This window comes from Mesoplodon mirus (genome assembly GCF_964341445.2).
Source record: "Mesoplodon mirus genome assembly, chromosome: 3".
NCBI lineage: Eukaryota > Metazoa > Chordata > Mammalia > Artiodactyla > Ziphiidae > Mesoplodon > Mesoplodon mirus.
In genome coordinates, this window is record NC_138978.1 from 198814814 (window position 1) to 198944562 (window position 129749).

Below are 129749 nucleotides of genomic sequence, written 5' to 3' on the forward strand. Positions count from 1 at the left end.
GAGGACTTCAGGACAGAGCAGAGTCCTCTCCCTCCCAAGCCCAGAGCCAGCGAAATGGACGTGTGTTCCCCAACATGGCCTTTCTCTCCAGAGGCCTTCCTGCTCCCGCCCCACCCGGCGCCTGCCGCCTTGATGTCCCTGGATGCCACACGTGCACCCGGGCAGGTGTGTGCACCCTCGTGGCTCATGAGTGTTGCCTGCGTACACTGTCAGGCCACATACATGGCCAGGCTGCTGGCACGCACACCCCCTCACCCCACACAACAACCTGGTCAGAGGGACCCAGGCCTATCCCCTCCCTGGGGACCTTTCCCGGGGCGTGGGAGATGCCCAAGGCCAGGCTTCAGCAGTGGGAGCAGAAGGGGTGCCGGAAGAGGGAGGGCTGCCAGGCAGCAGTGGGGGAGCCAGGAGGCCTGGACTTGTCCCCTGCCCGCCGCTGCCTCTAGCTGGCTCTCTCCAGAAGGAATCAGTAAGGTGCTCAAGGGCTCTCTAGGGGGAGGATGTGGCTTTGTCTGTGGGAGTGGCTGCTGGGAGGAGACACAGCCCTTGTGGTACTTCTTTGCTGAATGGAGAGGCTTGGGTTGGGGAGACTGCTTCTATCGTCAGAACCTTCCTGCACCCTCTCCAGACCAACCCTGCCCCCCAGCCCAAGGCTGCCCCAATCTGGCTGGGGGTTGACAGGTGTGCCCCTACGGCCAGGTGCCTCAGCCAGGCCCTGTCCATAGGACTAGCTGTGGGGTCTGTGCTGTCCCCAACGGGACCCCCTTTTCTGGGAAGTCTTGGGAACAGTCTGAGACCTCACCCCTTACCTAAAGCCATGCCCTGCTGTACCTCTTCTACTTAGATTCCGAATTAGGGTGTTTCCACCCCACTTCTCCAGCCTCTGCAGGTCCACCAAAGTGAGGTGCCCAGGTGAGGGGGAGGGCCAAAGGTGCGTTTCCCCCTCCTCTTGGCCAGACTGGCCCCAGATCAGTTTCCCTAGTTGTTCCCCACCCCCAGCCCTTTTGAAAGAGCACGTGTGCACTCGCGTGCGCACATACACAAACACGCGCGCCGCGCCGCCTGTAAAATCTGATGGGGCTGCAGTGCTGAGTTTCCAGGCCCCCATCCAGAGGCCGGTGGGCGGCTCTGAGGTTTGGGGCTGGGCAGAGCTGGGACGGGCAGGCAGCCCCCAGCTCTGGCCGGGGCTGGTCCCTGTGCAGGCCCACGCTCCCTGCCAGACGGCCTGAGAGAAGGGTCCTCAGGAAACCAGTTAGCTGTTCACAGACTTTATGTACCTGCCTGTTTGCTGGGCGTCCGCCTCCCCACCTTCGAGGCTGCTCCGGGGCCCAGAGCCGCTTCCTTTCCTCTGTCTCCCTTTCCTCCTTTCCCCGTGTCAGCTGCCTTGGGGTGGCAGCTCCGGGGGAGCGCTTCCAGGTGAGTCGTTGGCCCCAGGCTGGGGGGGCCTGACCTCGGGGAGGCTGCCGGGGCCTTCGCAGCGCCTGCGGCCAGATGGGGGCGGGAGGGGGAGGGGGCGGGGTCTAGGTAGAGGGGGTGGGCGGGGGAGGGTTCTAGGTAGAGGGGGCGGGGTGGGGAGGGGAAGAGGAGGGTCTAGGTAGAGGGGGTGGGACGGGGGAGGGTTCTAGGTAGAGGGGGTGGGGTCTAGGTAGAGGGGGCGGGGTGGGGAGGGGAAGAGGAGGGTCTAGGTAGAGGGGGTGGGACGGGGGAGGGTTCTAGGTAGAGGGGGCGGGGTCTAGGTAGAGGGGGCGGGGCGGGGCGGGGGAGGGGTCTAGGTAGAGGGTGCAGGGCGGGGGCGGGGCAGGGGTCTAGGTAGAGGGGGCGAGGCGGGGGCTGGGGGTGGGGAGGCAAGCACGCATCCTACGGGGCCGGGAGCAGGAGCTGGAGGTCCCAGGTTCAAGCCCAGCTCCCCGCCTCACGCTGGGGCCTGGGCTCTTCCCTCCCTGGATATTTCTTCCTTATCTGGGGGTCAAGGGCGTGAAACCAGAGGGCTCCTCTAGACCTACCATCACTGGACTCAAGGCCTTTGGGACGGACGTATATGTCCACAAGCGACGCACACTCATAGCTGGTCCATCCACCCAGCACCCAGCCACACACACCCCCACCACGTCACCAGGATCCCTACGCACAGGAACACAAAGGCCCGGTCCACCTCCGCAAGTGGAAGGTCAGACACCCCCTCCTCTCCCGGGGGGCGGGGCGTCGGGGACCCAGCTGTCTCTGCCCACCCACAAGGCCGTCTCTCCTCTGGGTCTGAGTCTCGAGGGACAGTTTCCTGCGGGAAAGCCAACAGCTGGAAGAGGGTGGAGCTGGGGGTGCAGGAGGAGGTCAGCTTGCTTGCAGCCTGGGAGCCGCAGCCTTGTGCCCCTGGCGGGGCCCTGCTGGCACAGGGTCTGGGCTGGGGAGGGAGAGCGTCGCTCTTGGCTCTTGGCGGCCTGCTGCCCGCCCACTGACCGAGGGGAGGGTGGGGATGGACTCCTCCTACCACCCAGCTCTCCCTGCAGACTCGGCCGGGATGGGGCCCCCATTCCTGTGTGCGGTCCTCCTGTGGCTCCCAGGCTTCCTGGCCAAGGTGAGGTGGGCACCGGGGCCGCGGGCGGGTGGGCCCCTGATCTCCAGGGCATCCAGGCCTCCCTCTGCCCCGTGGCCCCGCGGCTGGTCTGCATTAAGCAGGGCAGGGGAGGCTCCTTCCCACGCCCCTGACAGGACAGCAGGATAGTCTGCTCCTGGTCCCAGGGCCTCTGCAGCTCGGTGTCCTGCGGTGATCGGCCACGTCTGGGGAAGCCAGACGAGAGGACAGCCTTTTCTCTGGTCCTGGCTGGAGCCCAGAGCCTCTGCCCATCTCTTCCCACACCCTTGCCCCCGCCCTACAGGAAGACAAGTGCCACTCCCTGGAAGGGGGTCCGCTTGGGGAGAGTGGGGGTAGGTGCCTTCCATGGGGAGGGGGCTGGGCAAGGCTGTTTCTCTGCTCTGGCCCCTCCTGCCTCTCCTCCTCCTCCAGGGCAGAAGGTGTTGGGAGACTCTGACCCAGCCCTTCTCCCCAGGACCACCTCTGAGGGTGAATGTCAGCGTCCAGGGGAGGTCTGCCAGCCACGCCCTCTGCCTCAGCCGCCTGACCCCCCTGGGCTCCCCGGAAGAGCAGCCACTCCGGGCCTACACCAACGTGTCCAGCTTTGAGTTCCAGGACCTGGTGCCGGGAAGTCGCTACCAGCTGGAGGTGACAGCCCTGTGCCCCTGCGGGCAGAACACCACTGTCATCCACACTGCCCACACAGGTGCATGGCCTGCGGGCAGGGGAGGGGCCGAGCAGGACGTGGCTGCCCTGGAGGGTTGGCAGGGGGCAAAGCGGCCAGAGGCGGTGAGGTCTCTGAGGACCACGCCTGCTGCAGTGACCCGTCAGGAGCACTAGAAGCAGAGGTGATGCCCCGGCCCTGAACTTGGTGCCTCTCTCTGCCTCTGATGCAGCCCTGTTGACGGTCCAAGACCTGAAGCTCCGTAGCTCGGGGAGCCCATCCCACCTGGAGGCCTTGTGGGGCGCTGCCCCCGGCGGGCAGAATGGCTACCAGATTCTCCTCTACCGCCTGGAGTCTCAGACATTGGCTCACAATGTCTCCGCGTCCCCAGGCACCCTGTCTGACAATTTTAGTGACCTCTTACCCAGCAGCGAGTACGTTCTGGAGGTTCCCACCTGGGCTGCCAACCTCCAAGCGAAGACCAGCATCCATCAGTGGACAGGTAAGGCCAGCGCTCGGCAAGGCCCTAGGTGGCGGCCAGTCTGGGAGTGGGGGGCCATCCAGAGCCGCGTCCCGTGACTGGGCTCCTGGGCTGCTGCTGCCGGGGCGGTGCCCGGGCCCCGCGTCGGGCCCTCTCTCCAGCCTGGCTGTTCTCTCCCCACCCTTTCTCCAGCGCCTGTGCCTCCAGCTCAGCTGGCGCTGCATGCCCCAGGTGCCAGTGCCCTGCAGGCCTCCTGGAATGGCTCTGGGGGTGCCACCTGGCTGCGCCCCGTGCTCACAGACCTCCTTGGCGGCTCCAACCTGACAGCGGGGGTCACATGGGGCATCTCCAGTCACACCTTCCCTCGCCTCTCTCCGGGAACCCCCTATGAGCTGACACTCAGCGCTGTTGCTGGGCCCTATCTGGCGGCGGGGCCCAACGCCACCGAGTGGACCTGTGCGTGCTGGGTGGGTAAGGGGTCGCCGCAGAGGCTCTTCAGTCAAGCAGGCAGGAGCCAGCTGGTGGGGTGGGCTTCCAGGAGTCTTGCAGGGAAGGGGCGAGGCCTGCCTGGAGGGGGTGCCCTCCTGCAGGCTGGTGGCAGGAGCCCCCCCGCCCCCCCTCAGACGATGACGGTGGTGACACTTATCAGCACCAGCAGCTTCCATGTGCCAGCCCCGTGCCAGGCACTTCTGTGTGTCACCTCATTTATCCCCCCAAACAGCCCCTTAAGTTGTTTTATCTCCGTACGGTGGAGGGACCGAGGTTCAGAGAGAGAAGGACCAGGTCCTGAGCCTTAGGAGTGTCCAGCTAGGCTGAGCCCGCGGGGACTTTGCTGCACTTTTGCTCAGGGAAGTGCTGTCTCGCTGCCACTCACTGGCTGTGGGTCTCGGGCAAAGTGCTCACCCTCTCTGTGCTTCAGCCTCTGTATCTTTAAAGCAGGATGATGATGGGACTTCCCTGGTGGCGCAGTGGTTAAGAATCCGCCTGCCAATGCAGGGGACACAGTTTCAAGCCCTGGTCTGGGAAGACCCCACATGCCGTGGAGCAACTAAGCCCATGCGCCACAACTACCGAGCCTGCGCTCTAGAGCCCGCGAGCCACAACTACTGAGCCTGTGTGCCACAACTACTGAAGCCCGCACACCTAGAGGCTGTGCTCCTCAACAAGAGAAGCCACCGCAGTGAGAAGCCCACGCACCACAACGAAGAGTAGCCCCCACTCACTCCAACTAGAGAAAGCCTGTGCACAGCAAGGAAGATCCAACCAGCCAAAAAAAAAAAAAAAGCAGGATGATGACGGCAGCGGCAGTGTTGTGAGGAGGAGTGTGAGGTCTGGCACCGGATGTGTTATCACTTGTTACCACGTCCTCGGCCGGGTCCCAGGACTCACCCAGAATATGGCTCAGGGTCGCTGCCAGCGTCTGGATGAGGCCTGGTCCAGGGTGTGCAGGAAGAAGCTGACACGGGGGTCCAGGACCTTCTGCACACGTGTCTCCCTTCCCCGCAGATCCCTCAGTCCCCCTGGACCTGGTACTCGCTCCCCGGCCCCCAGAGCTCTGGGCCACCTGGAAGGCAGGGCCGGGGGCCCGGGATGGCTACCTGCTCAGGCTAAGTGGGCTGGTGGAGAAGACCATCATGCTGGGCCCTGGGGCCCTTAATGCCACGTTCCTAGGGCCCCTGCCCGCTGGACACTACGCTCTAGAGCTGAGGGTTCTGGCCAGGCCCTATGAGGCCTGGACCCAGGCCAGTGCCTGGCTAGATGGTGAGTCTGCGCTGGCGGGGTACAGGCTGGGGTCCTGCCCAGGGGCACCTGCATCAGGAGACATGTGAGTCCTCACTCTCCAGGGACCACACCCCCTCCAGATGCTGCAGCCCAGCGCCGGAAAGGCAATGGTACTGAGCTGCCCCTGGATGGGCTGGAGGCCAGCAGGGAGCCTGGGACCCAGGTACTGCCCTACACCCAGGGAGCCCCCAGCCTCCTCAGAAACATCGCTGGGCCACCTGGTGCCACCCAGGTCACTCTCCAGGGACCTGGGGCCCACTGCCAGGGGACAGTGGACACTGTCCCCTCTCTGGGCAACACCACCCTGAGCCCCACAAGTCACATAGGTGAGTGCCAGCCACCGCGGACCCTGGTCTGGGGCTGGGGGGCTTTGCCTTGGGGTGGAGATCTGGGTGGGCACATCACAGCGCCACAGACATTGCAGGGCCCCAAACTGCTCCTCTCTCCAGGGCCCCTGGCACCACAGTCACTGGAGGTCGTCGGCAGGGGCAGCCCCTCTGACTTGACCATTGGCTGGGCCCCAGCACCAGGGCAGCGGGAAGGATACAGGGTCAGCTGGCGCCAGGAGGGCAGCCAAGGTTCGCTGGGCGGTCTTGTTGCCTTGGGCCCCGATGATTCCAGCCTGACGCTGAGGGACCTAGTGCCTGGCTCCTGCTGCACCATGTGGGTGTGGGCGTGAGCAAGGAACCTCAGCTGCAGCATCCAGAGCACCAGCGCCTGCACCCGTGAGTTCCTGGCTGCGGGCCCTGGGGGGGCAGCCTGGGCGGTGGTGGTGGGGACCGACGTCCTTCACGCGCCGCCCTCTGTGTGCCGTGTTCCTGACTCAGAAGCCATGCGTCCATCTGAGGTGGGGCCGCTCATGAATCTGTTTGCAAGCATTCCCCACCTCCTGCCATCTGGTCAGCCATCCATCCCTCCATCCTTCCAACAAATATTTAATGAATGCCTCCCATTTCTAGGAATGGGGTTAGGTGCTAAAGCTAACAATTATGAAGAAGACCATCTAGAAAGGAAGGCTGACAAGTAAGCAGATGGTTTATGTGTCTGTTAAAGTAATGCGACTGGTTCATACATCACAGTGTAAACGTAGATGCACAGAGAAGAATATGCACGATGTATTTGAACCATGTGACGCTCTGTTCCCACGGGTTAAAACTGAGGACTCTGGGGAATTTTATGTGGTTCTGGCTAATCTTTCAGGGCTTACGGAAGAGCCACCTTAAGGAGTCAGGGAAGGGTTCCCAGAGGAAGGAGGTGGGCCAAGAAGCGTGTGCGTCTGAGTAGAGTGGGCAGAGAGGGGCCTTACCAAGGGGCAAGTGTGGACCCAGGCCCTCAGGTTGGGGAGAGAGAGAGAGAGGGAGGGAGAGAAAGAGAGAGGGAGAGAGAGGAAGAGAGACAGAGAGAGATTGGAGGGTGGGATGAGCTCTCAGGGGCAAAACGTCAGTGGCTGAGCTGGAGGCCCGTGTCCCGGGTATGAGACACAGGCGCTGGGTGCTGGTGGGGACCAGGTGGACCAGGCGTCACCCTCCAGGAGCTGATGGTCTGGGAAGTAGGTGGGGCACAGGCGTCAGGGTGGAGACCGTGTCACCCAAGACGTTTTCCTGGGAGGGAAGGAAGGAGCGGGCTGGAGCCTGGGGGCTAGCTGTGCCTGGAGACCGGCGAGCAGGATGCAGACGATGTGGCAGGAGGGCCGGGCGCTGGGTTGTTCCAAATCCGTTTCTTCCTGTCCTGCAGTCCCTGCGCCTCCCACCAACCTGAGCCTGGGCCTGGCTGCCCAGCCCCCTGCCCTGTGGGCTGTCTGCAGCACCCCCGTTGGGGGCGGGGACGGCTTCCTCCTGCGGCTGTACCTCCTGAGCCCCCTGAGTCTGGAGGGTGAGGAGACCCCGGCCCCTGGGGCACAGAACTCCTGGGCCCAGCTGGCTCTGGGCACCGAGTTCCTGGCGTGGCTGGCCACCCTGCGGGGGCCGGACAAGAGCAGCGGCACCAGAGCCACAGGCTGGACACGTGAGTGCCCTCCGCGTGGCCCCGCCTCTCAGGCTCCCCTTGCTCAGTGGGTCCCAGGGGCTGCACGGCCCCTGACCTTCCTGTGGTCCGTGACCAGGCCGCTGGGTTGACTACGGTTGCTCCCTCAGACACCAGGACACCCCTCGCCCTGGCCGAGAGTCCCCGGGGCTTGGCCCTTGTGGCACCAGGAAGGCGGGCAGAACGTGGGCTTTGCTCCCGTGCGGTGGCACACGGGCTGCTCCCTCGAGCTCTCTCACGACCAGTGGCGGGGAGGTGGGGACGGGGTGGACCAGAGGACCAGCTGCCAGGCCCCCCGGGCCCCTTGCTCGGTGTTCTCTCACTTAAACTACATCCGGGAGGCCTCCATCTCACGGAGGAGAAAGCCAAACCAGTCTTCAGTGGGGCGTCGGGGCTCACGTGTGGGCAGTGTGGCCCAGGGTCCACGCTCCTGGCCACGTACCAACCCCAGAGGGGGGGGTTGGGGGGCCCCAGGAAGGGTCACAGTTCCTGAAGTACAGGACGGGTCACACGGTGAGGCCCGGAGGCTCAGAGCCACGAGGCTGGGCCAGGAAGCCCCTCCCAGAGGCCCGATGCCTGCTCGGTGGAGCTGGGCAACAGTGGGATCTCCTTGCCCAGCGGCATCCTTCTCCAGTGTGGTGGCCCCCACTGCCCGCCCTGCCCTCCCAACCCCTCCCAGGACCCTGAGACCTCGGACCGGCCTGGGAGGAGTGGGAAAGCTCCGGCCAGGGGCTCTAACTGGCTCAGACCCGGATCCGGCCTGTGCCTCTTTGAGCCTCAGTTTACAAAGGAGGGGTCCACCAGGTGACCCCAGGCCCTGGGCCCAAGGGGAGGGTGGAGGGGCCCCGCCTGGACCCCAGACACTGCCTGCCCTTTAACCTATCCACCCACTTGGGGGGCTTTCAAAGCTGGGGCTGGGCCTGGGCAAAGGCTCTGCGTGTAACCCCCTCGCTGGCCTGTCTGGCTGGGAGACTGGTGATCGATGTGCTCACTCGGCATGGCCGGTGCTCGTGCTCTGCTGTCTGGGAAAGCCGGGAGGTGGTCTGCCTCCCGGGTAGAATCTCCTCTCACTGGTCACCTGAACCGGTGTTTCCTGACTGGGCCAAGCGTGGAGGGCCAAGTGGGGCCCTTTCGGGAGGAAGGAGCCATGATCGGGGCTGTGCTCTTCCCCCTGCGCTAGAGCTGCCCTCAGCAAGTCCCCAGTCCCCTCACGGGGGCCTAAACCGCAGGCGTTCCGAGGCCACAGGTCTGAGACCCAGGCCGGCAGAGTCCTCGGCGAGTGGACGGCTGTCCCTCAGCGTCTGCGTTCCAGTCCCCTCTGGGCCAGGGCCCACAGCAATGACGTCTTTTTACCTTCATCACCTCTTTAGGGACCGAATCTCTAAATACAGTCACACTCTGAGGTCCTGAGGGTCTGGACTTCAACTTGAATTTGGGGGGACACAGTTCAGGCCATGACACCTCCCTTCTCTCCCCCCGACCCTGTTGTCCCCACAGCCCCCCTCGCCCCCCCTCTGGTAAGTGTGGCCAGTGAAGGCCCCACCCAGCCCCGGGCGCCCTGGGTCCACACGCCGTGGGGCCGGGACGGCTACCGGGGGAACCTGTACCAGGCAAGCGTCCCAGTGGGCTCCAGCCCCGTGGGGGCCCAGGTGGACGGTGCCAGTTTCTCGGCTCTGACTCCGGGCACTGAGTACGAGGTGCAGGTGGTCGCACAGGCCGGGCCCCTCCGTGTGGCAACAGCCAGCGCCTCCGGCTGGACCTGTGAGTGGCGTTGGAATGGCCGGGGAAGGAGCAGCGGGCAGGGCCGCCCCTGGACCCCTGCTCCCTCCCTCGGTGGCACTGCTGCCCCCCAGTCCCCCGTCCCCCATGCACCCCGAGGGCCCTGCGTGGGGTCCCAGGCCTCCTGCCCTCCCCCCCACAGCCACCTGTCCGGTGGTGGCACAGCAGCTGGCAGCAGGAGGGCACGCCCACCGCGTCTTCCAGGCCAGCACCTCCGGGGATGCCCTCCGGCCGTCCCGCCTGGAGCCCGCCACGTCCTGCCGCCGCAGCCTCTCCGCGCGGGGTGGGAACGGCCTGTGGAGCCGGGCGGTCACCGTGGTGTGTGCCACTGCTGCCGAGGTTAGGCGCCCCCTTGGCCTCGGGCCCCGCTCCCTCAGTCTTGCTCCCCCGTCACCCCCAGCCCCGGCCCGGACCCTGACCCAACGCCACACTCGTTTGACACGCCCCTGCGGGGCTTGTGCCCAGCACCCAGCCCAGTTTGGATTCTGTGCATCCAATCAGCTGCCATTGCAGGCATGGCCCTGCCCTTGGGGGCTGCTGTCAGGGCCTCACTGTCCCCCTCCGCCCCCAGCCTGGCACCCCACCACCCCCGAGCTGGCCGAGGCCCCCCAGCTGGAGCCTGAGATGGGGATGGGTGTGCTGATATCCCAGGGCATGTTTGGTGAGGACGACGGGCAGATCCAGTGCTGTGGCGTCATCGCCACCACTAACGTGCCCCAGGAGGCGGGGGGGACCCTGGCTACCGCCTGGCAGGGGTGGCGAGGGGCCCAGGTGCTGACACGGGTGAGATGAAATGTCTGAGGCTGGCGGGAGTCTTGGCGCAGGAAAGGGGACTGGGACGTTCTGGCGGAAGGGACTGGTATGCTAACGGGGGCGGGCACGTCTAGAACACAGGCAAGGCCTCTGGCGGGGAGAGGCCCCACCCCACCGCCCACGTGCCCCGCCCCCTCCCTGTTCCTCTCCTAGTGGCACGGCCTCCCTGTGAAGCCATCAACCACACCTGCTACGACCACCACCACGGGGGACGGGACTCCTACCTGGCCATCCTGCTCTCCAGCCCCTTCTATCTGGGGCCCTGGGCCGTGCCGACGTCCTGGATGGTACCTGTGGGTACAGAGGACTGCGGCTAGACCCAGGACGTTTGTAATGGGCAGCTCAAGCCGGGTTCCCTCTATCGGTGAGGGCCAAGGCCGAAGGGAGGGGGAGACACGAACGTTTCATCGATGGGTTGTTTACACCTGTGTCAACAAAAGAGCTGGACTGACTCACAGAGAGAAAGCGTGTGCTGGTCCAGGAGGGTCAGTAGAGTTATTCTGACTGGGCTTCCTGGCAGGCAAGGAAAAAAGGGGAATGCCCCAGGCTGCCTCCCAGGCCCTGTCACCCTCTGCAGGTCAGAGAAGAACCTGTGCTTCCAGCAGCTGGTGGCTTACAACCTGCGGTGAGTGTGTGGCCCCTGTGGGGCGGGGCAGGCGGCCCGCCCTCCACAGGCTCGGTGATGACGGGGTGATGACGGGGTCTCCCCGGGACTGCGTCCCTCGCCCCGCCAGCTGAGCCTGCCCTCAGCCGCTGTCACACCCTCGTCACCCTGCTCCCAGGGGCCCCCGGCTCCTCCCGGGCCCTCAGCCTCTGCCTCCAGACTCCCGTCCTCTCGGTGCCTGACTGACCACCTGGACGGTTGCAGGCCAAGCCGCTGCCTTCTCCTTCCTTCTCTCCCATGTCGGATTTTGCAATCTACCCTCTATCGCTTCTGTTCCTCCTTCTCTCAGCCGCGCCCTGAGCGGCGCTGCGAGCAGCTGTGCCCAGAGCCCTCCTCAGGATCCGGGCGCGGGGCCTCAGAGACTCCTGCCCACCTCCTCCGAGTGTGGTCCTGTTTGCCCTGCCCCCTCCCTCTGGCCCCTACCGGCGCCCAGGGCAGGACTCTGCACACCAGGGCCGCCGCCTACTCATCCCTCTTCCCCCAGGTGGACCCACTGGCCCATCCCTGCCCACAGCTTCCGACAGGGCTACAAGGCCAAGAGCGCCCGTGCCCACCAGGCTTTCTTTCAGGTTTTCGAGGTGAGGCCTCTGCCGCCCCCAGGCTCTGGGGGACCCCAGCTGTGCACAACCCCGCCCCCGGTGTGGGGGTGACATGGGTCTGCTTCGGCCCCCGTCTCTGCAGGAGCTGAAGGAGGTGGGCAAGGGGCAGCCTAGGCTGGAGGCCGAGCACCCTGCTGACACCGCGGAGAACCGCTACCCTCTCGTGCTGCCCTGTGAGCACGGCGGGCAGGGGTGTGCGGGGCCAGAGCTCAGCCCGGAGGAGGGGCTGCATGTGCCCGCCCTGAATGCACGGCTTTTAGCGTCTGCGGATGACCACTGCCGGGTCAGGCTGACCCCGCTGGACGGAGAGCCTCACTCTGGTTACGTCAACGCCAGCTTCATCCCGGTAGAGCCACCTGCGTGCTGGCTGCGGCGTCCACTCGGGAGGGGCCCGGTTTGCAGGACACGCTGTCCAGCCCTAGCCGTCCACGAAGACCGCCAGCTTGTGTGTCTTGTGTGTTGGTCACTGTGCTGGGACCGCAGGAGTCAGGGCTGGGCTACGCGGATTCCCACCTTCAAAGGAGCAGGAATTTGTGTGTGTGTGTGTGTGTGAGAGACACCTGCCACGCGGCATGGCAAGTGCTGTAATAAAGGCACACGTGTGGTGCTCAGAGCACGTGAAGAAAGGACGTTTAGTCCACCTAGGAATCAAGAAAGGCTTCCTGGACGAGGGGGCATTTGGTCTCTTGAAGGATGAGCAGAATCCTGATAAGTGATGAAAGAGGGGCAGACACTGCAGCTGGACAGACCCAGAGAAGAGCCGGGCGGGACATGTGGACAGAGTGGGGCGGGATCATCGGGTGGAGGCAGGAGAGGCAGATGGGGCTGTTGGAGGAGGGACTGAGTGCTGGCCTGGGGGAGCTGGGTGGGCAGTGGAGCCCTGGGTCGGGTGGCGAGGGGGTGGCCTGGGAGGCTACTTCGGGGCCATCAGTGTCTTGTCATCGTCCCATCAAGGTGGGGCTGTCTCCAAGTCACCCTCCTGATTTGGGTCCTTGGTGCACGTGTGTTCACATGTGTGCACACGTATCGGCCTGTGCACGAAGTCCTCACTCCCAGAGATCACCCGTGGGATGCATGGCTGTGTGCTGGGGCCCCAGTTAACGTGATCCTGCCCACCGCCAGGGCTATACCCGCCCGCAGGAGTTCATCACCACCCAGGGGCCTCTGAAGAAGACCCTGGAGGACTTCTGGCGGCTGGTGTGGGACCAGCAGATGGGCATGGAGAGTGGGCGGGTGAGCATGCCACAGCCCCCGGGGTGGCCACCAGGTGGCAGGCTCTCCCCACAGGACCAGCTGTGGTCTGGGAGGCCAGGTGAAGTCTGGGGGTTGGTGGGGTCCCCAGGCCACCCAGGATGGGGCAGGGAAGGAGACCAGGAACCCTGGCTCCCAGCTGGACTCGTCTCCATTGCCTCTGCTGTTTCTCACCAAGACCACCCTCTCCTGCTCCGGGCCCAGTCTGCATTCTTGCTTTAAACATGCCTGTGCCCTGCTCCGTGTGGGGCCCTGGGACAGCACCTTTGAGTCCCTCCAGCTGGAGCCAGGCCAGGTGGTCCTAAGTAAGGCCATGCAGTTTGCACAGGAGCCCGGCAGCTGCCTGGAAGTCCCAAGGGTCACATAGAGGTCTGGGGGTGGAGATGCTGGGGCCGGGCCGGGGGAGAGAGGCTTCTGGACAAGCAGGGTGGCAGAGACAGATGGATGGGTGGGAGGTGCTGATACAGCAGGGGTGGCAGTGATGGGGGTGCCCACACCTGCCCCCCAACCCCGCTCTGACCCTCTGGCCCTAGGTGCTATGTGAGTACTACTGGCCAGCCGACTCCACCCCTGTCACCCACGGTCACATCACCGTCCACCTCCTGGCCGAGGAGCCCAAGGACAAGTGGACCACACGGGACTTCCAGCTGCAGCACGTGCGTACCCGTGAGCGGGGGGCGTGACTCCTTGGAAGGTCGGCTCACCTCCTGGGCCCCTGGCCTCCCCCTTGCCCAGGAGGTTGGAGGTTAGGGAAGGGTAGGGAAGCACAGGGAAGGCTAAGGGTCATCTGAAGCTGGGGGAGAAGGGACGGTTTCTGCCCTGCTCTGCGCTCGGCTCAGGGCCCCCGCTCACCCCAGACCCCTGGGCCCCATCCGCCTTCCCAGGCTGTGACCTCCTTGGGCCCCCTGCAGGCAGACTCCCCGGGAGGCTGGAGGAGCTAAGGGGAGCATCCCAGTGTGGGGGGCACCACCCCGCCCTCAACATCTGGTGACAGAATGAGGGCTGAGCCGAGGACAGTGGGTTAGGGGGGGACGGAGAAGCAGCTGCAGTTCACCACCCGGCCAGACCACAGCGTCCCCGAGACACCCAGCTCCCTGCTGGCCTTTGTGGATCCCGTTCGGGAGAGGAGCGGGCCGCCCCGGGAGCAGGGCCCGCCCTGGTGCAGGCAGGCAGGGCAGGCGGCGGGTGGCGGGGGGTGGGCTGGGGAAGGGCCCCGCTTCACAGCCCTGGGCCCTCTGACCCGCAGTGCAGGCGTGGGCCGCTCGGGCACCTTTATGACCCTGTCAGGGCTGCTGCAGCAGCTGGAGGAGGAGGATACAGTGGACGTACTCCACAGGGTGTGCTCGCTGCACCTGCACCGGCCCCTCATGATCCAGACCCCAGTGAGGGCAAGGCGGGTGGGCTGCGGACCCTGGGAGAGGGTGGAGCAGACGGCCGGGCCACAGGGTCCCCAGGGGCCAGGGAAGGACCCCGGGGGAGGGGCTCGGACACTCACCCTCCTATCGGGGCTTCTGTTTCCCTTTGTGCTGGGGGTGGGAGGTGGGTGGGCCCCTGCCAGCTCTGACGCCGGGGTAGCGGGGGAGGCCCACGGGAAGGCTCCCCAAAGCCCCTCCCCTGCCCCGGGCCGTCTGGCTGGTCAGGGCCTGGAAGTCTCCCTGCTGGACCACGGTCCCTCAGCCGACCACCTCCCCTCCCCCACCCACCAGAACCAGTACGTCTTCCTGCGTGGCTGCCTCCTGAGCAGGATCCTGGAAGGGGCCCCCGGCACCTCTGAGTACGTGCAGCTCCCGGAACCTTGCCTGGTGGGAGGCAGGGTCCCCGTCCCTCCCACCAACAGGCTGCCAGCTCCGTCCACGCAGGGCCAAGGAGGCCAAGAGCGGGAGCTGGGCAGCCTCCGGCACCCCCAACACAGCCCGCGCCCCGCCCAGGCCGCAGCCCATCCCCGTGAGGAGCTTCCCCCCATGGGCGTGCTCTGGCAATGCTGGCTTCCTGGGGGAGCACAAGGTGGCTGCAGGCCGGGCGGCACGACGACGCGGGGTCCCCTCGTGCCACCACTTCTGCGGCCTGTCTCATGGTGCCCCTCTGCCCGTCACCCTCCCCAGCTTCCGCTCCAGGCCCTCAAGGACCAGGCCGGCTCTGCGATGCCCTCTCCTGGCATGGGCAGGACAGCACGGCCTCCCGTGAGTGCCAGGGGGCTTGCGGGTGGACCGGGCATCGGGCGTTGGCCAGGCTGGGACCTGCGGCAGCCTCACCCTCACCCTCGTCCCGCAGACAGCTGTTGTCACGGGCGGTCCCCTCTGGCGGAGGATGGCCCTGCCGGAGAGATGCCCGAAGCCTGGCTCTTCCCCGTGAGACCATGCCCTTGGGCCGTTGGTGCTTCCTGGTCTGGGGCTGGGGGGCTGGGGGTCCTAGAGCTGAGACGGGCAGGGGACACGCTGTGCTCTGCAAGGCGGGCCCTCTGGCCACGATCATGTCATGCTGACCGGGGCCCTCAGAGCTCTGGGAGCTGGTGTGGGAGCACGGGGCTTGCGTGCTGGTCTCCCTGTGCCTGCCAGACTCCCGGGAGAAGGTGAGGGAACGGGGGCAGAGTGTGGGATGCCTGGGGGTCGGGGTGGGGGTGTGGTGTGACCAGGGCCTGGGTGGGGATGGGCTGGCCAGCCGAGCAGCCCTGACCCGGTCTGGCCACAAGAGTTCTGGCCCACGGAGTCACAGCCCGTCGCCACAGATGTGGCAACCGTGCACTGGGTGGCTGAGAGCAGCGCTGCAGGCTGGCCCTGCACCCTCCTCAGCGTCACACGTGTAAGCTAGGGCTGTGGGCTGGGGGTGGGCTCCGCGGAGCAGTCCCGGCCCCTCCAGGCACCGGTGCCAGCGTCTTTGCCCAGAGGGGGAGCAGGAAGGAGAGGCCGGTGCAGAGGCTGCAGTTGCCGTGCAGGGAGCCGGGCAGGAGCTCCCCACCATGACCCTGCTGCCCTTACTGACTGCCGGCCAGAGCTGCTCCCGGGGCGTGGAGAAGCCAGGCACGCTGCTCAGCCACCGCAGGTGCCGCTGGGCAGGGCCCCGGAGGAGCAGGCAGAGACCCCGCTGCCCCGCAGCTTGGGGTGCGGGTCCGGACACAGCCCCCTCCTCACCCTGCCCTGACGTCGTCTTTCGGGAATTTGTCCCCGGACGCACACAGGGCCCCGTGCCGTGAAGGGGCTGAGTCGGGGAATAAGGGATGTGGTCAAGCCAGAGGCCGAGTGCGTTCTGTCCATCCATGCCAGGGCCTGGTGGGAGACAGGAGTGGGGCTTTGGGGGCCTGGCGGGTGGCTTTCGCGGGGCAGCCCCCAGCCCCGCCCTCCAGTTTCCCCGTTCCTCAGATCTAGTCTCTAGTGTCTAGGGGGGGGCCCTGGATTCAGAGCAGGTTACGCGGGGCGAGGGGGCCCTGCCCCCCGCGACCCGGCCTTGCCGTTTCCTGGCGCCGGCGGCAGGCGCCGTGGGCTCGCTGCTGCGTGGCCAGAGCAGCTGGGTTTTCTCTGCCTCCTTCGCTCCACCACAGTGCGGGAGTCTGGGGAGGGAAAACCAGGAGGAGAAGCAGAAAGGAGGGCACGAGTGCTCACCGTGGAGACACCATCAGCCAAGGCCTCACCAGGGCCCATTCGTCCCCTCATCAACCACGAGGCCCTGGACGGCTGGTGCCAGAGGCGGAGCCCCAGCTGCTCCCGGTAGAGGGCCTGGGGGACACAGAAAGCCTGCACAAACCAGAGCAGGAGGCCCCGAAAGGAGTCAGACCCCGAATCGGGTAGGGGGCAGGGCTCTCCTTGGCCGCCCCGAGCTCCTCGTGAAAGGTGAGGGGTCGGAGGCCGGGAGGGCCCTCACGGCCTGAGGAGCAGAGGCAGGCTTCCCGCTCACCTGGGCCTCCCCGGGCTGGGTCACACCTCTTCACACGCGTTCCCAGGAGTCGGGGTTGGCCCATGACAACCCTCCAGTAGGCGGGCTGGAGCCTCGCGCTGGGCCTGCGCCCCACCACTGCAGAGGAGCAGCAGGGCCCCGGCACCAGAGCTGCAAAGGAGCAGGGGGGCCGCAGCAAGTGGGGTGTGAGGCCGGGAACACGGCCGAGCCGGGGGGAGGGGCGGGCAGCGCCCCCGTGGTCTCTCCGGCCCTCCGTGCACGAGGACCACCCAGGTCTTCCTGGGGGCTCATCTACGTCAGGGCCGAGCCCCACGCCCTGGAGGCCAACGGTCGGTTTCCGCCTTCCTGGTCCAGCCGTGCAGCCCCTGGGGCCCGGGAGGTGAGAGCAGTAGCAGAGAATGGGAGGGGGGTGATGAGTGGCCCTGGGGGATGATGGTCCTGGATGAACGGCCACTGGCTGCCCTGAGGCCTCCAGGCTGCTGCTGTACACTCAGGATGGACCGTGCGGGGACAGCAAGGTCAGGAGACAGCGGCCGGCTCTCACTCCACCCTGGGCTTGGCCCGGCGCCGGGATGAGCCCAGCTTCAGCCACCGTCTCTCCCCCTCAAGTCTCCCTCCTGGCCCTTCCAGCCTCAGGCTGGTGGAGCTGCAGCTGCCGGACTGGCCTCCAGGTGGCGCCAGACTGCCGACTCAGGCCGGCCGGGACCGCCAGGTGGGCGCGTCCCCCAGCCGGGCGCCTGGCTCCATCCCGGGAGCAGGGTCCGGGGCTCCCGGGCTCACACCTGACTGGGGCCGCGTGCAAGACGCTTTGTGAGTGGACGTCACACCTTCTCTAGTGGCGGGCCTGGGGCTCAGCTGGAAGTCTCCTTGTAGCCGCCCGACCTCCACCCGCCCCGCGGCTCCGGCCCTTCATGGCTCACCTGGTGAGACAACCCCTCGCTCCCCTCCCCAGGAGCCAGGGTGCGGAGGGTGACCCCGAGTTGCACTTCTTGGGCTGCTCCCCCCCAAGTGGGTGACCTCGAACAAACAAGGTGCTTCCGGGGCCCTCCTCCGATCCGCTGTGGCCCCGAGGCTGTCCCCTCCGGCACAGGGTCCTGAGCCCACAGCCCAAACGCCTGCAGGTCCCGCTCTCCACTCTTCGGGTTGTTTGCTTTTTTCTTTCCTGGATGAAATTCCTGCCAGCTCGGAGGGAAGGAGGGAAGGGGAGCGAGAGGCGAGAAAGTTCCCTTGGCTCCGCCCTCCCTTGCCAAGCCCAACCCGTGAAACCCAGGAGTGAAAACCGTGCAGCGATGCCTGCTCCGCTCTGACTGTGCGCCACCGCTGCCCGCCGCCCTCCCGGCCGCCGCGATGCCCAGCGCACCCGGGCTCCGCGCTCTCTGGCTCTGCGCCGCACTCTGCGCCTCCCCGTGCGCCCCCCAGCCTGGACCGCAGCCCGCCTGCCCGGCCCCCTGCCGCTGCCACGAGGACGGCATCATGCTGTCGGCCGACTGCTCTGAGCGCGGGCTCTCTGCGGTGCCGGGGGACCTGGACCCCCTGACGGCTTACCTGTGAGTACCACGCGCTTCTTCCTGAGGCCGCCTGGCTGCGCGCTGGCCGGGCCGGCCTCAGTCTGGGGCACCTGTGCAGCTGGAGCTCCGAGGCCCAGGCATCTTCTGCCCCGTCCTGGACTACGGGGCCGTGGCAGGGAGAACGGTCCCAGGCTGAAGGCCAGGCGAGTGGTGAGGCCGGGCTTCCCTGACCGGTTCCCAGTTGGCCCCTGTCTCGGGGCTTCATGGTGGGAGCCCAGGCTAGGTGAGAGGTGGGTCTCCGGGCCCTGAGCAGAGGGGCCCACACTGCTGCTCCTTCTCCTCTTGCTGGTTTCGTCTCCTGCAGAGCAGCACCCAGGATGGTGGCCGGGACTCAGTGGAGGAGAGGGGAGGGGCCCCGTGGGGGGAAAGGTTGTCTGTCCCCAGCCGGGGCAAGGAGAGCGGAGCAGTCACTCGAGCTGGGTGGCCTTGCTGGGGTCCCAGAAGCCAGGAGAGGGCACTAAGCCACTCTCGTCTCCTCCAAGACGGACCCTGCTGGCTCCATCTCCCTCCACTGAGGCCTCTGGCTCCCCAGGGCCCTCCCTGAAGTCACGTCCCAAGAGGCCGTGTTGGAGACACTAATTTGTGGGCAGTGCCAAGCTGAAAACCAGAGAGCTGTTTTTAGAGTCTGAGTTGGGGTGAGATGATGTGTGAAGGGGACCCTACTGGGGGCAGCGGCCCCTCAGGGCTTGAGGGCTGGGGGCTCTGGCCTGGCCACCTGGGCAGGAGGAGGGAGTGAGCGCACACTCCAGACCACCTGCCTCCCCCCTGCTCTGGGGAGAGGAAACCTTCCTGGCTCAGCCCCGCCTGGGCCTCCATGACCTCTTCTCGGAGGAGGAGAGTCTGGGCCATCTGTCCCGGAGGTGGGGTCCCGGAGCTTTGCGGCTTTGGGCTCCAGGGCCTGGGGGCTCTGAGGAAGCAGGAGCTAGTTTTTAGAGTCAGGCAAGTATTTGTTGAACTCTATGGGACCAGGGTAGCTCCCCTTTAGCTGTTTTACATGTGTGTGGGTGACATGGGTAGGACATTGTCTCATTTGAAGACAGGGCTCTGTGGCTAAAAATAATTTGGAAATGACTTCTTTGGAGCCTTTCTCTGGGGAAGCAGGAGAAAGTTCCCTTTTTCAGGCTGAGGGCCTCACTGGTCCCACCTCCTTCCCCAGACCCATCCTTTCTCAGGAAGACTTGGGGAAAAGAGGATAGTGTCGCCGTCAGAATCCACCCTGCTGGAGGGTTGTCCCCACCGTCTCGTCACAGTTCCCCTGGCACTGTCACGTCTGCATTTGGGGTTTTCTGAGCCGACCCTGAGTCTCCCTGGGGCCTGAGAAAGCCCCTCTCTCCCAGGACTCAGCCTGTACGTCCCAGGGCAGTAGGGAGGGTCCCACGCGGCCTGGGGACCTTAGCAGCAGGCCCTGGAATGTTGCAGGGAGGGGAAGACGCAGGGTTCCCCTTGGCCACGCACGGTCTTGTCTGGGTGGTGAGTGGAGTGTCTCTGCAGGGCGGTGGGCCTCCTTTCTCTGCCTCTCTGGAGAGTGGCCCAGGCACAAACGCGCCGAGGAAGGGTGGGCGTGAGGGCCGCCCCCTTCCCTCATCAGCAAAGTGAGGATATGCCAGTCCAGCCCCAAGTGGCCCAGCTCTGGCCGAGGATGGCCCACACTTTCATCGGATGCTGGGGCCCGCAGGGCCTCTCGTCTGGGCCACCCAAGCCCTGGCCCCTTCCTAGCTCTGCCCCCGACGGAGTCACCCAAGTCCTCTGAGCCTCGGGGTCTTCGTCTGTACGTGGGGACAAGTGGGTGGTGGGCAGACTGAGTGAGGCAACGTGTCATGTAAACTCCCCGGCTCAGTGCCTGACACATAACGAGCAGTGCCTGGACCCTCACACGGGAGGAAAACGGCGCCCAGGGTGAGCGCAGAACCCAAGGGGACAGACTGTGGCGGGACGAGGGGAGGCGACCGCAGGGTGCTGGCCTCAGTCAGTGCTTGGCTGCTCCGGGTGGGGCTCGGGGTCCAGCCAGCTGTGAACACTGGGGATGGGGTGGGAGGGAGTGGACACGCGTCTTCCTGACATGGAGGAGAAGGTGAAAGGTCAGGTGAGAACACGTGGATGTACGGGGGGCGGCCGGTCAGAGGGTGCCCTTGAAGACCTTCAGAAGGTGCCAGAGACGGAGCCGTAGGGGGCACCAAGGAACTCCGGGCTCCAGGAGACACCCAGCCAGTGCAAAGAATGTCCACCGCTGCCCCGCCCTCTCGGTCCCACTGCGTCTCTGCTCTACCCTTACCTGCAAAGACGACACTCCCTCAGGGTCGGATGCCCGGCTGACTGGGTTGAAGGGACCGACGCCAAACACCGACAGGCCCTTGGCCTCTCTCCAACCCGTGGTCTCAGTGAGGCTCGTGGGGGTTTGGATGTCCTCCCTGGAACTCACCTGGGAGACAAGGACCCCCGGCTCTGGGGCACCCGGAAGGTGGGGCGGCCCTTGCTCTATCCCGTCCCACGTCCACACAGCGAGGGGACAGAGATATACATGTGTTATTGGCAATACCCAGGGCTGTCCCTGACTTGGAGAATCTGGGTAGTATTCTGAGTCCCTCCTTTGCCCCCAAAGTTGAGCAGAGACAGGAAGTGAGTGGGCGGGCCGAGCTGCTTGTAGAAGGCCTGAGGCTCGTTCGCTTGCACTGACCCCTCAGCACCCATTTCCATCACCTTCTGCCGCCGGGGCGAAGGGGGGCCCCCACTCTGCGACCCCCGTCAGGCAGCTCACTGCCTCCTTGGGACCTTAGTCCCTGGAAGGCTGCTGTGGCGACCGCTGACCTTGGTGAAAGGTCAGATGCGGTGTGTGTGTAGATTCTGGGTAGTTTGCATCCTGCTCATCTCTGCCTGGGGGTGATGAGACGGAGGCAGGGTGCCGGGGAGAGTGGTGGTCCCGGCACAGGTGCTGGTCACAGCAGAGCAGGACGGCAGTCATCACGAGCTGGTGACCTGGGCCAGTTTCCTCACCTGTAAACGGAGCTCGCGCCTGCCGCCCAGGGCTGTTGTCTGCATTCACTGAGGCAGCGTTCGTGGAGGGTGTGGCACGGTGTCGGGCCCTTGGGAAGAAGAGCCCAGAGTTAGCGGTGTTGGTATTAGGGTGACTGGGGCCAAGAAGTGTTAGTCAAGGAGGTTTTCCTGGAGGAGGAGGTGGGGGCTAGCACTGTGGGAAGTGCGGGACGGGAGGAGAGAGGAGAGAGGAGAGAGTGGCTGCAGGGAGCCGGGAGGAGCCCTCCGGGGCCTGGAGAGGCTTTAGTTTTCTCCTGGCTGGTGCGGACGCAGAGCTTCCAGGGGGCTGAGGCAGCAACGGGTGGGATACCCCAGCCGCCCCCCCAGGGCAGCGGCTGGTCCCTGCAGGGCCTGTCGTCTGAAGAAGCAGAGAAACATGTGGCTCCAGGGAGGACAGCGGCCTTGCCGGCTGCGTCTGGGAGATCCATGGGCCTCTTCTCATTCTGGACCTTGGAGGCCGCCCTTTCCGGGCCAGGCCTCAGTGTCCTTTTCTAAAAGATTCTAAGAGCCTGAGCTTCTCCCCACCCCACAAACTCGGGGTTTGAGTTCTAACCCACAGCCCGTGCCAGAACATTTCCAGACCACTATGCGCACAGGTTTTGTTGAGAAGCAGGGCCGGAGACGCAGGAGAGATCGGCTCTGAGCCTCCCGTCCTGGTGCAGGACCTCCCCCGGGGACAGTGGGAGCTGCTCCAGGAGGAGGGTCCCCTAGGGACTGGGTGCCAGCCTTCCTCTGAAGCAGAGCCGGGGTGGGGGGAAGTTGGCCCATTACGTACAGGGCAGGCCCGGTGGGGGGTGTCGCTGGAGGAGGGCGAGCGTGTTGGGGAGCCAACACCCCAGTTCAAAAGAAAGGCAGGAAGCAGCCCCGGGCAAAAGAAAAAGGAAACCTCTGGGCTCTGGCAGCAGCGGTGCGGGCTCAGCGGGTGGGCGGCGGGCAGAGGAGAAGAAAGCCCGGCTCAGAGCAAAGTCGCCTGGCCCGTCCTGCCAGCCCCGCCTCTCCCCTTCCAAGAGCTCGACCCGACGGCTTCCGCGCAGACCGTGCCCACCAGGCAGCAGGCAGGGCGGGCGCGGTGCACTTCGGTTGATGGGCTGCGCGTCCTCTGGCCGCCACTCATTCGCTCCAAAGTTTCTCTTTCTTCATGTTGAGAATGGAAACGCCGACAGCATTCACTGGGAAGGGTGGTAGGAGGAGCCACGGGACAAAAGGGCAAAGCCTTGTGTCTGCTTTAAAACGTTGACCATGGGTGCTGTTTTTCTCAACCCTCGACTGCAAAGGACCTACTGAGGCCCGGGAGGGGTAACAGAACTGCCTGTGATGGGCGCAGACTTAGGGAGACAGAGTCTAAGTTCTGGAGCCCCATTGGGCTGCCTTTCCTCCCCCTCCCTCCCCCCTCCCTCCCCTTCCCACCTTCCCCCCTCCCTCCCCTTCCCACCTTCCCCCCTCCCTCCCCTTCCCACCTTCCCCCCTCCCTCCCCTTCCCACCTTCCCCCCTCCCCCTTCCCCCTCCATCCCCTCCCCTCCCCTTCCCTCCTTCCCCTCCCCCTCCCCTCCCTCCCTCCCTCCTCCTTTCCCCTTTCCCCTCCCCCTCCCCTCCCCTCCCCTCCCTCCTTCCCCTCCCCTCCCCTCCCCTCCCTCCTTCCCCTCCCCTCCTCTCCCCTCCTTCCTTCCCCTCCCCTCCCCTCCCCTCCCCTCCCCTCCCCTCCCCCTCCCCCCTCCCCTCCCCTCCCTCCCTCTCCCCTCCCTCCCTCCCTCCCTCCTCCTTTCCCCTTTCCCCTCCCCCTCCCCTCCCCTCCCTCCTTCCCCTCCCCTCCCCTCCCCTCCCCTCCCCTCCCCTCCTTCCTTCCCCTCCCCTCCCCTCCCCCTCCCCTCCCCCTCCCCTCCCTCCCTCCCTCCCTTCCTTTTTAAAAATTTACTTACTTTATTTTATTATTTATTTATTTTTGGCTGCATTGGGTCTTTGTTGTGCACGTGGGCTTTCTCTAGCTGCGACGAGTGGGGGCTACTCTTCGTTGTGGTGGCGGTGCGTGGGCCTCTCACCGCGGTGGCCTCTCCCGTTGCGGAGCACAGGCTCTAGGAGCGCTGGCTTCAGTAGTTGTGGCACACGGGCTCAGTAGTTGTGGCACACAGGCTCTAGAGCGCAGGCTCAGTAGTTGTGGTGCAAGGGGCTTAGTTGCTCCACGGCATGTGGGATCTTCCCAAACCAGGGCTCGAACCTGTGTCCCCTGCATTGGCAGACAGATTCTTAACCACTAAGCCACCAGGGAAGCCCCCTTCATTCTTTCTTCCCTTCCTCCCTCCCTCCCTCCCTCCCTCCTTCTTATTAATCAAGCCCCCTCCCACTGACCTTCAGGGAAATGACCTTCCCTGGAGCCCATTCTGCTCTTGGGCTCCTGATGGGGATGGGGGCGGGGTGATGGAGGAAGTGACCATTCTCACAGGGTTCCCTGGAGGAGATGGGCCAGCCTGGCACCTGTGAGGACTCTTCCGAGAGGAGAAGTCTGGACTTCCAGGTGACTCCTGTCTGGAGAGTCCAGCTTCTCCCCAGAAACCGAGTTCCGTGGAAAGAGCGGGTTCTCCGGTGCAGCACAAGGAAAGCTGGGTGTGGACGGCCGAGGCATCTGGCTCCCTTCTGCCCTGGGACACGCCCTGAGGGGCTGTAAGGACCCTAACGGCTGTGTGACCTTAGGAGCAGGGCTCTGGGCCCCTTGGGAAGGTACAAGGGACGGGAGTGCGGGAGAAATTTCCAACCCTCGGCCTCCACGTTGGAAAAGACAAGTTCCTTGAGCCAAATGGAGACGGATTTGCTGACTTGGGGGCTCTCAGAACTGTAGGAGCCCCTCTGTGCTGACTAGCCCCTTGGTAAAAGGGGGTGGTCCCCAATTTCTAGTAACTCAGGCCTCTCTTCCCACCTCAGACATGGGAGAACAGGTCTCAGGAGAAGAAAATCACCCAAGAGGCCAAACCTGGGCAGAGAGCAGAGAGTTATTTTGGAAGCAGCAGAAGGACACGGTGGGGAGGAGAGCTTGCGGTTGGCACCGCGCCCCCCAGAGCCCTGCCAGCGTGGGTCCCGGGTGGGCTGGCGGTGGCAGGCGGGGGCTGCCCCTGGCTGCCCCGCGACCAGAGCCTCAGGAGCCGTGGTCTCCTTTGGGTCCCATTTCCTGCCGCTACCTGCTTCCTCCTCAGAGCCAGCAAGGGAGGCTTGTACCCTGAGCGCTCCACGGCCTGGGGATCGGGGTCCCCTCTGAGTACCTGTGAGATGTAGAGCCTGGGGCTGGGGCCGGGGAAGCAGCTCGCGCCGGGCTTTCTGTCTCCCCTCTCTGCTCCAGCGGGTGGTGGAAATGCCTTCCTGGTTGCACTTTCCCAGGAAGTCCAGAAGTTTCTTTGGGAAAACAGTAAGTCTTGGGAAGGCCCATTCTTGGAGCCCTGCAGATGTACCTGGGCAGCTGCCATCACGCTGGTGGCGCTGCCTTAACCTGTCAGGGTAACAGTCGGCATTCACTGCCTCCATTTAAGCGTGTAAACCCCTGAGGGAGGCCCCAGCTTCATCCCCACGTTACAGGTGAGGAGACCGAGCCCCTTGCTCGGGAGCGCGTGAAGGCCGCCAGCGGCGCTTGCTGACGCTGGGATTTCAGCCGCCGCCGCCGCCGCCTCCTAACCACATGCTGCCTCGTGGGGCAGACCAGGGATTCTGGAGCAGCCCCTTAGAGCCTGTTGCTTTCCTTTCTCGGGAAGAGTCAGTGGTGGCCCCTATCCCTCCTGCCCGCTGTGGCCTCCGGAGCTGGTGGACTCGGGGGTGCGTCGGGGGACCAGCTGCGGGGTCGGGGCCTCGGAAGAGTGAGAGGACGGGCTGGTCGGGGAAGGCCCTGGGGGTGGAGGGGAGAGGCCTAGCCTGAGCCCTGGTGGAAGGGAGATTCACACGGGTCGGTCGCGGGCAGGGCAGGCCCTCTGGGGGGAGGAGGGGACGAGCCTGGGAGGGGGAAGGGTAGCTGGCCTGCTGTCCACGGCCTCGGCTGTCCCTCCCGAGGCAGGACCTTCCAGAGCAGGGCTTTCTGCCTTTTTCTCCTCAGGGCACGTTAAAAAAAGAAAAAAAACCGACAGCGATTCAAGGCGTTCGGCAGCTGGGGTAAATCGTCCAGCCTCTCCAGGCAGCATCTGGCCAGGCTGGGGGCCCCTGGCACACGCAGACCCGGAGGCCCTGCTGTGGTGGGAAAGCTTGCTGTACCCCTGGCCAGCGGGAAGGGTCGGGTCTTGGCCCTGGTGCTGCCCCTCTACTTGGCCTCCATCTCCTTCGGTCCCATGGATGGGGGGAGTTGCCCAGCTCAGTGCCGTCGCCCACCGGCCTCCCGGGGGCACTGGGGTGAGAAGCTGAGGCAGACCCTCAGCACCCTGGTCCTCCCGCAACTCTGCGGCCGGGGCTTTGCTGGGAGCAAGACCAGAGAGTCAGATTTGGAACAAGCCCCTGGCCTCTCCCCTCCCCGTTGGCCTTTGGGGTGCTGGAGGAGGTGGGCGGCCCTGGGGGTGTCCAGATGGCGCAACGGGCAGGGTGTCAGGGATTTGGACTTGGTCCCAGGCTCAGAGCCGGGGCACATGGCCTCTTGGAGGGACGGGGAGCGGAGGTGCAAAGGGGGTCTAGCGTCCCCATGTACACCCCAGCCCAGTGCATTGCTTTCTTAGGGGCCTATAGGCACCAGGAACGTCAAGTTTTATTCCAATGCCCTGAGCAATTTGCAAGTTTGAATCACCCCCTGTCCCTCCTGGAAGCATCAAAGACAGCCACCACCAAGGGCCTCTTACACTTCCTGTAGGAGGGACAGACGCCTCCCCAGGTGACCTGTCTGAGTCCAGATCTGCTTCACGCTCCTGGCACGCAGGGCAGTACGTCCCGGTGGCTAAGCCCCACGTGCCGTGAGCGCCTGTGCGCATTCTGCAGACGTCTCTCACTTGTGCTGCAGCCCCCAGCCCCGGCCCATTGGCCACTGGTCAGAGGTAAAGCCCTTGCCCGCCCCCACCCCCGGCTGTGGTGGAAGCAGACCTTCACTTACTCGTTCATTCACGGATGGGGACTGAACATCCCCGTCTGCCCGGACTCTGACCTGAAGGCTTTCTCTGCATCCAGCCTTGTGGGGCTGGACTGCTCCCCGCTCAGATGAGGCAGGGGGACTCGGGGGAAGTGAGACCGGGGCACACGTCACGCAGCCTGTGGGGGGGTGACGCTGCGGCAGGCAGGTCCAGAGCAGGAGCGGCGGGGGGCGGGGACGGAGGGGCAAAGCCCATGCCTGACCACCGCCCCCGTGCAGGCCCTGGGGGAGTCACTGCAAGGCAGGCGGTCGTCTCCCCCACCTCCCCCAAGGAAGCTTGTGTCGAGCAGGCCCTGCTTGGGGGACGGAGAGCTGACACTGGGGGTGTGTCCCCTTCCTGAGTACTACCAGGCTGCATCACCGCCCATGTCTGCTCAGGGGGCGCCCATTTGTTTGTCCGTCTGTCCACCTGCCTCATTGATTTAGGCTGTTGATGTCTCTCATATGGGGGGGTGGGTCTCAGGGAGGGGCCAGGCCTTCCCCTTCAGACAGGCAGGACTTCACTCCTGGCGCACTTCTCCTCAGGATGTCACACCTCCCTTCACACACACGCACACACACACACACATACATACACACAGACAGACATAGACTCACACACAGACACATAGAGACACATACACAGAGACACACAGACTCACATAGATACGGACTCACACACACAGACAGAGACAGACACACACACATACATACACACACACTCACACACAGACACACACGCCCCCACCCGGCTTGGGTCTCCACCTGCAGGGGGCGCCCTGGACGGGGCATGAGCTGCACTTACAGGAACTGCCCTCATCCTCCCCTCCCCCAGCTCAGGTCTGGGGCAACCGGGTGGGTGTTGTGGACCGAGAGGTGGATCGAGTGTCTGGGGCTGTGGGCCCCGAGGCAGCAAGGGCCGTAAGCGAATCCCGTGCCTTTGTGGTGGATGCTGATTGGGAGGCTGGGAGGACCACTGTCAAGGACAAAAGCCGGAGCGAATGGGGACAGGCCGTCCGGCCCTCGGGAACCTCGGGGCAGACTCAGGACCTGGTGTCCCAGCACAATGACCACCCAGCGCTGCTGAGCTTGGGACCTGGGCCGCCCCTCCGCCAGGCTGGCCCCTGGACGTGCTCCTTCCGGCCTCCGGAGCCATCCTGGGCTAGCGCCCTGCTGTCGCCACCTCAAAGGTCTTACTGGTGTTTGAACAAGGGCCTCATTCTTGTTTTGCGCGGCTCCTGCCCGTTTGTAGAATGAGGGTCTCGACCTGCCTCCCATCCCAGGTGTTGGTAAATGAAGGGAGTCCCGTCCTCCGTGCTCGTGCCCTGGATCCTGACCGCAGGATCCACTGCTTCTGTTCCCAGGGTCACGATGAGCCATGACCTCGGGCAGGACAGGCTGGAGGATGGGGCGAGCGCCCCTTCTGAGGGATGCCACGCGTGGAGGCAGCCCCTGTCCAGACGCAGCCGAGTGGGCATCGCTGCGGGGGCTCCTTGGCCTGCGAGTGGCATCTGCCGGGTGGGGACCATGGGCTGCTGTGCTTGGGGGAGCCCCGCACCCCCCCGCTTCTGCGAACCGGCCAGCTGTCGGGCTCCAGTGGGCAAGGCCTCCGTGCGAACAGGGTGGGGTCGGGTGACGGTGAACGAGTTAACATGCAGAAGCGCTTGGAAGGGTGTCTGACACACGGCAGCCACTTGCCGTGGTCTTATTTATGCCACAGTTTATTAAGTGTGTACTTAGGAGCGCCCGGCTGTGCTGGGCACTGGTATTACACTGACAATTCTCCACCACAAACGAGGGGGAGACAAGGACTCAGTAAGTGGCTGTGCGAGTCCCCCCACCCTGACGCCACCCTGCAGACCCCTGCCAGCTCGGCCCCTCCCCTCCCGGGTCCCCCCCACTGCGGCGGCGGTGTTCTCTGGCGTGTACACTCAGGGCTGCACGGTCGGGAGGAACGGGGGTGTCGATGGGGCCCTCCTCCGGTTTCGGCTGCAGCTTTGGGCGCCTCTCTGCTCAGTGGGATTGGAGTCAGGACGCCCCGGCCTCCCATTCTGTCTTTGCCCCCAGCTTGCTGAGAGCTTGTTGACAAGTCCTCTGGTCTCTGGGCCTGTCTTCTGCTGGGTTGGTAGTTCTGCGTCCCAGAAGACTGTAGAAGCAGAGGGGACGGAGTGGGAGGACGGGTGCGAGTGAGGCCGAGGTGAGGGAGGGGCCCCGGTCCCCAAGAGGTGCAGCGTCCCCCAGCGAGACCTGAGATCCCGGTGCTGTGCGCCCAGCCAGAATAAGGCCCCGCGTTAACCACCTGCAGCCAGCAGAAGGAGGACCCCCACCCCCACCCCGAGCCTGCCCTGCCGCCCGTCGACGCCACACCAGCCCTTGCGTCGCGCCATCTCCCCTGCTCTGAATGCAGAAGCCCAGGGTGACCCCCTGCGCCTGCCCTGCTCCCACCTGCCAGAAAGCATCAGCCTCACCACCCACACTGGCTCAGGGAAGGGGGGGTGCAAAGGCACTGTGCTGTGGGCCCAGGTCCCTGCTGAGCATGGGGAGTGGGGCTGCGCAGTACTGGGCTCCCCGGACCCTGGCCTGCCCTGTGCTGAGGTCACCCCGGAGCCTGTGCGGTGCAGTGGGCAGAGCGGAATGCCAGGGGTGGGTTTGGAAGCTGGGTCTGGGGGCCCTCCTGGAGTCCTGTGGCAGCTCCTGCCCCTGCCTGGCTGCGCCCCCCGTGACAGATCAGTGCCCCCCCTCTGCTGGCTGTACAGTTGACACCCCAGGAGTTTGCTGTCCCTCTACCCTCCTGCTATGATACCTCCAGCTTCCTTCTTGTTCTCCTCAGAGGGGAGAGGGGCAGCTACCCCCTGCTTTGTTGGCCCTGGAGGCACCGGGTGGGGGGTGCAGCTGGCCTGGAGAGGCGACCTTGGAGGTGGTCCCAGCGATCCTGGAGACCGGGGTGCTGGGTGGTCCCAGGGATCCTGGTGACGGGGGTGCTGGGTGGTCCCAGGGATCCTGGAGACGGGGGTGCTGGGTGGTCCCAGGGATCCTGGAGACGGGGGTGCTGGGTGGTCCTGCTGCTGAGGAGGCTGAAGGCCTGGGCCTGCCCCGTGTGGGAATCTCGTGGCATTGCAGGCAGCCCACCTGCCTGCAGCCAACCACCACGCCTGGAGGCCCCACTGCGTGGGACGTGGCGGGGTTGGAGAGAGGAGCAGGGCAGGATCCCAGCCTCTGCCGGCCCCTCCGCCGGCCATCCTTGTCCAGGCCAGGCCACAGCTGGATGTCTCCATGGGTCAGTCTGCTCAATACTTAGCAAAAAAGTGATTGAAAAAGTAGTTTTGAGGGGTTGAGTAAAGGCGATTTACCCCATCTAGTGCCTTGGATATCCTAAAGCCTTTTACTCAACGCGTGGTCCCCACCAGACCAGCAGCATTCCTCCTCTGGGGACGCATCTGGAGTGCAAAGGCTCACACCCCACCCCAGACCTGCTGGGGCCACATCTGCATTTTAAAGTGTGCCCAGCACCAACCTCCAGCTTCTCCTTGGAATAAGTCAGACCATCAGCTGGCCAGCCACTCCCTGCACCCCTGCCCCGCCCCGCCCGGGATTTTGCTTTTACCTAATTTGTACTTAGGTGGCGCCCCGTGACTATCACTGTGATTTACTGCAAGGATGTGGTTAAGAAATGGCTTCAGGCAAGAAGCCTGCAGCCCGGGAAACATGAGCTTGATTTAGGATGCGAGGGGCCGACTGAGACTTCTCTTTTTCCGGGAAATTTCCCGTCTCTGCCCTAGGACGCAGCCCCCCTGGGTCTAACTCCTGTTCACTCGTCTGTTTCCCAACCAGGCTGGCAGCCCCAGGAAAGCAGGGCTGGTATCACCCTTGCACGGGGTGCTCAAAAACATTGCTGGGATGAGTGAAGCAGTGAATGAAGAAGTGAATGGTAGCAGCGGGAGGTGTGGTGGCCGAGAGCAGATGTGCTCCCCTGAGAGACAGGCTGGGTGGGAGGGCAGCCCTCGCACCTGGGGTCCGTGCTGGCCTGGCTCTACGGCAGGCCCGAGGTGTGGCGTCCACCCAGACGGCTGCTGTGAGGACGGAGCCGGGACTTAAGCTGCCAGTTGGCCGGCCTGGGTTTCGTGAGAGTGAGACGTCTGCTGCATAAACCTGCCACTGAGAAGCTTTTGCCTTTCCTAGTCATTCTCTTTACCCTTTCTTTACAAAGAAAACCTCTTTTGAAGGTTTCCATCCAGTTTCCAACAAGCTAAGACAAAGAAAGGTATGCAGGCTTGGATGGAGAGAGCGCTCTAGGGACCCGAGGCTGCTGGTCCTCGAGTCTGCACTATGTGCCTGGCTCTGAAGGTCCGAGTCTGTGTCGGGAGAGATTTCAGGCTGGTGGGTCAGAAGGTACCACCCTGCACGTGCTGGGTGGGGACAGGTACAGGGGAGGGGGCAGCAGTGGGGAGGGTGTGTCCTACTGGATCCTGGGATGACCCAGGGCGCTGGGACTGATGGCCAGGGACCTCTGGGGCGAGTCTGAGAGCACCGTGCCCTTGGCTGTGCAGCAAATCTCAGCAGGTGTTTATTGAGCACCTACTGTATGCCAGGGGATGCACAGATGAGTGAGGTGAAAAGACACACGGAAACGCACATCCAATTTCAGTCCCACAAGGTAAAGGCTGGGAAGTAGAACCAGGAAATCCAGAGGGAGCCCTTAGCCGACTCCAGGTTCACGGAGGACTTTCAGAATGAGCCCCCCCACCCCGGCCCCTGATTTTTTAAACTCATTTTTATTTAAGAAGAGAGTACATGTGGCAAGTGTGTCCTGGTAAATTTCCACAAGCTGAGTACACTTGCGCAACCAGCACCCAGGCCAAGAAACAGCGTCGACCGCCTCTCCCGGTCTCCCCCCGCCACCACACCCCCCGGACAACCCCGGCCCTGGCTTCAGCAGCCCCGGCACCTTTTGCCTGTGTTTAGACTTTACCAGGACGGAGTGCTGCTGTGTCTGCCCCTCCCCCTCGCCACGTTTGAAGATCCATGCATGCTACTCCCACTGCTGCCCGGTCCTCACTGCGGGAGGACACGGGCCATGCGGACAGGCCCTCCAGTTTGGGGCCTTACAGGTGGAGCTGCCGTGAGCAGCTCTGGATGGGTGTCTGGTGAGCACGGACACCCAGGAGTGGAATCTTGGGGTCACAGTGGATCCTAGAGGCAGCTCAGGGGTGCGAGTGTGTTTCCCGGGGCGGGGCGGGGGGAGGTGTGGGAGGGGCCTGTGGTCCCTGCTCCCTGCATCACTTCCAGTGGCTCCACAAACCAGGTGGTTTAACACGGCAGGAATGACTCTCTTGTGGAATCCAGGTGTCAGAGGGGCCTCATCCACCACAGCCTCCTCTAGCTCCGGGGCTGCCGGCTCCCGGGCTCGTGGCTGCATCACTCCAACCAGCACCAGTCGCCTCGTCACTGCCTGCTCTGCGTGTGTCTCTGTGTCTCTTCTAGGGGCACTTGTCATTGGATTCAGGGCCCACCCAGAAGCTCCTCCATTTTAAGATCTTTCACTGAATTTCACTGCAAAGACCCTTTCCAAGTCAGATCAGGCACACAGGTCCCAGGGATCAGGAGTTGGGTACATCTCTTTGAAGGCCACTCTTCGGCCCACTGCAGCATCTCTCGCTGTGGCCCTAAGCAGCCCAGCCCAGGCCCACCCTTTGCAAAACTCTGTCAAGCCACTTTCTCAGGGCTACCCTGTCCCTCCTGGCCTTGCTCTAGGAAGCCCTCCCTGACTGTGTCCTGGTCCTCAGGCATGGGATTCCTCTGACACTAACGTCCTCAGCTCTGTTCAGCTGTGCCTGTGGTCTGAAGGTGTCCTCAGACTGGCATCCTGAGGGCAGGGTGTGCCGCCTCCTTCCCTGTGTGCACGTGGGGACACACACCACCTGTGCTTGGCTCAGCTCTGCACATGGGTGTTGGGAGCAGGAACTAAGCTGAAGGCACCTTTCCAGCAGTGTCCGGCCCGGGGCACCACGCCCAGTGGCGGCCCATCCCTGTGACCCTTCTCCCCTCAGACATTCCCCAAAGGGACCGGGCTATATCCTGGTCCCAGGGCCTCTGTGGGAGTCCTGGCTACACCCACAGCACAGGGAGGAGGGAGCCCAGGGGACCGGGAGGCACCCAGCCCTTTGCCTCTCCTTGGAGGAGGCCAGGAGACAGGAATGCCTTTGGCTGGGGACCCTGGCCAGAGATCAGAAGATCAAAGATGAGAAGATGAGAGGATGAGAAGGTGGCACACTTTGGAGGCTGCAGAGAGAAGCAGCCGCTGGTGTCTCCTAAGGGCAGGGCTGACCCAGAATGCCCTCCCTACCCCCTCTCTGATGGAACCTTGCAGAGCTGCTTCTCCAGATGAAGGCCCTGGGGTGAATGCTGGTGAGGGCGGGATGCTGCATGCCCGGTGGGCAGGGCTGACCCCCTGCATAGCAATTCCCTGAAGAGGGGCTATTGAATAACATCTGTAGGTGCAGAAACTAAGGCACAGAGAGGAAAGGCAACTTGCTGACATCAAGCAGCTGGGAAGTGGTCGGGCCAAGGTCAGACCCGGCAGTCTGGCCCCAGAGCCCACAGGCTACTTTCCCCGGGGGAGAAGGTCAGTGCAACCGCAGCACGAGGCCGCAAGGCTGGACCTCAGGCAGGACTTCTCCCTGGGTGGGGATGCTAGTGGGGACCGTGGTTTAGTCTTCCTACAAGTCCATGAACCAGACAGGTGGGGCTGGGGAAGAGGGCGGGTTGTCGGCATGCCCACCAGAGGGGAGGACGAAGGTGACCAGCTGCACGGAACGTGGCAGGAAACGCCCCGGGACCAGGCATCGGGGCCTCAGGGGCTGATGGGAGGGACAGGTGAGGCTCTGCAGGCGGGCGGGACGTCCCTGGGCAGAGAGAGCAGGGTGCGCCCAACCAGGTGAACTTGGAGGAGGGAGCGGTCCTGGCGGGGGGGGGGGGGGGGGGAGGGTGTGGGAGGGGGGATCGGGACAAAGAGGCCCTCCTAATCCCCTCCTTTGTTCCCGAGCTGCCACCCCACTGCCACACCTTTCAGCCTCGGGCGGGCTGGGACCCAGCCGGGCTCAACAGAACCAACCCCGCAGGGTTGGCTCTGCCACTTACTGTGACTAGACGGGCAGTAACTTGATATTTCCAAGTCTCCCTTTCTTCACTTAAAAGGGGATAAAGAAGGCTTCACTCCCGGCCTGATAAAAGGATTAGACTAAATGAGGCCAAGGATGTGCCAGAGCCAACAGAAGGCACCCAAACGGAGGGGGCCGGACCCGGGACGGTGGCCTCGGAGGGGCCTTCCTTTCCTGAGCCGCGTCTGTACAACGGGTCCGTCCCGGCAAAGGTGGCTCTTAGATTCTCTGAATGCCCAGCGTCCGCTCTTTCCTGCTACATTCAAGCTGAGAGTCGAGGGCACCATCTGGCCGTGATGGGCGAGGCTGGGCGAGGGTGGCGGCTGGGCGAGGGCAGCTGCCGGGATGAGAAGGGGGCAAGGGGTCCTGAGGTGAGAGGAAGGCTTCCAGCTGGGTGGGGGGCGACTCTGAATAGAGGGCCCACTCCCGTTTTCCCCCCAGGCACACCCACCTCTTTATCTGGTGAAATAAAGGCTGCAGGACAGAGCTTCAGCCAAACAAACAGGGCCAGGGCTGGCTGCGGGCAGCTCCGCACACAAAGCGCACTCACTCCCACCCCAGGGCTGCCGCGGTCTTCCGGCCATGGCCCCTGCTCCCTGCTCCTGGGCGCCCTGGGGAGCTCTGATCCCCTGGGACGTCCCCGCCCTCCTCTCTGAGGGGCTCCAGGCCCACAGGGAGGACAGAACTCCTGCCCTCGCACCTCCACACCCCGAGGCGGAGGAGCAGAGGTCAGAGCAGGGCTGGAAGGACGCCGGTGAGTGGAGGGCACTGAGCTTGGCGGGACCGAGTCCCGGAGCAGTTGCTTTGGACCCTCGGCTCCAGGTCGATCCCAGCCAGGGCCGCCATGTGGGGAGCCCGCCCCTCTGTGCTGCATAGGAAACGGCCCTCGATACTGTGTGTGACGAGGCCGGTGCCTGGCCACCGCCGTGTGGGGACCAGCCCCGCCGGGCAATGACAGTGTCTACGGAGCCCGCAGAGGTCAGAGGTCAGTCCCAGGCATATAACATCCAGCCCCGGGCCCAGCCCTCGTCACCGCCCACTTTTGTCACTGTCCCACCTGACTGGGCTCGGAGGGCAGGAACCCCTCATTGTTGGACCCGGCAGCTCAGCACCTGGCACAGTGCCTGGTGTTCAGTAGGCGCTTACTAAATGCTGGTTGAATGACACATGGCTGGGCGGTGGCGTGAGAGGCTGGAGGGTGGAGGCATGTGAGCTGGGCCACGGTGAGCGGCAGCCCTGGCGGCGGGTTGGTCTCCGAGTGCCGGATGCTGGCAAAGTGCTTTTACCAGGGAGGAGCCGCGGCAGAGAGAGGCGAAGTCACTTGCCCCGTGTCACACAGCTGGCAGGCGGCAGAGCCGGGAAGGAAACAGCCCAGGCCAACTGCAGGGCTGTCCGGGTGCTGCTGATAGGACCCCAAGGACACACCCAAGGATACGCACGTCGTAGCCACATGTAGCCAGCGCAGCCGAGGAACCGAAGTTTCCCTCTGATTTACTTTCAGTGACTTGAAATGTGAACGGTCAGTACGGGCGGTGGAGGTCTGGACCATCTCCAGAGGAGACGGGCAGAGCCAGCCATGCGGCTCCCAGAGCCTCGGCCCGTTGTGCTCGTGGGCTGCACGCAGCAGCCCTGACTGGGCCCAGGACCGCCCTCCGGCCTCTCCGCGTGTGGGGCTCGGCTGGGCAGGCAGCAGGGACCCACGCAGGGGAAGCAGACACACAGGCAGCCTGTCCCATCTTCGCTCTGCGGTGCCTTCGCCTGCTCTGGGCTTGGTGGAGGGCCGGCCTGCACAGCATGGCTCGGAGGGTTAGGACCAACCACTGGGCCAGGGGAAATACCTCTGATCAGGGCAGGGGCTCTGGGACCATCCCAGCTTGGCCACTTTGCCTGGCAGAGCAGCGGAGTCCCCTTAGCCTGAGGCGGCTGGCTCCCCAACAAAGGGGTTCCCTTGCAGGGTTGAGGGGCAGGGCAGGCCCGGGACCCTCTCCACCTCCGAGGCCGCCCTCCCTCACCCAAGCCGGGCACCCACACCCTCGACCTGGTGTTCCAGCTGGCACTTTCCCTTTTCCAAGAAGCAGAAGGTGGAAACAAGGATTTGGTCTGAAGTTGGTGCCAGACCTCCATTTCCCGAATGCAGCATCCTTGAGTGGGAGGCATCTCTCCTGGCCCTGGTCTCCTTTCACTGCCATCAGCTTGAGGAGACAAATCCATAGATGAAGTATCACAATACTGTGAGTGGCATTCCCTGTCTCCTGTGGTCTTACAGCCCAGGGCTAAAAAACCCTACCTTTCCCCTCTCACAGGACGTTTAGGAATGTCCCCTTCCCTTGCTTTGTGCCCCCCGCCCGCATGAATTGACCGGGGCACCTGATGGCGCTCTGGGTTTCCCATCTCTCCCTGGTTCCCTCTGACCTGCACAAGCCTGGTCTTGGCTTAGAAACCATGGGGACCCCAGTGACCCCCGAGTCAGGTGCCAACCCTCCCCGTCGGCATCTGTCTTCCCATCCCCCACGCTGCCTGCCTCCTTCTCAAGCCCTCCGGCCCCCCCAGCCAGGCTGGAGATGTCCTCACAAACAGGGGAGCCAAGACAGGGCAGAATCAAGCAGTAGCCCTTCCATTTAAGACTACAGTGTTGTTCTCACACAGGGGTTTGTGCAAGGCCTGTGAGCCTCAGGTTGTGCTGTTGCGTGTGTGATGGTGGATGCTTTTGCCCTGGTTGGGGCCACTCCTTTGTTGGGAAATTTGTGAAAATTGCAGAAATCTAAGAGAACTCTGTGTCGACTAGTTAGGAGCCTCCAAGAAGACAGCCAGTACCAGTCCCCCTGATAAGGAGTCAGCTGACGGAGGAAGACGTGCCGTCCAGGCGCTGGTTTCAGGAGACACAGTTCTAGCCCCCATTCCATCAGCTGGCGTGGGGCCTCGGGAGCTGGGTCCCCCTCTGTGTCTGTCTCCCCTCTTGACTGAAGGAGCACAGACGCCATTCAGGGGAGTCTGGAAGCGCAGGGGTTCTGGGCAGTCACAGTAACTGGCAGATGCTCCCAGCGCTGCGCAGCGGGCAGGGATGCAGAAGCCCCAAGGCGCTTGGCCGGTCCTGTGTGCATGGCGAGCCCCCCCCAACCCCGTCTTCGGCGCCTTCCGTTCCAGACCCGCCTGCGTCCCACGTACCCCTCTTTCTGCCCCCAAGGCCATCTCTCTTTGCCCTCACCCTTCTGAGTCCGGACGGACAGTTTGGAACCCAACGGGGAGAGCGGCGGCGGGAGCAGTTGGTGACCAGGGAGCAGGGTACAAATGCGGGGTTCATCGCTCTGTGATAAACAACCCTCCCCAGCAACACTGCGAACTTGGGCCTGGGGCTGGCCCCGTGCCGTCCATGTCCCCCCAGCCCAGCACTCGGAACCCACAGCCACCCATCCGAAAGGAAACCAGCAATCTGGGGGGCTGGAAGGGTGACGTGGGTCTGACTGGAACAGGCCCCTGACCCCAGATCCGAGCCCTCTCTCCTGTCACCTGCCTCTTAGTGACACAGGAGGTCAGCCAGTGTCCTCTGAGTGCCAGGGCTGCCAGCCATGGGCAAAGAGGCTGGGCAAGGCTGTGGTCACTCACTCGGTGTGTAGTGCAGCCCCTGTGTGCTAGGTACCCCCAGGCCTGGAGGCTGCAGAGGGAACCGAGAGTAAGTCCTTGCCTTGAGGGAGCTCCTGGCCACATGGGGCGTTGTGTCCGGATCATCATAATTCAGTTGGTGAGGACATTAGTAAGAAGGCATGCTGAGCGAGCCCTGAGTTTATTTTACTAACTCGTACAGTTTAATGACTCATGTAATTCTCACTCCAACCCCCGTGAGGCAAGTACATCGTGATCCCTATTTCACAGATGGGAAGACAGAGGCTGGGAGGTGTCACGCGGCAGGGCCAGGCCCACGGGCTCATCAGTGCTGTGCTGGGTGGTGATGGGGGCAGGGCAGCACCAGGCACACAGCAGGACCCCAGCTAATGCCCCTGCGGGAGCTTGAACAAAACCCTGTAGGACACAGGACGATGCTCAGCTCTGCCGGGGGTGGGGGCGGGTGCTGGGAGGGCCTCACAGAGGTGGCCTTGGGGCACAGCCATGCCTGGGGACAGGGGCTCATCTCCCGGTCACTCTGGCCGCTCTTTACTTGGCTGCAGAGATGGGCCCTGCTTCCTGGTCTCTCTTCCAACTGGTGGTGACAGTCCTCCCAGGCCCACCCAGCAGGACCCAGGGGCTTTGCCGTCTGCTGTTTCTCCTTATAGAAAAAATGCAAACAGAACAAATCCCCCAGGGCTCTTGGGTGTCAGCCAGATGGCCCTGGGGGCGGGTCTCCTACTACCCCCCACCCTGTCCAGGTTTGTGTCTTGCTGCTCTATGCCCCTCAGTTCCCCAGCATCTTCCTGGTCTCCACGGCGCCGCCGCCTCTCCTGGCTTCCTTGGTGGTCCACTTGCTACACAGGGTCGAGCTCTGAGAACGCTTCCTGTGCTCGGGCTGCCAGCCTCGCTCATCGATCCTCTCTGTCCCCCTGCCCATGGCTGTGTCCAGCCCAGCAAACAGAGCCCCTCTGGGTGCCCCAAGGGCTGCTGGGAAAAGGCCTCGGGGTGGGGCTGCAACCCAGCCTCTGGCCCCTGCAGTTGAGAGATGCAGCGGGCAGTGCCCACCACGAAACATGGTGCCTCGCGTCCAAAAGTGTTCAGACTTAAACCAAGCGTGCCCTTCCGAAGGGGCCTCTCTGTGTAACTGTGTAGATCAGGAACCCACAAAGCCCGTCCCGGAGAGCTGTGTGTGCGTGCACGCATGCGTGCGTGCGTGCGCGTGCGTGCGTGCGCGTGCGTGCGTTCGCAGTGCTCACAGGGCGGCAGCGGTGGGGCAGTTTGAGGCCAGGCCTCGGTGTCCAGCTCACCCACAAGCTGGGCCCCAAGCAGCCCCCCCGAGCAGCCCGCGCCCTCCCAGCCAGGGACGGAGCCCCGCTCGCCCAAGGTCACAGCCGAAAAGACTTCCACCCGCGGGGGCAAGCCGGGTGAGTTTCTCCCACAGAAATTCTGTCTTGATAACGTGGATACTTGGAGAATGCTTGTGACTCATGAATACAACCCAAACTTGCACGTGTACAGACACACACACGTGCCCTCCCGCGACACGCATGCCCGGTGCCTCACAGGCGCTGCAGGGGCTCACGAGTCCTGACACTCGCAATGCTTACACGTTCGCACGGCCCGCGCCCCTCTGCCTGCCCTGGTCCGGGCAAGGACGGCTGGGCGCCCGGGGTGACCTCTCCCAGGACCGCCACCTCCACCGGACTCCCGGGTCAGAGCTCCCGAGGGCAGGTTCCTCCTGAGGCCCGCGTGCCGGCCCCCTGGTCCCCAAGGCCGGCGGCCGGGCTTGGAGCCACCGCCGCCCCGCGTCTCCCTCCGCGGCCCCGCGTCGCCCTCCGCGGCCCCGCGTCGCCCTCCGCCGCCCCGCGTCGCCCTCCGCCGCCCCGCGTCGCCCTCCGCCGCCCCGCGTCGCCCTCCGCCGCCCCGCGTCGCCCTCCGCCGCCCCGCGTCGCCCTCCGCCGCCCCGCGTCGCCCTCCGCCGCCCCGCGTCGCCCTCCGCCGCCCCGCGTCGCCCTCCGCCGCCCCGCGTCGCCCTCCGCCGCCCCGCGTCGCCCTCCGCCCCCCTTTCCTTGGTGCCAGCCCTAGCCCTTTCCTGCAGTGTTGGCAGAGCTCCCTTCTGCCCCTCACGGAGCCTTGCAGCTGGGCTGGGCGCTGTCCCGGGCAGGATGCGGGGCGGGCGGGGTGCAGGCTCCCTTCTCTCCAAGGAGAACAATGAGGCTGCTCGTTGTGGGGGGGCCATGGAGCCACATCAGAGCCTCTGAGGTGCAGCCCCCGGGGTGACGGCTGAGTGATGGGGCCTGAGTCACATGCCCGCGAGCGCCTGTGGAGACACGTCCAGAGATGCTCGGGGTACGTGTTCAGAGGTTCCTGCTTTTGTGGATCCTCACCCTTTCCTGCCGGGCTGATCGTGCACCGGACCCGGGGCCGGGCAGGAGGGTCTGCGGCCTGAGCTCCCGTGGCCGCACCGTCTCCTCCCGCCACCGTCCAGCGTGCCCTGCGGCTCTGCGGCCGCCAGCCAAGCAGCCACAGCTCGCCCGGCCCCCCTTCTGGACGGGCAGGCCCGGGATGGCCCGGCCCGGACCCTGGGTCCTCATGTGGAGCCGGACGGGAGCCTGCCGGTTCCTCGGCTCTACCTGCCCTCGATGGCTTCCTTCCTCAGAGCATGTAGCGTCCAGAGGCCAGGCTTCACTGGAGGTAAAACACCGGAGCCTAAACAGCCTTTTCATAGGTTGGAGCTGGGCCTCGAACCCCTGACCCCCACCCTATCTCCAGCACACACGTCACACGCGTTTCTTGTGGAAAATGGAGACCCTGGGGTTTGCAGGGAACGTGCACCCGTGGGGAGGAGGGAGCTGCAGGAAGGCCAGCGGGTGGTGCCCGGCCACACGGTGGGCCGGTCTGGGTCCACCCTGTGCCCTCAGGCTGGGGGAGCTGGCGGAGGTGAGAAGCAGCTGTTAGGAGTCTGAGACAGGAGGGATTCCAAGTGTACGAGACTCACATGTGCAGCCCGAGCATCACTGCTCCCCGGCGCGGACTGGGAGGAAGACGCTGGGGCGGGGCAGGACCAGCAGGCTAAGGTCACCCCTTCTGCCTACTCCAGGCCTGCTGGGCTGGGACGCTTTCCCACAGGTCACCGAGGGACAGGACTGATGTGTGTGCTCTGTTAGGCAGTCTGTAAGCCCTGGCTCATTTAATCCTTACGAGGACCCTAGGAGTTTGGTGGTGTTCAACCATTTTTATGGATGAAGAACTAAGGGTCATAGAGATTAAGAAAGCCTGAGGTCTGGCAGGTAAACCAAGGAGAGAGTTGACCTCAGCGCTCTTTTCCGCTTTGCTTTCTTTTTTCCCCCTTGAAAACAGATTTAATCTTATTCAAATTAGAAATGTTTAGCATTTTCCTCTTTGTTTTCTTGAGTGTAAAGTGGAGGTAACATTGGAATCCACCTTGGGGTTGTTGTGAGAATTAAATGGGATTAGAGTAAGTCCCCTCCGCACGAACAAGTTCAGTTCCGAGAGCGCGTCTGTAAACCCTATTTGTCTGTAAGTCCAGCAAAGTTGGCCTAGGTACCCGACTTACCCAACCGGCTACAGAGTACTGTACGGTAATAGGTTTATAACACTTTACACACATACAATACATAAAAACAAACACAAAAAATAGAGAAGACATTTTAAATCTTACAGTACAGTCCCTTGAAAAGGACAATATTACAGTACAACAGCTGGCCTACAGGGGCTGGCATCGAGGGAACAGGCAGGAACAGTTACTGACTCGAGGAGGAGGAGGAGGTGGGAGATGGTACAGCTGAAGGGTCGTCAGCAACAGGAGATGGAGGGCAAGCTGCAAGTTCACTCAGGCCTGACGTTGATGGCACAGGTTCTGGTTCCTCGCTGGATTCAGTTCTATCCACCCTCTTGAAAAAACGATCCAGTGATGTCTGGGTAGTAGCTCTTGTTTTCTCGTCATAGATGACAAGGTAGCCCTGGATTGCATTCTGAGTAGCTTGCTGCAGCCTTTGTGTATCATTCTACGTTTGGGTCGGTCCTGGCCTCAAAAACTAACAGTGCTTCCTCAAATAAAGAAAACCCCCCTGCCATTTCCTGTGTCGTGAATCTCTTCAGTTACTTCTTCTTCCTCCTGTCCCTCTTCATCCTTTCTCTGCGCCTCCAATTCCATCAGTAAGCTCCTCATGTTGCACAGCAAGGAGTTCAATGAACTCGTCCTCTTGCAGATCTAGCTCCCGCTTCTCACTGAGGGTCACTACGTTGCTGAAGACCTTCAGACTTCTGATCTACCTTCTCAAATCCACAAACATCATGAACAAACTGTGGGCAAAGTTTCTTCCAAACCCCATTCATGGTGACCACCATACCCTCACACCATGCAAAGTCAATGTTTTTTATGGCCTTGTAGATGTTATAGTCCTTCCAAAGTTGTCCCTAGGTTCTTCCTGATTTGTCACTTACCTTTACTGCCTGACAAAAAGTGTGACCTAAATAATATTTCTTGAAAGTCGCTATAACTCCCTGGTCCATAGGATGGATGAGCAGTGCAGTATTCGGTGACAGATGCACTACTTTGACGTTGGGAAAAGTCATCCATGAATGGGGGTGGCCCAGAGCATTGTCGAGCAGCAAAAGAATGTTTTTGTGGAATGTCCTTCTCCGAGCAATATTTCTCTACATCTGGGATAAAGTGGTGGCAAAACCAGTCCTGGAACGTGGCCTGTGTAATCCAGGCTTCGGGGTTACGCTTCCACACAACAGGAAGAGAGCCCTTGGCTATGTTTTTAAGGGTTCTTGGGTTCTCTGAATGATGAACTAAGAGAGGCTTCAGCTTCATATCACTGGAAGAATTGCCACCAAACAACAGTTAGCCTATCCCTTGCTGCTTTACAGCCCGGCATCACCTTTTCCTCCTTACTGATGTAACTTCCGTCTGGCATCCCCTTCCAGTACAGTTGTGTCTCATCCACATTAAAAACCTGGTTGGGTAAATACACACCATCATCAGTAGTTTCTCAAAGTGTTTTCCGGAAGTTCCCGGACAGCTACCGTATCTGCACTTGCTGCCTCTCCACTTACTTTTACGTTGTGAAGGTTGGCTCTAGCCTTGAACCGATGAAACCAGCCATGGCTGGCATTAAAAGACGTGCCCTCTGATTCTTTGCCGTGTTTCTTCTTCAAGGCTTTATAAAGGCTTTTCGCTTTCTCTTGAATCAGCATTAAGCTGAGCAGGACGCAGCGCTGATGCTGATCCTGCATCTGCACCCTGAGAAGATTCTCCATCTCCTCCATCACTTTTCCATGCTTCAATATTTTGTCAACATCGTCGGCACAGCAGACTTCACGTGTTCCATGATCTTGTCCTTGTTCTTTAGATTCGTGCCAATGACTGAATGATTCATGTTATAAGAATGAGCGATGTCTAACATCTCTTTGCCTCGCTTCACTCTCTCAATTACTTTCACTTTTTTTTTTTTTTTTTTTTTGCGGTACGCGGGCCTCTCACTGCTGTGGCCTCTCCCGTTGCGGAGCACAGGCTCCGGACGCGCAGGCTCAGCGGCCATGGCTCACGGGCCCAGCCGCTCCGCGGCATGTGGGATCTTCCCGGACCGGGGCACGAACCCGTGTCCCCTGCATTGGCAGGCGGACTCTCAACCACTGCGCCACCAGGGAAGCCTACTTTCACTTTTGTTTCCATCTTATCTCTTGGCACTTCTTAGCAGTACCAGCTACATCACCGCTGCTTTTGCGCTTGCTTTCAGACATCCTGGGCTTGAAATGAAGGTACTGTACTCTGTACTCTATACTGCAAAGTACACAAAAACGCAACCACTTGTAGAGGATGCACGCACGTGACAATGTGCGCCAGATGCGTGACCTAACTTATGTGACTGGACATGCGAACGCACGTTCGCATCTTTGAAGGTTCGTATGTAGGGGACTTACTGTATTTGGATAAAGGTTAGCCTGTGCCTGACACAAAGTGGGCCTCCAGTAAACGCCAGCTGTTACACAATCACAGTATTGTGATTCCTTTGTGTGCAGGGTATCTTGGAGGGCAGTGACACAGAAACCATCCTCAGGGTCTCTCAGATAATATGGGAAGGCGAGACTGGTCTAAGGTGGGACTCCTCAGGAATCAAGCATCCTCAGGGATGTACCAGGGGCCAGGCCCTCTGGTTGGAGAAAAGTAGAAGGAGCCTGGTGGGGTTGGGGGAGAGACGACAGGAGAGAGACTGCAGGCCTCAGAGGGCTGTGGAGTCCCGCGGGCTCAGGGACTGAGTAAAAGGCAACCCCCTGGTGAGTCGGGCTGATTCCAGGAGCCCACGGGATGGCGGTGGTCTCGGGTAAAACGTCCATGAGGGATCCTGCGTGTTGATTGGCCCTGTCCTGCTCTGACATCCCCTGAATTTTTCTCTGGCCTGTCCCCGACGGGGTCGGCTTCCTCTGTGGCCCTCATCACAGCCCGTCCCGTGGAGGGAGGGGGGAGGCGGGAGGCGCAGGGGGAGCCACGGGGAGCACAAGGCCCGGGAGGACGCAGCTCACAGCCTGCCCGCTCCCTTCTCTCCCGCAGAGACCTGAGCATGAACAACCTCACGGAGCTCCAGCCCGGCCTCTTCTTCAACCTGCGCTTCCTGGAGGAGCTGTGAGTAGATGGGGGGAGCGGGGCGGGGGGCTGGAGGCGGGCACTGTGACCTCTGACACAGGGAACTGGGGGTCCCCAGGGGGACGGGTGGAGCCAGTGGAAACGGCCTTTGGGAGCTGTTCTGAGCGGGGTCAGCCCCACCTGCCCAGGTGTGGGCCCGATGGGGGCAGTGGGGACAGGGGAGCTCGGACACCCAGCCTCTCCCTCCCTGAAGCTGACCGGCTTTCTGTCAGCGCTGCTTGTCTCCCTGGGGTCATCCTTGACCTGCCCTTGCCCCCTGTGTCCGGCCGCCGGCCGCTCCCCAGGTCCTGGTGGTTCTTCCTCTGAAGGTCCCCTGTACCTATCCCTGCTGCTGCTGCTGCCCTGACGTCCCCTCCCCTGGGGCGGCCGCAGCCCCTAAGAACAGATCACCTACCTCCTCTCTGACACACCCTGCCCATCTCAGGGTGCCTCTTACCAGCTCCACGGCCTTCTCTGGCTCCCCACAATCCAAAGGAGCTGCTTCGAGGACCGTCCCTCACCTGGCCCAAGCCCACCTGGCCAGCTTTGCTCCAGGGAGGCCCATCCCCCTGTCCATCCCTGGAGCCCTCCTGCATCTGAGCAGATTTCCCCTCCAGCCCAGCAGGCCCACCATCTCTCTCTCCACTCTGTCAGGGCCAACACAAGGCCCACTTCCTTCAGGAAGTCCTCCCTGGTTGATCCCTCCCCACGGCCTGGAGCCCTGCAGGCTGGCCTCGTGCTCTAGCACCTCACGTGAGAGAGTCATCTCCTTGGCCAGAGTGTCCGCTGTCCCTTGCAGGCAGCCAGGACACCTGCTCCCAGCCCTGCCCCCCTCCTCACCCGACCCCCAGCCTGCTGGTTCTTGTTTGGGCATCACCACTGATCCTGGGGCTCTACCGGCTTTGCTTAAACTCTCAGACTGGGGGCTCCTGGCCCTGACCCACTCCTCCTGCACAGCCCTCCTCACCCTGACCCTAGGCACGCCCCCCCACGGGTGCACTCAGTCTGCCCGGAGCAGACGAGAGGGCGCCTGGCGTGGGCACCCGGGCTCGCCACGTCAGCGAGTGGGCAGGGTGGGTGGGGACGCCTTCCGAGGAGGAATTTGAAGGCTGTTCTCAAAGGCAGGGACAGAGGGGCCGTCGAGGTGCAGGGGCCCAGCTCGGTGGGAATGAAGGGCAGGACAAAGGCCTGGGAGCCGGGCTGGTGACACGGGCACAGCCTGAGCCCTGGGGGCTGCCGGTCCTCCATCCCCCACTCCCCGAGAGGGGTTGGGCCTGTTTTAGAGGCAAGATGCCCACCTAGGGAACCCAAGCTAGTAACCCCAAAGGTCACGATGCCTTTCCATGTGTTTTTTTTTTTTTTTTTTCTTTTTGCGGTATGCGGGCCTCTCACTGCTGTGGCCTCTCCCGTTGCGGAGCACAGGCTCCGGATGCGCAGGCCCAGCGGCCATGGCTCACGGGCCCAGCCGCTCCGCGGCATATGGGATCCTCCCAGACCGGGGCACGAACCCGTATCCCCTGCATCGGCAGGCGGACTCTCAACCACTGCGCCACCAGGGAGGCCCCATGTGTTTTTTTTTTAAACAACAAACGTCAAATAAAAAGAGTGTGTGTGTGTGTGTGTGTGTTTATTGGCTGTACCATGCTGCACGAGGGATCGAACCTGCGCTCCCGGCAGTGGAAGCGCGGAGTACTAATCACCTGACCGCCAGGCAAGTCCCCTCGTAGAGATATATTTTTTAAAAATAGCTTCTGAGCTGTGTCAGCACGATTTCCACATCGGCAGTCGGCAGGCCTCTCAGTGAGAACTGATGCGCCCAGTGATGCCTGAGAGGCTCTGCCGCATCCTCAGCAGACTGCTCCGTCAGGCTTGGCGCTGAGGACACGCATCAGCACACTCCGTCCTGTTTGCTCCTTTCAGAGTTGATGGTCGCCCGTGACAAACGTGGAAACGCTTAATTAGACCACAGGGTTAGACTAATTTCGACACCCCGTTTCCTGCCCCCTGGACCAGTGGGGTTGTCTGTGTAGTTTAGGGCACAGGGAGACCCAGACACACCCGTCCGATCTGCCTCCACTGGTGACGGGAGACAAGGCAGGGGGATGGTGGGTGAGCAGGTCAGCGCTGTGGGTGGACGTGGTGGACGTGGGCCTAGTGGTAATCGGGTCCGGGGGACACCAGCACCCTCTGTGACCCGAGCCTCGGTCTCCTCCTCCGGAGGCTGGGGTCCTAGTGGGCCCCCCACTAGGGGGTCATTGTGCAGTTGGCTGTGCACGTACGCCAGCAGCCGCGTCCCTCCCACGTCCCAGGATGCTGACCCAGGGCCACCGCCCTGCCTGGCTCCCTGCCAGCATCACCCACCAGCCCTTCTCTCTGACTTGCAGGCGTCTCTCTGGAAACCGCCTCTCGCACATCCCGGGACAGGCGTTCTCTGGTCTCTACAGCCTGAAAATCCTGTAAGTCTTAAGTCCCACTTTGCGTGGAGATGCAGCCTGGAGAACTCTGGGCAAATGGAAATTTTGTAACCTGTGTCTTGGTTTGCCACTGGCTTGCTCATTTCCTTATCTTCACTTTTCATTTTAAGTATTTCCGCGTCTTTGCTTTCGCCCTGTCTGTAACAAACTTTGTGATTTGTAAACAAACGTATAACAGCACCTGGTGCTTAGGCCACAATGTAGGGAAGTGACCTCCTCTCCTTTCTGTAACGTGAATAGTGCCCGTTAGCACAGGTCTCTGAGGGTCAAGGTCAGATTCAGACCCACGTGCCGCCCCCGGAACTCTTAGGCCGGGTGGGTAGGACAGTTTCTGGAGAGGTTTCCTCTGGACCCCCTTCCTCTCGAGCCCCAGCCTTGGTCTCTGGCTACAGCACTGAGTCCCATTATCTCTGCAAACATTTCCCCTCCTCCAGTTCCTAGGCGTCTCTGTCCCTGAAGCAAAAGGAAAGTGAGAATTGAAAAGGACCTTGTGTTATTGTCTTCCATTGAGCCCACAGCCCATTGGACAAAAGGGGACGCTACGGCACCCTCTCCCCAGCCCCAGTCCACAGCTCACCTCGTCCCAACTGCGACTGTCCTCCCCGGGCCCCACTCCTGCTCTTGTGATGAGTGTGGGTGAAAGGAGGGGGGAGAAGGGGATGTGGGGGGTCTGAGGGTGGATCAGAGAGGTTCCTCGGGAGGGCTTGTCACCACAGGGACTGGCTTGGGAAGAAGAGGAGGAGCCCGGGGGCTGATCCTGGAGCATCTGAAATTTCCCTAAAGTGGTGAGCCGCTCCCACGCTCTCCTGCCCCCTCAGCCCCAACTTGACCTGCAGGTCTTCTTTGTACAGTTGAGCAGGTTGTTCACTGCACAAGACCATCACCTGAGGAGTGAGAAGGGGCTGAAATCTAGCCCTGTGCCAGCCTTGGGGCTACTTCCATCTAGAAAGGAATATCTTTCTAATTTGCTCCAAGTTGTCAATGGGCTGGCGGTGGCCCTGCCCACTTGGCCTGTGGGCTTCAGGCTTCCAGCCTGTCAGCAGCCCCCGACCACCTCCAGGCGTTCTCCGTTCTCCGTGTTGTCTGACTCCAGCCCTGCTGGCCTCTCGTGCCGCCCTACTCCCTCTCTGCCCGTGGGCACTCTGCCTCTGTCCCCTGTTCCTCCTTCCTTCCGCTCTGCTGCAGACCCTGCTCTCCCATCCTGCCGGCCCTCAGTCCTTCTGCCTCTTCTCTTGGTCTGTCTGTCCCGCTCCCACCAGCGTCGCTTCCCCGGGGGTGGGGAGGCCCCCGGAGCCAGACGTGGCCCAGGCGGCCTGCGTGGTGGCACGTCCGTGCCCAGCGGCAGGCCCAGACCTGCAGCCGGATTGGTGAGCGGAGGATCTGTCTGCTGGGCCTTCAGAAGATGTGAGACTCGCGTCCCGTTCCTAAGCCCCCAGCTTAGGGTCAAGCCTCTTTCTTCTTCGCCTGCATCAGGCAATTAATCAAAGCCTCCCGGAAGCCGCAGCCCCGCTCCCTGGACACCGTGCGCCCCAGCAGGTCGGGCGGCAGGAGAGGCTGCGGCTGGAGAGGAGGGCAGCCAGGCTGTCCACTCCCACCGCCACTGACCCCCAACCGCCCCCCGCGGACAGCCCAGTTCCCTAAAGCCTTCGTGTCCACTTCGCTGCTTCAGGGATGGGTGGGTGGTCTCAGGGGATGGCGCCCGCCTACTCAGTGTCTTCACAGCAGGGATTCCACCTGCATCTGGGCAAGAAGTACCCCCTGGCGTCCGCCACGGTTTCTCCTTCTGCAGTGCCTTCTCTTACTTGTTTTCAGACCTGCGAGAAAAATAGAGCAGTAAAGCCCGCCATCAGCACAATAACCTCTTTTTGTGCTGGGAGGCGGTCACTTTAGCTGCTCCAGGGGCCCCTGTCTGAACTTCATCTTCCTTCTGGTGGGTGAGGCCTGGCTGTCCCTGCAGGACACTCTGCCTCCCCCTTGCCCTTCCGGAGGCAAAGGACCAAAAAAGGGGGTTCCCTCTCTGATCCTCTCTGAGCGGCTGTGGCAGAACCCCTCCCCTGTCCATCCCGCCCAGCCCCACACCTGACCTGGAAGTCTTATTCCTAGGGTCCCTGCCTTCCTGCGCTGGTTCTCCAAGGCTCTGGCCAGGCTTGGGTCAAGAGGGTCAGCCCCTGCCCCGTGCCTTTTCCCGCGACCGTAGGTGGGGGTCCCTGTCCTGCAGAGTCCTGAAGGCTGAGAGCCCAGACACACTGCCCCCACCCGCCCCCCCACCAGAGCTGTCCTCAGGGAAGCCACAGTTCTTTCTGACCCAGGTGTGTGGGGAGATGCCTGGACCTCTGAGGGCACCTGCCCTGTGCCCATCGGGGCAGGTGAGGGGCGGATGTGGCCAGAGCTCCTGCATGGGGTAATGCCTAGAGGGAGGGTGGACGGCATGCCTGGCACACAGTAGGTCTCCCTGGAGGTCCCTCCCAGTTCCAGAGCAGCCCATCCTGCAATAGGTGCTGTTCCTGGGGCTGTACCTGGCCCAGGAGGGCCCGACGGGTGTGCGGGTCAGGGTGAGGCAGCTTCCTTCTTTCCTGCCCCTGGCTCTTCCCTGACCCCCTGGGGGGGCCGGCCCCATGTGCCCCCTCCTCGTCTTCTCCAGAGGCCAGCAGGGAAGGATGTTCCAGTGGCAGCGGCCACCCAGGTCCTCCCTTAGGACTGGGCGAGCAGGACCCTTGCCCAGGGCCCTGAGGCTTCGGGGACTCCCCGAGGCCCTGGAATGGTCTCCTCACAATTTTCTGAGCACAGCTCTGGTGGCCAGGGTTGGCTGGGGTCAGCAGTGCCACCTGAAGGCCCCAGACCCCAGTTTCTCCCCTTCTCGCTCTCTGACTCACTGCCCCGCAGGTCCAGGAGGACAGCCTCCCTAGCGGATCGTGCCCCCGGATGGCATGTCCCTGCTCTTTTTTTTTTTTTTTTTTTTGCGGTACGCGGGCCTCTCACTGTTGTGGCCTCTCCCGTTGTGGAGCACAGGCTCTGGACGCGCAGGCTCAGTGGCCGTGGCTCACGGGCCCAGGCGCTCCGCGGCATGCGGGATCCTCCCGGACCGGGGCACGAACCCACGTCCCCTGCATCGGCAGGCGGACTCCCAACCACTGCGCCACCAGGGAAGCCCATGTCCCTGCTTTTGTGGGGTCATGTGTGATGGCGTCACCAGATGGTGCTGACACTCCGATGTGGGTGCCTCAAGTTGTCTCTATAGACACACACACCACAAAGACAGACTTGCCTGGGCCCTGCACGTCCTCCCCTTCCCCGAAGAAAACCTGGCCTCTCGGCTGCAGACGGAGAAACTGAGGCCTGGGGAGGAGATCGTGCATTTGCCCACGCCCTTCCAGAGTAGACGGCCGGAGGAGCCCACGTTCCGCTCCCCGGCTGTGTCTCCTCTGCCTCAAAGGGTCCTCTCCAGCCCGGCCTTTTCCCCAGAGTCCCTCTGAGGCACTCTCCCAGCCCCGTGCACGGCGCCCTGGACCTCCAGCCAGGGAGGGGTGGGACAGGACTCCGGGTTCTGAGGCTGGGCTCCGGTGTGGCGGGCAGGCAGGCGGGCGGGTGGGAGTCCTTCAAGCCGCCTCTTCACCTCACAGGATGCTGCAGAACAACCTGCTGGGACGGATACCCGCCGAGGCGCTGTGGGAACTGCGGAGCCTGCAGTCTCTGTGAGTCGGGAGGGCTGGGGGCGGACCTGGGCGCCCCTTCCTCCCTGCACCCCCCGTCCCCACAGTGTGCTCCTGGCTTTTGTTTCTTCAGGGGGCTGTCATCGTCCTATGTCATGTGTATGAGCGCGTGTGTATCTCGGGGCAGGAAGGCACCCAGACCCTGTGGAGGACTGTGGGGATGGGACCTCCCTGGGTGGGGCCCCCGGGGCCGCCGTCCTGGGATGTCTGGCCTTCTGCCGTGGAGCCTGGGTGGGCATTGGAGGCTGCCGCTCTAAAGAAGCGTCAGGAAGGGGCTGTCTGGTCAGGAAGGAGCTCACCTGCTCCGACCCCCGGACTTTGGTGGCAGGGGAGCATTCAAACTCAGACACATGTCTCGCCGCGTCCCAGACTCACGGCCCGCCCCGCCCCGTCCAGCTCTCCATGGAACGCTGCAGTTCCTGTCCTGTCCACTAGGGGCGTCGTGGTTCCAGGGCAGAAGGAGAAGCAGGTGGGATGGGTGAGGGACCAGCCTCTGTGGTCCTCTGGGCAGGAGCTGGGTGCACACCGTTGGGTCTGGAATGCAGTAGGGGCCTAATGCACGCTGCCTGAACCAACTGAATTTTCAGGTACATCTACGTCTGATGGGAGAGGACATAGGTAGTTGGGGGGAATCAAAGCTGGGGGACAGGACTGGGGGAAACTGAGGCAGGCTGAACGTGCCGTGTCAAGACAAAGGCCTCGGTGTCCTGGCCTGTGGGTCCTGCAGTGGTCCCTGCCCCGTCCTCCCCTCCCAGGACCCACCTTGCACAGAGGGCCAGCCGAGGGGGCCGGGCCACAACCCCCAGGCCAGTCTCCTCCCTCTCTGCCCAGACACCCCACTCTCCCCAGCTGCCCATTGGCCCCGCTCCCCCGTCCTCCCCCTCCCACCATTCCCCCCTCCATCCCTGCATGTGCTGGGCCTCTGGTCCTGTCACCTCCTCTCCCTCCATTCAGGTCACAGCTGAACAGGGCAGGCAGCCGGGTGTGCCCCTCGAGGCCACAGTCAAGGGTCAAAGGCTAGGAGGGCCCATGCTGCGCCCCAGCCCCCCACAGGGCAGACTATTGCTGGGGCGCCCGCTGAGTAGGGGCAGCCAGAAGTGGGGGGTCGGGGAAGAGGGGGACATTTCATCCAGAGCATCAAAGAGGTTTCCATGGGGGAAAAGACTTCCACTGGATGTATTCACACTTACTTAGAGATTAATGTTTTCCCTGTGACTTGCGTCTTCTGCGTGCCTGGGGACACTGAGGGTCTTGTCTTTTACACGCTTGGGCCACACAGGCACTTCCTGCACTCCCTGAGACACGGAGGCCCTGCAGCCGGGAGACTAGACGGCCAGCTCCCTCCGTGGCCGGGTCAGGGTGGGGACGGGGACACAGGCCCAGGGCCCCCCGGGTCTGAGGCCGCCGAGAGGGCGTTGCCTCTTGCAGTCCTGTGAAGACACCGCTGGCGGCGGGCCGGCTGGCTCTGGTCTGAAACGCTGGTCTCTGACGGCCTCTCTGCCCAGCTGCCCGCCTCCCCATGGGAGGTTACCCCCCCCCCGCCCCCGCCATCTCAGGGGGTTTCACGAAGAGCAAGTATGCAGCGAATGTGGGGAGGACCTGGGGCAGCTGTGCCGTGCGGGACACAACTGTCATGTAGTTCATTTACCTTGTTGCCCGACCGTTCATTTCACACGTGTTTTTGAGGCTTTGCTGGGGAGGCAAAAGCCGAGTTTTTTGCCTCTTGAAGGATTAGTGTCACCGGGTGAAGAGGCAGGAAAGGGCATTCCAGGCAGAGGGAACAGCACGTGCAGAGACTGGGAGATAAGAAGGAACTGAGCGGGCCGTGGAGGATGTGCATGGGGGCGAGCTTGGCTGGCTGTGGGGGGGGGGGCGCTGGGGGGCTGGGGGGAAGGGCAGGAGCGGAACGAGATCCGGAATCCACGAGAGATGAGGAGGACCTTGCCCAGGATTCAGGCTTTATGCTTAAGGCCCTGGGGAGCCATCACAGGACCTGCAGCCGGAGTTTGCATCACTGCAAATCACCCTGGCGGCAGTCAAGGAGGACAGCCTGGAGACGGGGAGCTGGTGCCGGGCTCCTACGCCAAGGGAACGTGACGGGGCCGGAGGAAAGGCGGGGGAAGCGGCTAGAGGAGCAGCGGACTGGCTCTGGGAATATCAAGAAGCCTGGTTGTCAGGGCTCTGGGCTCAGACTGCCTGGGTTCAAACCTCAGCTCCTTCATTCACTCCCTGTAAGGCCTGCAGCTGCCTGGCCTATGTGCTTCTCCTTTTTCAGTAAAAGGGAGGTGGTGAAAGGGTCTGTGTCCCTCGATAGGACAGAAAGGAGCTACTACTACCACTGTCACTCCTGGGGATGGTGGTGTTGACCGGACGTGGGTGCCCAGGGAGAGGAAGAGCTGTATTGACCGCCAGCTCTCTGGCCTGGACACCTGGGTGGACAGAAAGGCCGGTCACCGACAGCCTGGCCCGCGGTAGGGACTTAGTGAGAATGTGTTGAACGAGTGGTGAGTTGTGAACCCCACGGGATGAGCCGGGGAGGGCACAGGGCAAGGGGCACGCCGAGGCCCCTTTGGACATGTTGGGTACCTGCTGGTGGGGTGACCAGGCATCTGGGATAAGTTGGAGCGCGGGTCACCCTGCCTGCAGGACATCAGAGTGTGCGTGTGCTTGCGTGTGTGTGTGTGTGCGCGTGCGTGTGCATGTGCTGGGGCGAAGGGGGGTGTCACCCTACCTGAAGGTTCTGTTTGGTGGGTGTTACATCAAAGTGAGACACTGTCCACCTGACTCAGGCTCCTCCGTCCAGGAGGGGTGAGGAGTGGCAGGCCCAGACTGCCGGGCTGCGCAGAGAGGGGGGAGCGGCCTCCGTCGAGCGCCCCGCGTGCGGCGTCACACCCACGTGATCCGAGTCCATCCTCACGCGCCCCTGTGATAGTGGCCGTCTCTGCCATCAGGTGAGGGAACAGAGGCTCCGACCGGCTCCGGGCCTCCCGCGGTCAGAGCTGGTACCTGGGGCGGCGGGTCCACAGCAGCCAGGGCGCCGGGGCTCAGGGCCCCGGGGAAGGCAGTTCCTCACCTCCCCTGGGCAAACTCCCCCGGACATTCCTGGAACGTCCATGGAGATTCTGTCCCGTGGTCCATGGGACAGGAAGCGGGTTTGGGTGGGGGGAGCGGGCAGGGGATGGGCCCAGGCACGCAGCCCGACGTGGCACCCAGGCTCTTTGGCCCCCCCGTTACCCGCCCCGTCCCCTGCATACACTTGCTTCCTCCCCGACCAGTGTGGGAGGGCGAGGGTGGCCGTGCCAGACGTGTCACGCCAGGCTAGAGCCACGGCCAAGAGAAACCACGGCAGCCAGAGGAGCCTGGGGGAAAAGAGAAACTGGGTGGGGGTGAGGCGGGGCCGGGGTGGCGGGGGATCCATGGAAGAGCAGAGAAACAGCCCAGAAAGACCTCCGGCCTGGGCCGGGTGGGGCCCGAGAGGAATCAGAAAGGCCCGGCGGCAGGATTAAATTAGGGGAGAAAACAGAAAACAGCCCCATCCTGGACACGCCGGGAGGAGCACGTCACCACAAGGGCAGCCCCGTGACACCGCCGCTCTCGGCCGAGCTGGGGAAACGAGTCCAGGGCGCTGTGGACTCGAGTCCGAGACCCCCGTCAGAAGCAGCACAGCCCCATCTGAGACACACCGGGGCCTGTGCTGGGGGAGAGCGGGGAGGGGCGCCCGTGTCCGAGTCACCTGTGACAGCCGCACGCTTAGTCTCTGGGGGCTGGTGCAGTGGGTGGTCCCTCTGCAAACACGCCCGTCTCCTGAGGACCTGCCTGTGGGGCGAGGAGGAAAGTGGCCCAGCCGTGCCACCCAGCGCACAGGCTCTTGGAGGACAGGGATCGCAGGTCTTCCTGGGGGGCTTCTGAGCAGACCCCCCCTGTTCCATATCTCTGACCCTCCTCTGTACCCCAGACCAGTGATGACCAGCACTTACGGCCCCTTCCGTGTGTGAACCGCTGGTCCTCACACCTCATTTCACCTTGCGGCTCTGTGGGATGGTTAGACCACTAACCTCATCACCCCATGTCACAGATGAGCAAACTGAGGCACAGCTGGTGCAGGCACTCGGCGGAAGGGACACAGACAGTACGTAGCAGAGCCGGGGTCAAAGCTCAGGCAGCCTGGCCCAGGGTCCACACGCACACCATGACACTCAGCCACCCCCCAGGGCCATGCTGAGGGCACTGAGTGGGCAGATGATGAGCCCTGGGCACTGGGCCATCGGGGGCTCCGGGACCATGGTGCCTCCAGTGCATCTCCTCCCAGGGCCGGCCTTGGAGCGTACACCTCGCTGGAGGATGCCCGCGGATGCTGGTTCGGCCTGCGTCTGTCTGCACCCTGGGGTTCCGGGGTTGGGTGAGGCCGGGTTGGGCCGGTGTAACAAAGTGCCATAGGTGGGTGGCTCAGGAGGTGTTTACTTCTAACAGCTGGAGGCTGGCAGGCTGCGATCGGGGCCCGCGGTGGAGCTCTGGTGAGCGAGGGCCTCTCGCGAGCTGCAGACGGTGCCGTGGTGTTGGGGAGCAGAGACGGGCAGAGCCTTCTCCTGACTCGGGAGGGCTCTCATCCCTCCCAAGTGCCTCGCCTCCTAATTCCATCGTGTGGAGGAGGCTGAGGTCTTCAACATACGAATTTCAGGGGACACAAACGTTCGGTCCATGACACGTGGACAGTGTTGGTTGCCAGGGGAGCCCAGGCTGCTGACACTCTGGTATCGCCATGGATCCCTAGAGACCCCTGGTGCCGATCAGACCCTCAGACACTCCTCAGGAGAGGCTGTGAGGCGCTTGTGCCTGACAGCCATCGACTCGTGAAGAGCTTTAGCACTCTGTCGCCAGACACAGCGCGTCCGACCCAGCCATGCGAGGAGCGGCATGGGCACTACAGCCCACCGACCGACAGCTTGGGGGAGCCCTGCTGCAGCTTCCCATTGGGGCAGAGGCGGAGCCGGCTGTGCATGGGAGGGGGTCCCTTGGGGAAGCATTTCCTCAGACCTCTGAGCGCCGGGGGAAGGAGGAGGGCATCATGGGGACAAGGACGGTGTCTTTGGGGCAGGGGCCCAGGCAGAGAACGGCTCACACCGCCTGGAGGGACCATGTGGAGCAGTGGTTCTCCGGGCGGGGTCCCTGGGCACCGGCGCCAGCACCTCCTGGGAACCTGTCAGACGTGGCCTCCCAGGCCCCACCCGCACCTGCTGAATCAGAACCTCTGAAGGTGCGGCCCGTAGTCGCGTTTCCACGAACCCCCCACCCCGGTGGATTCTGACGTCCATAGAAGAGTAAGAGCCAGTTATGGACGAAAAGGACCCCCCAGCCCCACTGGGCAGCTTCAAATAGCAGACTCGGACGCTTGCGCGGTCTGGAGGCCACAGGCCAAGATGAAGGTGTCAGCAGGGCAGGTCCTCCTCAGAGCCTCCTCCCGTGGCTGTCGGCTGCCAGCGTTCCGCGAGGCCACATCACCTGTCCTCATGAGGCCCCTCCTCTCTGCTTGCGTCTCTCACAGGACACTTGTCACTGGGATTAGGGCCACCCCAATAATCCAGGTGATCTCACCTTGAGACCCCTAACTTAGTTACACCTGCAAAGACTCTTTTCCAAATACGGTTCTTCCATCCACAAGTTCTAGGAGTTCGGATGACAACGCACCTTCTTGGCAGGCACCACCCAGCCCAGCCAGGGGTGTGAGGGGGACAGAGGGCCGGTGAGGGTCCCGCGGAGAGTGGCAGGGTGATAGCTGGGCGTTGAGTCAGAAGGAGACCAGAGGCTCAGCTGGGGTGGCGGTCCATGAGTCAGCCAGGCAGGGGGGCGGTGTCTCCCCAGCACGGCCCGGCACCAGTGGGAGGTGGGACACGGGCCTGGAGGTCTGAGCGGCTCTGACCCTGGCGATGCCCGGTCTGCTATGGACAAGCCCCCGAGCTGCCCTGAGCTCTCAGGTGATCCAGTGGATATGGTCAGCACCGCCCAACTTGCCTGCCGGCCAGAGAAACCCCAAAGCCCGGCCATGCTGTGGGGCCCACCGAGGGGTCCCCAGGGACCACGAGGTGGCAGATGGCCTCCCTGGCATGGCTATTTCTGGCCCCATGATTATATGCTACTGTATTTGGATCTCCCCAAGGTTCCGGGAGTTGATTACTACATGCGTCTGGGTCAGAGGCTGCTTCGAGGTGGGTGGGTGGCCGGGCACGCCGGCAGCCCCCTGTGTGTGACGAAGGTCTCAACATGGGTAATTTGGCTCCCGGAGAACTAGGAGAGTGTCCGCGTGGGCTGGGCCCTGGGATCCTGTGAGGGTTCTTTCAGCCATAAATGCTGGTCTGGGAGTGAGTTGGCCCAAGCTGGGCCACCAAGGAGCAGCGTGGTCCTCGGCCCTTGTGGGTCTCCTCAGCCCCGTGGAGCAGCTACAGGCCTAGGCCTGAGAGACCTGGGAGAGGCAGGGGCACCCAGGACGGGGGTGGGAGCTGGCCACTCAGACTGAGATTAGGTTCACATGGGCCCCGGGCAGAGCCAAGAAGTGGGGTGACCCCCCCATGGGGAGATGACAGAGGCCAGGTTCCTCCCTCCTGCATAGTGCCTCTTCCTGAGCAGCTGATGCCAGTGTGGAGATCTGGCCTGGGTTCTGGGTACGTGTGGAGGGCAGAGGAGATCCAACCCCTGGTGTTCATCCATCCATCTTCCCTTCCTCCCTCCCCCCATCCACCCATCTACCAATCATCCATCCATCCATCCATCCAACCAACCATCCATGCATCCGTCCACCCACCATCCATCCTTCCGTCCATCATTCATTCACTTGCTTATTCAAGCCTGAAATGCCTGAGCTCAATAGTAAAACAAGGGCCCTGCCTTTCAGCAGCTCGTGCTTTGACGTGGGAATATCGCACACCTAGACCCCCATCCCCACCCATACACCACGGACTTAAGCTTCTGAGACAGAGAAGTCAGGGCAGGTGAACGTGATGTAAAGTCAGTGTAGAAAAGCGCAGCAGAGCTGATGGACATGGTGAAGCCCAGTGTATGTAATGAGAATCACACCTGTGGTTCGGGCTTGTTGAACACCCGCTGTGGTACCAGGACCTAGGCTAATGCTCAGCAGATGTCACCTCACTCATTCCTGGTGACACATCTCTCTGGGACGTCCCATGATCCCCATTTTATAGATGAGGAATGAAGGTTCAGGGAGTTGATCACAGAACTGGTAAACAGTTTGTCTGCTGGGATCTCACCACCTCGTTTCAGAATTCCATCCCACTGAAGCCTTAGAGCCCAGAGGGAGGTGAGGGGCGGCCAGATCCCAGCCAGGAAGAGGTGGGGACAGCATCTGTGTGCCGGCCGCCAGCCTTCCACTGGGGGCTCCCCTGCCCCCACTCCCCGGCCATGCAGCCGCCCATCTGTCCGTCCATCCAGGGAGAGAAGACTGGTCGGGCTGGGAAGGGGCGATCTTTTTTGAGAGTCTGTGAGTAATCGTCCACCTGTTTCTGGCTGTTGGCGCCCAGGTGGTGGCCAGCCGCTCGCCGGCGTGTGGGAGTCTGCACACCAGCCGGAAAAGGCCACAGGTGCCTGGGCTCCTGCTCGGGCCGCCCCAGAGGCCGCAGGGTGGAGGCTGCCCGCCCAGGCGCAGGGCCTCAGAGTACCAGGGGGAGGCGGCGGGTCACCGGGTCCAGGCAGGGGAGGGGACTCTCCCAGTGTCACCAGCGAGATGGGGGCAGGCCTGCAGATGCTTTTTCGCTCCTTTCTGAAAGGGGACCATCATTTTACGAGCCTCTGTGACTTCTCTGGCCAGATGGCTCTAAGATAAGTGGTTCTGGAATGTGGTCCCCCCGGGACTCTGGCCAAAGTGGCGGCCCCCCCTCACCGGCCGCAACAACTGTTTGGACTTGGAGCCAACTCCTCCCCCCGCCTGCCCCGAAATAAAACCGTCCGCTCCGGCGGGACCTGGTCTAGAGGACTCCGTGACCCTCAGGAGGGGTCTGGGTGGTGGGGAGGGGCGGGGGGGGCCGCGGTGTCTCCAGCTGGGTGAGTCTCGAGGGGCCCTGGCAGCCCTGGAGAGGACAGCCCCTCACAGAGCCGCGTCTCCCCGAGAGAACGGGCAGGTCTGGCTCCCGGCTCCTCCCACGCCCCCCCTCCGGAGACTGCTTCAGGGCGCCCCACCACCTGTCTGGGGCTGGAGGTGACCTCGGCCCATCCCTCTCCTCAGAGCCCAGGCCCCGTAGTTTGGGCCGAGACCAGGAGGAGAGGGAGGGGAAGCGGGAAGGGGCTTGCTCTGCGCACCTCCAGGTGACGGCGCCACCCAGTGCCTCCGTGGGCTGCAGGGCCCTGGGCTCTGGTGCCGTCTCGGACACTCTGCTCCAGGGCCCCTCCAGCCGCTGCTCCCCCTTCACAGTGCACACGTTGTTCCGTTGGTCACCTCCAGGCTGGCCTCTGCGTCTCCCGGTCCCTCGCAGTGGTTCTCACCAAGGTCCAGACCTTCCCTAAGCCCAGCAGGCTCTTCCCAGCTCTTGTCTCACGGGGTCTCAGCCCCCTCTACCTGACGGGCCTCTCCTCAGTCTTCTCTGCAGGCCCCCAGCCCGTGCCACCCGATCGATGTCAGAATCCTGGGGGCTCTTTTCCTCGTCCCTCTTGAGTCCGCGCCTGCAGCCTGGGCTGCTGCGTGGGCTGCCGGTGGAGTCTCGCGTGGGTGGCCAAGCTGGCCTCGAGCTGAACGCCCCTCCTGAGGGCGTTCCAGCCCCAGCCTCTGTGTCGTCACTTACTTTCCTGATCCACGACTTGACGGCCACCCTGACCCTCTCATCACTGCCCGCCATCGCCCCTGCCCGGGGTGCAGCAGCCTCCCAGCCGGTCCCCCGCTTCGTGCTGGACTCATCCCGATCTTCCCCACTCTGAGTCCAACGGACCTTAAAACACAAACCTGATCGTGTCACCCCCCCCCAGCTTAAAATCCCCGTGGCTCCCGACACCCAGAGGACAAAGCTCCTTGCTGAGCTGCAGGACGTGCCACCTGCGCCACCCCGCCACCGCCGGCAGACCCACTGAGCAAGTGCGTCCTGCTCCCCTGCCCAGGCCTCAGGGGGGCCGTGCTGCCCGCAGGAAGCCTTTTCTGCCCCGACGTTCACTCCGCAGGGCCCCATCACCCCGCACTGCCAGAGTGTCCCGCTTGCCTGCTGTCGTCCTCTTACTTCCTTTCTCCATCCCCTCTGAGTTTCATGAGGGTGGACACTGTCCCTCCTTTCACTCAGGATTCCCCGCCGCTGGTACTGTGCCTGGCGCATGCAGGTGCTCAGGCATCCTTGCTTACAAACGTATAAACAAACGAATGCAGAAGGGGGCAGAGAGGTGAGGCAGCCGGCCCAGGGAGGAACGGGGGTAAGAACGGGGGCTGGAGTTCAGACTCAGGTGTGTCTGCTTCTTAAGTGGACTGTCTTTCCGCCAGCACTTGCTGCTCCCGCCTTCCTCTGGAAGCTTCCTCAGAACACGCAGGAATTCGAGGAAGGAGGGCGTCCTGGGGGCCTTCCTGCCCTGCATTGTCCCTGTCGGGGGAGGCGGAAGGCAGGCCGAGCTTGGAAGGGCGTCAGGGAACGACAGCGGCCAAGGGCTGGAGCCAGCGGAGCACGGTCGCAGGCTGGCGCGGACCCTGCCACGGGCCTGGCCGTGTGCCGTCAGGGCCTGCACGTCAGTGCCCGGATCTGCACAAATAAGACAGAGGTGGGCAATAAACTTGTTATTTTTTTTAAAAAAGCCACGCAATGCCTTCCAAAGCCAAGAATAACATCATTTAGGACTGCCTGCCACTTAGGGACAGTCCCTGCCCCGGTGGGCAACGCGGGCCTCACTATGAAGCGGCTGGGCCAGGAGGGGTGGGGGTGGGGACGAAGAGTCAGTGTCTGGACGCGATGCATCTCAGTCAGGAGCCAGAAGGCTGGACCCCCTGCTCCCAGTCCCCTTCCTTCGTGCTCCTCAGCTGGGGCTGCATGCCTCCTCAGGGAGCCCCCAGGCCCTCTGGGCCGCTGCAGCCGCCTCGGCCCCAGCCCCAGGCCCAGCGTGCTCCTCTGGCCCTGTTAACCGGCCCCTCAGCTGCACATCTACTAACCTGGGCCTGCAGTAAAACCCTCCCTCCAAACATCTGGAGTGGGGGGAAACGGAGGGGGAGAGCATGTCTGGGGGCCGGGGGTGGCGGTGCTGGAAGCCAGCTGTCTCCCCGATTCTTAGTCCTGCTGCTTGCTGGGGCAGAATGGGTCAGAGGGGCCAGGTGAGGGTGGGCCCAAGGCTCCCCCAAGTCCTTGGATGGCACCACTTTCATCATATTGCTCCTCTGATCAGAAACCACAGACCTCAGGGCCAGCAGGACAAGTCTTGCTATAAGTTACACCTGCTTTCACGTCCGTGTGCCTATATCTGCTCTCTACCCACTCCAGCCAGGTCACTTACCCTGTCGTGTCCCTAGCTCCCCAAACCTGTCCTCGCCTACCTCCAAGCCTTGGCTGGAGCTGGTCTCAGGCTAGGATGCTTTTCCTCTTCCTTTCTGCCAGGATTTGCCTCTCTACTGCTTGAATCAGTTCAACACACCTCCTCCAGGAAGTCCTCCTAGACTGATTCCATCTGACTCTGAGCCTGCTGAGTACACTGAGTACCAGAACCAGGCTTCCTCAGTTCTCACGCCAGGACGGCAGGAGGGGAGGCCCTGGCCCGAGCAGAGCAGAGCAGGAAAGATCCAGGCAGAGCTCTCTTGTCTTTGCTGGTGCTGACCTAGAGCCTGCCAGCTGCCACTGGCTGCAGGGGCTGAAGGAGAACATAATCAGAATTCAGGGCAGGGTGTGAGTACAGACGTAGTAAATACCCTTTAGGCATTATCTACGGATCTGTTTCAGAGCGGGGGTGCAGGGCGGCGTGTGGTGGGGATGGGATGCTAAGTGGTGACCTCCTGGCAAGTCTGGAGAGTTCTGAGAAAGGTTGGTCCATGCCGACCCAGGCAGACGGGCCCCTGCTTGGCTCATCTCTCCCTGGTGAGACCTGACCGGTGTCCTGGATCTGACTGCCCCAGCCACTTGGAGTCTGGGAGTCAGAGGGAGAAGGGAAGTGAGGCTCGGGGGGCGTGGCCAGTGGCCACTCACGTCCCCCTCGGCCAGGCCTCATGTATCTGCCGACCCTGGGTGGGCGGCGTGCGGGCTCAGGCTGGGCTGGGCTGGGGGCTCCCGGAGGCTCTGACTCCTTTCAGCTGCGAGGAGTGTGTGTGATTCCGGGGTCTTTCTCTGAAATCTCTGCTGCTTGTCTTTGGAAGCCAGTTCCACCTCTTTCTAGGTGAAAGTTGTCTGCACATCCTGAGCCGTGGTTCTGTAAGCTGCGAACTGGGGATGATAAAGTGACTGCTCTGAAGCTTCCTGAGATGCTCCGTGTTCTGCTGGGAGGGTCCCAAGTGCACGCGCAGGGCGTTGCTATGATGAGGCTTATTATTAGACTGACCCATGGGGCCGGCAGACTCCACGTGAGGGACCCTGAGACCGTGGGGGCTGGAGCGGTGGGCCTTCACCCCCGTCAGGCTTTGCTGCAGAACCAGGTGGGGTCCTCCTGAGGGGCCGGTCGCCCCTGTGCGGAGTGAGTGTGAGGCCCTCATCGCTTTCCCTCCGTGGCGGTCAGCACGCGCACCAGGCCGGTCAAACACCAGCTTCAGCGAGTGACCGTCAGGTGGAGGTTAGGACACGGTCACAGCAGGTCTGTGCAGCCACAAGCGTCCAAGCTGGGGTTTGAATCTGAGCTCATCTGAAGTGCAGGTCCTTCCACTCTTGTGCATAGGTGAGGAGTTTGACGGCTAGTTTCTTCTCTTTTGTTCTCTCCTTTTTCATAGCTTTACTTTTAAAGGGCAAAACACCTGGGGAATTTAAATACCAGTGTGTTCTCATGTCCAGACGCTCCCAGGACCACCTGTCCTCTCTCAGTGGAGAAGAGGTCTGATACTTTGTTCGTGTACATCTTTCTTATCTGCAGTGTGATCTGCAACTTCTTGTGGACATGTTAACTTTTCCACATCCGTATCAGGACTTGCAAACCCAAATTCATCCTCCACGGCTATGATAATCTCCAGTTGGTCCAAACTAAGGTCTTCATAAAATGGGAACCGGGAGCTTTTCCGCATCAATCTTGTCATAGTTTCTAGACAACACGGTCTTTGGTTTGGTCCAAAGTCAAAGGGGGCATCGCTGGGCTGGCAGCGTAGCCGTGAATCTACCTGGAACCAAGAGCAAGGGCCCGAAGGACACACTGTCATCGAACATAAAACGCCTCGAAATAAATGCCCACAGCTTTTAGGGCTTTAGAGAACCCCCGGCCTCTGAGTCTTAACTGTGGCCGTTAGGATACACTGAGTCACAGAGCTGCTGCTCTCGGGGGCCTGGCAGCCAGCTTCTGAGATGAGCAGGACCTTCATGATGCCAGGGTCCCTCCTGGCTGGAGGAGCAGCAGAGCCCCACAGGGAGAAGCACCCGAGCTGGGCTTCGAAGGTAGAATGAAAGGTGAGCAGCGGAGAGAAAAGGACAGCCCTGCGGGAGGGGAGCAGGCTGGGCAGAGAAGTGGCTGTGAACTGGGGGGCTGCGGGCAATGCTGGACCTGGAGAAGGCAGCCTTGGTGCAGGCCTGGCTGGCAGCCTGGAGGAGGCCGGTCTGCAGCGAGGGCTGGCCCTTCCATGAGGCCAGTGAGGAGGCCGTGCGGGGCAGAGCCTGGACCACAGCAATGGCCCCAGAGAATGAGGCTTCTCCTGCTCACCCCCCAATCCTCCCCTCCCTGAGCCCCGCCCCACACAGGCGCCATCCCCAGCCGAGTGCAACAGAGCCTGGGACTTAATTATACGCTGACACAGTTTGTTTTTAAAAAACATGTTTGTTTTTGTTCTGACTCATTGTAGAGAATTTAGAAAATACAGAAAATAAAAAGAAAATAGAAATCACCCACAATTCTACCACCCAGACGCGATGCTTGTTAACATGTCTGCATTTCTCTCTGAAACCACATACCCTCACAAACACACGCTTCCTTCATGATGTGCTAATCTTTACAAATTGTGTTGGGGCCTGGTTTATTGTTCCTTCGAGACTGTACTAACCTAGCACTGGGGTAATTGTTTTAGCTTTAAGTACTTTTAAAATCTGAGATGTAATTCACAGCATAAGATTCACCCTTTAAAACTAGACAGTTGAGTGTTTTTAGCATGTTTACAAACTTGTGCAGCCATTAGCACCCTCTAATTCCAGCACATTCTCATCTCCCCAGAAGAAACCCATCCCTGTGAGCTGTCACTCCCCATCTCCGCTCCCCACACCCCAGCCCCTGAGACCTCTAAGCTACTTTCTCTCTCTCTGCATTTGCCTATTCTGGACATTTCCTATAAATGGAATCATACAAAACGTAGCTTTTTGTGTCTGGCTTCTTTCACTTCGCATGTTGTCAAGATTTACCCAGGTGTGTATTCGTGGATCTATCAGTATTTCATTCCTTTTGACGGCCGAATAATATTCTGTTGTGTGGATAGACCACGATCTGTCTACCTGTTACCAGTTGGTAGATGTTAGGTTGTTTTCACTTTTTGGTTATTGTGAATAATGCTGCTGTGAACATTTGTGTGGATGTGTTTTCAGTTCTCTCAGGTGTATAACCAGGAGTGAAATTGCTGGGTCACATGGTAACTCTATAGACAACCCTTTGAAGACCTGCCAAACTGTCTTCCTAGGTGGCTGCAGCGTCTCACCTTCCCGCCAGCAAGGTCTCTGTGTCCCTGTCCACACTTGGTACTGTCTTTGTAATTATAGTTTCCCCGTGCGTGTGAAGTGGTGTCTCGTTGTGGTTTTTATTTACACATGCTAGTGACTAATGGTGTTGAGCATGTTCTCATGTGCTTATTGCCCATTTGTGTATCTTGTTTGGAGAAATCTCTGTTCTGATCCGTTGCCTATTTTAAAACTGGATTGTCTTTTTCTATTGTTGATTTGTAACAGTTCTTTAAATATTCCAGATACAAGTCCCTTACCGGATGTATGATTTGCATATATCTTCTCCCATTCTGAGTCTTGTCTTTTCATTTTCTTGATAGTGTCCTTTAAAGAACAAAAGTTTTAAATTTTGATGAAGTCCAATTTATCTGTGTTTTCTTTCTTTCTTTCTTTTTTTCTCCATTCTTTTGTTGTTTTGTTTAAGAAACTATTGCCTAATCCAAGGTCAGGAAGATTTATAGGTACGTTTTCCTCTAAGAGTTTTATAGTTTTGGGTCTTTGATCTGTTTTGAGTCCATTTTTGTATAAGGTGTGAGATAGAGGTCCAATTTCATTCTTTTGCATGCAGATGGAGAGTTCAACGAACCATTTCATCACCCCAAAGGCTGTTTTTTGAAAAGACTGTTCTTTCACCCATTGAATTGTCTTAGCATCCTTGTTTGTAATCAGTTTTCCATAAATGTATGAATGTATTTCTGGATTCTCAGTTCTATTCAGTTGACCTATACGTCTATCCTTATAGACCATCCAGTCTTTTTTTTTTTTAAATTAATTAATTAATTAATTAATTAATTTGGTTGCACTGGGTCTTAGTTGCGGCAGTCGTGCTCCTTGGTTCCAGCATGCATGTGAGATCTAGTTCCCTGACCAGGGATTGAACCCGGGCCCCTGGAGCTCGGAGTCTTAACCACTGCACCACCAGGGAAGTCCCTACACCGTCCAGTGTTGATGACTGTAGTTTTGTAGTAAGTTTTGAAATCAGGAAGTGTGAGTCATCCAACTTTGTTTTTCTGTTTCATGATTGTTTTGACTGTTCTGGCTCCCTTGCACTTCCATATGGATTTTTAGGATTTGCTTGGCAATTTCTGCAAAAAAAGAAGGGGGGACACTGGGAGTTTGATAGCGGTTGTGTTGAATCTATAGATCAGTTTGGTGAGTGTTGCCATTTTAACAGTCCATGAATATGTCTTTTCATTTATTTAGATATTCTTTAATTTCTTTCAACAATGTTTTATGGTTTTCAAAGTATAGACTTTGTACTTTTTGTTAAATTTATTCCTATTTGCATTGATGTTATTGTAAATTGAATTGTTTTTTTTATTGAAATATAGTTGATTTACAATGTTGTATTAGTTTCTTGTGTACAGCAAATGATTGTTATACATATATATATGCATATATATTTTCTTTTTCATAATAGGTTATTACAAGATATTGAATATAGTTCCTTGTGCTATACAGTAGTTCCTTATTGTTTATTTATTTTATATATAGTAGTTTGTATATGTTAATCCCAAACTCCTAATTTATCCCCCCTTCCTTTCCCCTTTGGTAACCATAAGTTTGTTTTCTTTGTCTGTGAGTCTGTTTCTGTTTTGTAAATAAGTTCATTTGTATCATATTTTAGATTCCACATATAAGTGACATCATATGATATTTGTCTCTGAGTTACTTCACTTAGTATGATAATCTCTAGGTCCATCCATGTTGCTGCAAATGGCATTATTTCATTCTTTTTTATGTCTGAGTAGTATTCCATTGTGTATATATACCACATGTTCTTTATCCATTCATCTGTTGATGGACATCTAGGTTGCTTCCATGTCTTGGCTATTGTGAATAGTGCTGCTATGAACATAGGGGTGCATGTGTCTTTTCAAATTAAGGTTTTGTCCAGGTATATGCCCAGGAGTGGGATGGCTGGGTCATATGGTAGTTCTATTTTTAGTTTTTTGAGGAACCTCCATACTGTTCTCCACAGTGGCTGCACCAATTTACATTCCCACCAACAGTGTAGGAGGACTCCCTTTTCTCCACACCCTCTCCAGCATTTATTGTTTGTAGACATTTTAATGATGGCCATTCTGACCGGTGTGAGGTGATACGTCATTGTAGTTTTTATTTGCATTTCTCTAATACAGGGGTCCCTGACCCCCAGGGCCACGGACCAGTACCGCTCTGCGGCCTGTTAGGAACTGGACCGCACAGCAGGAGGTGAGCGGTGGGCGAGCGAGTGAAACTTCGTCTGCCGCTCCCCATCGCTCATATTACCACCTGGACCATCCCCCCGTCCGTGGAAAAATTGTCTTCCATGAAACTGGTCCCTGGTGCCAAAAATGTTGGGGACTGCTGCTCTAATAATTAGCGATGTTGAGCATCTTTTCACATCCTGTTGGCCATCTGTATGTCTTCTTTGGAGAAATGTCTGCCCATTTTTTGATTGGGTGGTTTGTTTTTTTGTTACGGAGTTGTATGAGCTCTTTGTATATTTTGGAATTTAAGCCCTTGTCAACTGCATCGTTTGCAAATGTTTTCTCCCAGTCTGTAAATTGTCCTTTTGTTTTGTTTATGGTTTCCTTCACTGTGCAAAACTTGTGTGTTTGATTAGGTCCCATTTGTTTATTTTTGCTTTTATTTCAGTTACCTTGGGAGATTGGCCTAAGAAAACATTGGTCCGGTGTATGTCAGAGAATGTTTTGCCTGTGTTCTCTTCTAGAAGTTTTATGGTGTCATGTCTTATATTTAAGTCTTTAAGCCATTTTGAGTTTATTTTTGTGTATGGTGTGAGGGAGAGTTCTAACTTCACTGATTTACATGCGGCTGGCTATCCAGCTTTGCCAACACCACTTGCTAAAGGTGAATTGTTTTCTCAATTTCACTTTTGGATTGGTCATTGCAAGTGTGTAGAAGTACAGTTGATTTTTGTGTATTGATCTTGAATCCTACAATCTTGCTGTACTTATTTATAAGCTCAAATAGTTGTTTAATTAGGTATTTTCATGTTTGGGGTTTTGTTTTATTTTTTCTTTTTTGGTATTTTAATGTTTGATAAGGAAAGTTCCCGTCCATTTTTCTGCTGTATTTTGCTCATCTATTTGTTTTATAACATGGCCTTTAGTTTTATTTTATGAGGCTACACCTAACTCCGGCCCCCAAAAATCCAGTACATTTTCTGATCCCTTACATATTTGAGAATATATTTTTGTGGACTTCACATATAATTGTCAAAATAACTGGATATAAGATTCATGGAGCATTATGTATTTTTCTCAGAATCCTGTCGACGTAGCTCAATTTTTCCCCTGGCATGTGGTGTGCCAGAAAATTCGGAGGTTGCCCTCATCATTTTTTCCTTAGAGGATAGCATGTGTCTTCCTTATGAATGCTTATGGAAATTTTTCCCTTTATCTTTACAATTTAAAGTTTAGCCAGAATGTGTCTGGGTATGAATCACTTTTCCTTCAGTTTGCCTGGAACACAGTAAACATTTATAAAATACAATTTTTTTTTTGTTTTGCGGTACGCGGGCCTCTCACTGCTGTGGCCTCTCCCGCTGTGCAGCACAGGCTCCGGACGCGCAGGCTCAGCGGCCATGGCTCACGGGCCCAGGCGATCCGCAGCATGTGGGATCCTCCCGGACCAGGGCACGAACCCGTGGCCGCTGCATCGGTAGGCGGACTCTCAACCACTGCGCCACCAGGGAAGCCCAGCCTCAAAGAATTTTTTTAAATTATAGCTGTGTTGTGCTTCTGCTCCGTTCGTTGTGGGTTAATCTTCTGAATACCTGCAGTTCTCAAGTTCAGATTTAATTCTCTCTCCTGCTCGTCTGATCTCTCTTTTCATGAACTTGGTCTCGTTGTTCTGACCTGTGTTGCGACGTCAGGGGCAGCGTCCCATCCTGTTCTCACGGCCGATTAACTCTCTGTGGTGCTGGTTCCGCTCACTCTCACCTGGGACGCATGTTCCAATTTTGCTCTTTCAACTTTCCCTTCCTGCAACTTCCCTGCCCACCCAGCTCCGCTCACATTTCAATGTGTCTTTGAAGTTTACCTTTCTTTTCCCCGTTTTGTGCTGTTGTTCCTGCGCCTCCGCCTTTTCTCTCCTATGCGTGTCTGCTCCTGTTCCACTGACCTCATCATTTCCTGTACCTTACTGAGGATGTTTTTATTCTCATTCTAGTAATAAATTATTTTTAGAGATTTAATCTTTTCCTGGGTTTCAGGATGCTATTATCATGTTCATGTTCTTCAGAATTTAAAAAAATTGTTGCTTTAAACTTCTTCCTTTCTCTTTTAAAAAATTTTATTTAAAAAAATGTGGTTATACACAAACTATCAATACTGTGGTACAAATGAACTTATTTACAAAATAGAAATAGAGTCACAGATGTAGAAAACAAACTTACGGATACCAGGGGCTAAGGGGGGGATAAATTGGGAGATTGGGATTGACATATACACACTACTATATATAAAATAGGTAACTAATAAGGACCTGCTGTACAGCACAGGGAACTCTACTCAATACTCTGTAATGACCTACATGGGAAAAGAATCTAAAAAAGAGTGGATGTATGTATACGTATAACTGATGCACTTTGCTGTACACCTGAAACTAACACAACATTGTAAATCAACTATACGCCAATAAAAATTTAAAACAAAAAACAAAAAAATCGTGGTTAAATCTATATAACATAAAGTGTTCCATCTTAATCATAGTCAAGTGTGCAGTTGAGTGGCATTAAGTGCATCACACCACTGTGTCACTGGCCCCACCATCCATCCCCAGACCTCCCTCCGTCCTGCAAAACTGAAACTCTGCGCCTGTTAAGCAGTCACTCCCCAGCCCCCCACCCAGCCCCTGGCCCCCACCCTTCCTCTCTCCGTCTCTGTGAATTTTTACTCTAGGGACCTCATGTCAGTGGCATTGCACAGTATTTGTCCTTTTGTGTCTGGCTGATTTCACTCAGCATCATGTCTTCAAGGTTCATCCACGCAGTAGCAGGTGTCAGAACTTCCTTCCTTCTGAGGGCTGAATACTAGTCCACTGTGTGTATGTTCACATTTTGTTTACCCATCATCCGGTGGTGGGCGGTTGGATTGCTTCCCCCTTTTGGCTGCTGTCCTCGTGCTGTGACCATGGGTTTACGAATGTCCCTTTGAGTTCTGCTTCCCCTGATCTTTAAGGAGACAGCATCTCATCGGGACGTGGTGTTTGTCACCAGGTGGCAACATGGATTCCCCCTGGTTTGGCTCTCCATCGTCCGGGGCCGTTTCAGTTAGCTTCTCAGATACACGGATGGGAAGCAGGTCGGTGTGTGTGATCCCCAGGCCGGTGTTCAGCACCTAAGCAGGGGCTCGTAGCTCTGGTGTCCCGCGTGGAAGCCTCCACTTCACCCAGTGGGTGGTTCTCTGATTCCCTGGGCCAAGGACTGCACAGAGGACTGCACGGTGTGAAGGTTTGCCCCCCGGCTGAACATTAGACACACCAGAGGAAATGTTAAATGACGCTATGCTTAGGCTCCACTCTGAACCGACGACTCAGGCGTTCTGCGTCCGGCCCAAGCACCAGAGGTTTACCAGCTCCGCAAGTGATGCCACAGTGGAGCCACGGCCAGAAGTGCTTTGTCTCAAGATGCCTGACTCAGGCTGTCCTCCTGCGCGGTGGCCCTGGCCTCCCAGGATGCAGGTGCCGCCGCCCCCCGCCCCTCCCTCCTGCCGTGTTGTTTTTGGGAATCGGGGTCTCTGACTGGACACAGAAGTGGGGATTGGGGTGCTGTGGGGGGCTGGAGCCCTGGCTGCCTGGAAACACATTGCTCACACAGGGGAGGCGGCTGTGCAGTTTTCTGGAACGTGATTCCGAAGAAACGGGCAAGGGGGGACGTGCCTTCCGCCTTCCGTCTAAGGCAGGGGCTCCCCTGTTTCACAGAGCAAACCAGATGAAAACCACTCACTCCTGGCTGTTTTCCTCAGTTCCACTGACCTCGGGGCCAGCAGAGATGTCAGATTCTGGTTAAGTGTTGCTTCTGGTCAAGGTCTAAGATTTCGTCTTTTTCTGTGTCTCCATAGGTGTCGTAGTGGGAAGGTGGTTACATTTTCCTCTGTTTTAACTGGGAACTACTGGAGTATCTGACCTGTCTCCTGGGCCAGGGGAGAGGCCTATGGCTAGTCTCCCGTGTCAGCTTCAGCGTGGGTGGAGGTGCGGGGTGCTCACAGGTCAATCCGTGAAATCCGAAGAGGTGATGGGCGTCGGGGGCCCCCGAGGGGGAGGAGGGGGGCCTAGTGCAAGGAAGGGCACCGGCCTTTACAGAGGTGCAGAGGTGAATAAACCACGCACTCGGGACGGGAAGTGGGGGGAGAGAGAGGCATGCTTCCCAAATGAAGTGGAGAATGGGGGGCCCTTCTGAGAAACAAGGCGGATGGGAGAGTCATTCCGGGGACAGGCTCTTGAAGCCCAAGCTAAAGAGCTCGGGGTTGGCTGGAAGCCGTAGGTGACTGAGCAGGAGGAAGACAAGCCCAGAACATGGGGGTGGTTCTCTAGTCTGTGTGAGTGGATGGGTGGGTGGACAGACAGACGGATGGGTGGACAGGCAGAGGGGTCGGTGGAGGGGCGGGAGGTAGGGGCTGGGGGGAAAGGACTGACCCCACGCAGCTGTGGCCTCCTGGCTTCCACACTGGTCCACGGGGAGCCAGGGGCCCTCGGGAGGAGGGACGACCGGACCCTGGGCTAGGGACGCAGAACCGGCGTCTTTCTTCCATCCCCCACGGCACCCTTTTCCATGGCACCTGTTACTACAGAGTCTGGTGGGGTGGCCTTTAAGACACTGGGGTGTTGCTCGTGTTCCTGGACCGCGGACATCTCTGCCCCTCCCTGGAGGAGTCGTCCGCCTCTTCCCCCACCGGCCATAGCACTCCTTACCGAGGGCAGGCGCCCTGGCCCCAGGCAGCCACAGGACAGGCTAACGCCTCTCAGACGGCCCAGGAAGGCCCACCGAAGCCAGCCTGCTGTCTGGAATCCAGCGGCGGGAGGCGGGGGCGTGGATGGGTGCCTTTCGGAGTCCCCACCCCGGATTCTGGGACTGTCACCCACAGGGCTGGCCTTCTGCCCAGATCTGTAGGTCTGTGTCTTCAGGGGAAGCTGGTAAAGGCTGCACACGGAGGATCCTCCCTGCCTCCCCCATGGAGGGCAGGTAATTATTCTTATATGTTAGTGCCGATTAAACACGCGGAATAGCCTGGAGGGAGGCTCAGGTGTCACCTTTGATGTACACAAAGGAAGCTCTCTCGGCTCCTGGGGTTCTCGCCCATCCATCACTCTCCTGGTGGGTGGAGGGGAAGGGTGGCTCCAGCCTCAGCAGAGCTCAGAGGACCGGTTGGAATTGGCTTTGTCTTAATATCCTCCCTTTGATCTGCTGAGAGGCTGACAGCGAGAGGGGAAGGATCTCATTAGGTGACATAAATCAGAGCTAATGAAACCACAGTCCTCCGACAGACGCAGACTTTCCTGTGTGGGGAGAGGCGGTGAGCGGTGTTGCCCTAACCCTCCCCTCCGCTGGGGGGACACAGATTAATTAAGGCTCCATCTCCTGTACCCCCACCCCCGCCCCTGCAGCAAAGCTTGACTTTAAGCTTCTGGGGGCCTAGACACCAGCGTCCGCTCCGCCCCCCGACGCTTCCTCCCGCTGGGGTGCTCGGGGTTCCAGCCCCCAAGAGTTTTCATTTCTGGACTCAGCGACGTGCACACCCTGGGAGGCCGGGCTTTGGGACCCCAGCTCTTCACGAGACCTTGGCCATGACGCGGGGCAGGAGTGGCCGTCCCCTTGGGGTCTCTGGGAGTCTACACCGGGCCCTGTCTGTGGGGCAGAGACGGGCGAGTGCCGTACGCTCCCCAGTGGGCCAGGGCAGGAGGGGAGGGAAGCTGGCTCCATGCCGACCGCCTTCTTTGGCTCTGCCCTCTTCGCTCTGTGACCTTGACCGTCCTTGACCCCTTTCCTCCTTGGTTGCGGGGGTCCCTCCCAGCCCTCCCCCGTGACTGGTCTCTCCTCGGGCGGCGGTCCTATGAACAGCGCTGGGAGTGCTCAGAGCTCCATCAAGACGAACAAAAGCCACACAGGTCGAGTGCCCACTTGGCAAGGTGCAGGGAGAGGCCACAGCCCACGCCCCCGGGGGTCTTCCCGCGTGATCAGAGAAGAGCGTGGTGATGGGCAAGAGTCCAGAGCTGGCCTTGGCCTTCCTCCCGCCACACTGAGCATCCTCCCCATCCTCCTTCCCAGAGCTCCCTGCATTCCACGTCTGTGTCCCAGTGCCAGAAGTTTCTCTCAAAAAGCTATCATCTCCGTTGAAATTAAAAGGCTACCTAATAATGTCTGCCAGATTTCTAAAAACACTGTCGGCAACTTCCATTCTTTAAAACAGGAATAGTGTCCAAGTGGTAAAACTTTAATCGTCCTGAACTGCTTGTGGGCCACGGGGTGGGGTTGGCTGCCTGAAGCCTCTACGGAACGCTAGGCCCGTGTGTCAATTAAAATGAAATAAACACAGAGGCTCCGTCCCTCAGTGGCACCAGCCTCCCTTCAGGTGGTCGAGAGCCGCAGGTGCCCCTGCGGACCAGCTGTCTCAGAGGCGACCAGAGGCCCCGCCCCCTCGCCCTTCAGAAGACTCCTCCCCCGGGAACCAGCTCAAATGTCACCTCCTCTGTGAGGCCTTACTGGATTTCCCACAGGCATCGGGCGGGTCCCAGCTGCAGAGTGTTTTCCACAGGCTCACTTGACCAAGTACCAACTGTGGGTTTGGAGCCACAGACTTTGGAGTCAGAAGCCCGGTTTCACCTCTGAGCCCGCTTTCCTGCAGGCAAGGTGAGAAGGTCGAGCTTCCAACTCCACAGGGCTGGGGTGGAGGTTCAATATGCAAGTGTATGTGAAATACTAGCGTGCCTGGTGATGACTAGCTCTCAGGAAACGCTGGCTGAGGTTTTCGTGTTGCTTCATTAAATAGCCTAAGAGCTTCTCCAGAGAGGGGTTGTGTGCAGCTCATGCTGGAGCCCGGAGCCGAGGCTGGCCTGGCCGTCGGCGCTGATGAGCGCTTAGTGTGTTCCGTGCACTCCATTGGGTGGAACGTCTCAGTCCATCGGGACTGACGTTCATCCGCTCCGATGAAATCGAGGGCTAAGGGACTGACGCTTACTGGCTGAACTGAGACTCCTGTGATGAGGGGCACCTGGGGAGCCTGGTGGTTGGGGGGCTGCGGTCGTGGCTTGTGAGAGCCCAGGGAGAGCGCACAGGCCCCCTGGGGGGGTGGGCGTGCAGGCTGCGGTCTCCCAGGGAGCGGGGAGTGTCCGTGTGTAGAGATACCTGGGCGACCGCTGGTTGTGTCTGCTTGGTGCCCAGGTGGACCAGCCCTTCCGCCAAGCCTGCCCCCTGGGAGCCCCACGCCCTCCCGCTGAGGCTGGAGGCTGGAGGCCGGCACTGGTGGCGGTGTTGATGTGGGAGTCTGGGGCCCACTGCCTGCGGGCGGCCTAGGCACATCCTTGCGGCTCAGCAGGTGCCAGTCTGTCCCCGAGCCCTCACCTTCACGGCGGTCCCCCGGTGTCAGTGGCTGCCTCGTGCACAGGGTCACCGGGTCCAAAGTGGCTGCTTTCTTTCTATTTTCACCTTCTTTCACCTTTCTTTTTCATCTTCTCTGTTGGGCCCGCTGGTCCTCAGGGGTGTCAGTCCCTCTCCGCTCCCAAGGGCTGTGTTCCACAACCGCTGGTCCTCCACGTGGCGTGGCTCAGAGTTGGAGAGACCCTGCAGCCACTGGAGCAGAATAGACCAGGGGACCCTCCCTGGGGACTGCGCTCAGAGAGCAGGTACCATGCCTGATCCCTTTTGAGTGGACACCTGGTGACAACAAGGGGATCAGCTGGTGGTCCACTAGGAGCCCCGAATCTGTCCCACTGTCTTGAGTTTGACTAAGATCGGGTAGTACGTAGGAAGGGTTAGAGAAAGAAAGTCCAGAGAGGGTCTGTTCAGTCAATCTAGTGCTCTGCGGGCTGTAAGCGACCTTGGTCTCCAAATAGGAATGTGCCTCCTGCAGCTCAGACAGGTGCAGTCCTTATAGGGACCCAGGCTGGTGGAAAGAAGCCCTAAGCTTGAGTCCAGCCCTGCCGCTTACCCGCTTCAGGCATTTCTCTCTCCTTCTCTGGGCTCCTGGCCCTTCTGGTGAGCTGAGTGGGGCGGGCGGCTCCTTCAAGCTCTGAGGGAACAGGATCTGCGTCTACACCCCAGCTCTTCCGGTCTCTGTCACTGTCACTGAGCAAGGTCCCAGCTCCATCTCTTCTGCTGTCACTGGCTCCCAGCTGGGGTCTCTCCACCCTCCCATTCTGTCAGTGGGACCAGGCCGCTGCCTGAGCCTGCGGGGCTTGGAGAGCAGGGGCCCAGCCCTCCCTCCGGGCCTCCTGGGGGAGCGCGGGGAGCCGTTTGGCTCTGGAGAGGCTCAGCGGCTTCCCCAGAGCCCAGGCAGGCCCAGACTGGCCTGTGAGGTGCCTGCTGGCCAGCAGCCTCCTGGGGAGCGGAGCCCAGCCCCCGTGGGAGCTCGGGCTATTGGCTTTACTCCAGGGCTCCGTGGCATAACTGCCCTCTTCTTCCCTGCCGGAGAGCTGGACCAGCTCCTCAGCTGCCACCTCCAGAGCAGGGGGCCCCCCGCCCACCCTCAAGCACGGGACCCGGGAGCCGGAACCCAGACTGAGGGGTGGGGGATGCTTGGAGGACACCCGGCCTGCCAGGGGCTGGGCAGGGGCCGCAGGAGGGTCCCCAGGGGCTAGAGGTTGCTGGGGGCAGGGGGCCGCCCCACACAGGAGAGGGGCAGGGGGAGTGGAAGCCGGTGCCACTCCGTTTCCTCTCGTCCCCCTCCCCACTCCTCTCTGGGCGCCTTGGGGACCCACCTAAAAGGGGGCTTTGTCCTCCCAGCCGACGCCTCAGGAGGACCTGAGGTCGCCAGGTGCCGAGCTCCTCCCTGGGCCCCCCCGCCCCTCTGCACAGCCTCCCTGTTAGAGAGGCAGCTGCGGGCAGCCTCTGAGCTGTGCGTTTCGTGTGCATTTCGCCTCCAAGTAGTCTCGGATGGGCGGGGAGTCAGTGTGTACAGCTGAGGAGACCAGCCCAACAGGTTAAATGAGGGATTTGTGACTAGATCCTCCTGCTGGCCAAGTCCATGCTCACAGGACGCCCCCAGGGTGAGAGCTGCCACATAAAGTGCAGATACTGCACAGGACCTACTTATTCTAAAAGGTTATTCCTGTTTATTGGAAATTCAAATTTAACTGGGCAATGTCCCAAATATTGCATGGGACCTACTTATAGAAAAAACGATTTGGTATTTACCCGAAATTCAAATTTAAGTGGGCAACATGGATCACTGTGTGGGAAATCCAGCCCTGCTGCCCTGGGTCCATGGCCCACACTGAGCCCACCTGTGCCAGGCCCGCCCAGACACAGGCTCAGGCCTGACCGACCTCGCCCGCGACTGTCCCAGCTCCAACACTTGCCAGTTTGCTGGATTCCCCCTTCCGCACGTCCCTGTCCCCAAGCATCGGGCAGGGTGGGAGGTGCTGCAGACACTTCCTCTGCTCCCAGCACCCCCCCACCGCCCCCCCCACCCCGCTTACGGCGCCTGAAGCCTGTGAGCTGTGGACGGAGGCGGGGTGTTCTCCCTGGTCCAGCCCAGCCCTTCCCTGCGAATGGGACAGCCGACCAGGGAGAGGTGGCCCTTCTCAGCCCTCCTGCCCTGGGCTGCACCCAACACAGCAGCAGGACTAATCAGGGCCGTGGTGACCTGTGAAAGCGGGCGCAGGCGTGTGTGAGGCCACACGTGTGTGTTCACCACGTATGCACACAGAGGCAGCTCCCGGACGCCGAGCTCACCGAGTGACGGCCGTCCCCCTGCCCGGCCCCAGACCCGGCTCGCGTCCGGCTTCCCGCCTCTGTCCTCTGTCCTTCAGTGGGACGCTTCCCCGGGCGCTCAGGTGCTCACCCTGCTCACGACTCCAGGACCGGTGTCGCAGGGGGTGAGGCACGTGGATTTGGGCTCAGACACCTGGGTGGAACCCCAGCTCTCTAGTGACCTTGGTCCCTCTGTGAAACACGTGCTCAGAGCCCCTCGTGGCATTGCTGCCAGGACGCCGATCACATGCCTGGTACCGACCTGGCCTAGGACAAGGGCTCGTAAGTGGGAGCAATGACACTGCGGGGTCGTGGTTGTCACTGGAGGGGGAGCACCCCTGCCTCGGGGACCCAGGCTCCCTGGAAAGGCAGCGGCCGAGAGCCAGGCTGCAGCCCCACCCGACCCCCCGTGTCCCACGGGGAGGGGGGGCTTATGGATTTGACCTCCTAAGGTAGTATGAAGTCGTGTCCGCTTCCCATCCACACTGGCCCTGTGTCCCCCTGCCTGAGGCCCTCATTCATGAGCCCCACCCGCCACTGTCCTGGCCTAAATCCTACCTTCCTTAAGGCCATTTGTGGGGCTGCGCTCTATGTGGTCTAAGTGGGACTCAGGGCTCAGCTTCCCGCCCATGGTCTCTGGGAAAGCTGGGGCCAAGGTGCTGCCCCACTGGGGGTCTCCCCAGGCCCATGAGGAGCCTCCGGACATCTGCTGGGGTCTCTGTGGACGGGAGTGAGGTGAGGGTGAGAGCCTCACCATGGTGGAACGGGTGTCAGAGCAAGACCACGCCTGGTAGGAAGGTCTGTCCGGGTCCCCTCAGGCCACTGGCGGCTCGGCCAGCCCCAGGCTGGGGAGTCGCTCCCCTGTTTATTTGAGGACACTGCTGTCTGTGAACGGTGTGTCGTGGAGGGTGTGGGAGATGACTTAACCAGGAGGGGGTGCTGGAGCCCGGGGCCTGGAGTGATGGGTGACTGAACCCCAGAGCAAGGCCCCAGGGCCAGCCGAGCACTGACCACAGGACGAAACGTCTGGCTCCCCATTCAGGCTCCCTCTCCCGTCCAGCTGTCCCTGCCGCTGACCAGAGCGTCAGAAGCTCTGGAAGGCCTGGCTCGGTGCTTGGGAGACATTAATGTGCTTACGACCCAACCGATGACCTGGGAGTCAGGTTAGAATTCAGGTTCTGACCCAGAAAGTCCGGGATGGGGCCTCAGACTCTGCCTTTCCGACCAGCTCCCCGGTGGTGCTGAGCTTACGGTCTGTGGACCACACTGCCGGAGGACGATCTGCACCGCTGATGCCTGGGGCCAGGGGCGGCGGGGGCGGGGGAGGCATGACGGAGCCGGTGTGGCCAAGCCTGCTCGATGGGGTGGAGAGGCGGTGTGTGAGTGCGGGGTGCGGGAGATGGTGGGTGGGGCAGAGGGAGGAGCTCCAGGTTGGCGCAGGGATCGGCGAGGCGCGTGGGCGCAGGAGCGTGCTGGCGGAGCAGCACGACGGTTAGAGGTGTGTTACCTGGAGCTGGATGCCTGAGCTCGAACCCCAGCTTCACCACTTCCCAGACGTGTGACTTACCGCAAGGAACTCAGCCTGTCTGTACCTCATTTTTCTCATTTGCAAAATGTGAACCTCACAGGCTGTGAAAAAATTAAATGACGTGATACATACAGTGCCCCGGAACATAGCAAGTGCACGCTTGGTAAACGGGGCCTCCGACTGTATGAGGATGAGGCTTCAGGCGCTGCCTCCGAGGGTCTGTGATGGCACACGGGGCAGGTGGGGGTGAGGTGAAGGGCTGTCCCGTGCGGGGTGCTTTGCAGGGGATGCTAAAGGCTCCTAGAACTGCCGGGGGCGATCCTGTGCCAGGGAGCTTGCCAGGCCGGCACCGTGACATCCCCGGTCAGGGCAACAGGGGCTCCTTCAGGAGAGGACCCTTTGGGGTCTGGACCCTGCAGTGGTCCAGCTCACCCCTCGAGCTCCCACGGACGTGCCTGTCCCTTTCTGGGCCTGGTCTTGTGCCGAGCACCTGTCTTTTCGTCCATCTGCCCGCCTCCAGGCTGGCCCCTCCTCAGCACCAGAAACCTGGCCACGTCCTTCTTTGTTTACAGCCCCCCCTGGCTCCCCGTTTCCCTGACACAGAGCACAGAACCGCTCGCAGGGCCCTCAAGCTCCAGCCCTGCTCCCTCCGGCTTCCCCTTGCCCTTCCTGAAGCCCCGCCTGGGCCTGGCTGCTTGCGTCCCCTGCAAGATGCTCTCTTTCTTTCCCACACGCCGCCCTCCTCCACTGGCTGATTCCTCCTAGTCGGCCAGGTCTCCACGTCACATCACCTCCACCTGAGGCCACTCCTAACGCCTCCCCAGCCATCGCACTGCGCTGGAACGTCTTCCGACCTTCCCACTGAGTTGTGAAGGGTGGGGACACCGTCCTCTTTGTGGCCGATGCTTATCCAGCACTTTCCAAACTGTCTGTGCATAGAAACATCTAGGGCACTCTTTAGAAACAGATTCCAGGCCCCACCCTGGCCTTCCGAACCAGGCCATCCTGGGAAGGCTCTTGGAGCCTGTTCCCACCTGTGGTCCCCAGGTCACCAGCACAGTCAGACCATCGAGGGTCTGACGACAGTGACCGAGTGACAGGCACTCACTGAAGGGCCTGTGGCCGTCAGGTCAGGTCTGACGTGGGTGGAGGTCTTTCCTAGTTGCAGCTTTCGGGGCCTGTCCTGGTTGGTTTGCTCTCCCATCCAAGGCTCCTGTGTCTGCCTGTTCACCCACAGCTCCCCTGCTGGTGAGCCTGGGGGTTTCTCCCGGGGGTGGGAGGGACACTGGTGAAACGGCTCAGGGAACAGACAGGAGCACTGCCGGCTGTCGACACGTAGGCTCGTGCTGCTGGGATGGAAGAAAGGCACCTCCGCCACCGCCCAGTCTTCCTTAGGGTCAGCATGACGGGGCCTTCGGGCCTGTGTGGTTGAGGGCTGGCGTTTCCATGACATAGGTGCCATCTGCCCACACAAAGGACCAAGCATCAGTGCAAAGCCCCTCAAGACAGCAAAGCCCAGGGGCAGATCCACGGCCACAGGCCAGCTTGTCTCGTCCCTGTGGGACCAGCTGCATGGGGTGATGGGGTTTCAGCCCGAGCCCTGGACTAGGAGGCACACTGGTCACTGACCTCGTGGCTTGGGCACAGCTGTGAAAAGCCGGCATGGGCTGTCTCCTTGTCCTGCTGGCTGCCAAGAGTGTCTAGACCTCACACCAGAAGTCCTCTGCCGCCGTGGACCCTCTGGCTGTGGACAGACCGGACCGTCCACCATCCGTCTGCCTGTTCTGACATCCAGGAGCCTCCCGTAGGCCATCAGCCAAGCAGGGAGCCCCGTCCAACGCCTGGGCCCTTGAGCCGGGGAGCAGGGCGAGCAGTAGGAAGCGGCCTGTGGTTTTGAGGAGGCATTTCCTTTGGCCACGTCCAGGGAGGAGCTCTCCCCGTGTCCATGGTGGGAACATCTCTGTTATCCAGCCTCAGAGGGGATGGGGCTGGGGAGAACAGCGTCCCCAGAGCAGGGGAGCCGCGGCCCAGATGAGGAGCTTGAGCGTGGCAGGGGGAACACTGTTGTCCACAACCGGGCTGTGGGTCCAGCCTTGGGTCACCGACGGGAATGCAGGACGGAAAGGGCAAAAAGCTGTGGCTTGGAGCCGAGGCGAACCCCGGGGTCCCTTATTCCCAGGCGCCTCGGAGGCTGCCCTGGCACAGCACTGACCCTCCCCTCTCTCCACCAGGCGCCTCGATGCCAACCTCATCTCCCTGGTCCCGGACAAGAGCTTCGAGGGGCTGTCCTCCCTCCGCCACCTGTGGCTGGACGACAACGCGCTCACCGAGATCCCCGTCCGGGCCCTCGGCAATCTCCGCGCCCTGCAGGCCGTGACCCTGGCCCTGAACCGCATAGGCCGCATCCCCGACGACGCCTTCCGGAACCTGTCCAGCCTCGTGGTGTTGTGAGTGCTGCCCCTCGGCCCGCCCAGCTGGCGGCGTGTCCACCCTGCACAGCTGCGCTCTTGGCTGTGTCCCTGAGGTTTCCGAACCTTCCGGTCTGCGTTTCCCCTTGTAACGTGAGGATGACCATCTCCTGTTGACCCCGTGGGGCTGTTGTGAGGCCAGGCGACATAAGAAGTGCTCTGAGAGGCTGGAAGAGAGGAATTAAGCTGCGATTCCCTCTGCTATTATATGCAGATATTTTAACTATACCGCACCAATGGGAATGCATGCCAAATATCTCCTGAATGATTTCCACCATATTTGACAATCAGGCAATGGGTGGATGCAGTCTTGTGCTTTGGCACAGGGGTGGGATAAACTCACCTCATCCCCAGGCCTGGAGGAGGAGAGAGAGGCCAGCGCTGTAATTAGACAGCAGAGCCCCACCGGGTAATTCCCTGGGAGATAGCATCCCCGGCAGGAACTGGAGCGCAGGGTTAACTCTGTCCTGCCCCCCCCATCCCCCCCACCCCGGAACTTTGGAGTGCAAATTAGCATTGGAGTGCAAAGTTCACAGGGTAATTGCCAAGGGCTTGGAGGTCACGTGTAATTGCTTTGGGTTACATCCTAATTGCCGTGGGGACGTAAGGCCTCCCCTGCTCTTGGAAATCTGGTATGATTTTCCAAGCTAGGGAGCGGACGAGGCATGAGTTTGTCTACTTCTCTGGAGAAGCGGGACCAGCATCCTCCTGCACCACATCCTCTGTCAGCATGGCCACACTGTCCTCCTTCTGGGCGCCAGTGGGGGGTATTGACGGCGGCTAAACAGAATGGGGTGGCTGATTCCAGCTTTGGTGATGCCCTGTGACATCGTGATGTTCCCTGGGAATAAACGGCGTCAGGTCTCTGAGAGACAAGACTGCTGGAAAAATGCGGGCCTCACAATGGGCCCCCGACAAGCGAGCAGTGGAGGGTGTACAGAGGCCCGTGGGGGCCCTGCAGAGTCCAGGGGAGGAGAGCCGGCCGCTGTCTCAGAGGCTGGCGGGCCAGTTCCAGTAGCAGGATGCTGGTGGGAAGGAGAGCAGTGCTGTCGCTTAACTCTCAGGCCGAGGGGACCGGACGCTGAGTCAGGCTTGTCTCGGGGCTCAGGGCAGCCGAAGCAGCTGGAGGAGGGAAGCGGGGGCCTGCTGGGCTGGGGGCCGTCCTGGGCCGGGAAGTTGGCTTAGAGTAGGCAGGTGAGGAGCAGGGGCTCCAAGCAGGTGTCAGCAAAGACACGGGGGCGGCGGGCTGTTGGCTGAGGCGAGCACGCCAGTGAGGCCGGAGAGAAGGCCGGGCAGCTGTGTCCGGGGGCTCAGAGTCAGAGCAGGAGTCCGGCTGTGGCCTGCGCGGGGCAGGGGAGGCTGGAGGCGAGAAGGGGGGTTGGGAGTCTGGTTTGAAGGATGGGCGGGAACAGGGGAGACTGGATCTAGGAGGCAAAGTCCAGCTTAGGGAGGAGACAGAGGCATGGTCCTGAGGGACGTTGCGAAGGAAGAATCCATCCGACTTGAGGTTTTCACAGGGTGGGAGGCCAAGGTCGGGGGCGTGAGTGGGGGAGTTTGGCTACCGCGGATCCAGGAGGGGCCGGGGGGCCACCGGGCACAGGAGGGGAGGGGCCCAGGGGCCCACGACGCTGAGCAAGGAGAAGGCCCAGAAGCATCGCCCCTGCCCTTCAGCTCCTCCGGCCCTGGGACCGGGGACATAGGCTGCCGTGGCCGGTGACCTTGCAGGGCAGAGGGGGCTGGAGAAAGCCGTCCAGGACCTAGGGCTGAGCTGCAGGAAAGTGCAGAGGCAGAGGAAGAAGGTGGGTGGACGGAGGTCTGGCCGGAGGCGTGAGGCAACCAGCGGGTGCAGAGAGGCTTCGTTTCAACCCGAACCCTGGGCCTTGGTCAGGCTGCTCTGCGCGGCCCTGAGGGGACCAAGGGGCGCTGAACTGGACGGCAGTGCTGTCCTGTGTGGGGTCTCATCTCTTCCTCTGGACCATAAGCCCCAACAGGCTGGCCTGCAGAAGGTGCTCGGGACGCCTGGGGTGACCCAGTCGTAGTCTGTAGGCCTGGGCTGCAGGGTCAGAAGCTGAGATGCTGTGGACCAGAGGCGCTGGCGGGGCTGGGGGACGGGGTGGGGACGGAGATGAGCTTCAGCCGGAGGTGCGGGAAAGGGGAGTTTGGTGACAGTGAAGGAAGCATGGAGGGGAGGGGCTCGTTCCCAGAGGCCAGGGCTGTGTTCTCTCTGTCAAATCCAAGCCCCTGCGGTGGGTCTGTCTGCCTCCTGGACATGGAGCAGGTGGGGAAGGACCCCCTTCTCTCGAGATCCCCAGCCCTGCCCACCACATAGGATGGGGTCTGCCTGTTGCCTTGCCATCTGAACGTTTTGGAGGCCAGTCTGATTTCTTCCCCATGTACGTGATTTCCTTTTCCTTCCTGAAGATGTCTTTTAATCCTTGAACTTTAATAGCTTTACTAGAATATGACACAGTGTGGAATTTTCTGCGTCCAATTTTCCTGAAACAATGTATGCTTTTGACCTGCAGATTTCATTCTTTATTGTAGAGAGTTTTCTTTTGTGTTACATTGTGAATACGTCTTTTGTCTCATGTTTGGATCCTGGCCCTCAGAGACATCAATAGCCCAGTGTTGACTCACATCGATTATTTTCTAGCTGTTTTAGCCTTTCGCTCTCATGCAGCCAAGCTCACTCACCATTTTAGCTCAGGTTTTTTCTCTGACATCCATTACTCTGCCGGCAGTGTCTATACTGTTCCTTGTCTCACACTTATTTACTAGCTTTTTATTATTATTATTATTTTATTTATTTTTGGCTGCGTTGGGTCTTTGTTGCTGGGCACGGGCTTTCTCTGGTTGCGGCGAGCGGGGGCTACTCTGTTGTGGTGCGCAGGCTTCTCATTGTGGTGGCTTCTCTTGTTGCAGAGCACGGGCTCTAGGCGCGTGGGCTTCAGTAGTTGTGGCACGTGGGCTTCATTGCTCCACGACATGTGGGATCTTCCTGGATCAGGGATCTGGGAACCAGTTGGGATCCTGCGGTTGAGCCCACCTGTGGCCCCTGCATTGGCAGGTGGATTCTTAACCACTGCACCCCCCAGGGAAGCCCTACTGACTGGTTTTTTACGGATGTATTTTTGGTCTTCAATTCATTTCCTTACTCTACAATGTCATTTTTGCTTTCACTTAGAAATGCTGTCTTTGAAATGTTTTACTGGGTTGTTTTGCAGCAGAAGGCAGCTGTGATAAATGTCTTGCTGCTCGTTCATCTGTTATGTTTTCTTCTAGGCTTGGGACTTCACCTGGCCTGGGCATCTCTCTTCTGCTCTTCCTGTTTTATGTTTGCACAATTGCCATGTGATTTCTCTTTCTGGCTTCTGCTGGGACAGCTGCATCACCTTGGCCCCCTCGGCTCTCCCTCAAGGCTGTCGTTTGTGGGCCAGAGCGGTGGGTAAATGAGGGTCCACCTGCCTGTGGGTGCCCAGGTGCGCTGGTGCAGGTAAGGTGGTCCCTTGGCAGGGTCAGGCTGTGGTAAATGCAGGAATTCCCTTGGGCTTCAGGTTGTCTCCTCAACGCACGAGGAGCCCGGAGCCTTCATTTTACTTTCCCTTCCCCTCTTCTCTGGGAAGCCAGCAGTGGGGAGGGAAAAGGACATCCACAGCCGCTTCTCTTCAGATCTGGGGACTGCAGGGAGAATTCGCAGGGTCTTGTTTTCTCACCAGTTCAGTTTCTGACGAGGACGTTTCCTTGGCCCCAGTCTTCGCTGTTTATTTGCGTTACGTCTCTGCCCTTGCTTTGCTGCTACTGGTAGTATTTGGGGTGGGGCAGGGGGCCTGTCTCTGCTATTTTTGCTCATCTCACTAGGACTTGGGAGAAGAATATTCTGTCACTTACTTTCGACTCGCTCTTGACCTTGGAAGTCCCCCAGACTGACCTCGGGCCTCTCTCCCGACGTGTGCTCCGGCCAAGCCCTCACCCCCGCCCCCGGCCGCCTCTGTCCTCACGTCGCCTCCGCCTGGCGCGCCCTACCCCTGCGTGTCTGCGTCCCGGACCTTGTGGTCCTGCGCGGGGCCGCTGCCTCCAAGGAGCCTTCCTTGGCGCCCCTGGCCTCACCCGTCTCCATCTCCAGGCCCCCAGCTCACTCCGGTTGTAACAGAAAGCTCACCTTTAATGACACGCTGTCTGCCGTGGTTTGCTTCCGGCTCCTACAGTGCGTCTGGCCCCTGACCCAGGCAGCTGGGCCCCGTAGAAGAAGCCCCAACTGGATCCCCGACGTCGGACCTCTCCCCTCGAGCCTGGTGGGAGCCTGGTGGGAGCCTGCTTCGCCTCGGCCTGGGAAACGCCTCTGGTTTTTTCCTTGATAGGAAGTCTGAACGGCGTAGCCCCTGGCCACTCCAGCCTTGGGGATTGTGGCTTCCGAAGTCCATCTTGGCCCGTCAGTTTGTCCCTGGAGACAAAGGCTGACCCTCTGGGGTCACTGTCTGTGCCTCCTCCGCAAGCGCGTCTGCGTCCCCGCCCCAGCCCGACGCTGCGCGGCACCTGTCCTGACCGCCTCTCCTCCCACACAGGCATCTCCATAACAACCACATCCAGCACCTGGGGACCCACAGCTTCGAGGGGCTGCGCAACCTGGAGACTCTGTGAGTGCCGGGGTGGGGGGGTCTGTCCTGCTGGGGACGGGAGTCCTGGCGTGGGGTGGCGGAGGGGAAGCGGCAGGACTGGGGCGCTGGGACGTGGACTTTCTCTGAGTGTCGCTCCTAGTGGGTTCTGTCCTCCTCCAGGGCGTGGGCTGTGCCCCCCTGGGAGTTCAGGGTGGCCCTGCCCGCAGAGAGACCAAGACAATGAGATTTTAGACAGAAATGGAACTGCGAGACGAAGCGAGGAGAGTGAGGATATTAAGCCTGGAAGTGGAAGGCTTGGGGTGGGGCGGGGCTGGCTTGGCAGCAGTGACCCCCAGCCCCCCACCACTGTGGGAGAGAGGCTGCTGACGGGGGGAGGGTCTCTGGCTGCTCTAACTCGCGGAAAGCCTGGCAGGAGGCGCCCCTTCAGCGCCCAAGCTGTGGACTCTGAAAAAGCCACATTATTTACCCATCATCATCCTGGAATTCAGCTGCGGTCAGAAGGCACCCAAGCCCTCAGCACCTCCTCTGCGGTCTCGCGGCCCCCTCAGAGCGGGCGGGATGCACCCCCCTGGAGCCAACAGCCGGCCCACGGGAGGGGGAGGGGCTGCACCTTAGCCGCCAGCTGCAGGCCTGGGAGGGCACAGGGCAGAGCAGGACCCCAGGCCAGCAAGGGTGAACCCCCGACGCACGGTGCCGGTCCTCTCGCCGCCCCCCAACACACAAAGTGTCCTTCCTGAGGGGAGGGGTTTTCAGGCATCTGAAGTGGCAGAGGAGAAAATGTGGGAGACAAGCTGTGACCTGAGAAGGGGGGCTGGGCTGGGGCCTCTGCGCCGGGGGCCGGGCTGTCTGCCTTTGTGGCCACAGAGGGAAGCGGACAGGAGGTGGGGACCAGAGCTCGGGGCTATCCTGTGCTCTCTGGATGGGGCGCAGATCTTCCAGCCTCTCCACCTTCAACCTGATGCCCGGCGGGCCGGGGGGCCCCAGCCTGGGGTCAGGAAAGCTGGGCATCTCCTTGCCACTGCGTGTGGCTTGGGCTGCGTGCCCGCCCGCTCCCTGCCAGCTGTCACGGGCGGCCGGACAGTTAAACGGGACAGTCTAGGCCGCTCGGTCACATGCTGGGAAATGGACGTCTGGGGAGCTGGCGGGGCTGCCCGGAGTTACCCTCCGTGGGGACAGAGCAGACCTGGGGGGTTAACTGAGAAAACCCACCGAAGCTCCCAGCCAGTGCCCAGTCTCTGTGCCACATGTGACCTGTGCAAGCCTGCCATGTGCTGGGTGCCTGGGGCCCCGGATGTAGGGGTGGCCAGCACCCCCTCGAGGCCTGGGCCGCAGCCGCCCTCCCTGGAGGATACGGAGCGCTGGGGCAGGTTTGGAGCTGCCTGGCGCCCAGAGAGCAGCAGGGAGGCCAATGCAGCTGCCCGGGGCCAGGTGGGGCTGTTAGCTCTGCCGGGAAGTCGGCTGGGGAGGGGGCACACGCTGGGTGTGGGTTGGCACCTCTAAAAAGCCGACTAGCGCTGTTTCTTCACGGTCCGGGCGCGCTGCTTGATTCTTTCTCAGCGAGCTCTGGGTGGCAGCGCAGGGCGTTGGGCTCGGCTGGCACTGGCTGAGCTTCAGAGCTGGTGCCGCTGGCGCCCACTCACCTTTCATCCGCAGCAGTGCTTGGCTCACTGCACAAAGCCCAGGGCCTGCGTCCACTTTACAGATGGCAAGGCCAAGGCTGGGAGACCTGCACCGCGGGGGGGCAAAGCCTGCAGCCCGGCCTCAGCCACCCCGGGGGCAGTAACACCCAATCTCCCAGCCATGGGACCCAATCTGCAATTCCCTACCCTCCGTGATGCTGGATTAAAGGAGAGCCCTGGGGCTTCCCTGGTGGCGCAGTGGTTGAGAGTCCGCCTGCCGATGCAGGGGACACGGATTCGTGCCCCGGTCCGGGAAGATCCCACATGCCGCGGAGCGGCTGGACCCGTGAGCCATGGCCGCTGAGCCTGCGCGTCCGGAGCCTGTGCTCCACAACGGGAGAGGCCACAACAGTGAGAGGCCCGCGTACCACAAAAAAAAAAAAAAAAAAAAAGGAGAGCCCTGTGCAGAGCTCTGACGGAGATGGCACCCCATGGGGACCAGCCGCTCCCCACCCCCTCCTCCTCCGGGGCCTTGATCTCAGCACCCTCCCGCCCCACCCCTGAGGGCTGAGTTCTTCTTCCAACTTTTGATCTCCCAGTAAAAAGGGGGAGAGTGCATTCTTATCCTTGATCGCCCAGAGCTTGCTGGGGGGGCCGGAGGGGCAGCCAGATGTAGAGGGGGGAGTGGCTGGGAGAATGAAAGGGGGAAGGATAGGTAGTCAAACCTTGTATTGTTGCATAATTGGCCTGCTCTGCAGCCCCGGGGTTACCCTGGAGCTTTTGTGTGCGCGTCTCTCTGGAAGGGCAGGTCTCCCTGGGGCGGCATCTCTGCACTTAGACCCTTCTCATCAAACCCCCCTGCTTGAGCTGTGATTTGGCTCCGTCTGTGGCCTGACCCTTCCACCTGGGGAGGAGGGGCCAGGTACAGGCGCGCGCGCGGACACACACACACACACACACACACAGAGTCACGCGGGGCCCCAGCATAGCATGGGGACACCCGTGGCCACGCGGCTTCTGTTGTGACCTCTGCTCTGAAGGCTAGGCTGCCTGGGTCCTACGACCGGTTCTACACGTGCCAGCTGGGTCAGCCCGAGCAGGAGGCTTCACCCCCTCATCTGCACGAGCAGTAACTGAGGTAAACATGCACCATGCATTGCTCTTTTACTCCCAAACAGCCCACACACCCAGGTGATCAGGGCAGGGGCGGGGCCGGGGCTCGGGCTGCCGTCCCGCCCTCCCGCTGAGCAGAACAAAGCACGCAGGCCCCCGGGGTGGGTGGGTGCAGGCCTCCTGCGCTCCCAGGGAGGCTGATCACACTGGGAGAGGCTTGTGGGAACGCGGCTGCCGTTCCCCCCATGCTGCCCTCACCAGTTCAGACCCTGTAGGAAAGCCCAGCTGGAGGCAGACAGGACAGACTCTATCCTGTACCCATACCTCCTTTCTGCTCCCACAATGAGGATGGCCGGCCCCTGCGGGAAATTTGGAATCAGAGGTGGGCCAGCGCCCTGCCTGCCAAGTACTGTTTCCTCCACTTTCCAGATCAGACCAAATCTAGAGATTTGGGGTGAGATGCCCAAGTTTCTACAGTTTGTAAGTGATGGTGGAGCCCAAACCGCTGGCCTCCTGATACATCGCTCCATTTAGTGCCAGCTCCTGTGAACTCAGACCAGTTACGGGACTTCCCAGGTACCTGGGCTGAGAAATAAGAGAAAGTGTGACCCAGGGCAACCCTGGGAGGTTTCTCCGGGGAGGTCTCAGGGATCCAAACCAGGCGCCCCGGGCCCTGAGGCCAGTGTTTGGAAATCACGCTTGGAGACCACAGGATGCTGTTCAGAACTGTCCCGGATGGTCCTGGAAGACCCAGCTGCAGTTACGAATAAAATTGTGCAAAAAGAAAAGAAAAGGCCCAACAAACATAATTACAACCTGAGCACCGCCCTGTACCTGCCCCCCAGATCTGGGGATTTGGTGTTTGCGACTCAGCTAGAACCGAGGGGCTGGGCTAGGAGGGGTCTGGGGACAACAGCGCCTTACCTCCCTCGGGCCTGGGTGATGGCTTCTGGGCCGCCTTATAACCTCATTAAACAAATCAGACTGACTGAGCCCCCGGGCTGGCTGGACCTCCCCCCTTCAGAGGGGAGCCTGGGGCCCCTGCAGGAACAGAAACCTCTGGGCTATAGCTCCCTCTCTAGATCAGGACCAGCATCCAGCAGAGGTCTGGGAGGACTGCAGGGCAGGATGGGGATTAGAAGATTCTGCCTTATGATCCAAAACTGCACATTCCGTGTAAAACCTCCTCTGGTGCAGACACCCCAGGGATCTGCTTCTGTGGAGCATTTTTACTTCACCAGCAGCCAAGGCTGCAATGTGTCCCTCTGTCTCCGCCTCACTGAAACCACCCAGGCCAACAGATTCTGCTCTAAACTGGCTTTGACTGGGTCCTGAAAGCATCCAGCCACCTCCCAGTCCTGGGCCCGACGGTCAGCTTTAGGTCAGGGATGGACAACCAGGCAGCTTTCCACGGAGGTCCTTCCAGGGACTGGACTTGAGTTGGTCGACCTGGATTCAGACCCTTGCCTCTGCCACAGGCGTGTGACATGTGCAAGTCACCTGAGCTCTCAGGAGCCTCAGTTTCCACACGTGGAAAATGGGGGAGATATTTTACAATTCGTGTAGTGAAATTCACAGCTCTGGAACCCTGTGGGTGCTTAATTTATGTTGGCTTCTCCAGCCTGTCATCCCATTTAATGATGGACAGACAGCAATGTGCCTTTCCTCCCCCTTAATTAATTAATGTTCTTTTCCTTCCTCCCTCTCTCCCTCATTCCCTTCTTTTCCACAGCGCTGTGTCAGAAGGCAGCAGGGAGAGTGTTGTCCGCGGGTGTCATCTCACGGTGGCCCGAGCTGTGATCACTTCCTCTGTAGGGTGGACAGGGATTCCTGGTCAGTCAGGGCACAGCCACTGTATTAGTTTCCTGTGGCTGCCATCACAAATTACCACAGACTTTGTGGCTTTAAAAAACAAAACAAAACAGAGATGTATTCTCCCATAACTCTGGAGGCCGGAGTCCAGAGTCAAGGTGTGGGAGGCGCTGGTTCCCTCTGAGCGTCTGTGGTGGACCCTGCCTGGTGCCCCTCTTACCGTCTGGTGGCTGCCGAGGCCCCTGGTGTCCCTGGGCTGGTCAGTGCTTCCTCCAGTCTCTGCCTCTGCTTCACACGGCCTCTCCGAGCATCCTCTTCTTATAAGGACTTTGTGACTGGCTCCGCGGCCCACCCCAGTAAACCAACCATCCTGAGAAGATCCTCAACTTAATTATATCTGCAAAGACCCTTTTCCCAAACGACATCACGTTCATAGATTCCCGGGGTCAGGACTCGGACATGTCTGTTTGGGGCTGCAGGTCAATCCGCTCCAGCTGCCTGCTGGCCGGCGCCCAGGGTGTCCTGCCTCTGGCCCGACGTCAGCCCGTCAGGCCCGCGGCCGCTTGGGGCCAACCTTGTAGGAGCTGAGGAGCCTTTCCTCGCAGGTTTTTAATCCTCTTACATGTGTGGGTCTATTAACTGCAAATTAGTGGGGTTTGTGGCTTATAGAAGAATTTATTATTCCATATAAAACTTTTGTTTCTGGCTTTTCCCGCAGAACCACTAATGACTTCTAACAGGCAGGAAACTGAGCTCCGGATGGGTCTGCCCCGCGTCCTAACCAGGACGGCTCTTATAGTCGTCCCCAGCAGGGCAGACCCTCCTGCCACCTCGCTCTGGGCAGTCAAGGTCACCGCGCTTATCACTGCTCCCCGCTGGCTCTGAGGGTCCTGCTCCCCCAGCCCCCGGGCCAGCTGGTGTGCAATGCGGGTGGAGAGCCCGGAACCACTGGGCAGCAGGTTCCCGGGTGGACGCCGTGGAGAGGAAACTAGGAAGTTGAGGTCTGGCCCCCAGGGCCCGTGGGCACAAGGCACCGGCAGGAATCGAGGATCACCACCCTCCTTCTTCTGTTTCTTTAGTTCACCGGTTCCGTGACTATTACTGGGTGTCCAGTATGTGCCAGGCCCCCACTGTGGGCTCCGGGGGAACGTTTATGAACAAGAAAGATGTAGCCCTCGTCACAGAGACTACGGGGCTCTAGGCCGGGAGTCCCGAGCGCCTCTTAACTTCCCACGAATTCCGGCGTGTCTGCCCCCAGCACCCTAACCCCTGACCCCGGCGACCCCAAGGCTCGGCTTCTGTCCCTCTGCGTCCTCCGCGGGCCCCGCTTTCTTCCGTCCCGTGCGTTTGCCGATGCCTCCAGCACGGAGGTCATTGCTCCTGGACTCCAGATGTCCATGCCCACAGGCCTTCCTGCCATGCTCACCTGGGTGCTGACTGACATGCCAGCAGCGTCGCCCACGGAACCCCCCCCCGCCGACTGGAAGTCTCCCCAGCTCTGTGGAGGCAGCTCTGCTGGACCTTGCGTGACGCAACCGCTCTTCTGTCACGTCCCGCATCCGAGCTCCGTCTTCAGCCCACAGGGACGGTCTGAGCACTTGACTCCCGCCCCCGTCCCCAGGCCGCCTGAGTCTGTCCCCGGGTTGTTGCCATGGTCTCGTCCTTGTCACTCTGCAGTGTGCGCCCCACGCGACAGCCACCGGGACTTGAAACACAAATCCGATCCTGTTGCTCTCTGTCCAAATGCTCAGTGTCTCCCCGTCCGACTCTGGCCTCGGGTGACGAGCCCTGCTCCCACTGGCCTCGCCCTTGCCAACGCCGGGTATGTCCCGCCTCCCAAGCCCTGCCCTGGCTGCCTCCTGTGTCTGGAATGTTCCTTCCACAGTGATCTGCCTCCTGCAAGACTTGGCTCAGATGTCACCTCTCTAGTGAGGTCCTCCTCCACCACCATTTTGCAACTTCTTCCCGGCATTCTCCTTTTCCTGTTTAGTTTTCTCCACAATCTGAGTCTTTGTTATTCATTGATCGACGTCGTCCGTGGTCTGTCCCCCGCTCTGTCCACTCTTGTACCTGTGGCGCCTGGCACGGCCCCTGGCACAGAGAGGACGCTTGGCAGGTATTTGGTGAACAGACGAATGGGCTTGTGGCCCCTGGAAAATACATTTCTCTGAGCTTCAGCTTCTCCCTCTGAGCTGTGGAAGCGATGGACCATCTCATCCACAAGGTCCTTCCCAGCTCTGGTCACCCGTACCCAGACCTCTCGCCGAACCAGACTTAAATATCCACAGCCCAGGAGGTAGCCCAGCTGCCCCAAGCTCTCTAACTTGGAGAAATGCCCACGGGGGTGGTCCCCCATCCCTGCCTGACACGAGGTCCCCTTCCCACAAGCCCTGTGGTCCGGACCTCGGGGCCCCGCCTTTAGTCCAGCTGCATTCTGCTGTGACCAGGAGCGCCTCAGAGCCTTCCGGTGTCCTGCATGGATGGGCCCAGCATCCAGGTTGTCCAGGTGAGGCGGTGCTGCCCACGGGGACCCACCCACTTCTACAGGACCCGGTCCTGCTCTGAGTATCATATCTTAGAGTGACAGGCTTTTCTGGGCAGGGCGGTGAGAATGTGAAATGTCTACAAACCTCGACCCAAAGAACTCGGGAGGACTGGAGGTGGAGCGTGACTTAGGTTACACACGGGTGGTCGTCTGGCGGATGGGGTGGGGGCCGAGGGGGAAGCGAAGGGGATGCTCTAGCCCAGGATGAGGACGGCAACTTCATCCTTAGGGCAGCTCGACAGCGGCTGCCAGTGCAAGGGGATCGAGGCAGAGGCGGAGCCCTGGCTGCCAGGACCCCAGGGATGACCCCGGGCGGGTTGGACTTTCCCTCTCACTTCTCTCCCAGTCCAGGGTTCTCCGATCCCCGGCGCCTCCTGAGGGCAGGCAGCATGTAGTCTCAGTGTCAGAACCAACAGCTGCATTAAAATCAGCCATGCTACGGCGTCAGGGACATTCTGGGGTTTCTTTCTGGCAAAGAAGAGGGTGTGGGTGGAGGGAAGGGGAAGGAGGGCATGCCCGTCTCTCCAAAGAAACTGAGGACAGTTTTACTAATTGCTGCATTTGTTAATGGGGGGCCTGGTCGGCAGGCTGTTCAGACAGTACAGCAATGCTATGAGTCATGAAGTTTTGTTGGGTCCTGGCTCACCAGGACATGTGCCCCGAGTGTGCGGAGTCAGACTTGGGGCCCGGGCTCAGCAGTTAGGATTGGTAGTGTGCTCACCGCGCTTAGCCGCCTTCCCTACCAGCCTTGGTAGGTAAACGTGGCTCCAGGTGTCTGGGTTTTGTGGTTCGCGTGGGAGCTGGGCCCCCACATTCCTCCACATGCCTTTACCTGTGACCTGGTGATAAACACAGACAACAGCCTTGAGAATAAAAGTGTAAGTGGAAACCGAATTAATGCTATTAATTTTTCTTGATGGCTGTGGAAAGTAGAGGCCAACTTGTGTGTGTGCTGCCTGTTCTGGAGCCTTGTGTCCAGGAAAAGGAAGACGGAGAGAATCGTGTTGTGTGAGCACCCCCCATGCAGGCTCTGGACCAGGTGAACAGAGTGCCATGTGCGGTGGGCGTCCCTGGGTTACAGGTTAGGAAGCAAAGGGCAAAGTTCAGTGACGGGTCCAGGGTGACGCTGCTGGTCCCAGACGGCAGGAGCTCTTCCGCTCACTCCAAAGCAGAAAAGTCACAGAAGACCCCAGCCTCCAGCTCGGAGTCACCTGCCTTGACCTACCTGTGGGTGTCCGGGGAAACCTGACTCCCCCTCCACTCACCCTCTCTCCCAGTCTCCCCAAAACCTTGCCCTTGGCCCTGCTACCTGGAGCCCAGCGGGACTCGCTCTGCGTAGCACGGACCCCATGTTAGCCCGGGAGCCAGCGGGACTGGCTTCAGGGCCTGGCTCTGATGGGCAGAGATCTACCACTTCTCTCCGACCCTCAGTTTCCTGATCAATAGAAAGACGGGGCTGGACAAGATGACGGTAAAATCCTGCCAGCTCTGTGCTCCGAATATACAGCGAGGCTCCCGGGGTTCCCAGGAGTGGCTGTTTCCTCACAGCCCGATGGAAGGAGAAACCGGGGCTGCGGGTCCTGGAGCATCACAGGGCTGGGGTCGCCTTCCTAGCTACATTTGCCGACGACGCCATTGGTCCCAGCTGGATGTGGCTGGGACAGCTGAGCAGACGACTGGGAGGATTAGCCACAGACAACTGCGCTTCCAGAGCGAGTTCCGGCTGGAGCTGGGAGTGGCTTCTCTTTAACCTCAGCCCTTCGCAGCTGCAGACAGAACAATTCACTCTTCCTGGGCTTCTGGCTGATTCTGGGTTATTAAATATAATAGACTCTACAGCCACGGGTGAGTTTTCTAGCTGAAGTTTAGGGCATCGTAAATCACCTGCGACGGAAGAATCAGACTCGTGCCAGGGGAGGCCTTCCCTGCCGTCCCCAGGAGCCTGCAGGTCAGAGCCTGACCCGAGGGCCGAGACGCAGCCCCACGTGGCCAGCCGCAGGGGGCTCAGATCATCACCCTGACAGTGGACCTTCATGCACGTGGCCGGTGCCTGGGCTCGGGGATATCCACAAGGGAATCCATTTGCTTCCTGTTGCCACTAGGCTTCCCGTCTCACGTGGGAGACAGTATGTACCCGGACCACCCCGTTCTGGACGCCGACAGCTGGGGCTACAATCCTGGCGATTCCTTTCCTAGAACTGTGGTCCAGGGATGGTCTCCCTCTGTGCCTCAGTGGATCTCCTGCAGAATGGAGGTGATAACAGTACCTGCCTCAAAGGGCTGGCGAGGGAATGAGATGATTTACGATAGTAAGTCACCTAGAACCGTGACTGTTACACAGTAATTGCTGTTATTATCATCATCGTTATTGTCACCACCACCAGCGTTATCACCCGTCTCGCCCTGACCCTGTTTCTGGAGAAAACACCAGGGGAGTTGTGGAAGAGTGAGTGAGTCGTTCTGACTGCAGGGACTGGGCTGGATTCAAAGGATGGCGAGGGCTTTGACAGCTGAGGATGTGGGGAGAGGGCGTTGGACTGAGGGCAGAAGAGCCACAGCTAAACACAGGAGGGGGTGAGGCTCCACGGGGTGAGACGGCAGGTGGAGCTGAAAGATTGCTCAAGGTGTTGGAGCCCAGGAAGGCACCCGAACGCTGTCCTGTGAGTCGTGAGAAGCCTTTTCTGAGTGTTCCGAAGGGTGACACCATCAGCTGTGCATTTTAGAAGCGTCTTTCTGGCAGGTGTGTAGTAGCTGAGTGGGGGCTTCAGACTCAGGTTCAAGGCCGGGTGTGACGCCAGGTCAGTGGAATGAGATCTAACTTGCTGTCCCCAATAGACCAAAGCATGAACCGTAGCTCAAACATAATAGGAGTTTATTTCTGGATCGTGTAGTAGCCCCAGGAGGTGCTTTTCCTCGGCAGGTGGCCCTCCTCTGTGTGGTGACGAAGGGATCCGGCTTCTTGGGGTCCTGCCATCCCCAGGGCCTCACCGTGCTTGGCATCTAGCTGGCAGAGGGCGACGAGGCCGTGGAGGGGGCCGTCTGGCTGCCTCGTAGGCCCTGCGCTCGAGGTGGCAGGCGTCACCGCTGCCCGCTTTCTGAGGGGAGGACCAGTCCCGTGGCCAGGCGGGCCGCAGGGAGCTGGGAAGATGCCGCACCTGGCTGTGCCCCCTGTTACAGAGGGCCGCACTTCCATGACGGTGGGAAGGTTCCATCTGTGCTTCTGTCACCTCGGCCACTAGCCACACGTCGTGACCAAGCAGCTGAAGTGTGGCCGGTGTAGCTGAACTTTTAACTTTACTCACGTGTCATACATTTAGGTGGCCGACGGGGCTAGGGGCTGTGGCATGGGCAGCGTGGCTGCAGAGAGAGAAGAGGGTGGATTTGGGGGACACAGTGCTCTCCGCCTTGGTCAGTTAACGGCTGGGTGTGGTCAGGAACCTTTGGAGCAGCTCCTGGTGAGGCAGCTGCGGGACAAGAGGTCGTCGGGGTGGATGCTCGGTGCCGGAGAGGTCGTCCCAGGGATGACCTGGAGCCAGGGCTCAGGCCGGAGAGCGCGCGGCCCCTGCCCCCGGCCTCACCTGGAAACAGCGCCCTTTGCTCAACCGAACGGCGTTGCTTGTTCTGCTCCAAAGCCCACCCCTCACCTCCCGCAGACCATGCTCTCTGCCCTGATGTCCCTCCTGCTGCCTGCACCTGATCCGGGGGCCGCATCCCTCTGGAGCCCTGTCTCTCAGCCATGTGCATCTCCACCTCCACAGGCCCTGGTGTCGTGTTTGTGGGACCCGCCACATCCTGCGTGGCCACTCATCCCGCCGTCCAGACGGGGTGTCTCCCGTGCGTCTCTGCACTGCCCGCTCCACCCAGTGGAATTCTCTGTGTGTTTGGGGCCAGCAACAAACCCCCGTCGCCCTGAACTGAATTCTTCAGGGGCAGAGAGGGTTGCGGGGACGTTCCTGGGCCGTTAGACCGGAGGTGACATAGAGGTGACATCTACGCGGTCCGGGTGAAGCAGGGCGTGGCAGTTACCCTTGAATCTGTGTAGACATCCAGTTGGAAAAAATCAGGCTGCCTCTTTGGCATGTGGTTCGCAGAATTCTTTTTGACATTTGCACCATTTTTATTCTCCCACATTTTTCGACAAAAATAGCCTTTTAGTTCACATGCCTTGTACCACATGTCTTTCCCCACTGTTTGTCAGGCCGTTCCTGGTAAAATTCCTGATCAGAAACTGCCGAGGAGGGCTGGAACCACTCAATTTGGCTGCTGGACATGAGTCCAATGAAGTATGTAAGGGCTCAATGACGGCGAGGTCCCAGGGGACCTGTCCCCGGCTCTCTGGCCCCGGGCAACCCTGAGGGTACCGCTCAGGACTGTCTGGTGCCTCTTGACATCAGCCTCGGCATCTTAAGGCTGTCCCCGCAAATACTCCAGATTCCTGTAAGTGTCCATTAATGTTTCTCATTAATCAACTTGTCTAGACCTTTCACTGACTCACTCAGACAACAGTGTTCGTTGAGCGGCTGCTCTGTGCCAGGACCCTTGTGGGGTTTCAATTAGAAAACAGCAAAGTTTCTGTTTTCAAGGAACTTTCATTCCAGTTTGGTGGGAAGAAAGTAAACAGATATCTGTCAGATGTCAACATGTTCCATGAGGGAAAAGAAAGCAGGGTATCTCGTTGTTACTGCCGCATAAAAATCACCTTAAAGCTTAGTGGTTTAAGGCAACATTTGTGATTTCTCGTGAACCTGTGTGCTGGCCACTCTTCTGCTGAGCTGTCCCGCGGGCCCGTCCCAAAGCTGCCTTCCGCTGGGGCTCAGCCAGGGCGCATGGGGCCTTGGTGCCGGCCACCCGCCCGCTCCACGCAGCCCTCGTCCTGAGGGAGGCCAGCCGGGCTCTCACACGTGGTGAGGGCCCTCCCAGAGGAGGCAGAGGCTATGAGGGCTCTTGTGACTCAGGACGGGGTGGCCCCATGTCCCTTCCACCCCATTCTGCTGGGCACTGCCGAGTCTCTAGGAGCCAGGATGGCGAGGCTGCAGGGGACTCGGGCCACTTTTCCGGGCAGCTTGATTGAGCTGTAATCGACCATGTGACGTTGTGTAAGTTTAAGGTGTGCGATGTGATGATTTGATTCACTTCTGCTGCCAAATGATGAGACTCGGGGCCACCTCCAGTCGACCACACAGGGCAAGGGAACAGCCAGCGGGTCAGAGGGGGCCTCCTGAAGAGGGGTTATTTGGGCAGAGGCCTGAGGGAAGGGAGGGAGTAGCCGTGCCGATGCCTGGAGCGTCCCAGGCGGATGAAATTGTGAGCAAAAGCTCTGGGGCCAGAGCTGGCGGGCCTTTGCATTGAAGATGATGCTGCAGTATTAAGACTTCTGAGCGAAGATGCTCCCATGTTACTTGTGGGAAGTCTAGTTCTCCTGGGGCAGCAGAGGAGGGTTCCTGAATGGGCTGAGCCAGGTTGAAGGGGGCTCTGGATTTGGAGACGTTGAGGCGGGAGGGTGAATTGTTTGCACAATCTAAGGTCAGAAAAAAATTCACCTACCCCGCCTCTGCGTCCATCCCTGACCCTCTCGGCCCGATCTTCCAGGCACCTTCTGCCGCTCCTTGTAGAACCCCAGGAATCTGCAAACTCCTGCAGCACCTCTGGTCTCAGGAAGGTGCATTGCAAACCCCCTGCCCTCGGCCCACCTTCCCCTCGTGCGGCCTGGGGGGCCTCTCTGAGCGAGTCCAGGTGTGCACACAGGAGGGGAAGGTGTCTGGTTGCCTAAAGGACAGAGCAAAGCAGAGCAGGGGTTCCCCGAGGTCACCAGGGGGGTCTGAGCGGAACCCGGGAGTTGTGTCTGTGTGTGTGTGTGTGTGTGTGTCAGGGGCCAATTACCCAGCTCGACTGTCACTGCCCCTCTGGCCCCTGGGCCAGACGCCTGGCTCTGCCTGTGGACTGTTAGGTGTCATGACCCTGCTGCCATGTAGAGGAATCTGTCACTGTCTCTGTGTTGACCTGTATTTACCACAAAACCTGCAAGTCACTAATTAAAGGGCCTCCCTGTGGCCCTGTCCTGGCACTGGATGGCCTCATGAGAGCTGTCAGGGCAAGGGTGGCTTTCAAAGGCCGAAAAGGTGGGCTGGGGTCATCCTAGGGGCTCCAGAGGACACTGCACCTGAGCCGTCCCTCCCCTGCCAGAGCAGGGACCCTGTGCTCCAGCTGTTACCGACCAGGGTTCTTGGCTTCCTTTATCAATAGAAATTGATCAGGCCAGACAAGAAACTCAGGCAAGGCTTTACTGGGGCCCCTGCTGCAGCAGTGGGGAGCGAGAACAAGCAACAGGTTCCCTTGTTTCAGAGAGCTGACCCGCTCTCTGAAAGGGGGCGAGCTTCTTCCTTTTGTGGGGTGAGGCTAGGGTTGAGTCCAGAGGTCAGGCCAGAGGGGTAGCTTAAGTGTTTTGCCCACCCCTTAGGTGGTGTCGTGTGCAGGAGGCATGCGCAGTCCCCTGCTTTTGCTCCCGACCCTCTGCTTTTGCTCCAGCCTCTTCAGAAGAGGCAGTTGGGGTTTTTGGTCTATTTGCATCTTTTGTCCAGAATTTGCCCCAACTGTGCACGCACACAGTTATTTTTAGTCCCACACAGTTTCTTTGTATTTTGTGGCTCGAGGAGAGATGTGTCCAGGTGCCAGCACTGCAGCAAAGGGGCCCAGGTCCCAGCCTGGCTCACAGCCACCGGCGTGTAGAGGTGCCAGGATGGCACCCCCAGATCAGGCGCATCCTACATAGGGCCGAGGCACTGGCTACCGAGTGAGACAGAAGCTAGCTTTACAGCTTTGAAAGCCAACATCCGTCCTGAAGTCTCTTGGTGGGGGTGGGGGGGGACATCCTCTAAAAGCCCCTGTCGCTCTTACCCACCCCTCATTCCCAGTCTTCACTCCTCAAAAGGCGCACCCCTCTTCTGGCGGGGCTTCCCCGCCACGTGGGAGCTGGGTTCTCAGTCTCCTCCGAGGATGATCAGCTTTGCTCTTGGTCGCTTGCACGTCTCCTCCCGCCCTTAGCCGCAGCGCCGTGAAGGGCACAACGCCTGGCCCTGCTGTGATGAGCCTCCTTTTACAGATATCTGCACCCCTGGCTGCAGACTCTTCTGTGGGTTGAATTCCTGGAAGTGGAGTGACTCAGCGTACACCTCCTCATTTGAAAAGATTCTGTCAGATTTTGCCTAAAAGGTTGTGCACATTTAAATTCCCACTGAGGGTTTATTGGAACGCTGTTTCCCCATACCCTCGACGACCTGGGTTGCTATCACTTTTCAACATCATTTCCAATGTTTTCTCTCTCGCTCGCTTTCTTTCTTTGGTTGCGCCGGGTCTTAGTCGTGGCAGGCGGGCTCCTAGGTTGCGGCGTGCACGTGGGATCTAGTTCCCTGACCAGTCATCGAACCCGGGACCTCTGCATTGGGAGTGTGGAGTCTTAACCACTGTGCCACCAGGGACGTCCCTCCAATGTTTTCTGATTATACACATGATATACGTTCACTGTTTAAAAAAAGGGGGAAATGCAGAAAAGGGTGAGAGAAAGATTAGCTGTCACGCCACCACCAGAAGGTAAGACGTCCTGTCCATTTTTGCAAAAGACGAGAGCAGAGGCCACAGATAGCCAAGATGGTCACCTGAGGAAGCTTCCAGAATCCCTCGTGCCGGTGACAAGGTATTAAAAATTGCCCCCTTCTCCCCAGGCCCCCTCCCCATCCACTGGTGTCTCCAAAGGCTTGAGATACTCTCCTCAGCCCGGGAGGCTGTTTGGAGAGAGTTGGTTCCATTATCCACCCCTAAGTGTCCCCTCAAAACAGGTCCGTGGCCGGGAAGGCCCCCGCCGAGGTCTGGGGGCAGCGATGGGAGAGGAACAGCCCAAAGTGTGTTCCGGACATTGGCCCTGGGCCCAGCAGGCTGGCAGACCCTCTCTCCAGCCAACCCAGAGCCAGCGTCCATTTCCCGGAGCCTCTGACACGCCCTGGGGACTGCCCTCCAGCGACTGTCCTGCCTTCTTTCCAGAGACCTGAATTACAACCAGCTGCACGAGTTCCCCGTGGCCATCCGGACGCTGGGCCGCCTGCAGGAACTGTAAGCTCCTCTGTGGGGTTTGGGGTGTCCTCTATGCCCAAGGGCCCCCCACACCCTCATCTCCCGAGGTCCCGACCTCCCAGATCAGCAGTCACAGGCCTCGCTGCTGGGCTCCAAGCATCTCTGGGGCCGAGTCATCCGCGGAGCTGGGCCTTTCTAGCCTGGGGAGAGCAAGGCCCAGCCCCGCCTGTTAGGCTTGCCTGGCACCCCCCGTCTTGGCTGGATGTGTCCAGGATGTAAGGGGACAAGAGCAGGGGGCTGGTCTGTGCCTTGGGGTCCGTCCTCAGTCCCCTGTCCCAGTGGGGCAGCGGGGACCACTGCTCGTTTTATTCTAAAATGCATTTGCTCCTGCTAAATGCAAAGCAGGCGTGAGACAGACACCAGCCGTCCCCTGGGGCTTCAGGCCTGTGGAGGGTGCAGGGTACAGGGGCAGGACAGGGCAGCGCAGGGCCGGCAGAGAACTCCGACCCCAGATCAGACAATCTCAGCTAAAGCGGTCTGGGCGTCCAGAGAGCACAGAAGGAGCGCTGTGCGCTCACATGTCTGAGATGAGCCTTAAGGGTGGACGGGCTTTAGGCGACAGTGGGGGAGGAAGAGCAGTGGAGACGAAGACCCGGTGGGACAGCGAGTGGGCGAGGGGGGACGCTGAGCCAGCGGGAAGCCAGCCTGCGGGGAGGAGGGGCCGCCGTGGAGCTGAGGGGGACCAGGTAAGGCAGCGGAAGTTTAGACCAGAGCGCAAACCTCCAGGCAGCGCGGAATCTCTTCTCACTGCCGCCCGGGGCCTTCAGCACCAGCCCCGTGCCTCCCCCTCACCTGGTCTAGACGCTGACGGTGTGAACGCCGGGCAGCAGGTGGGGAGCTGGAGCAGCTGCAGGGGAGGGTCCGCGTGAGGAACAGCTGCACGGCCTCCACTGCCAGCGAATCACCAAGGCCTGCCTCTACCCTGGAGCGGGGAAAGGCAGGGAGAAGATTTGCTCGGTCTGTAGGGCGTGGACGGAGCAGGGCGTGCAGAGGCCTGGGAGCAGGAGATGTAAGCTCTGGGGAGAGAGCAGATCCCTGGGGTAGCAGCAGCAGGAAGGCACACGCGTGGGGTGTGTCTGTCCACGTCTGTTGGGAGAAGCAGCTTGAGGACAGGGCCTCTGTCTTGTAAACTTCTGAATCCCTCGGAGCTCGGCTCAACACCGGCCACGAAGCGGGTGATCAGGCACGTGTGACGAGCGAATTCATGCAGGAGCATTGATGGAACAAAGCAGGCTGGGTGGGCGTTGGCTGGAGGTGAATTTCGTGAATGAGCGTGGAAGTGATGAGGGGAGGGGGGAGGGGACGCAGAGGCCAGGAAGACACAGAGAAACCAGGGGTCGCTGGTGAAAAAAGGCCGACAGGGGGCGTGGATTGTGCTTTTCAGTCCAGCATTTACTTGGAACTGTTCTCCCCGATAACCAGATGCACTGTTCCCGGCTTCTAGAGCCTGGACGCCCGGTGGGGGCCTCGCCCCCTTTTCTCCTCCACAGTCACGGGCGTCCCCCCTGTGCCCCCCTACTCCCCGCCGTGGCTCCGCTCCTCAGTTCAGGGCCTTGAGGCCAAGCCTGGCTCCATCTGGGGACCACTTCTCCTCCGGGGGCCCCTGTTTTTGCGCTTCCTCCTCCCATGCAGCCTCAGCTCCCTCCTGGGGACCTCCAGGGTTCTGCCCTCCTTGGGCCAGCCTGTTCCCCTGAGTGGCTCTCACAGTCCCCTCCGCCCAGGCTCACCCTCTCTCCTTTCCACGGGTCGTTGAGCAAAGAGGGAAAGTCACAGGCAGATGTGGAACCGGGGTCCCCAGGCTGATGTCCCTTTGGGCCCACGGCCTTCCTGCCTGGCTGTTGGAGAGCGTCCTGGGCCCCCTGTCCCCGTCCACGGGCTCTCCGCATCCTCCTGACGCCCGTGTCATCCCCCAGGGGTTTCCATAACAACAACATCAAGGCCATCCCCGAGAAGGCCTTCCTGGGGAACCCTCTGCTGCAGACGATGTGAGTCCTTGCTCCTGACGCACGCTGGGGGAGGACGGGGTTGGCAGGCGGAACTGGAGCGGGGCTCCCTGCGTGCTGGTCCCCACGGGAAGGGGCTCCCTGCGTGCTGGTCCCCACGGGGAGGGGAGGGCAGACCCCTGCCTCGGTCCAGCCGGGAGGGCAAATGAAGGGCTTCGGTGTCTTTCCTGCAGACACTTTTATGACAACCCGATCCAGTTCGTGGGGAGGTCGGCGTTCCAGTACCTGCCCAGGCTGCACACCCTGTGAGTTGGTGCCTCCCCCTGCCCTCTGGCACCACCCCCCGCCCGCCAGTCCCGCCCAGTCAGGGTCCGGCTCACATAGCTGAAGGAGCAACAACCTGACAAGGTTCTGGTTCTCCGGGGCCCCCGGAGCCACACCCTGTGACTCTTGGACACCCAAAGGCACCCTCATCTCTCCTGCTCTTTCAATTCCCGTCCCGAGTGCACCGTCTTCAGAAAGCCTCCTGCAGGTGACGCTCTGCACGCAGCAGCACAGGGACGCCCCTGAGTCCTTTGGGGCACAAGCTCCACCTTCCCGTGTGCTCCACTCTCACCCCTAAGGCTGGCACCATCCGTATGTTTCATCGGTGGACCCCGGGCTCTCCCGCTCAGGCCCGAGCCCAGGGTCCTCCTCAGGATCCGGCGGCACCCATCCTGCTGGGCTCCTGTCGCCTGCAGGCCCGCATGGTCCCCCGAGGTGGGGTGACCACGGCGGGAAACCCCGGCAGGTGACACTTAGGGGAGACCCGCTTCCCGGCTCCAACGAGCAACCCCAGCAGACAAACACCTTTCCAGAAGCACTCAAGCTGTTGCCTTTCACACGGGGCGAGTCCCACGGTCCCTGCCTGTGTTTTGTGCGCACTGGGCCTGGGTGGCTGGGTGGCCAGGTGGCTGGGGGCCAGGTGACTGGCTCTGTCCGGGCCAGGCTGGGTGGAGCTGACCTAGGAAATGGCAGCTTGGACCCTGCTAGGCGTCCAGCCTCCACCAGGGCCTGAGCAGCTGGGGTCACTGGAGGGAGGTCGGGGAAGGACAGTGTCCCCAGAAGATGGGGTCCCTTTGGGGGGTCCCTGAGGGCTGACCCCCCTTCAGCACCTGGTGCTCTATCTCCAGATCTCTGAACGGTGCCACGGACATCCAGGGGTTCCCAGATCTCAAAGGCACCACCAGTCTGGAGATCCTGTGAGTGGACGCTGGCCGCCCAATCCCCCGTCGCCCCCCAGAGCCCCCAGACTCTGGTCCCCGTTCTCTGGCCTTCTGCTGTGGCTTCTAGCCTGGCCCACAGGCTGCCCCGGGGCCCATGGCCGCTCCCCCAAGGCTGGCAGCTGGTTCAGGGGAGGGGCTGCTCTTCCCCGCTTTCCCAGCCTGGGGTTTCTCGGAGATCCTAACCACAAGCCGAGGTGCACGGAGGGCCCGGGAGCGGCAGGGGGGCTGTGACAGCCACCTCCTGTGCCTTCTGGTTTCCACTTTGTCCTGGCGAGGGAGGGGTGAGAGCACAGCAGGCCCTCGATTCACTGTAAGAGAGTGAGCAGAAGGGTCGCGCCAACACCCAGCGCTGGAAAATTTTCCACGAGGGAAGTGGTAGCTTCCCGAGGATGACCTTGGCCTCACGTCCTCCCCAGAGCACCCTGTCCCAAGGCCGGCCGCTCTGCAGCCTGCTCTCAGCCCACTGCCCTGCCCCGGGTGCCCCGGCATCCTCCCTGCCCCAGGCACAGGGCACGGGCTCTGGGCTTGGTTCCCAGGGCCCCACTGGGGCTGGAGTTTCCATCCATGGCCTGCGCATGGCCCCCTCCCCTACAAGGAGCAGAAAAGGGTCCGGCCCCTGTGTTGCTGGTGACACCAGGAGACGGGGGGGGACACAAAGGGGAGGGCGGGAGGGTCTGGCTGCAGGACCGCCTGCCAGGCGGTGCCCGGCCATGCCCCTCTGTCCACCCCAACCCACCTCCTCCTGTCTCTCCCTGCAGCCCCCCGCCCCGTGCCCCCCACTTCTCTTTTGTCAGCTCTGTGCTCCCACGTCAGCGTCAGGCCAGAGGGGAGGCGGGGGGAGGGGCCGGGGACGGCGGGGCCCGGGTCGGTGCCAGCCCCGCTCCGTTCTCCCCTCAGGACCCTGACCCGTGCAGGCCTCCGGCGGCTCCCCCTGGGGATGTGCCAGCAGCTGCCCAGGCTCCGTGTCCTGTGAGTGCCTCCCGCGCCCTCCCGCCTGGCAAGGCCCCTCTGGCCTCTGTCCCCTGGTCACTCTCTTCCTGGAGAGAGGCAGCCTGGGCTGAGACCTGCCCGAGAGGGGCTGAGCTGCCCTCTCCCATTCAGGGAAAAGCCTCGGTCTGTGAAGTCAGAGCCGGGGCTGAGGCCGAGCTCTGCCAGTTCCCGCCGGTGAACCCCGGCTCCCGCTTTGTGTCTCTGAGCTCCGGTTTCTCATCTGCAAAACGTGGGCTCATTTAGGAGGGTTGGAAGCGCCCGGCACGTCGTAGGTCCCCCTAAAGTGGCTCTAATAGGTTACCCCAGTCTACACAGGGACCACAGAGGAGCTTAACGTGTCCCGTGGGGAGCAGGGAGTTTCGTCTCCCCTGAGTTTCACTCGGGTCTGAGGTGCTCACCATGGACCCCAGCCCCTGGCTCAAGATGTGCACGGCCAGACCTGGGTGGGTGTCCAGCCTGCCACCGACAGGCTGTGTGTCCATGGGCAGGTCCTGGCCCCTCTGTGTGCCTCAGCTGGGTGAGAGATTGGGCCGGGGGATCCCTAGAGGCGTCGGCTTCGTACTGCGACAGTGGTACCGCCTGGGTAGCCTCGGCCAGCTGGCTCGTCCCAGTGTGGCCCTGTCGTGCCCCTCTCACCTCCTGCTTCCTGACCCCTGGGGCCCTCCCAGGGTCCCCTGGGCCTTCATATGGATGAGGCAGCCCCATCCAGGCCCCGCAGAGAGGAGGGGCCCAGCGGGGAGCTGGAGGGAAGTGCCTGGGGTGAGGAGGTCCACAGCCGTGTCCCTGAGGCCCAGCTCCCCTCACCAGCCCGGCCTCCTCTCCCCAGGGAGCTGTCTCACAACCAGATCGAGGGGCTGCCCAGCCTGCACGGGTGTCAGAAGCTGGAGGAAATGTGAGTCTGGGGCATTGGGCCTGAGGGCGGGGTCAGCAAGCACCCTGACCTTCCCCTCCCTGGGCTTGCTGACCCTGAGGTCAGGGCTGGGAGCTCGGCAGAGGCCGGGACAGGCCATGACTCGTAGTGACAGCCCAGGAGATGGTGCCCAAAAGGGGTCTCGAGGCGGCTCCCTGGGGGTCAAGGCAACAAGAAACGTGACAGTGATTAGGGCCAGCGGAGGGGCAGGTGGGCTGGACGTGGGGTGGCCGTGGGGGACTGGAAGTGCCCAGGCTCTCGGTTTCCATAAGCACACACGCACAGTCGTATCCAGGAGGGAAACCTGGGCTGCAGGTTCCACGGGGACCGAAACCACTTCACAGATTCTCCAAGCTCCCTTCACCCAGCTCCTGCTGCCCCAAGTGACAGGGCCTCCGGCCCTCTGTGTCTGTGCCCTGGGACCAGGCAGGGTCGGGGGCGTGAGGGCCTGTGCTGGTGCCTTGACACTGAAGGCAGGAGGGTCTGCACCTTCGCCAAGGCCCAGGGTCCATCTCCCGCTCAGACGCCAGTCTGTTGAGCTCTGCCCCCCAGCTTGGGCCCGTCGGGAGCCGCCAGGGGCCGGGCAGCATTATGCTGCTGGACTAGGGTCTGGAGGGCCCGAGGAGCGAGGCCAGCAGGGCTGGGAGCCAGGGCCAGTGGGAGCCCTGGGAGCTCACGCTCCTTGGGGCCACAGGGACGGCTTTGGAGCTTTGTCTCCTGACCCATTTACCCAAGGCAGCCACATCCCCCATGCTCCCTTTAATTCTGGTGATTCTGCGGGCTGGGTCCTTTTCTTCCTCCCAGTGGGTGGGGTCGGGGTGGGGGCAGTGTCTGGGCCTCTGGGCTCATCCAGCCTCTCTCGCTGCCCTAGTGGCCTCCAGCACAACCGCATCTGGGAAATCAGAGCTGACACCTTCCGCCAGCTGACCTCCCTGCAGGCCCTGTGAGTACCTAGGGTGGGGGGACCCTCCCTGCACGCCTGCACCCCATGAGAACCCCTAGCACCCAGGGGGGCAGCCTCCCTGCATGCCCGCATCATGGCACACGTGTCGGTGACCCAGGGTAAGAACGACGGGTCCTCCATGTGTCACTGTCCCCTCCTGTCACGTCCTCTGCCCGTAGGGACCTGAGCTGGAACGCCATCCGGTCCATCCACCCCGAGGCCTTCGCGACCCTGCGCTCCCTGGTCAAGCTGTGAGTGTCCACTGTCCTCTCCTCCTGGGTGCCGGAGCACCATGGGCCTGTGGGCTGCCCAGCAGGGGCAGGAGGGCCCGGCCTGGGGTGGGACACGCGTGGGTGTCGGCCACACATGCTGGGGACGCGGCTCCAGCCTAACCGGCATTCCCAGCCCCCTGGACAGACGTGGGCCTGATGAGCAGGAGCCACCCCTGCAAGCTCTGCAGCACGACACGCAGCCTCAGCCTCCGGGCAGCCAGGTCCCTAAACCACCGGGGTGCGAACAGGGAGCGGGTGGGGCCGCTGCAGGGCCGTGCGTCAGCGCCAGGAGGGGCCTGCGGGGCCACCGCGCACAGCGGTGCCTGTTCTCCACCACGTCCTGAAGGCGCGTCTACCGGAGACTGCGCAGCCCTGCCCCTCACCTCTCAGGTGCTCCCTGGCCTGCGGGAGGTGGGTGCTCACTCAAGGGGCCGGGACCCCGGCGCTCACGGCCCTGCTCTCTGGGCTGCGGGCCGCACTCTCACCTCTGCTTCCCGCCCGTTCACTCTGCTCCCGCCACGGTGCTCGGATGGGTATTTTTATCCCTTTGAAAGATGAGGCCACTGAGGCTCGGGCAGACCTGCGACACGCCTCGGCTTCACGGGCAGCTGGTGACGGGTCCCGGTTCCCTGACACCCAGCCCAGGCCGCTTCCACGCTGCCGGTCTGTGGCCGTGCTGTCTGGTTTGGAGGCCTGGCTTCTTCTGATATTTCTCCAGGGGGAGCCATGCACATCTCCACCTCTGGCTACTAAGCTGGCCCTGAAACAGAACGAGTGACCAAACCCCTGCATGTGGCCAGACGGCCGCGCTGTTCAGTCCCAGCTCTGGCCTCCACGTCCTCAGAAGAGCAGGGGGCCGGGGGCCGGCATAGCAGGTGGATGCCCTGGTGTGGTGGACAGGGACTCCGGTAGGACTCAGACGGGGCCCAGCAGCTGTGGCTGAGCAGCTATGTTACCCAGGAGCTGGGATGGCGTGGCGTCACCTCCAACAGCCCCGTGTAGTTGGCCCCCGAGGTCCCACGAGTGGGGGACAACGGAGCCCTGGCCACCCTGCCGCCCCTGCCCGGCATCCGTGCTCCTTCCTGCCGAGCCTTCCTTCCCTCCTCTCTGGCTCCCATCCCGGGCACACTGGCCACGCCTTCTGCACAGTCTGCCTCCAGCCACCCCCTGACTGCCAGTGACCCTGACCATCCACTATCCTAGGGACCTGACGGACAACCAGCTGACCACACTGCCCCTGGCTGGGCTTGGGGGCCTGGTGCTTCTGAAGCTCAAAGGGAACTGGGCTCTGTCCCAGGCCTTCCCCAAGGACAGCTTCCCCAAACTGAGGTGAGGCTTCCCGTCCCCACACCTACAGAAGTCTGCCTCAGGGCAGTGGCCAGGCCGGGAGGGACAGGAGAAAGCCCAGGGCCTCACCCCGAGAAAAGCCTGGAGGCCCAGGGTCTGGCCAAGCCTGAGTGGGGAGGGCCGCTTTCTCCTCATCCCCGTGGAGCGTTTTGCTCTCCCAATCCCAGCCCTGGAGGACCCCGGCGAGGACAGAGGTAAGATGGGGGAAAGGCCCCCTGCCTACTTGGGCAGCTTCCGGGCCTGGAATCAGGGCCGAGCCCAGGGTGCTGATGAGTAGAAAACAGCTGCTCAGTCCTTGCTGGGGCCGAGGACCCCAGGCCTCCTTCAGCCCGTGTGGCCCACGCTCTGTTTGCTGCAAAGCAGTGGGGGTCCGGCCTCACCCGCAGGGCACCGACCCAGCTCTGACGTGCCCAGAGGCACGGGGCGCAGGCCTCATGGAGGACGAGGGTGAGGAGGGGCCAGGAGAACCCTGTCTCCTCGCAAGGGGAAGAGGAGGGCCGCCCGGAGGGGCAGAGCTCCCAGGCTGCGTGGCCTAGCTGCTCCCCGTCGGAGCCTGGCTCAGGCCTCTAGATGAGGGAGGACGAGGCTGGACGGCACTCAGAGCCCTGGGGGGCAACGGGCAGGCGGCGGCCCTGAGGAAGAAGCCTGGGAGGCCGTGGGCGGGAGGCCTCCAGCAGGGCGCTCGGGGGCTGGAGGGCAGCTGTGGTCTGCCGGGCCTCTGACCGTGGCTAAGGTGGCCGTCTCCCCCACTCCCCAGGACCCTGGAGGTGCCCTACGCCTACCAGTGCTGCTCCTACGGCGTCTGTCCCGGCTTCTTCAAGGCCTTGGGCCGACGGGCGCCCCAGGGCCCTCACCCTGACGACCGGGACGCTCCCAAAAGGCCCCTGGGCCTCCCTGCCGGCCCAGCCGAGAGCCGCTGTGAGTGACCCTGGGGGGCCGTGGGGGGGCCGGGAGGGAGGAGGAGCAGGACCCCGAGGGGAGCCGGCAGGGCCTGCCGGGGGCCCAGGGAGGGGCTGCCCCTGTTCACGCCTGTCCCCCAGGCCCGGGGACACAAGGGTGGCGCTGACCTTGACAACAGGCAGGCCTCCCGCCTGCCAAGCCCTCTGTGGCCCCCAGGGCGCTCCCCAGGCCGTGGCTCACGGGACAGCCCTGTCCTGGTGGGCCTCGTGGGCCGCAGCTCCTCCACGGTGCCCCCCGCCCCGCCATGTGAGCCCTGCAGCGGGCGTCCTCAGAGCAGACAGCGTTTTCCAATCAGCCCGAGCCAGGCGGGGTCAGGCTAAATCAATTAAATTAAACCTGCTTCTGGAAAAGGGTCCTCTCATGCTGTGTCTCAGAGCCAAAAGGAGCAGCTGGGGGCCACTGCTGCCCCCGCCGTCTGCCCCACCGTCTCACCAGGGACTTCAGAGGCCCCGGTGCCCGGGGGCCTCTGGGGAGGCCAGAGTGGAACACCTCCGGGCTGGGGTCTCTGATGAAGGGCAGAGAGAAGGTCTTCGTGGCCCGCCCCCTGTCGCAGAGCACGAGCAGAATTAGGAGGGAGGGGAAAGGCCCCGACTCTGGGGTTTCCCTTCAGTCTCTAACTCCGTCTTCACAATGTGTCAGTGCAGAAGCTAAACAGAAAGATCAGATCTAAACACGTAAGAACATTCACGCCAGTGTAGACGGACCCAGGTTCTAACTCCACCAGACCATTCACGGGTTGGGTCACCATGGACAAGGCCTTGCGGAGCCTCCGTTTCTTATCCGTAAACTGGGAGCGGCGTTCGCGCCCCACAGGCCATCGGGAGCACTGAAGATCCCGCAGACGGAAGCGTGTGCCCTCCGTCCACGGTGGCTACTCAGGGAGGGGCCTCTGGCCAGACACGCAGGAGTGTAGCTGGGAGCCCAGGAGGTCACCGTGGGCCGGCGGAGGGGACGGGAGCCCTCCCGGGAGAGCGTGAGGCGCGGCAGGGGCAGCAGCTTCCCCGGGGCGGCCTGGATGTCTGCCGTCCACTCCGCAGGGATGGAAGGAGTGGAAACCTTCCTTCCTGAAAGGGAAACTCCACCAGGCCAGAGTCTGGGAGAACCACAGGGCGTCGGGATGGTGGGCGGCCATTGCCATAACGGCACCAGGGCCGCGGCTACAGCCATAGCCCACTTCCCCCTCGGTGAAGAACGGTCCTTAGCACATTGGCTGTGACCTTACAGCCTCAGACGGAGTCCACAGGCCTCAGCTCTTGTATCTCATCCGTGCATTTTGATTTCCAAGCACTGCTGAGCTCCGTTCTACAGAGCAGGAAAGGTGGCGAGGGATGGAATGCTAGGCTGTGGCACAGCCCGGCCCCCTGCCCACCCAACAGCGCCCAGGCCATGGGCAGCTCCACAGGGCCTCCCTGCCTCCAGGGGAAGCTCCCAACTGAACTGTTTACCCTTTAAGTGGGAGGAAGGCTCCACACAGGAAGCAGACATGTGAGCTGAAGGCGGGGACAAGTGTGACAAACGGTCGCCTGCCTGGGCCTGGCCTGTACACGGTGGAGAGCCCACTGGCCGGCTCCCTAACCTTCCAGGAGAGGCAGTTTCCCCCGCCTACCCCAACCCAACTGCAGAAACTTTCCAGGAACTCCCTGGCGGTCCCGTGGTTAGGACTCGGCACTCTCACTGCCAGGGGCCCGGGGTTCAATCCCTGGTAGGGAAACTAAGATCCCACAAGCCTCGAGGGGGATCTTCCAATGATGAATTATCACTGCAAAAGAGAGTTTCGTCTTTATAAACTGTAAACTGGTTTAGTTATCATTTATCATTTCAATATTCTTAAAGAATTTATGGCCTCTGAGATGTCCACCCCCCTGGAGATTGCAGGCCCTGGTTTAAGAAACAGCACAAGAGCGAATAAGGAAAATAATGCCATTTGATTCAAACACGTTTTGGAGTTTCTTTAACAAGGGATTTGCCTTTCTAATCCTGTTTTCTCAGACTAACAGAATCGCAGAGCCTAGACTTAGAATTGGAAGGATGGTTAAAGATGATCTAGTCTGTCTGCTAATGCAGTAGAGAAGCGCCCTTCTCACACTGGGGACTTTCTGCTCCAGTCTCTCCATCTCTCCAGTTACACACACCGCGTGCATCTGTAAAGCTCCCCCAACCGCCTCCCCGTCCCCCGACCTTGTTTCTGAGGCCCAGCGAGGCTCGGTCTGAGTTCCGCTCTGTCGCTCACTGGCTGTGAGACCCAAGGCAAGGTCTTCGCTTTCCTCACCTGTCCGATGATGCCCGGGGCTGCCTGCCTCCTGCAGCTGTGGGGAGGATCAGTGAGCTGGTGAGGATGAGGACTCCGCCGGCGCGGGGCCTGGAGGATGAGAGCTGGGGGAGCCCCAGCTCTGGCGCCAGGTGACCTCTTGGGTGCAGCGTACGTGCCCACGGCTCCTCGAGAGCAGGGCCATGTCTCGTCCACCCCACATGCCCCCGGCCTGTGCCCAATGCCCAGCAACAGGGTCCTACGCTCAGCACACGTGACCTCTCTGTTGGACACTCTGATGCTGGGAGCTTCTTTGTGTAGGAAGACCCAGAACTTCTCCCTCTGGATCACGATTTGCCTCCTTCTGTGACCCGTCTGTTGATGCTGGTTCTGCCGTCTGGGACCGTCACCACGTCGGGGTGTAATGATGCCTGCAGGCCAGCAGCTGTTTGAGGACAGCGTTCCTCCCCTCACCCTGCCTTTCCCGAGTCCAGCACCCCCAGCGGCTCGGCTGTCGTCACCGTCCCTGGTCCACCTCCTCCGAGCACATCCCGCTTGCTGCTCTGTCCTTTGTGGTGTGCAGGGCTCCCAGCTGGACACGGGGTCACAGTGGTGGGCCGGCTCGTGTGGAGGGCCCCCACCAGCAGGGCAGCCTCCCCTGACTCTGTGCAGCTGCCTGGGAGGACATGGGGGCACTCGGTGTCTGAGTTACAGGAAGAGCAGGTCTTAGGCATAAAGGGCCACAGGCGGATGATAGGGAGCTGACCAGAGGTTTGCCCCCGCGGGTAGACACACCTGTGCAGGGCCGCTGGGAGGCCCCGTGCTCAGCAGACGAGTTGGGACAACATCTCAGAGGGGTGGGGTTTGGGAGAAAGGTGGGGCTTGACCCACACCAAGACCAGGGTCTGAGCCAGTTTCTGGTCTCCCCTAAGATGATGTGGACCCAGACGAGCTCCAGCTGGAGATGGAGGACCCCAGGCCACACCCCACTGTCCAGTGCAGCCCTGTTCCAGGTGAGAGGGGTGCCTCGGGGTGGGGAGGGCAGGGACTGGGGAAGGAGCATTATGGAAAGTGGGGTCCAGCTGCTCGCCTTTTGAACGCCAATACTCGAGAGACAAGGTCGGTGGAAAGGAAAGTTTGCTTTACTTTGGAGGCTGGCAACCTGGGGGTGGGGGTGGACTCACGTCCAAAGGCCGACTCCCCCCACCAAAAACCAGTGGGCAAGAGCTTTTACGGGGGAGTTTCAGGGATGTATAGGCAGCGGGAGGGGGCTACATGCAGAGACAGAACAGTCAGCTCTGACGGTCATCTTGAAATTGGTCATTGGTGGTCTGACCAGCGTCATCTTGATTGTTTTTAAGTACAGTTAGGCTTCAGTTCCAGGGTCGGTTTGTTCCCATTTCTTGAGGCCGGTTCTCAGAATTGTGACAGCTTATGTCATGGCTACAATCTGTTCATCATGTAGTTAACTTCTTCCAGCTGGCGGGGGCGGGTTTCAGTATCTATAAAACAGCTCAAAGGACGTGGCTCAGAATATTATCTACAGCCCTCGAGGAGGAACTGGAGGTCCTGGACTTTGCTCAGTGACTATTATTATTTCGTCCTGTTTGACTGTTTCCTTTGCTTCTGCATTTTCTCGCTTCTCTGATTAAACTTATTCTTTGGTTAAAACCGACAAGAGGCAGGCGGAGGACATGGGGGTGGGGAGGACACGGCGTCCTGCTCCGTTTCAGGAGCCCCAAGTCTTCTGTGAGTTCAGCCTCTTGTGGTCGTTCCTGGGGAAGGGGCTGTCGTCCCCCTTCGGTGGCTGCTTGGGGGGAGCGGGAGAGGGGGAGGGGAGGGGAGTCAAAGCGACCTTTACGAGTCGCCAGAAGTGATACAGCCAGGAGGACCTTTCTCTCAGTGAAGGGACCCCACTGCTCAGGGTCGGGGTGCGGGGCTGGCTCGTCTGAGACCCGCAGAGTTCGAGCAGGGGCAGCACCCTGCAAGGCCCCCTTCTGCATCCCTCCCCACTCCATCCCAGGAGGGGTGCCGTCTCTCGTAGGTAAACCTCTCCAGGGCGTAAAACACCGGGTGTCCCGGGGGACTCCTTCCAGCACTGTCCGCTCCTTAACGGCTGAGGAAGCCTCCTTCAGTCTCCCCTAAATCCATCTTGCTGTCAAGAAACAAAGAAAATTCCCCTTTGGTCCAGCCCAGCCTCTGTGTTTAGCGCGAAGCCCCAGGCCGCCCCGGAGGCAGCAGCGGCCACGGGAGCCGGGCTGGGAACCGTCGGACGAGTGGAAGGCAGTGGACAGCGTCCCTCTCACCGGCTCCCCAGCCCCGCCCAGGCCCCGCAGCACACGCGCCCCGCGCTTCGCGGCTTTAGCGCGCCCTCTAGTGCCCGCAGCGGCAAGCGCACCAGCGCACCAGCGCACCTGGAGGGGCAGGTGTGTGTTCACGAGGCCTCTGAAAACCGGTGATGAGCAGCGATGACGTAAAAGGGGAAGCTCCAAAAGACAAAATCCAACTTGCACTCACTTTTACAATAGCACATACAAATGGCCAAATAAATTCTGGTGCGCCCATATTGACTGCACAGACACCTAAAACGTGTTTTTCAGTCATGTAACAATATGGGAAAGTGTGCATGATGAAACTTTAACTTAAAAAAGAGAATAAGAAACTATGGGACTTCCCTGGTGGTGCAGTGGTTAAGAATCCACCTGCCAATGCAGGCGACAAGGGTTCAGTCCCTCGTCCGGGAAGATCCCACATGCCATGGAGCAACTAAGCCCGTGCACCACAACTACTGAGCCTGCGCTCTAGAGCCCACGAGCCACAACTACTGAGCCCACAAGCCACAACTACTGAAGCCCGCGCACCTAGAGCCCGTGCTCCGCAACAAGAGAAGCCACCGCAATGAGAAGCCCGCGCACCACAACGAAGACCCAACGCAGCCAAATAAATAAATTTTTAAAAAGAGAGAGAATGAGAAACTATGTACAGTAAAGTCCCAATTTAGTTAAAAAAATCTATATGTATATATGTATTTCTTAAAACTGATAGAAAACATAGCAAAATGATGAGTTTCTCTGAGGAGCAGGATCATAAGCAGTTTTAATCTTTCCATGTTACATTTTCCAGTTTTTCTACAATTGACATCTACTATTTGGTAATCAGAAAAAAAAATGTTTAAAAAATAGCTGTCACAAATCCTCTCAAATCTCCAAGCCACCTAGCAGCACATTGAAGAACAGGAGTCCAAGGTCAAAATGGGTGAAGAAACAAAGGTGTCCGAAGTTACAAGGTGGTTTGAGGACAGGGCCTGGGGAGAGAGATGGACAACGCCAGGCTGTCCCCCATCCAGTGCAGAACCAGACGGGAAAACCCCAGGGGCCACCTGCCCTCTGATGTTCTGACCCAGTCGTGAGCATTAGATGTGGCCGAGGAACCAGGGAGAGCCCACCTGGCCAGGCTCCTCACGGCAGGGTCCTGGGTGCCGCTCTGTGGGTTGGCCCCAGCCTGTCCCTAGGGCTGCTGCCCTGGCCGCTCCTCCAGGCCAGCCTGTCCCTTCCTTGCTTGTGGACGCTGCTCCATGGGGAGGGCCGCTCTGCCTGATGTTTCCCCAAGGCTGGTCCGTGCTGCCTTAGTCTGTACCGTGTGTGCGTTTCTCACACGTCTGTGCCTCCGTGTCCTGGGCTGGTGTCCACCCCCTGCAGCTCGTGGAAGAAGCCCTCCTTCTGTGTCCTCTGCGCCTCCCCCAGACCCACTAGGAGTCCTGAGACTCCCGGTGGCCTGCAGGGCTGCCCTGCAGATGGGTGAGGCTGTGTCAGCCCCGGGGCCCCAGGCTGGAGTCTGGTCCTCTCTCCCACAGGCCCCTTCAAGCCCTGCGAGCACCTCTTCGAGAGCTGGGGCATCCGCCTGGCCGTGTGGGCCGTCGTGCTGCTCTCCGTGCTCTGCAACGGGCTGGTGCTGCTGAGCCTGTCCGCAGCCGGGCCCGGCCCCCTGCCCCCGGTCAAGTTTGTGGTGGGGGCCATCGCAGGGGCCAACACCCTGACCGGCCTCTCCTGTGGCCTTCTCGCCTCGGTGGACGCGCTGACCTTCGGCCGGTTCGCGGAGTATGGCGCCCGCTGGGAGTCGGGCCCGGGCTGCCGGGCCGCGGGCTTCCTGTCCGTGCTGGGCTCCGAGGCCTCCGTGCTGCTGCTGACCCTGGCCGCCGTGCACTGCAGCGTGGCCGTGACCTGCGTGCGGGCCCGTGGGAAGGCGCCGGCTCCGGGCAGCTTGCGCGCGGGGGCCCTGGGCTGCCTGGTGCTGGCGGGGCTGGCGGCCGCCCTGCCGCTGGCCTCCGTGGGTGAGTACGGGGCCTCCCCGCTCTGCCTGCCGTACGCCCCGCCCGAAGGCCGGCCGGCCGCTCTGGGCTTCGCCGCGGCGCTGGTGATGCTGAACGCCTCCTGCTTCCTGGTGGTGGCCGCAGCCTACATCAGGCTCTCCTGCGACCTGCCCGGGGCCGAGCTGGAGGCTGTGTGGGACTGCACCGCCGTGCGCCACGTGGCCCGTCTCACCTTCGCTGACGGGCTCCTCTACTGCCCCGTGGCCTTCCTGAGCCTGGCGTCCGCGCTGGGCCTCGTCCCCGTCACCCCCGAGGCCGTCAAGTCCGGGCTGCTTCTGGTGCTGCCCCTGCCCGCCTGCCTCAACCCCCTGCTCTACCTGCTCTTCAGCCCCCACTTCCGGGAGGACCTGCGGCGGCTCCGGCCCTGCCCAGGGGTCCCGGGGCCCCTCGCCCTGGCAGCCGCCGGCCAGCTGGAGCCGAGCTCCTGTGACTCCACTCAGGCCCTGGTGGCCTTCTCGGACGTGGAGCTCATCCTGGAGGCCTCCGAGGCGGGCCGGCCCCCCGGGCTGGAGACCTACGGCTTCACCTCCGTGACCCTCGCTCCCTGCCAGCAGCCCGGGGGCTCCCGGCCGGAGGGCAGCCACTTGGTGGAGCCAGAGGGAGCTCGCTTTGGGAACTGGCCACCCGTCGTGGACGGCGGACAGCCGCCGGGGGCCGAGGGGGCCGTGCCAGCAGAGGGGTGCCGGGCGGGGGCCGGGGCCTTCCAGGCGTCTGGCTCTGCCTTGGCCTCACACTTGTAAATGTCCTCTCCGTTCCCCTACGCCCCTCCCCGCCCGCCCCCTCTGTGAAGGACGCTGCTTGTAAAATAAACCCCACCAGCTGGCCCCGCCCCCGGCCCCCGCTCTCCCAGGCCACCACCGTGTGGCCTTGGCCTGGTTTCCCCTCGGCCCTGCTCTGGCCTCTTCCCTGTCGTGTCTGAGGCTGAGGACCAGAGGTCTGGACGTTTGTCCGCTTATGGGAAATGAGGGGCGCAGAGGACAGTGACGGGGGTGGGGCCCGAGCGGCCCAGGATCAGGTGCGATGGGCAGGGGACTGCACAGAGGCCACGGAGGGGCCGCCAGGGCATCTCCCCTCGCTCCGGGACTGGATGCACGTGTGCTCTGTGCCCCACTGGTCCCGGATATGCCGCCCAAAAGACTCCTGTGAAAATAAGTTTCTGAAAACAAGACATTGTGCCCCTTTCTTAGAGATTCAGGGTGCACGTCAGTGTGGTAGAGAGGCAGGAGAATCCCACAGCAGTGAGATCTGTTGAACTTGCTTTAAGCCAGTTCCCCAGACTATTGAACCATGGGTTTTGGTTTGCCGGTTGGGTTTTCGTGGAATACCTACTAGCGTCTCACAGACCAGCCCTCGTCTCTCCCAGGGGCCCCCTTCTGCACCACCTGGTGACATCACAAGAGGCCACCAGTCCTGAAAGCCCGGTCCTGGGAGCTAGACCCTGTCAACCAGATGTGACCTTCTTGTCTCTCTTGTCCTGCCCTGAAAAGAGTGGGGAGCGGGCTGCTGCCCTGTGTTCCAGCCTCAGACCCCGGCACGGGGCAGGTGGAGGGGCTCCCAGCCACCAGAGAAGCTTCCACCCTCATACGACGGAGGGTTCCTGGCTCCCGGCTGCCTTCCTGTGGTTCCTGTGGTTCTCCGTCTGCCATCTTCTGCCCCAAGCCTGGCCCTCCCTCTGTGCCCCAGGCCCTGCCCTCTAGGGGGCACAGGGAGCCCCCTGGCCAGCGCCTGGGGGGATGTTTGTGTTGCGTGTTGGGCTGCAGGAAGCGTCACCCAGGCCTGGGACTCCTGGGCGCCCCAGATTGGCTGGGACCTTCTGCCTTTCCCGTCGTGGCCTCCCTCCCTTGCTTTTTACCAGGGCACCCCCTCCCTGCCCCCAAATACAGGATAAGGTGTGAGAGCCGGGGCTAGGAAGAGGGTGAGGCCTGTCCAGGGCACCCCGACGTCTGCCACGTCGGGATGGGAGTCGGAATCCGGGACCCAGCAGGACCCAGCGCTCCCCGAGTGCTGTCGTGGTCCTGAGCCAGCCTCCTAGGGCCTCTGCTCCTAGGACGACCTGGGAAGGTCCTTCTATTGATAGTTACATGGCCTGCAGTCCAGTGTCTCCTTGTCTCCCTGCCCTCCCCCCAAAGTGGAAATTCTCACGGGAGTCGCCAAAGCCACCAGGTGGGGTTGAGGGATGAGGTGGGGACCACGGTGGAACCGGCACATTTTCAATCTCATTCTAAGTCAGAGGCCAGGCTCTGAAGCCAGACGTGCTGCCCTGGTGCCACAGGAGAGCCCCAGGGTCCAGGCATGGGGCCAGCCCCGGCAGGTGCTCGCCGGTGGTGGGGGATTCATTTGTCAGCTGGTGATGTGAGAACCCCGGTCCCTCCACCTCCCGGGTTGATCAGGAGCCTCTTGTGGAAGGAGGTCGCTCTACTTTGGTGCTGAGAAGCAGTGACTCTTATGAGAGGAGTTCTCCGAGATGCCCCAGGGACGGACAGCAAAACGGGTGTGATTTCAGGAGCCTCGACTTCTGGGAGGTCGTCCAGGCCCCTCCCTGTGTGGCCACCGTCCCCCCGGAGTTGGAGCTGTTGTTGGGTGGGCTGGGGGAGGACGGCCGTGCGTTGGAGCCCAGGAGTCGTGAGACCCGTACCTGCATTGGCCTCTCCCACGAGGAGGGCTGGGGCTTCAGGGCTGCAAGCTCGAGGGCAGCCCCACCGCTGTCTGTGTTCTATTCCCAACCAGCTGGGCATTGGTCAGGGCTCCACCTTTTGGTTGGAGGAGAGGTGTTTGCCAGGAACTGTTTTTATCATTCAAAAGCCTCGTAGATGTTGTACATTCACCCAACACGAGAGGCGAAGTAAAGTTTCTTCGTGTTCGCCTGGCTTTCCTGCAAGTCGGTGTGTCAATCCTTGGTTCTCTCCGCAGTGATCAGTAGATTATGAAGATAGGTATATCATCGATTAAACTCAACACCAAAAGCCAAATAATTCAATGCATGTAGATGCCTTTGTTTTGGGTTGATGACATATTCCAAGATGGTGCCCACGGGGAAGAGTCCGTCCCAGGGGCCGCGGTGGTGGAGATGCTGGTTCCCGCCGCCCTGGCCTCTGACGGTCCTGCCGTGGAGCACTCACAGCGCCCACCCCTCTCCCCGGACCGCCTGCAGCAGAGGGTCCTGCGCAGCTCTGTCCACACCGTGAGGAAACCCCTGCTCAGGGCTGGGTGCGAGGCCGCGGTTACGGAGCCTCAGGCGGGCCTTCCCTTTGCCGTGCCCCCTCCACCTCGAGCTTCAAACCTCCTTCCCAGCTTTCCCCGTCCAGGGCTGGGGAGTGGGGAGAACTGACGACGGTTCCCCGCAGGCCCGAGTAGGTGAGGACGGCGCCGGCCGTGGGACCCATGACCCATTCTGGCCTCTGTGCTGGTGCACCCCGCCCGGGTGGGCCCCGGGCTCGCCGAGCTGTGAATATCGATCGGATCCTTCTGATAAAGAAGCACCCGTGAAGCCCCCGGGTCCCCCGGCCCCTCTCCTCTTCTCTCTGGTGGGTCTGTGGGCACGGGGCAGGGGCTGCTCTGAGAGAGGAGGGTGCCCTGTCCCCTGGGCTCTGGGGCGTCGGGGCATAGCCGAGGGGGTATCGGCATCACCCCGCCCACCCAGATTTAAGTGCCCTTGTGCGCCTGGCACTGGGTTAGAGAGGACGCCCAAGCCATGGGGTTTCTCTCCTCAGACTCTGAGCACCCTTGACCCTTCCTGACCCTGCGAACCCCACATACTCCGCTTGCTTTCCTGTCCTTGGCTGGCCGTCTCGGACTTCTTTCTGCCCTGGGAATCTTCTCCCCCAGCCTCTCTTCAGACTGGGATGGTGTCCCCAAGACCATCTGGTGGGCCCCTTCTCAGGGTGGGGGAAACGGATTGAGTTCCAGGAAAAGCTGCGACCCTTGGATGAGCTGCCCCGGCCGGTGCCGACTCCCTCCTGGGAGAACGGCGGTGCGCTCTGGGGACCCAGGCCCACTCTCCTTCAGGTTGGAGCTCCGACCCCCATCCTTCCGGCCCATCCGCAGGGGAGGCCACTCAGCTGCCCTCCGTACACTGTTCCGGTTGGGAGGAAGGGTGTTTGTTTGTTTGTTTGTTTTTTTTGCGGTACGCAGGCCTCTCACTGTTGTGGCCTCTCCAGTTGCGGAGCACAGGCTCCGGACGCGCAGGATCAGTGGCCATGGTTCACGGGCCCAGCCGCTCCGCGGCACGTGGGATCTTCCCGGACCGGGGCACGAACCCGTGTCCCCTGAATCGGCAGGCGGACTCTCAACCACTGCGCCACCAGGGAAGCCCGGAAGGGTGTTTCTTAAAAGGACATCGCGTAGAGCAGGAAGGGAGGCAGAATCTCAGCAAATGGAAGACCAGAAAGATCAGAGGGGCTGGGCTGACGGGTCTGAAGCCTGAGGGCTGGGCTGGGGTGAGGCCGCGCTGAGATGGGGGAGTGTGAGCTCCCCGGCCGCCCTGCCCCGTCTGCAACCTCCTCCGCGCCCCTTCGGTTCCTTAGTTTTGGATAAGCATCAATAATACACTGACGTGGGGCTTCCCTGGTGGCGCAGTGGTTGAGAGTCCGCCTGCCGATGCAGGGGACACGGGTTCGTGCCCTGGTCTGGGAGGATCCCACATGCTGCGGAGCGGCTGGGCCCGTGAGCCATGGCCGCTGAGCCTGCGCGTCTGGAGCCTGTGTTCCGCAGTGGGAGAGGCCACAACAGTGAGAGGCCCGCGTACCAAAAATAATAATAATAATAATACACTGACGTGGTTCGAAGAGCACGTGTCTTTTCAACCGTCCCCCCGCGCCCGCACCTGCCACTGTCCCTGACCCTCACTGGTTACCACCACTGCTGTTTTCTCCTGCATCCTTCCAGAGTTTTTTCCTGCACAAACAACAAGCATGTATATTCTTACGCATCGTAGCACAGCGTACCACACTTCTGCTTCTGCTTGTTCACCTACTAATACAGCCCATATCAGTGGAGAGACGCTCTCATTTTAAAGAGTCCCAGCCGACCTCCTGTTATGTAGATGGAGCATACGCTTCATTCATCCCCTTCACGGGTGTTTGAGTTGCTGGATCTTTTGCTCTTACACACGACACTGCAGCCACTGGCCGTGTGTCCTGCACTTGTCATGCACCCGTGAGGTACCTTCCCAGAAGTGGAACTGCGGGGTCAGAGGCCACTTACAAGTCACGACATCTCTTTACCTCGTAGCTCCTTTTGACGAATGTTCTGTGTTTATTCATAAACTCTGCTTCCAGGGGCCTCCCTGTGAGCACTGCTCTCCCTCGAGGCCCCACTGTGCATCCCTCGCTTCAGCTCCTGGGCTGGTGGCCTTGTTTTCTCTTGGGGTTTCCGAGGCAACGTCCTGAGAGGTTGAGAGAGAATCCGACTAGCCGGATATCCTTCTCTCCACCAGGCCAAATCATAGGTCAAAGGTCAACGGATGGGTTGACCACTCAGGCCAGGCCCCTACCCTGGTCCCCTAAAGGGCAGTGTGTGGACTGGTGTGTCTGTGGGGTCCTGCTAGAGTTTAATCCCAGCTAAACCACCTACTAGTTGACTGAATTTTGTCAGGTTAATAATCTTCCCCATGTAGAAAATGGGAATAATAATCTCAAACTCAAACACTGTTAAAGTAATTTTAAAATAATTTACAAAAAGTGCCGGGACATCCCTGGCAGTCCAGTGGTTAGGACAGTGAGCTTCCGCTGCAGGGGGCCAGGTTCGATCCCTGGTCGGGGAACTAAGATCCCACATGCCGCTGGGCACGGCCAAAAGATTTTTTTAAAAAAAGGTGCCCAGTAAAGTATCTCATATATAAAAGAATAAACAAATCAAAAGAAACGAGTACGTGTAAGCAGACTCTACTCTCAAGGGGCCGTCTGGCAGGGGGATGGGAGCTAAGCCATCCCGTCCCTGAAAAGGGCCACCCTGACACTCAGCCTCGGGTCTGTTGTCACAGCCTCGTCAGAAGGCGGCAGAGCCGCAGACGCCACCACGGTGGCTGAGGTTCCACCCTGTGGCTTCTTTCTCCGTGGGGTGGGCCTGTGCCTGGGGTGCCTGTTGCTCTGGCCCAGTGGCCGCTTTCCTCCTTCTGGGAACATCGATTCCACTTCAGCAACTGCCCCCACCGCCCCCTAATGCATGCGGCTTGCGGGGGGACTCGGCTCCGGGTCCAGTGGTGGCTGTGACCCCGGCTTCTCGGCTTATTCTCTTTCTGCCACTGCGATGGGTCCGAGGACGGGCTTCCATCTCCGGGGCTCCCAGTGACCTGGGGAAAGCATGACTGGACCCCTCGGTTTGTGAAGCGATGACTCCTTTGCTTGGGTGCGAGTGTGAGATCTGTCACTTGGCTAGAGAAGACCCCTCTCTCCACACCCGCTGCCCAAAGCCTGGAGTAAACCCACTCACCTCTTAGCAACCCCTGGGGGAAGAGGGCAGCCGTGAATGGGGCTTGGACGGGCAAGGAGGGTGGGCGGGGTGGGCTGTCAGGTGGGGAGAGTGGTGCTGGGAGGGGGTCCGCAGGGCAGGGGTGGGGGGTGGAGGAGGGGGAGGGGGGAGGGCGGAGAGTCAGGAGACCAGCCTCTTGGCTTCTTCCCTGAACCTGACCCCTGCAGGCTCTCCCCTGGGAGCTCACAGGTGGCTTCAGAATCACAGAACCGTCAGGCGTCAGCACAGGGACACGCCTTAGGGAGCATCCTCACCCCCTCCTCACCGGGTGGGGGAGGGACCGCCCCACAGCTGCCCAGGGTCGAGGGGCAGATGCACAAAAGCCAGAGCAGTGTCTTTGCAGTCGGCACATGGGGTCGTGGAGTTGGTCCAGACCTTCCATTGACAGCCCGCCGTCCTGAGGTTTTACTTGACTTCTCTGTCTCATTATCAGTAACATGGAAATGACAGCGGTACCTAAGCTCTGAAGGTTATTGAGAAGATTAAAGGAAATTTTTCATGTAAAGAGCTTAGCTTAGTTCCTGGCACCTAGTAAGTACTTGAGAGATGTTAGATGTTATTAATCCAAAAAGCGACGAGAAACTGAGGCCCTGAGCTGTCTTCCGGCTCAGCCTTGAGCACACTTGACAAGGAAGAGGAAGGGTCCCCGGAGGAGCCGCTCCCAAGAAGGCTGGCAACCTGGGCTTGGAGCGCGGCAGGAAGGCTGTGGGTTCGCAGGGGTCCATGGGTGACGGTGCCGGGGACCCTGGGCCATGAGAGAGAAGCGTCCCCTGGCACGGGCCAAGGTGGCTGGTGAGCTGTCAGCAGGGGGAAGCTGGGGGTTCCCCAGAGAGGACGTGTCCAGGGGGTCTCTCAAACATACCTCCGGGTCTGGAGAGAACCCCGAGACTAAAGCTCACCCCCAGGGCAGCTGCCTCTGATGGGGGGTCTTGGGGAAAGCGGCTCAGCAGGCCTTTCTCCAAAGCCGAGCTGCAAGGTCCTGCTTAAAGGGAGGCAGCGGGCTTCCCTGGTGGCTCAGTGGTTGCGAGTCCGCCTGCCGATGCACGGGACGCGGGTTCGTGCCCCGGTCTGGGAAGATCCCACATGCCACGGAGCGGCTGTGCCCGTGAGCCATGGCCGCTGAGCCTGCGCGTCCGGAGCCTGTGCTCCGCAACGGGAGAGGCCACAACAGGGAGAGGCCCGCGTACCGCGAGAAAAAAAAAAAAGGGAGGTAGCAATGGGTGGGAGGACGGAGGTCCGGCCCAGTGGGAGGTGGGGTCGGGGGAGAGGCAAGCCCACGAGGGGGAGAAACCAAGGAGACCTGTCACCTGATGGAGGCTGAGAGCTGGGGCGGATGGGCGCTCGGGGGGCCCCGGCAGGAGCCATGCTGACTGGACAGAAGGAGAAAGTGCAGGCGTAGCTTCTGGGCACAGAGACCTGCGCCCACCACCCGGCCTCTCACAGCCGCCCGGGCTCCCTGTGTGGGATCCAAGCCTCCCAGCGGCCAGTCAGCCCGGGGGCAGGTTCTGGAGCCACAGCGCACCACCCCCAGCCCTGTCCTTCCCTCCCCCAGGCTGCCCCAACCTAAACAGGGCAACCTCGGGGAGCTGCTTGCTGATGGAAAAATAACTTGGCTGGGAAAGGAGCTTTATTTGTCTGTGCCGAATTCCCGCCGCAGCCCAAGGGTAAAGAGCTAGTCTCCAGCCTCAGCGCGCACGGTGGGTGGTAAAATCTGTTCTTACTTAGATTTTGGGGAGCCGCAGGGGCAGCAGGAGAGGATGCTTGGAATCTGCAGTGTCTCTGGGATCAGTCACGACGTCATCTCCTCTCCGACTCGGGGGAACGGTGCAGCTTGCTTGTCCTGGCAAGCAGCGCTTTGGGGCCTTATGTGGCTGGACCGTCGTCCCCGCCCCCAGCCCCTGCTCAGCTCGCGGGGTCAGCCCTGTGCTCTGCGCTCTGGGTGCAGCAGCCCGGTCAGCCCCCACAACTGTCCCCCCCTTCTTTGGGCAAACGCAAAGTGTGGAGAGGTTGAGCAGGGCTCTGGGGGCGCACGGTTGGCGAGCAGCACTGCCTGGGCTGGCCAGGGTCTCCTGGACCCGTGTTCATGCTTTTGATGCTTTTCCATCCTTCCCTGGGCTGCAGGCGGGGCTGGGCCTCCTCATCTCCCTCTTCTCTCACTTCTGTTCTCTGCCCAAGTCTCCTGTACTTGTTAACCCAGACATGGAGGGATGGCTTCTAATAGCTCCTGGCTTTGGTATTTCTTGCAATTAGTGCAAAGGCCCTTGTGGCCACTATGTCCCAGCATTTGGAGTGGACACACTGGCAGACGGGTACAGGGCCATGAGGTACACCAGGTAATGGCCACGGCTCCTTCAGAGGGGCTGGACAAGGGCGTCCCAGGGCAGCTACGTGGGCTGAGACCATCACGGTCCAGGTAGAGTCGGGGACGGCACAGGCCAGAGGGGCTGGCGTGCTGAGATTGGAGGGGGCCAGTGCGGCTCAGCGTGGTGTACTGAGCGGAGGGTGTGTGGGGAGGGGAGGCTGAGGGAAGGCACTGGAGGGTTTTAAGAGGAGGTGCAATCTGGCTTTGTCATCATCTGAAGATGTTCTTGCTGCTCTGAGGAGCGTGGACTGCAGAGGGTCCAGGCTGGAGGCCGGGGGACAAGGTGCCGGCCATGATGGCAGTGCAGGGGAGAGACCTGGTGGTGGCCCGCTGCCGAGGGGGCTTGTCCTTTCCCACAACGACCCCTAAGGCCATCCCGCTTCACACCTGGCCTGTACCCCCATCAGCGCCATCAGCACTTGGTGTCTCCCTTCCACAGCGGCTGGTTTTTCCACCGCCGCTGGATGTGAACAAGAAACACGCAACCCTGAGGGCTGCTGGTGGTCACTCCAGGAGGGGACAATGAGGACGGATGGCAGATGCGAGAGACAGCCTCTGAACCACCAATCCAGACGCCCACCCTGGCCCCAACTCCCGGTAAACAGGGTAGAGAACTTCCTGGGTGTTATCACCAGCCAGTTGGATGCTGAAAGCATCCTGGGTGATATACTAATGGCATTTAGAAACCCCAAATCTGACTTAAATGTGCCCAAGTATAGGAGACAAGTCTGGAACAAAATTAATTCCTGGGCTTAACAAGAGAACAGCAGCTGATTTTGAGAAATGGGTTCAAGAATTATGTAGAAGTTGGAAATTTATGAAGTGGGGGGGACACAGAGGAAATTTACATTTTCGGTTGACGCTGTCGTCTGTCGCTACCACTCGTGCTCTAAGGCAGGCCACTGCCGAGCGCAGGGCGGTTCCGCGGTGGATGAAAGGAAATTGCTTGCTCACTGGATGCACTCTGCGCGCACGGTGCCCAGCCTGGCACAGGACTACCAGCCTGGGATACAGGCGGGACGTGACAGTCTCTTTCTCTGCCTAGGCGGCCCCAACATCTGCTCTCACTCGGCACCTCGTTCCACTTCAGCCGATTTCTGCCCAAATCTGTTTTCTCCGTCATCTAAACAGAATGATGAGCACAGGCCCAAGTGTACTGTAAAGTCACGAGCAGGGATTCGTGCTTGCACCTTAGTACTTGCCGTGAAATGAAGCTAGAGACAGAAAGGATTGTGAAAATCCATGTAAATCTGTACGATTATCTGGTTAATCCCACACCTGATTTTCTCACCATTATATTCTAAAACACTTGGCACACAGCAGGTGTTCAGTCACTATTTGTTGAACAAACGAAAGTTATACCACAGCCATTAAGTTAAGTCACAGAAAGTGCAAGCTGCAAGAAACGTTAACAGAAGGGTAATTACCGTATCCCCACACTGTGTTCAAGACTTCTGAAAACCCAGAATCCCGGAAGCGTGACGGTCACCGAATTGTCTCTAAGGCTATTTGACCCCCACGTCCATCACTCAGGGTCCTGAGTGATGCTGGTGAGTTGGCAAAATAAAGGACAACAACTCCAAATAGTTTCACATTCTTACTGTATAGCTCTCTGGCCAGTTTGCTCCCAGACACACATTCAGGATAAACACGTACTCAACATTAAATGATTATTTATTTTCCAGGTTTACAAGTTTTGGAATACATATGTATGAGCTAAATAAAACAAACTACACTCAGAGAATCAACGTAGAGCAGAACATATAAATATACAAGGTCTGTTTCACAGGATACAAAAATGATAATGTCATCAAATACAAAAAAACATTCCAGAAATGTAAGCAAACTGGACCACGCTGGCAAGGAATGCTGGCAAGGAACGCTGGCAAAGAACGCATTAACTAAGATGGGCCGGGACAAGCCCCACCCTAAACATCAGGGCGAAATTTCTTTTCTGCGCCCCCCAGGTGCCTGGCTTTCCTTTTCTGTGCTTCGCTGTGTCCTTCGGAGTCACCCGCCTCGGGGGGGTTATCAGGCGTCTCTTCATCAGCCTAAAAAGGAGCAGGCCGGGTAGAGCACAAGGTTCCCACCGACTACTCTCCCAGGTCCTTCTTTGCTGCCTCCTGGATAGGACACTCTCTCCAAAACCAGCTTCTCCAATCCTCTGTACTGTTTAATTTTTACTTCTTTTCACAAGCGACACTAACCGCTACGTGACTCGGTCTGAAGCACAGGGCAGCTCAGCGAAAACCTCGCGTGCTCATCTCTGGTCCTGAAGTCTGTCTTTTGTTAAATGAGGAAGCTATGGACGTAAAATGGGGACGTCTCTCCTTCCCCCTTCCTCCACGTCCATTTCCCCTCCCGCCCTCCCCGACCCCTGCAAAGAGCTCCTTCTGGCCTAAACCAGAGACCTCGGCTGCGCTGTGGTATCGTGGGTGGACCGCAGCTGCCGGGAAACCCTCCAGCCGCCTGAGCTAGCTGCTGACTAATTATGTAGAAGGCTGCGGTGGGAGAAGATCAACCGGCCATCCTAACGTCCAGTACGAACTTGGCAAATCTAATAAACACACACACAGAGACACATTCACGCGTAACAGAGCAACCACAGGCGTGCGATCAGAGCTGGAGAGACACCCTACCTTCTGTCTCGCGTGCTTCTCTGTCCACTGCCTGGCATTCCTGAGGAAGACTGGCTTGTTGTATTTAAACTCTGAGGACTAGGATGGAAGCAGAGAGTCAGTGGAGAGAGAAGGGACTTGGTAACCAAGCTGCAGCCACTAGGCGACCCTCCCCAGTGGAGAGCAGGACGTGGGGAAAGCAGGCCGCGAGCGGGGGGCCGGGGGCGCTTACGATGTCGCCCATGAGCGGGTCGTCGGGGTTGGGCTCGGCCATGAGCTGCTGAACGGAAGTCAGCAGGGTCGCGATGTTGAGGGACGGTCTCCAGGCGCCCTAGGCAGACAGACAGCGGCCCTAAGGACGTGCTTCTCCAACACCGGTTTTAGAGCCGAGGACCACGGCAGGCAAGGGGGCCGGCCCAGCCCCCCCACCCCCACTCACTTTGGGCGGCAGCTTGAGGACATCTAAGCAAATCCTTCCGGCGGAATCGATGTTGGGATGGTAGATGGGGGTCAGAAATCGGATCTGAGGAGGTTCAAACGGGTACCTTTGAAAGCACAGGGGAGTACGCAGGTTTTACTGAAACACTGCTTCCTTCGTTACAAACAGCTGCTGGTCACTAACTAGGACGACAGCCTTTGAGGGGCAACCCTTTGCTCTTGCCAAATGTTTATCACAAAAATGTATCAACAGTAGAAAAGGTGAAATAATAGTACTGACAACCCTCTTCTGACCAAGCCCCTTCACCCTCTAAATACTTCAGCATGTCTCTCCTAAGAATAAGGTCCCTCTCCTACAGAGCTGCAAAACTATCAGTATACCTGTGAAAAAAATACAAAACTTATTTTCTAATATCATCTACTACTCAGATTTCCTCAGATTTCCCTTTTTTTACAGATGGGTGTTGAAAAACAGGATCCAATTTTGATTTATACCCTGCATTTGGAAAATCCCCATCGGTCTCAGAACTGACGCCCCCCGTGATTACTGAGCTGCTTCTCTCAGGACTTGTAACAAGCCTGGCCTGGTGAACAGGTGTCTACAAATCAGACTACACTACAGCTACCACTCCCCTGATGAGAGCCTTACAGGAGACCTGGATTAAAAGGGGCCTTAACACCGAGGCAGAGAGAACGGTGGCTGCCAGGTGCCGTGGGAGCCAGCATTTAATGGGCGCGGGGTTTCAGGCTGGGGAGACGAAGAAGTTCTGGAGATGCGTGAGGGGGACGGCTGGACGACAATGTGAATGCATTTAATGCCACTGAACCACGTGCTTAAAAACGGTTTAGACGGTCAATTTTATGTATATTTTACTACAGTGACGGGCAGGGGGTGGGGTGGGGGTGAGGCCTAGATGTGATCCAGCTCAGTGTTGAGAAGAAGAAATCGAACTCCAGAGACATGAAATAACTTGCCCAAGGTCACATTAAGTCACGGTAAGACGAGGATTACGATCCAGGTCCTTTAACTCCTGCATTCGACACTCTACGACACTGCTCTGTCTTCCAGTAACTGCGCTTTACCTGGGAAATTTAGGATACAGTTCACACTGACCTCTCAGGAATGTTAACTTCCAGCTTGAAAACACCTTTTTCATAAGGTGTGTTTGCTCCACCTAATATCTCTTAAAAGAAAAAAAAAAAAAGAACAAAACGTCAGGACATAACCAGATGATCTGAATTTCCACACCCCATGGACCTAATGAAGTCTGGTCCTAACGGAAAAGCTGGGCCTGGGACAGAAACTCTCTCAGGGCTCACCAAGTCCCCATGCAATGTACCAGTGCACCCAAAGTTGGTGTCAAACAAAGAATACACAGGCGATCAAAACAGAAGGTGGACAACGCTGGCCTCAGATCACATACAACCTGCAGTTCTGCTTTGGCTGGACGCAGTGTTCTGAACACTTAGGTTTCCCATCTGGCCTCGTGGGTATTGGAGAAGGTGAGCTTTGATGCTAACACTGCTTCAGAGCTGACACCCAGATCTTGGCTTACAAATCAGTAAAAGATGGAATCAAAGGCCAAAGAAGAAAGGTCATGGAAACCTCTTATAAATGTAAACAAATTACGGAGAAAGATGGCGGGGCACTTTGACCTTGCAGTTGTCCCCTACTTTAGAAGAACACACAGGTGTTCAAACATCAGCACAGCCTTTGACAGGGTCGTGACCCGTCACGCCTGGTGCGACACCTACGAGCTCGCAGATCTTCCATGCGGTCCCCATCCTGCCAGCACGTGATGCCCGGGGGCGGCTCCGCAGCCAGCAGGCTCAGCTCTCTCTTCAGACGGGATGCTCTCTGCATGACCCCAGGGAGAAGCACCCACACACGGTTCCCGGCGCTGCACTGAACGCTGGCTGGGATCCCTGGGGAGAAAAGGGGCACTCACGAAAGGGTCAGTAACAGTGACCCCAGTTTTTAGCACATGGTTTCAATTCACTGAAGGACAAAGTCCTCATATTAATCTCTATTCTGAGAAGGGAGTCTGGGTTTTTTCTATTTCCTTTTAGTTATCTATTCAAGCAAACACATCTAGAAAAGTAAAGTATAAAACAATGCAGACATTTCTACACAAAGTCTACATGCTTTCAATTAATGTCCGTCTCCACTGATACAGAATTAACTACTGAGGCAGAACCTGGGTCTGGTTCTGCTCACCACTGCGTCCTCAGGTGCCCCGCAGAGAAAGGGATGGTCATGGACTAGCTGTGGGGGGAGAGCAGGGGCAGGGACGGGGGACGGTCCTCACTCCAACGGGAGGTTTCTAAACTAACGCTTCAAGGTCTGGCGTTTTCTCCACGGAGTTTGGAATCCACGTATCTCTCAACCCTTCCGAGTCCGCTCCGTCAGTTTCATCTTTCTGTAGTATTTCCGATCTTCTTTCCTTCTTCCCATCAACGTTCAAACATGCTCAGCATCTCTCCCATCTACAACAAGCCCCTCCCCCCTCGGCCCTACTGCTCCCTCGGGCCGCCTCTGGCTCCACAGGTGAGTCACAAACGCCACCTCCCAGTCTGCTGCCCTCTCTACACTTCATTCATGACATTTCTGACAAACACATGATATTCATGTAATCAATTACATTAATATTTACACTTTTGTGTCTTAAACTTTTCCTTACCCCCAAACTTAGATACTTTCACATTTAAGTCTTTGCTCCACTAGCAATCAATTTGTGTGTACAGTGTGAGTAGGGGTCCAAGTCTGAATTATTTCCCTCATAGGAAAAACCAATTGTCCTAGTCCCAGTTATTGAAAAGTCCATCTTTTCCCTGCTGATGTTGGCATAAATTTCCATACACGTATGGATGGCCCTGTTTTGGGATTATCGAATTTGTTTCATCGGCCAACTGTATTATCTTTCAGCCAATACCCCACTGCTTTAATTGTAGCTTATTATTAGTAAGACCTGGTATATGGGAAGGTGAGTTCTTCCCCCCTGTTCTTTTTCTTCAGGAATGCCTCGGTTATTTCTTAGTCCTCAGCTCTCCCATATGAATTTTAGAACAGTTTAAAAAGTCTACAAATACACACACACACACACACAGAAAGCTGCTGTGATTTGGACTGGAATTCCACTGACTCCATAGATCAATTTTGGGAGAACTGACATCTTTACGGTAGTGAGTCCTACAATTCACGAACGTGCTATGTGCAGGTCTTTCTGGATGCTTTTCAATAGTTTTATAATTTTCTCTATAAAGAGTTTACCTTTTGTTGGATTCATTCCTAAGTACTTTATATATATATATATATATATTTTT

General features: G+C 60.4%; 3 protein-coding genes across 4 annotated transcripts in view; 2 read left to right on the forward strand and 1 right to left on the reverse strand.

The window, feature by feature from the left end:
- Positions 1-2515: 2515 nt before the first annotated feature.
- Positions 2516-17610, forward strand: LOC309799327 (receptor-type tyrosine-protein phosphatase V-like; the record flags this gene model as incomplete). The annotated part of the gene is given in 38 exon segments (XM_082612275.1): positions 2516-2626; positions 2628-2648; positions 2650-2695; positions 3045-3275; positions 3466-3735; positions 3907-4170; positions 5221-5475; positions 5577-5822; positions 5946-6172; positions 6176-6221; positions 7231-7500; positions 9016-9279; positions 9440-9637; positions 9869-10008; positions 10257-10424; positions 10428-10474; positions 10631-10735; positions 11259-11352; positions 11456-11546; positions 11634-11719; positions 12496-12606; positions 13158-13304; positions 13650-13749; positions 13752-13809; positions 13871-14006; positions 14331-14398; positions 14484-14688; positions 14691-14972; positions 15073-15107; positions 15109-15193; positions 15313-15423; positions 15507-15564; positions 15567-15722; positions 16160-16325; positions 16636-16841; positions 17007-17322; positions 17465-17520; positions 17603-17610. Coding segments are annotated over 38 exon segments (5484 nt in total).
- A 166-nt stretch (positions 17611-17776) lies between these two features.
- Positions 17777-115454, forward strand: LGR6 (leucine rich repeat containing G protein-coupled receptor 6). Of its 2 annotated transcripts, XM_082615161.1 has the most exons (18): positions 17777-18059; positions 43508-43579; positions 45964-46035; positions 49674-49745; positions 79227-79442; positions 84026-84097; positions 99203-99271; positions 101206-101277; positions 101469-101540; positions 102408-102476; positions 103398-103469; positions 104317-104382; positions 105272-105343; positions 105523-105594; positions 106819-106944; positions 107720-107880; positions 111103-111183; positions 114024-115454. In XM_082615161.1, exons 1-18 carry the CDS (start codon positions 17860-17862, stop codon positions 115277-115279), a joined length of 2892 nt encoding a protein of 963 aa, XP_082471287.1. In that variant the 5' UTR covers positions 17777-17859; the 3' UTR covers positions 115280-115454. The 2 variants fall into 2 exon arrangements, with proteins under 2 accessions (XP_082471287.1, XP_082471288.1); XM_082615162.1 differs by lacking the exons at positions 17777-18059; positions 79227-79442; positions 84026-84097 and having other exon boundaries at positions 43512-43579.
- Positions 115455-125042: 9588 nt separating this feature from the next.
- Positions 125043-129749, reverse strand: part of UBE2T (ubiquitin conjugating enzyme E2 T) — an 8748-nt gene continuing 4041 nt past the window's right edge. Inside the window, exons 2-7 of the mRNA XM_082613539.1 lie at positions 128181-128351; positions 127540-127609; positions 126427-126532; positions 126220-126318; positions 126009-126086; positions 125043-125420 (exon numbers count right to left, since the gene is read on the reverse strand). Of these exons, the coding sequence (XP_082469665.1) occupies positions 125298-125420; positions 126009-126086; positions 126220-126318; positions 126427-126532; positions 127540-127609; positions 128181-128289 (585 nt within the window). The 5' untranslated portion in view covers positions 128290-128351 and the 3' untranslated portion in view covers positions 125043-125297. The remainder of the gene's footprint in view (positions 125421-126008; positions 126087-126219; positions 126319-126426; positions 126533-127539; positions 127610-128180; positions 128352-129749) is intronic.

Coding starts and splice junctions, on each gene's coding strand:
- LGR6 (XM_082615161.1), top strand. CDS start 17,860: ATGCCCAGCGCACCCGGGCTCCGCGCTCTCTGGCTCTGCGCCGCACTC. Junction 43,580..45,963: donor CTGCGCTTCCTGGAGGAGCT/GTGAGTAGATGG, acceptor TCTGACTTGCAG/GCGTCTCTCTGGAAACCGCC. Junction 49,746..79,226: donor CTGCGGAGCCTGCAGTCTCT/GTGAGTCGGGAG, acceptor TCTCTCCACCAG/GCGCCTCGATGCCAACCTCA.